We start from the raw sequence: 144,179 nt of genomic DNA, 5'->3' as shown, positions 1-144,179 counted from the left end.
TTATGTAATGGTTATTAAGCATAGACCATGTACTCAACATCGCCATGCCGATGCTTTGAGTCGTATCCCTTGTAAGCAGTGTGGCTTTGTCGAAAACTGGGAAGCATTACGGTAAAATATATGGCGGGGGGGGGGGGGCAGGGATGATGATCTTGAGCTAGATATATGACAATTGCAAGACACAGACAAGGAGTTGCAGACTGTCATAGGAGGGTTTACTACTGGCTCAAAACCTTCATACTCGCAAACTGGCAAACACAGTTATGTTGTAGAGTCCCTTTGGTCGCCTTTGGTCGCAGAGGAATGTTATGAAGGTTCAAGATGGTATATTATTTAGGGAAGACCCGGAAAAAATTTGAAACAATACCAATGAAGAAAAGACGTAAAATTCTTTAGTTTGCTCATGATAATAGGACAGCTGCTCATTTGGACATTAAAACAACTTAGACTTGGATTAAGGTAACATTTCATTGGCCAGGTGTTAGAGGTGATACTTGGAGTTACATTGCTGGTTGTTCAATATGTAACAAGAGAAATAAACCAATTCCTAAGAGAAAGGCCCCAATGCAAGCTAAAAAGTCAGGTTATCCCATGGAGAGAACTGCTATGGATACCCATGGGGAACTCCCAGCAAGTGACAAAGGCAATACATATATCATAGTTATAAGTGACTCTTATATTAAGTGGACAGAGTCATCTCATGCCCAACATGGAGGCAACTACAGTTGCAAACATTATTATGACTGAGGTTATTTTTAGGTTTGGAGTACCAACTATTATCCATTTCGATCAAGGTAGTCAATTCGAGAGCCATTTGTTTGTGCAAGTTTTTTCAGGACCCGGACGACTCCTTATTACCCGAAATCTGACTGGATGGTTGAACGATTCAATAAAACTCTTGCTACCATGCTCATGAGGTATGTAAATGAATATCACTCTCCAATTGGGACATATTTCTATCTTATGTCCTGATGGCTCAACATGAGACCAATGGTTACACCCCAATAGATTAGTGTTGGGAAGGGAAGTGTCTAAGTTACCATCCCAAGTTATAGCAATACCTCAGAATCAGTGGGCATGTGACTTGCAAGAACACATGGAACACATGGAAGAGGCACATCAGAATATTCAGAGACATGTATCTGGCCAGATGATACTGCGAAAGAAAAACCACGACAAAAGTGTCAGTTGGGGTAAATTTAAACCTGGCAACATAGTTTATGTTTTTTCCCCTTAGAACCACGGGTTTGTCACCAAAGTTCACTAATCAGTGGCGTGGCCATATAAAGTGATTACGATAAAATCAAGTGTAACATATATACACCGTCGATTGTGGGCGTAAAGGAGCGGGTCAAGTCATACTTGTTGATAGGATGCGCCCTTGTCCCCAAAAAATAGTAAGGGGGAAAATTTTTGTCGACGAACACAGTCCTGAGAAAACAGGCGAGTTAGATTCAGAGATTCAGGAAGAAGTGATCATTGACTCTTTCCCCTATTATCTAGATGATCATGAAGATGTCGATAATGATAAGCCAAGGAGGTTTATATAAAACCTCCATCGTGAATGAAAGACTACGAACCAGAATTATTTTTGAAAAATAAGTTTCCAGTGACAGTTAAAAGTGATAAAGCCTTCGGTATTTAAATTTCATATACTAGTACTAAGGGTAGGGTATTAGGTTAAGTAGTACTATAAGCAATAGGTCTGGTATATTCGTATAAATTATTTTTAAAAATGAATCATTTCACAAAACTACCTTTCTTACCGATGGTCTGGATGGAGGGTCCTTCATTTCATTCATATCTAATTCTTTATACCATTTATTTCTATTTATTCATTTGTTTTTTCCATTTTTCTGTAATTCTTAAAATTTAACACCTTGTTTTTCTTCATTGTTACATGTATGTCTATTTTCTTTTTTTTTTACAAAAGTACAATGTATTGTGAACATTACATGCATTTATCTCTATTCTTTAAAAATTTTCTTTACTCTCCTAATCCTATAATATATTTGCTCCTACAGAACTTTCATGAGAGAAAAACAAAACTTTTACTACCTAAACAGGAAAAGCGGTCTTGTCACAATATGATTTTTTTCTAAATTTAAAAGCTTGTTAGGTCTCTACACAGTTATTTCGAAGTGCATTTCTTTAACATGTTTAACATGTTAAGGTTCATCATAACCTTTTGGCTAAAATGGCCGTATTTACACCCCAAATTTTACTCTGAGTACAGACTTACCTATACACCTGCAACAGTTTTAAGGGATGGCAGGAACTGGATATATAAATTTTAAATGCATTTTATGTTTCAGAAAATTATAAACTTTTCTAGATTTTGCTATCCATTTTTTTTTCGTTCCTGCAGAAGGTGCAAAAATTAACTAAGTAGTGAAAACGATTGAGAAGCTCCCCTCATATAATCAATGTTGTGAGTAGTATTGATTTAAATGGACAATAGACACCTGTAAACAATAGGTGATTCAACAGGTTTAAACTGTGTAACTGAGTGGACCGTATCAAATGAAACTCGGGTGTTTGTTTATTTTGCTATCTTCTGCAGACTGGAAAAAAATGAACATCAAAATCCAGGTAAGTTTTTAATTTTCTGAAACGTAGACTTCATATATCTTTTATATATCTAGTTCCTGCCATGCCTTAATAGTTATCAAAGGTACCAGGATTATAATTTAGTACGCCAGACGCGCGTTTCGTCTTCATAAGACTCATCAGTGACGCTCATATCAAAATATTTATAAAGCCAAACAAGTACAAAGTTGAAGAGCATTGAGGATCCAAAATTCCAAAAAGTTGTGCCAAATACGGTTAAGGTAATCTATGCATGGGATAAGAAAATAAACTTTCCTGGATGTACCAGTTTGTCTGTACTCATAGTAATTTTGGAGGTGTAAACACGGCCATATTTTTCAATTCCTTATGATGAGCCTGAAAGAAATTAAATGCAAACTTTTAAAAATTACACCTGCGCTAAGTGGTTGTTATATTCTCTTGATGGCTTCATACATTTTTTTAACCTTTTTCAGCTGGTCCATTCATGACCAAAAGTTACAGTATAATTTCAACTCTTCAAATACTTCCTCTTTAAGGCATATTTTTAAAGGTGTATGAAAAAAATTGCAAGATATGTAATGTTCACACAAGATAAAATTGAGAATGGAAATGGGGAATGTGCCAAAGAGACAACAACCCGACAATAGAAAAAAAACAACAGCAGAAGGTCACCAACAGGTCTTCAATGTAACGAGAAATTTCCGCACCCAAAGGCGTCCTTCAGCTGGCCCCTAAACAAATATATACTAGTTCAGCGATAATGAACGCCATACTAATTTCCAAATTGTACACACGAAACTAAAATTAAAATAATACAAGACTAACAAAGGCCAGAGTCTCCCGACTTGGAACAGGTGCAAAAATGCGACGGGGTTAAACCTGTTTGTGAGATCTCAACCCTCCCCCGATACCTCTAGCCAATGTAGAAAAGTAAACGCATAACAACATGAACATTAAAAGACACAAGAGTCTATATTTTGTAAATAAAGATAAAATCAAAGAATAATAATTTAACTATGTTCCTATCTAATAGGATAGTAGGAATTAACCGATCTTAACCAAACTTAGTGTGACCAGAGCTTACTAAATTAAAAGCCTGTGGACCAAGTTTCATGGCAATTATAAGATATATAATATAGACTAATTTGATGTACATGTATCAGACATGTCGAGTGTATAAAAATTATTCAAAAGTCAAAATTATAAAAACGGGGGCGGGGAGGGGGGGACTTGTATGAAGATGTGATATTTTCCAGCAATTCAAAACTCGTGAATGTTTTTGTTGAATAAATAATCCCAGTGGCAGATCCAGAATTTTTCATAAGTGGGGGCTCACTGACTGCCTAAGAGTCACAAGAAGCATACATGTATACTTGAACCACTTACTATCCTACAGTAGAAAAGAAAAATAATATGTGAAATACAGCAGTTACAAAAGATATTGTTAAATGAGAATATACTGAAATCTTTAATTTTATGACAGACTTTTATGTACATACAAACCTCGTCACATTTTTCTTGCGTCATAAAGCATTTTTGTAAAGGTTGTAAGACAAGGATCCCAACTATTCATACAACTCATTCTGCAAATTTATCTGTGATAATCTACTTTTCGCTAGATTCAAAGTTCACAAATGAATAATACAAATTGATAAAACCCATGTATTGTACCCATTTACACCACTGTCCCAGGTTAAGGGGAAGGGTTGTCACCTTCAAACATTAACCCCACCACATTATGTATATGCCTGTCCCAAGTCATGAACCTGTAATTCAGACAGTGGTTGTCTTTTGTTGTTGTGTCATATATTTTTTTTGTGTACATTAATATGCCTTCAGTTTTCTCATTTAAATTGTTTTTCAGCTTTTACAGCTAAAAAATGTAACTATGAGATTGAATTGTAGCTGTTAACTTCTGTGTCATTTGGTCTATTGCGGAGAGTTGCCTCATTAACAATCAATTATCATACCACATCTTCCTTTTATATTGAAACACAAATATTGACACATAAAAAACTGTCAGATAGAAAGTCAGAATGAGACTTATGGATAAAAACTTAGCAGACTGTCAGCTCACACTTTTCCTATGTTGTCACAATCATGGTTTAAACACAATAATAACCAGGGCGCAGCTTTATACAACTGCAGAGGTCAAACCCTGAACGGTTTGGGCTAGTATAGACACATCATTCAAGCTGGATACAGCTCTGAATTTGGACTGTAATTTAAAAGTTGACACAGCATAGGTTCCTGACACAGAATCTATGTGGTCTAATGAACTTAAAATATTTGTTTTGCTTAAAATTGAGCGATTCACTTTGGTCGTTGAATATTAATCCTCTAAAAAAAAAATATTTGAAGAAATTCAGATTTAATTTCTGAAATACATTGTATGAAATGAGAAAAATTGAACCCCCCCTCCATTTTTTTTCACCACCCCCTTTTCCCTATTTCAACAATGATCTCAATTCAAATTTCTAATGCAACATTTATTACTCATTTAAATCCATCATAAAATATTAAAATATAAAATGTCATACAGTCATGGTTGAAATTAATATTAATTAATAGTAACTTCTAAAGAAATAAATGGGGAATGTGTCCAAAGGGACACAGATGATGCCCCCTCTAGCATTTAACGTTATAAAAGGACATTAAACTCAAGAACTGTTAAAAGTGAAGCTGCCAAACATTGAACTTATACTGAGTTTAGAGGTAATAAGCATTTCATTAAATTTAGTTGAGACAAACTTAAGTTAAAGAGAACAGAAACTAAAAAAATCTTCGACCAACTTTTTTTGTATTTTTTTATTTACAATACTTCAAAGTTAAATTTCACAAAGTATAAGAAAAAACAAAAAATAGATTCCGTAAAAGGTCTAAACCGGAATAAAATCTGAAAGTTTGTATTGCCAACGGAAACTCAGGGTATGTTGAACAACATGATTGCCTTTATATAAAAAGTAAAATGAAAAAATAAGGAATTCAAAACCGAAATCCTAAACAAATGAAATAATAAAAAGCTCAAAACATCAAACGAATGGAAAATTACTGTCATATTGCTGACTTTTTTTAAAAGGCATTTCCATATGTAAAATGATTGATAAAACCTGGTTTTACTGATAAGTCTCTCTCTTTTTATGACAACCTCTAAATAGTTCATTATATAGTAACAGTACATCTATGGACACCCCTTTCCCACCTCCCCATGAGGAGCGTTTTAAGGGTTCTTAATGTACAGAGAGCTTGTCACTTTCTCTACAAAAGGGAACGAATTTAACGTCCTCATTCCGGACGTGATTGCGTACTTGTACTTCCATAGAGCGAAACTATGGCGATCTGTTTTGACATTGGTTTTAATGCTGGTCGGAAGTAGACCAGGAGTGCCCATATTTCTGTTATCTCAATCATTTTTAGGGGTTGGTTATGATGTATATACAGCTCAGTCAAAAATGTACACGAGGTCCGCAATTTAAAAAAAAACACCTTTCTAAAAGGTTACAAATCTAACACTGTAATAAGGCGCGATGACTTAACACAACACTTCCATACATATACGCGCCTGTCCTGTTCTACACACACTTGATACGTATCGCTGAATATAACCTTACTCAATTGGTCTTGAGTTATCCATTACCTCTTTTCCCTACACCATGAAAGACGTTTTTTCCGATTGTCAAATTTGATAACAATTTTCTTTCTGTACACTCCCCGAGAAAATCCCTGATCCCTCAAAAGAGGGACGAAAGATACCAAAGGGACAGTCAAACTCATAAATCGAAAATAAACTGACAACGCCATGGCTAAAAATGAAAAAGACAAACAGACAAACAATAGTACACATGACACAACATAGAAAACTAAAGAATAAACAACACGAACCCCACCAAAAACTAAGGGTGATCGCAGGTACTCCGGAAGGGTAAGCAGATCCTGTTCAACATGTGGCACCCGTCGTGTTGCTTATGTGATAACAAATCCGGTAAATAGTCTAATTCGGTAGGTCACATTTATGAAAGGGAAGGGGACTGTAGTTTCGACGTAAGGAACATATCCGATATCATTTGTGAAACGGTTTATTCCATAACGGTCAACCAACTCGTGATGACGTCCGTAAAATTTACGAAGGATGATTTCAATTTCATCATTTTGAACTCTTGGTTTAATAGCTTCCTTGTGAGCAGAAACACTCTATCAAGAAAATCATGGAAGGAAATGCAAGCACGGAAATATCGTATCAATTGGGAGATATATACCCCGTATGCAGGTGCTGCTGGTATGTTGCCACTTAGAAATGGAAAGTTCACAATTGGAATGCTGAAATCATCTCTTTTGTCGTAAAGTTTTGTTTTCAACCGACGTCAGCCTATTCATTTACCGTGGATTCTTTTTTCTAGAATCAACGCTTCCTAAATCCGTCGCTGAAATGGACTCACCAGATTATATTCTGTTGTTTCCTTTGTGTGTCTAATTTCATTAAGGTTGAATTGACTAATTTACTGATTTCTGTTCACTAATGGAATTATTTAAAAAACTTAACTTTATTTTTTGTAATTTCTATATGCCTTCACTAGGAATCGAACCCGTCCATGAATTCTGTTAAATGTTACTGACTTCAACATATCGATGAAACCTCTGGGCTACCAATTGGTTACGATTGATATGTTTATTTTATATATATAAATGAATATATGATATACATCGGTTCAACATACACACAGGGCTTGTATCTTTATATATTAATAATAGGCACACGTACAATATGAGTTGGTAGCCACGAGGTTTCATGGTTAATATTAATGGGTTAAAGTTTAGGTCTTGTCTGTTTAGGTTCCAATCCCTGAATTCTCTTTGTTGTCCGTAATCTCTGGTTTTTCCAGTTTTTGTTCTTGTTTTGTATGTTATTGTGGATATTTTGTGTAATAAAAGCGAGTTTGGTCGTTTATAATCGGATTTATGTTGGCTATTCCACGTCCACTTGTATTTCTGTCCATCTGATGAGTTAAGCCTTTTTCAACTGATTTTTATAGTTCGTTCTTATGTTGTACTGTTATACCACTGTCCCAGGTTAGGGGGTTGGGATCCCGCTAACATTTTGAACCCCGCCACATTCTGTATGTATGTGCCTGTCCCAAGTAAGGAGCCTAGCTGTAATTCAGTCAGGAGCCTAGCTGTATTTCAGTGTTTTTTTTTTTGGGTCAATTTTTTACATAAATAAGCCGTTAGTTTTCTCGTTTGAATTGTTTTACATTGTCATTTCGGGGCCTTTTATAGCTGACTATGCGGTATGGGCTTTGCTCATTGTTAAAGGCCGTACAGTGACCTATAGTTGTTGATTTCTGTGTTATTTTGGTCTCATGTGAAGAGTTGTCTCATTGACAATCATACCACATCTTCTTTTTTTATATTCCACATGTTTGAAATAAAAATGATTACATTCTTTTTGTCTATTATTGTTTTATAAATTAATATAATATGATTTCATCTGTTTTACTACATAATTTTACAAAAGTTAATTCGCAAATTTCTATGCTAGAAAATCGTTATGTGCCTAGAATTAGGCTTCGTGTTTTAAAATTCGGAAACACACTTATTATATGCACTATATGTATCTTCTTTGTCGGGTTGTTCTCCATTTGACACATTCTCTATTTCCATTTTCAATTTTAAAAGAAATGAGTCCGAATAGAACTTATTTTGTATAAACAGATAATATTCAGATGCCTGATAATATGAAGATCTTAAAGGGCAGACGTGTTGTGTTATAATGTATTTGTATTTTTAACATTTATTTGTGATATTTAATTTATTGTAATGGATCGTTTGACACGATAACATGGTTATTTAAACTCACTTACAATACCTTCTAATTAAGAATAGGCGTTAATTTTGACAAGACATTAACACAATAGTTTAAGTTATAGATACAATGGTGAAGCGTTGATTCATGAAAAACAAACCATTCGCCCTCCGGGCTCATGGTTTCTTTTTTAAGAATCAACGCTTATCCATTGTATCTATATCACTTCATCTTTGGTTGAAATTCCAGAGGAACATAGAACAGACCTATGATTATCCAGGATGTCCTCTTTGGTAAGTGTCGTGAGGGTATATGTTGACTTTCCAAGTGAATTGTCAATACCTAATTCGTTTATCAAGCAGTTAATGGAATGAGTTTTACACACAAAAACGATGTTGTTTGGGGCTTTATCTGCAGGGACAACAACATATTTGTCATGGAGGTAGGATAAGTGTTTTGCAACATTTTGGTCTTTAAAGATTGACGTAGCATGGGCATTGACAGACCCATTCAGTTCCTTAATTCTGATTTGTATCAACGACCTCACTGCCTTAATCCATTCGGAAAGAGTGTCTACGTTTTCCTTCTCGCGCTTAGCCCATTGTCTGGCATAATCCTCGACTGAATCCATCAAAATTTTAAAGTTGTATTTCCAATTGATGGATTTAGGCTCACGATATTTCGGACCTTTCGATAACACATTTCGTAGAGAAGTGTTATCAACAATGTTGAGGTCACCAGTAATAACGTGGCCAACCGGATTATATGTGAATTGGGAACTAGCACAAGTGCAATCAGGAGGTTTAGACTTGAAGTCGTCAATATCGAGATCCTGCAAAACGTGTTTGTAATTGAAAATTTTAGTTGCAATAGGTTTTGTATAGGTATAAGAAATGATTGGTACAGACTGGTCTTTGACATAAGGAGGTATTTTGGATTGAACTAATTTATGATGCAGGATATTGCCTCAATTGACGCCATCGAGACCTTTGTTGGCAAAGGAAAGATTACGGAAAGATCTTTTCTCTTTTTCATCTTTTCCAATGCGGACTGGCTTGAAAAGTCTTTGACATGCAATATCCGAAATTATAGCTTCAACTTTGTATTGGTTTGAATGAGGGTTTGTAACAGTGGATTCCAAACATAAATTGAACAGAGAATGAAGTTTTGAAAGTGGTAATGAATACAATTTCGTGCAAATGTGATGAATACCTAACGGCTTTTGTATAAATGGCAGCAAGTCATTAATAGGCTTTTGTATTATTCTTGCAATGTCAGATATTTTTTCTCCACTTCTAAACAAATCTACAGGTAGCAATACGTTTAAGGTCAGGTGATAATTCTTTCCCTATCCTGCCCATGGCTTCTACACATGAAAACAATAACAAACGTACATATGACGACAATATGACGTATACTGTCGCGTGACAAAACACCCATGTAAAAATTTGAATTTCGGACTTTCCCTTGTTGTTGACAAAAGATCGATAAAATTGACCTTGAATGTCAAATAATTATAATTGTGGAATTTTGGCCGCCATATTTGACGAATACTTTTGGCCACCCTCTTTACATTTGCAGGAGCTAACAACTATAGTTAACCGTTCGGCCTTAAACCTTGAGCAGAACTTGTATCGCATAGTCATCTATAAAAGAGACCGAAATGTGAAATGTAACACAAATCAAACGATAAAATCAACGACCTGATTGATGTAAAAAAATAATTAACGAAAAACAAATATGATATACAGTATTTATCGACAATCACTGAAGTACGGGCTTCTGATTTGGGAAATGTACATATAGCATTTTGAACAAAATTTAATAGCTCAAACAATAATTTTTCCAGGAATTACTCACTACTTAGAAGCCATTTTTTTATATGCAGCTTGTATAAAAAGGTATAACAAGAATAAAAAGGTAGTTAAAGTCAATGTTTCTATGTTGAGTGTTGTGTACTGCTGTTTTTCTGTTTGTATTTTTCTCTTTTAGCCATGCATGGCTTTATCAGTCTCTCTCGACTTGTGCTTAACTTTTTCTATGCTATGAATTTATGACTTATGCAAATAAAGAAGACGTGTCGACGCTTAACTTTGTTGAACATTTTTTTATAAGAATGAAACTAATTCTATATGTACATTTCCCAAATCAGAAGCCCGTACTTCAGTGATTGTCGATAAATACTGTATATCATATTTGTTTTTCGTTAATTATTTTTTTACATCAATCAGGTCGTTGATTTTATCGTTTGATTTGTGTTACATTTAACATTTCGGTCTCTTTTATAGATGACTATGCGATACAAGTTCTGCTCAATGTTTAAGGCCGAGCGGTTAACTATAGTTGTTAACTGCTGCAAATGTACAGAGGGTGGCCAAAAGACTTCGTCAAATATGGTGGCCAAATTCCACAAGGTAATTACTTTTTTTTTTTAAGTTTTGGTTAAAGTTTTTGGTCAAGGTAGTTTTTGATAAAGTGTAAGTCACATCAATTTGAAACTTAGTACACAAATGTTTCCCATGATATTATCTTTCTAATTTTAATTCCAAATTAAAGTTTTGACCCCAATTTTACGGGCCACTGAACATGGAAAATGATAGGGCGAGTGGGGCATCCGTATACTGTGGACACATTCTTGTTTATTTTCATAAGGGAGCCAAAATATTTGGATCAAAAGGCTTATTTGGCATATGGTTATGTAGTCAGGTTGACATGCCTTCATCTTATTGTGTTAATCCAATAAAAATCCATCCGATATTTTAAAATATATTTGTTAATCTTAAAGATTATGTTATCTGTTATAATGTTAAATGAAAAGTACCTTTTGGTGATCATTCCAAAACTTTTTTTACATGAATCTGACCTGTAACGTTTGTATTCTCCATCAATTTTTAAAGCTAAATTTTTGTCATAGTCAATCTGAAAAGATAAAATTACATAAAACAGTGATAATGAAATGAGAGATTCATCAAGATAATTGAACTAAACATGCTACCATATTTGTACTCAAATTTTTATTTTATAAATTTATGTTTTGCTATTGGGAGTGTTCATGAAAACCCTGACATGACTGCTGGTGACAAGAATCTATTTTGCCTTGGGATTCTAAAAAGTCTGTGCTATATCAATTTGTTCAGTTTTCAGTTTTCTTTTTTCATTAGGTTTAATGCTATTTATTTTTAATTTAACTAGTTTAATGGAATAGAGAAAAGTCCTATTTATTTCTTTTAAAGATTTTTGTTCTGTTACTCTAATACTTTTAAAGCAAAATTACATTAAGAAATATATATTTTAAAAAAGAAGATGTGTATGATAACTTTCAGTGTTGTCCCCAAGGCCTTTTAGCATCATGGTAATGTGATGCTATAATCTAAAGTGATGCTATGTGAACTGGTTTTCTTATGGATTATCTTATGGATATGATGCTATAATATTTAGAAACAAGATGGTATTTCAATTTCCCCTGTTTACCAGTATGCTAAATGAAATTTCTGGGAAGAACACTGGCCTTTTTGAATATCTACAGCAATTCATTCACTAATTCTTTCAAGTTCCAGATGAATACAAAAAGCAAGATTAATGAGTTTATGTCATTATGTTCATAAAAAAAAATGATAACAGTATTTAGTATTTTGAAAGGTCATCAATATTTATATATATATATATATATATATATATATATATATATATATATATATATAAGAAAAAGTTAAGTAAAGTCCGTATGCTGGTAACATATAAGAAAATTATTAAAAGATAAAAACGGTTTCAATGCATCACTTTTTTACATATGGTAAAAAAGTGATGCATTGAAACCGTTTTTATCTTTTAATAATTTTCTTATATATATATATATATATATTATATGTTTTTGTCTAATAACATACTTAATCAGAAGGGTTTCTATTTGAATTACCAGCATTAAATGCAATTCAATATCAAATTAAAAATTATGTATCAATACATGTATATATATATATATATGTGACTGTATCTTACATTAATTTGTAGGATCCTTTACTGTAGATAATTTAGCTGATCTGTAACAATAACATCTTCATGCCTTATATATCATGTACTGTAGTACGCCGCTAGATTAAAACTGACGTGGAAAGGTAACACACGGCCAGCGAAAGCTCTTTTTTTGAGAGCCCAGGTGGTCGTGTGGTCTAGCGGGACGGCTGCAGTGCAGGCGATTTGGTGTCACGATATCACAGTAGCATGGGTTCGAATCCCGGCGAGGGAAGAACCAAAAATTTGCGAAAGCAAATTTACAGATCTAACATTGTTGGGTTGATGTTTAGACGAGTTGTATATATATATATATAATATAGTATAATAACATACAAGATACCTCTGACAATGGGTCTACAGAGATTTCCTCACTTTCCTCATTTTCTCAAGATGTTCATCTGGTTTGCCTGATGACAAGTGTTTTCTGCAGTTTGAACAGATAGCTGTTTGTAAAAGAACAACATGCTACATTCAATATTATATTAAAAAAAAAACAACATATATATAATATATTCTGATACATTTTATTGAAAGCTAATAAATATAAGCAATAAAACTGTTCAGAGTTGAAAGTTGACTTGATAAATATTTGCTTCTTATTGTAAAAAAGTTCAAAATATTAAATGCACAAACAAAAAGTTGTAATAAAAAAATTAAGTAGGTCAATGATTTAAAATATTAAATAAGGGAATTTTGTCCTTTATGGTGATTTACCAAAAATATCTGGACTTTACATATTTTTTATAAAAAAAATCCATAAAATATAGGGGGCGTGGGAACAGGACCAAAAATTACAGTATATCAGAAGGCGCAACAAACAAAGATAAAATTAGACATATTGTGTTTCAGTAAATAATTGAGTGCATTTATACTAATCTGAGGAATACTACAAATATAAATTATGAATTTTCAGATATTTGCTTATAGACAACCTTAGTGTAAGCATGTATGCTGGTTTTCAGTTTAAACATGTTAAAGGTGACTGATGTGTGTGTGATGCCACCACAGTTTTATATTTGCATATTAGATAATATTCAAGCAAATTTTTTTTTTAAATCATTTTTTTCATAAAATGCAATAATTTGATGTGTGCTTACTGTCTTTTATGTCACTAAACAGTCAGAATATTTTTTATATCACAAAATTTAAGGGCGTTAGAAGGAACTAACAGTTTGTAAAGGGAGGTAATTTGTTTCTAAAAAATATAGCTATGTTTGTGAAAGTATTTCCAGGGTTTTTAGTACTGTTTTATTTCAATCTATTATCTAGAACAGCTGATCTAGTATCATAATCACCGACTCAGTGTTAGTATCGCTGTTAATATTCATTCATAAATCCGAAAATGGTTTTTGTGATTCAACCTCTTCTTCAAGATTCGTGCAAGATGAATTGGGGTCAAAAATATTTTATTAAAATGCACATCATCCATATATATTTAGATTTGATTACATGGCTTTTGATTAGCCAAATAATGATTGGTGTTGAATTTTTATAAAACGGGTTCCAATAGCCAAAACAATGCCTGTACTGCTGTGAATCTTCGTCATTGCATTCTTTGTTATGTTTCTCTCCGCCCTTGGATCTGTCTTGATTATGGTGTGGAAGTAGTGTAGGAATAGCACATCTAACAGATTTATTCTTAGACCGGTTTTTAACCAAGATTTTCTCCAAATGAACATTGCAAACTGAGAAGTTTTTGGTTCTTTGACAGAAAAGCAGACCAACTTCTGACAATGATATGTCTGATCTTTCCCTATCTATGTAACATAGGCTTTCAAAAGAACTACTACAACACACAGATATGTCAAAACAACTGAAACACAATTCATCTCACTGTTATCTGATTATTTCTCAGCTAGGTGCATGTATATTACCATTTTGTCGTCTTTTATGTTGTTATGGATAATGGATTGTTTTTTTGCTTTTAAATAGATGAGGCAATAAACGGGAAGTAATTCTCTGACAAAAATGATGCTTATTTGAAAATTTTCAATGTTTTTTGTAAAAAAAAAAGTGTTTACCCCACTATTTTTGTTTCTTAATTGATTGTCCTTGATAGCTTCTTTTATAATATCTTTACTACATTTAGTGATGTTTGGTGCATTTAATATATTTTTCCTGTAAAAATTCTTTAGTTTTCCAGATTTTTTACTTTCTTTATTTTTCACTACATCTGTAACTCGATTATTGTCTTGGTCCGTTCTACTTTCTAACCTTTCCCTCTTATTCATCTCATTGCACAGAGACCTTATCCCCTCCTCTAACTCTAGCTTATAAAAATAAGCTTTTGTTTCAGGAGGTGTTACTTTCTCGTAGGATGTTCTATATATATATTACGGAACACCGTAAAACTATCCAAAAGATATCAAATATCTGTAACATATTTTTTTTTCATTGAAAGTTATTTTACTTGACAAATTACATCATTTAATTGCCGAAATGCCATACGATCATACCTATTTCTTTTCGTATCTGAGTTTTATTATATGCTAGATATGATTGTTCTAATGGTACAGAATCAAAAGTAAGACGATACAAAGAGGGACATCAAAATCCCAAAGCGAAAAAAGACAGACAACACCAAAAACAAAAGACAAAAAAAAAAACCACGAAAAATAAACAAAATTCGGATGAGTCACACCAATCAATCCAAAGTCAGAGGATGAACTCGGATGTTTCATAATGGTTGTTAAAAAAATGTACAATGTACAATTGTAGATAAAAGACTGACGGGTCTGCAAATACGTGACATCAAACACAAATAATATTGAACCAAACTGATACCTTTCGTTCAAAATATTTGTTTTCATAAATATAAAATGCCCGTTTCAGGCTTAAATATCTCAAGATGAATCGATATAAACTCGTATATCACAAATGTTAATGCCGATCAATGACATTTACTTGTTACATGTTTGCATTCATTGTATGTATTAGTATAAAAGTATTTTTTTGTTGTTGTTTTTTTCGATCGATATTTAACTCATTATGTCTTTAAACGAATACATTGAAGCGTTCTTTCTTTGCTTTGTTCTTTTTGTTTCGGTTCAATGGTTGTGTAACATGTCTTAATACATGCATATTGGATATTCCCTTTCTTTTCGTTCATAGCAAGGTATGTATACTGTTTAAAAAAGTCGTCACCAATTATTAATGTACATTCAGATTTAATAGAAATAATAATAGTTTGCAATGTTATTCGTTTTTTAATAAATCTTATTGTTTTGTTTATAATTTTGTTGGTATTTTATTTCACTTTCATGTTTGAATATATTTACCTATATTTGTTGTGCTTACCAAACTTCCGATATTGGTCCTTTTGTTACAGTTGTTAATGTCGACTCTTTATAAGTTCACGGAACTATTTATTCTGAATGAGATTGAAAATCTATAATTTCAAACATCTCGAAAACAAATACAGTTAATTAAACACATTGTCATTTCGGGGCCTTTTATAGCTGACTATGCGGTGTGGGCTTTGCTCATTGTTGAAGGCCGTACGGTAACCTATAGTTGTTAATTTCTGTGTGATTTTGGTCTCTTGTGGGCAGTTGTCTCATTGGCAATCATACCACATCTTCTTTTATATGTCAATTTGCCAACAAAGAGATTCAGTAATGTTTCAACAATATCCAATAGTACATGCAAGTCCTGTATCAAAATAAGCTGTATTCTGTATATTGTCAAAGTACTGTCAGGGCCCACCCAAACGAAGCACGAGTAAGATTATTCGCTATTAAGTTAATGAGTTCATAACTCTTTTGTGACATTTTAATGACTTTTCTATATAATACACATATGCAATATCAAATGCAAAAGCTTGACATGAAGACAAAGGAGATACACAAATCTTTGTAGATGGATGCGCAAAGTACACAGAACACTAAAGCCATATGAATGGGTTTGATCGTTGTTGATGGCAGTACAATGACTCAAAGTAATAAACATCTACGTCATTTGGTCTTTGGTGAATAGTGGTATCATGGACAAACATTCTACATCTCTTTATGTTGTATTAAGACAGAAAAAGAAAACGATAAGAAAGTGGGATCCATTGCTTATATAAAACATATGAATCCCATACAAAATGAAAAACACAATTCCTAAGTATAGGTCGTATGTAGAGAACTTTATGTATTACATTTTTTTCATGCATACATGAATAATATCAATACATTTTCTTTTCTTAGAAAACTTTGCAATATGGCAGAAGGCGAAGAAAAGAAAAAAGAGTATCATATCAGGCTATTAACGTTTTTAATTGGACCAGCCACAGAAACTCTCCATCTTTTCTTCGAGATTAAAGTTTTAAACTCTTTAGATTTTTTCATTTTTTTGGAAAAACATAAACATACCTTATTCCATGAATTCCACTCAGCTGTTCCATGCTGTGAATGTGATGCAAGTTGTATTGGGGATTCCCAGAAAAGAGCTTGCCTCAATCGTAGTCAGTTTAATTTGTTATTTGAAACAGACGATAAACGAGAATGTCAATGTCTTACAAAGAAACAACGAAAGCATATAAAACAGTTATGTCTGTGTGGTGTTTCAGCAAAACGAACGTCTACTGTGGACGAAATGGATATCACACTTTTGTCTGCAGTATTCAAGACATGTTGTCCAGCTGGTTCAATTTCCGGAAATCCAAAATGGATAGAAGATATTAGAGATACAAGAAATTACATTTATCATTGTCCAAGTGATAAAATGACAAAGTCTGAATTTGATCGACGATTTGCTATTGTCGAACAATCGGTCTTTAATTTAGCTAGTGTTGTAGGTCCTGTATTTTCAAAAATGATGAAAGGTCAAATATCTTTTTTCAAAAATAGCGATTTGTCCACAATCAAAGAATTCATAAGGAGCAGCAACGATAGTATCCTTCAGGTAAGTTCATTCAAAATCAATCTTTGACAACAGACATAATGACCATCTTAAATGTATTGACTAAAAGGTTTTCTGAAGATTGAGGATTTTATAGTAACAATATGCAGACAACCAACCTGATTAGCGATTTTTCGGACTGTAAGTTATGGTCAGTATATCAACATCGATTCATTATTATAACGTCGGTTATTTGTCTGGTTTAAAGTTATTAAGAGTAGGTTAACGTACATGTATTTGATGTCGCAAAGCCTTGATAAAAAACAATTTCGAACTGAGTAGGGTTGAACGTTCCAATTATTAGTTTGTCTGCATATTGCTATTGTAACATATCAGCTGCGAGTCACAATATAAAGATTTTTGTTGAGTGAGCGCAGCTAACAAGTCATATTGTGTCGGGCAGCTGATATTTTACATTATTAAATGCAGATAATTTGATAATCGATTAATCGGGCTGTATTTGCATCTTTTTGAAGTGTTTTCTTTGTTTCACCAGCAAACCGGAAGATGACTTGATATCTTCGAGTCAAACTTATCAGCGTCGGTTTAAACATTATGACGTCGCTGATATGTTTTGGTCAAAGTTATGAAGACAGGGTCGAGAGTTGCGCAGAGTGATGTAGACAATGGTACGACGACCGATATTGTTGGGACAAGGCTACATTCGTTATATCGCCAACTTTTGGACCAGACTTATAACAATATAAAAAATCGTTTTATTATTTTGCTGCATCGTGATTGTGCTTCAAAGAAATTACATTCCTGAAAAAATACCAAGCAGGTCAACAGGAAGCGATTAATACAAAGCATATAAATTATGAACTTTTGACAAGGTCAATACGTTATATAAAGGTAGCTACGATGATAGTAATTATGGGACTAACAGGAAGTATCGTTGTCTTTTTTTTTTTAAAGTCGACCTATTCAATGGACCTATAGAATCTGCTTTGTACATGCATATCTTTTTTACATTTTTCTTGCATTTGACTTGAAATTTCAATATTCACGTTTACATTAATATTGTGTACTATTTATCGATTTGCATTCATGAATGCTTCCAGAGGAATGTCGAATAACAAACATCTTAATCTTTGCCCTTGTTTGCGTTTTTAAATAATCGTCAAAAATATTCATTTTAATTACAAATATTCACAGATTGTTGAAAGTTTTGTAGAAGAGCAAACACAAACTATTCAAGCACTAGTAGATCAAACAAGAAACTTAGCAAAGGATTCTAAAGACATGAAAACCGAGGTTTTGAGTCACCTGCACCAACAAAAAGGTAATTGCTTATTAACTTTTGATCTGTTTGGAAGTAAAACCAACACCATTGACATCATTATCTAAGTCAGGATTCGGCTTTGCAAATCAGTTATCTTCATGTAAAATGTCTTCAGTTTGACAAACTTAAAAAACGATTTTTCGGAATATCTGTAGTGCCCTCATATACAATAGCTCCAGCTTGTTGTTTACAACTTTGATTGGTAGCTTAAATTTGAACTATACTTTTTAACATGCTTTATAAAGAATTGCAAAAATTATTAACACGTCATATATAAATGATTCAAGTTTTGTGAACGCATTCAAAATTATAACAGGAAAATGAGTAGTCGTCGCACTTGTTATTAAATTATGAACGAGGTTTTCCGTCCAAAATTCTAATAACCAGGTCTTTTAAATGATGACTCTTGCAAGAAACTAACCAAAATGACACAGATAAACATACATTAACTACAACAGTAACCGACATGCTAGATCCAGACATAAATCAAAAGTATTGACAGATTATGTCCTCATCAGATGAAGATAAACAACAAACCAAACCGTATAATGCCAATAAATGGTTTCAGAATAAATGTGTTAATTCCGATGCAAATACCCTATAAATGAATCAATATTAATTATTCAATTAAGAATTGAATGCTTCTTTTTGTAAATTTATTGGGTTGTAAAAGAGTTGACCGAAGTACATTTTGTATGAAGCACTTCATTCTAAAAATGTACGCACGGTTAACGCTTTTACAACCCTATAAAGTTACAAAAAGAAGCATTCAATACTTATAATTACATTTTTCAGCTATGATTATTAAAACACGAATTTTATATATTTTATTATTTAATTCACCTGTGCACTTTATTGTTGGAGCACGTGTTATCATGAATGAAAAGTTGTATTGAGCAATGCAACTGCTTACGGAATAACACGAGATGTGCAGTTAGCCAATCAGAATAAAATATTATAATGAAACATACATCTAATGTAATTATTAACTTACAACCGTATTGTTACTATATCCCTTCTGAAAAAAGTCTGCTTAAATGTTAAGTTACCTTTTAAAAGTAATTGGAGATATTTGGTATGTTTATGGTTCTATTAGTGTCTTACTGTACGTTTATCATACCAGTGCAAGATAAAGAAAATTAATCGTTGCTGTTTCTTTAATCTTTTTTAAGATGATATAGTTATTGAGATGCGGAATATTGTATTTGAGGTCAAAACTGTAATACAAAGTGAAAAATCAAAGGCAACATATCCCGTTAGGAAAAAAATGTCACAGGGTATGTATAATAGGACTTTTTGCATTTGATTATCAAAACTATTTTTTAGATATATGATTGCTCCTGCTATAGTAGAATTTTAATCCTTTGTGCTATTTCAGGGTAAAATTCAATGATTGAAATTCATGTACCTACTGTTCTATGGTTATCATTATAAAAGCTGCTGTACCATTTGTTATCTAGTTCTCTAATAGAAATTCCTTGAACTTTACATGGCGTGTTTTTCTTTTTCAGATCATGATGTATGCTATGTTGAATGGAGGCTGGCAACACCGGGAAACTGGAATGTAGATGAAATTAAAAAAACATTAACAAATATTTCATCTGTGATAGGACAGTGGTTCCATATAGAATTTGTCTATAAAGGGTCATTGTTTATCCAAACGACTATTGAAATGACTGTCCTAAAAACCAAAATTGAGTTTCAACGTGCTGTTAAATCGTTTTTAAGAGATGTCGTTGATTTGTGCGACCTTGATATGGAGACCAAAACTGTAGTCAAAGCGGAAGTTGTACTGTCCACGGAGAAATTTGCAATACGTAAGCATGGTAAGTAGTTATCACCAGTTAAGATATGTTAATTTTTGGAGTGTTTTCCGGGTTTTTTTTGTAGTGTTTTATAGAAAGCAAAAGATTGAGTAACTCCTCGCCCCATAACAATCATGGGACAATAGTATATCACTATTAAAACAAGTCGCACAATGGCCAAAGCGAAAAACGTCAATAATAAACATTGCACCGAATGAGCAAAGTTTGAGCAACCTTACCTCCGCCAAAGCCCTGATGTACTCAAAGTGATACGGATTAAAAATGTGTAATTATAGTCTTAATTCAATGAATGCCTACCTACAATGTAGATAACGTGAGTTCATCCCCGATTCTGATGTATCATGTGATACCAGGATTGAAATCTTGCGTTTGTGTCAGACGCGCGTTTCGTCTACAAGACTCATCAGTGACGCGCGAATCCAAAAAGATTCAAGAAGGCCAAAGGAGGTACGAAGTTGAAGAGCATTTAGGACCAACCATTCATAAAAGAATTGCTACAGATGATTCCTTCAACAAAAGTAATACACCATTGTGTAGAAAAATCAATTCAGATTTACGACATAACAAGTTTTATTGGGGTTGGCAACTGAGAATGCGGAATTTCGAGACCGGGTATCATTTTTAAAAAGTTTTAGTTAAGTACCTTGTATTATATTAAGATATATGAACTTTTTTTCTGAGACACGTGCCTGTGGATCAGACCAATTTACTGCTATTTTGCGTATACGGTAGTATACTAGTTTTATATTTGCTGTTCATCTTATTCTTGACAATAAACATGTTTATAGCACAAACGACACAAGTGCCTTGTAGTTCACTTATAATTCAGTGTTTTGCAATGTTCTTGGGTTTTTGAGAAACATTTAAAACACCGGGGTTTTTCAAAGAAACTCCGAAAAGAAAGAAGGCATTCTTAGCTTGAGTTAAAAAAAAAATCCAGTTTTTAATTGTAATTTAGCGAAGGCTAATATTCATATACTCTTAATGAGTAACAAAATATAAAATACGTTGGTAATATTTAACCCTTTTCAATTAAATGTTAAATGATAACCCGGAGTTTTAAAAATATGGTTAAGAAAATAAAGGAAAAGTATGCGATGCTGTTTACGTAAGTACGTGATACATACTACATTCTGATTAGACAAGTTAAATACATTGGTTTCGTGCTTATAAAAGTTGTTAATTTGAACTTTTTCATTGTTTTTACACGTAATCGTACTGACATATTACCTTTTAAGTAATTTTAAGTCATTGAATTGTTACTCAGGCAAAACATGGACAGTGCTAATACTGACATGTGAAAAATAATTAATTATTAAAATATTCTTCGAAATACAATAACAACAATTTTTATATAGTGTCTATATATCCTAGGCTTGTATATATAAATTCCAAATATATATTTCCTTTGAATAGAAAAATTGCTGAATTCTATATTTTGCAATAATAGCCTTGTAAAACCTTTATTTAACTTTTAAAACATAAGATAATGCAGGGGTTATGATTTCTTATGGCCACCAATACTAACTTACCTTCCATGATCTTTTATTTTAGTTAAAGCATATATGTTACGTCTTACAAAATAAGAAGATGATTGTCTACATTTTTTATTATATTCACTCGAAAAAACGTAGACACACTCTAAAAAAAACCAGATCGTATGACTCGAGAAAACACGATCCCAGCCGGACACTATACTTTAATAGTACTATGACATTTTTTTGTAGCACGGTTAATATCAGAATTCATAAATTTTGTAGTTGCGGAACACTCATTTCCAGAGCAGATTACAACATCAAGATATTCTTGCGATCCGTGTTCCAGTAAACATATTTCGGCAGATGCTACTCAGTATTGTTCCAAATGTCAAAATAATCTTTGTCGGCAGTGTATTAGAAATCACAAGTTGGAAGCAGCATATGTTGGACACAATTTAACAGACATTGACACATTAATTGCCGAAAATATGTGTTTGACGCATGAGGACAGCATTCTTGAATGCTTCTGTGCGGACCATGATTCGTTATGTTGTCAATCGTGTGTGACCATGGAACATACTTCGTGTGAGAGATTGGTTCCCTTACAAGATGCAGCAAAAGATGTGAATCAATCAGTAATGTTTCAAGAAATATCTTATTCCCTATCTAACATTACAACTGCAATAGAAAAGGCAGTAAAAAATGAGAATAAAAACATTAAAAATCTAGATAATGATGAAGTTACAATATTTAATAAAGTTGCCAGTATTAAATTAGGAATCTTTAAACTATTAGACGAATTTGAAGACGACATTAGACGTGAAACTCACATGTTAAAAATGAAAGGACACGATCAATCCGAATTAAATATAAAACAATTATTGCAAATACTAAAACCTATAAAAACTATATCAAATGACCTTAATCGAGCATTTATGTATGGGTCGCAAGAGCAGATGTTTGTCCTGATTCATAAATGTATACCAAATATTTCTGTTCACGAATTAAAACTTCAGGAAATCGTGCCAACTCTTGAGACAAGAAGATTGGTATTCCAACCACCCGAAAACATCCATAATATGGTTAGATCTCTTGGATCAACCACAGTGCAACCTCTGCCATACGAAGCTGGTTATAAGACATCAAAAATTCAACAAGTTCAAATTCCATCATTACCTTCTAAAATGCCAACAAATTTTTCGTTAATCCAAAAAATAGAAATCAAACGTGTTAGTGTTTGCCTCGGCAGTATGGGTATAACAGAAGATAGTCGTCTCTTACTCTGTAACTACAACAATTCCAACTTACTGGTTTATAATAGTGATCTTGGTGAATACTTACAGGATTGCAAATTGCTTGGTCAGCCGTGGGATATCGCTGTTATACCAAACTCAGACAAAGCCGTCGTTACTCTTCTTGATAGGTCTTTTATACAGTTTATCGATACCAAAACAATGACAGCTGGTTTTAAAACGTCTCTACCAGATGTGTGTTACGGTGTCACTTTTGTTAATGGGAGGATTTGTGTTGGTGGATATGGAAGATATATACATATTGTTGATATACAAGGGAAATATATAACTAAAGTGAAGGCTCCAGATGCTGGTAACATATACTATCTACACCCTGGTCCTCTTGATAGTATTTACTTTACACACTTTACTGATAATGCAGTAAGCTATGTAACTTTAGAAGGGGGACATCGATTCACATACACTTCAAAAGATCTAAAAAGGCCACAGGCTGTGATCACCGACAATAAAGGTCAACTGTACGTAGCATGCAAAGATTCGAATAATATCCAACGACTTACACCAAAAGGGGAGTTCTTTGATGTCATCCTAAACGAAAAAGACAATATAGAATATCCAGTCGGCATAGTCTTCAGTAATGATTATCGTAAGCTTTTCGTATTGAATCAATCACAAGACACGTATATCCTCGTTTTTGCCTGTTCATAAACTCAAGAAGGTCAGAATACTATGCGAATCAAAAGATATTCAATATATGCAATACTCTGTTATGATTTATTTTTTTGGTAGTGTCATTATGTTCTTGTACATTGTATCTCAATTCTTTCAATAACTTTTGTAATAAAGATAGATATAATTTTCATTCTGCTATTTTATGTTTTCAAAATGCATAATATGAACCAAGCTTAAGTCTATTGAAAATTTAACTAAAACAATTCATTATACGAAAATGAAAATAGCACACTATAAAATATTGTGAATAAGTAGACTTTCATGCAGAGTCTGGTCTTGTTTAAGGCGAAGCCAAAAATGTTTTAAGATGATTCACATTTTCTTAATACAAATCAGGAATTCATTAAAGAAATGTTTAATTGTAAGTAACGAGAAAGCTTCAGGAAGAAATATGAACATGAAAAACACGTTGGTATCTATCTTGATCACTTGTATTACAAATTAAACAAAAACACAGTTCAACTGAATTAGATTGACATACAAAATAATTGATATGCAACGGAAAAACAAAAAGTTCATGGGCCATTTGAGTAAAACATTTTCAAAAGCTTTTATTTTAAGTTTGCGGGTAACTTATCATACAAATTAAAAGATAAGCTACAAACCATAAATCAAATGGTGTTTACTCCTTTTGTCGCAAAAGAGAACATTAGTTGGTTTTTTTTAATTACAGCAACAGTAGTCTACTGATGTTAAAAAGTCATAATTCGATTGATAGAAAACAAATCCTGGTTCCAAATTAAAACTGAGGGGAAAACATCAACTATAAAAGTAAAAGAAAGGACCAACAGGAACACTGAAATGCAACAAAAACGAACGCCAACATACATAAAACGAACTTTTTCAAAAAAACTTGCCATATTCCTGGCTTGGTACAGAAAATTGTCAGTAAAATGATATGTCGAACCTGGTTTTATGGCTAACCAAACCTCTCGCTTATGGCAATGTACAAAAAAACGTGATAAAATAACGACACAATCACGCAAGAACCTTCATATCAGAGAAACGCACAAACAAATAATATAATAGTCGTCACAACATGCAAACCTCAGGACGACAACGAACATATTCCATCAACGAATGCATGACAGCACAGGATCTCACAAACATTGATGCACTAACGTAACGAATATGTAATCTCGAAATACATACAATTATTTTCACAATACCTTTTCTTTGAAATGCTATTTTATAGTTATTTAGACCACCAACGATAAGACACAAAACATTATCCAACCGAAACCACAGCCAGAAACATCCAAAATCAATACATGAATGTTGGATGTATGAAATACCGAGACACGTTGTTATATTTCACATCTATAAGAGTTGTCACACCGATGAGTTCTCGCTGCATGTTTTTATAATTTTACTATTCAACTGAAATCTTCTCATAATATTCTAGTTTAAAAGGGTTTACCAAAAGCATGTGCTGATACATACATATTTATGCCAAGTGTATTGCCTGTTATTATGTGGTTTTCGTTGGATGGTTGCTGGTTTATTTATGTCAGACATATTTATTTATCGACTTGCATGTGTTGACATAAATCAAACAGTTAGTTTTTTTGTGTTTGAATTGTTTTACATTTTGTCATACCGTTAGCTGACTATGGTGTATATGTTGATGTTCCTTGTTGTTGATGGTCTTTCATTGACATGTAGTCGCTCAAATTACTCTTCATTAGGATTCCGTGGGATAGATGTCTTATTATTGGCAATAATACCACATCACTCTATTTTATATATGTGTTCTCATGTCGGTGTATTATGAGGAAATCAGGCTTGCGATCAGAGGTCTATCTTTACAAAAAAAAGAACTCGAGACCTTTCAAATGCCCCCAAAAATTACAGGAATTTTTAATTTGCTTAAAAACGGCTTGATGACCAGTGAACACTAAATTGCACGACATTTATAAAGTCGTTCGTTGTGCGTGTAATTGGCGAGGTACAACATTACTACAAATTTTTAAAACCTCAATTATGAATCCCACCTATAGCTATTCAGTTACTCAAAAATTAGCAGAAAGATATTCAACAGCAATCATGACTACCCGACAAATCACTATGACTAACTGAATGTTCAACTTGATAATCTTAGTGGTAACAGCACCCCGTAGTGTAGACTATCGGTTTTCAGGTATATGCAATCATGCGCAGTCTTTACTAACTTATATGTTCATAAGACCGTGTAGATGTAAAGAAACCAGGAGATATGAAAGGGTTATTTGGTCAAAAAAAAACCAAAGTATGTACATGAATATGTGTATCTTAGGGCTTACATTAAAATTGTGTAGTATAAGATGGGTGACTGTCAAGATCCTGGTGCTTACATTACAATGGTGTAGTATAAGATGGGTGACTCTCAAGATCCTGGTACATGCATTGCACTGTTGTTGTATAAGATGGGTGACTGTAAAGGTTCTGTTGTTTACATTACAATGGCGTAGTATAAGATGGTTGACGCTCAAGATCTCAGTAATACATTACAGTGTTTGTATAAGAAGGGTGACTGTCAAGACCCTGATACTTACTTAACAGTGTTGTGGTATGAGGTTGGTATCATGAATATTTGTATATTGGTGCTTATATTACAATGGTGTAGTATGAGATGGTGACTGTCAAGATCCTTGTGTTTACATTACAATGGCGAAGTATAAGATTGGTGACTGTCAAGATCCTGATGCTTACATTACAATGGCGAAGTACAAGATGGATGACTGTCAAGATCCTGGTTATTACATAATAATGGTGTAGTATCAGATGGCTTACTGTCAAAATCCTAGTGCTTTCATTGCAATGTTGTAGTATAAGATGGGTGACTGTCAAGATCCTGGTGTTTACATTACAATGGCGAAGTACAAGATGGGTGACTGTCAAGATCCTGGTGCTTACATTATAATGGTGTAGTATCAGATGGGTTACTGTCAAGATCCTAGTGCTTTCATTGCAATGTTGTAGTATAAGATGGGTTACTGTCAAGATCCTAGTGCTTTCATTGCAATGTTGTAGTACAAGAAGGGTGATTGTCAAAATCCTGGTGCTTACATTATAATGGTTTAGAATAAGATGGGTGACTGTCAAGATCCTAGTGTTTTCATTGCAATGTTGTGGTATAAGATGAGTGACTGTCAAGGTCCTGGTGTTTACATTACAATGGCGAAATACAAGATGGGTGACTGTCAAGATTCTAGTGCTTGCATTATAATGGTGTAGTATAAGATGGGTGACTGTCAAGATCCTACTGCTTTCATTGCAATGTTGTGGTATAAGATGAGTGACTGTCGAGATCCTTGTGTTTACATTACAATGGCGAAGTGTAAGATGTGTCATTGTCAGGATGTTTGTGCTTACATAACAATTGTGTAGTATAAGAGATGGGTGATTGTCAAGATGTTTTTGCTTACATTACAATTGTGTAGTATAAGATGGGCGACTGTCAAGATCTAATAGTAATACATTACAGTGTTGGTATAAGATGGATGATTGTCAAAACCCTGATACTTACATAACAGTGTTGTGGTATGAGATTGGTATATGTCTATATCCTGGTACCTACATTACAGTATTGTTATAAGATTGGTGACTGTCGAGATCCTGATACCTCTATTATAAAGTTGTGTTAAAAGATAGATGGCTATCAAGACCCTAGTGTTTTCATTACAATGATACATAAACTAACGAAGAACTTCTAGTAGTTAATGATATGCCAGCTCCAGACCTTGTCATTTCTTGAAGACTCCTTGAAACAGATTGAAAGATTTGGTCTTCATTCTATGAAAATCAAGCCCTATCCATCTCGTTAGGGGTTTAGTATCATAACATCATAAAATGTACACGAACATAACATGTTCATGTCAACAACAAGCTAGAGAATAAATGTGTTTACTTCCAATAGAAAGACCCTATGAGTGAATCAATACTTATTCCCAAAAGATGACATGTTTAATGATCTGGCGACAGTTATGTAACCAGATCTCTTCTGAATAAGTTTCTTCAAAGGTTTGGTCAGCTTTTGAGATGAATAATGACCTTGTTCTGCTTCGTATAGAATATTACCATGATAAAAGATTAGATGTGAAATACCTAAACAGCTGAACCAAAGACTTATAACTGTATTGTATGTCTTTGAGACTGACTGAACGTATAAGATATCTGTACATTGATTTATGTCTACTGGTGATGTCCTCATACCATTGATAAAATTAAATACAAGTTTTCGATAGGAAAACCTTGGTGAAATATTTTTTCAGTAATACAGATTTCTTTTGTTGAAATCATAAAATTGTGATATACACAAGAGATTTCAACAAGTCGAGATATATGAACACCATTAGATGGTGACAAGGGAACGTCACCATCTAAAAATCATGAAAATGAATATTTAACAATAGGAAAAGGATAATTAACAATAGGACATGAAAATCATCTCTTTTTAATATCTTTGATCTAAATTAATGTTTATTGGTATATATAAAGGTTAATCATCCGAGTGTTTCTGAAGGTAAGATTCTTAGAATAAACATCCCCTACATACAGTTTCCATTATATGTTTCTGAAGGTAAGATTCTTTGAATAAACATCCCCTACATACAGTTTTCATTATTACACAAGTGAATACGCTCAAATGTCTCTTTCGTTTTTACTTATTATCATTAAATTTATGTTGCAAGTCTGTGACATAAAGTGTTTACCACAAGTATGACATAAACGTAACACTTTAAATGTTCTGTGATAATGAGGTCATGGTCAGATAAACCTAACAATCATTAAATACACCAAATATAGTTGGTCTATGTCAATTGGACATGCTTTGATACTATATATGCCCTTGAATTTTTACTAGATAACATTTTCGTTCGTCTTTGACATTCCGCATATCGTAAGGTTATCGGAATTCCAATGGGGACTAATTGTGCATCACTTATTGCGGACCCGTTTTTGTATTGCTATGAGTTACAATTTATGATAAAAATCAGACAAAAAGACCCATCGAAACAATATCTGATACAAAAATTAATAATACTTTTAGATATTTGGATGATATATTGACTACTAATAATGACGACTTCAGTATGTATACTTAAGAAATTTATCATGTTGAACTTACTTTAAATAAAGATAATACTAACAATGAACACTGCCATTTCCTCGATATTGATATCTATATCATTAACGGAAAGCCTAATGCTAAAATTTATGATAAAAGAGATGAGTTTTCATTTCCTATTGTTAATTATCCATTTTTTGATTGCGACGTTCCCTTTTCACCATCTTACGGTGTTAATATATCTCAACTTGTACGATTCGCTCGTTTATGTAACAACGTTTTAGATTTTAACGAGAGAAATGTATGTATTACTGAAAAATTATTACACCAGGGTTTTCGATATCACAAACTAGTCGAAAAATTTACTCAATTTTATCATCGGTACAGGGACATCATTCATAAATATAGATCAACATGCAGACTTATTATACGTTCTGGTATTTCACAACCAATCTTTTATGGTAATATTCTTTATAAAGCACAAAAATGTCAGTATTCAACCTAGAAACCTTTATATAGACTTATTAAGAAGGGATATAGTTACGATACTGTTGTCAGGTCATTAAAGATTGCATATTTTGGCTTTAATATTGATTCACTAGTAGGGTTTTTGCATCGAAACTTAACACATTTATTTAAAAACAAATTGTTGGCATGACATGGGTTATGTTCTTCTCATATATGTCATGATGGTATGATACTTAACCTCTAACGGGCGGGATTGTACCTGATATTCATATAATAAAGACATAATCTTTCAACTAGTTTAATTGAAGTCTGGAGCTGCCCAGGCATGTCAGTAAACTGCTGTTGTTATTTATGTATTATTGTCATTTTGTTTATTTTCTTTTGTTACATCTTCTGACATCACACTCGGACTAGGCTCTTGAACTGAATTTGAATGTGCTTATTGTTGTGCGTTTACTTTTCTACATCGGCTAGATGTATAGGAGGAGGGTTGAGATCTCATAAACATGTTTAACCCCGCCGCATTTTGCGCCTGTCCCAAGTCAGGGGCCTCTGGCCTTTCTTAGTCTTGTATTATTTTTAAGTTTAGTTTCTTGTGTATAATTTGTAGTTAAGTATGGCGTTCATTATCACTGAACTAGTATATATATTTGTTTAGGGGCCAGCTGAAGGAGGACTTCGGATGCGGGAGTTTCTCGCTGCATTGAAGACCTATTGGTGACCTTCTGTGGTTGTCTGTTCTATGGTCGGGTTGTTGTCTCTGACACATTCCCCATTTCTATTCTCAATTTTTATTAACATGTTCCTTATAGTATCTGATAGACTGACAAAATAACGAAAATATATCAATGACCATAAAATGAGGCCAAGGTCAGATAATACATGCCAGACAGACATGTTTACTTTTGATACAGATATTTGATTCACAAAAAAAAAGATGACCTATTACTTTAAGAATTTGAAAAAACAGACTAATTCAAAAACTTAACATTGACAAATGGTCCATGAAAATAAGGTCAAGGCAGGATGAAACCTGTCAGACTGACATAAACCCATTACTGGCATACTATACACAACATACAGTTATTATACTGCTTATAGTATTTGGGAATTAACTCATCATAGATACCAAGATTAAATTTTGTCTTTACGCCAGTCCCGCGTTTTGTCTACAAAAGACTCATTAGTGACGCTCGAATCCAAAAAAGTTTTTAAAAAAGGCCCAAATAAAGTAAGGAGTTGAAGTGCATTGTGGACCAAAATTCCTAAAAGTGTTGCCAAATACAGCTATGGTTATCTATTCCTATGGTAGAATAGCCTTATCATTTCAAAAATTTAAATGTTTTGTAAACAGTTAATGAATGGACCTAATCACGTATACGTACCTTTACCCTTGATCACTGATCCACAAAAAAGAGGTCAAGGTCAGTTGAATCCTATCTAGCAAACGTGTAAAAGTTGCAATGAGTCTATATACCAAATATAGCTATCCTATTACTTACACATGTTACAATAAGTTTGAAATTCACAATATAAAACTTTTGTTCAAGCAGTTACTGAACCATGAAAATGAAGTCAAGGATATCAGATAACAATAGACGGAAACTTCGTAACATAGATAGTCTGCATACAAGATGTGAAGCATCCAGATCTTCTTGCTTCTGAGATAAAATAAAGCTTCATACAAGAAGTTTACTCGCTGTTGCTGCTATCGCCCGCAGGCAAGACAAAAGACCTCTACTAAATACATCTCATTATAAGTTTTGTTATTTTTACGAATTTTCCATAATCTTTAATTTGTCCTAATTTTGAATTCACAATGATTCAGATTTTGAAGAGACATACATATTTAAATTGGGTGGAAGTGGGGAGGGGTATGCGGAGCGCTAACAAACATATTTATGCGGCATTGGCTTTGATCATTGTTGAAGCATCAATGTAAGGGGCATTTAAAATATCTTAATAAAACTATTCTTATTTTAGATACTATATATTGTTATCTGATATTGGACGAAAGATGTTGCCCTTTTATGTAATTATTTAATACAAGTTACGATCATTTCAAAACACATATTAAACAGCCAAATGGATGCACAAGAGCTAAAATAGGAGTCATAGATCCTATTGACAACAATTATCTGCCCAATTTTATTGATTTTGTAACATTTGTTTCAAATATGACCAACTTCTTATCCAAAATCACCAGCACCGTATCAGGACCCACCAGCACAATGACAGGACCCACCAGCACAGTATCAGGACATGAATAAATTGTGAAAATGCTAAATGTTAATAAATTGCAATGTTTTTTCACAAAATAGTTTTGTCGCGTGGATTGCGGTATAGAAAGCGAACTCTATGAGCATTTTTGTTTTATTTTTTCAGTTCGAGATTTTCTGAAAATGAGCATTTCTGTGTTACGCTTACTGAAAAAGTTTAGAGGGTCAACTTTTTAATGGTTTACATATGAACCCATAAGAAACAAAATTGAAAAATCTCAACCGTTTTCTTCCATTTTTTATGAGTGAAAACGTCAAAAATCATTATTTTCGTCTTTGTTTACATTTTTTCATTGATCACCAGCACCCGTCAGGACCAAATCACCAGCACAGTACGTTCTCTCGCAGGACAACCATACCCACCGTGACACGGGAATCCTTTTGGTAAAGTTGGATACTAATAAATGAATTGTTGTTGAAATTTTATTAACAAAATAATCTGAATGAAGAAGTATTTTCTCAAGTGTATATTTCTTGTAAATAATAAATTTGTCACCATAGAAATATATCTAATGTCGGATTTTTATTTGATGTTCATATTAATAAGTGACTGAAATACAAATTTTTATAGATATTTAATTCACATTTATATATATTTTTTTTAAAGTACGTGTTGAAGTTTGGATAACCGACAGATGCTTGTTGCGTTTTCATAAAATTCATCTTGTTATTGGGCTGTGATAAGCCCGGTAGTACCGAAAAATTAATCTAATATTTCGTAGCGTTCTTTGTCTCTTGAACCAATTTTATTTTTCAGGTGGTCGGACACATTATCTATAATGTGTTTTGTACCCGTATCTCTATTCTGTTTATTTTTTCTTGCAAGCGTGCTTTAATGTGGTGACAGGCGACGACGGACATGCGTTTGAACAATAGACTGGTTTGGAGCTGGAACACTTTAGTTTGTTTCTTATGGTGCACTGTTCAAAATTTATTTTCATATATGAAGACATTTTAAGAAATGTATAACTGGACAAAACGAAACCAATAAGATAATGCATTTTTACTACATGCAACACACTAAGTTCATATATGACCCGTTTGAGTAATATATTTCGGGCCTTCAACAGTGAGTAAAGCGCATAGCACATAGTCATTATTTCATAAATTATTTCGTACGATATGTTAAGCAGACAATTTGTTAAAAACAATACAAATCGGATTTCCTTCTGACATACTTGCCACAGGCATTTGTCTCAGAAAAAAAAATCCTATATACCTTTTCTGAGACAAGTGCCTGTGATACTTGTTCTTCTTTAAGAAAAGTAGATTTAAAGAAATTATAGTTGAAAATATTTCTGTCGGCTTTTTCTTTTTTTCGCGTGATATATTTAGGTTTAAATATTCTGATTATATTGCATTACAAAAAATAATTATTTACACATCATGTGGTAAAGGCATATTTTCAAGGCATTCATACGAAGCATTCTCTTTCTCTGTCAGAATTATATCTTTAGCTCTAAATTTACACATACTGAAAAAAAATTCGTGAATACTGTACTAAAAAATGTGGAACATTTTTAAAACATTTGTCTCTTTTATATATTTGAAAATGAAACTTAATCTGACTTAAAATCGGGAAATGATTTTTTTAACTTCTTTTACTTTTAGAAGAATAATAAAATGTCGAAATATACAAACAAATAAGTACCGTATGAAGCCTTTGTAAACAAATATCAAGCTGGTTGAAAACTAGTGGTTTGGATAAACCCCAAGAACGACACATAATTTTCTCTCTCTCAATTCCATCGTATTGTTTTAGTGAAACCATTTGTATATATACACGCATCTTTGTCGAAATTAAAATAAAAACAAAACACTTATCAATATATATATTTATTTTGTCTTCATATCTCTTACATAACAAGCTGACCACACTCTAACTTATTAGTCATTTACTAGAGCTTTCTTACAAATTGACGAAAGGTACGTATGATTGACGAATCATACGTAAGACTCGTTTAAGGGATCCTTTCTTTTGACATATTTAAATAATTATAGTCGTGGAACTTCGGACAATTATCCTACATGCAACGACACTTATTAAATTGAATTTTTTTTGGGATATATTTAGGATTTCGGGACGTACGATAGGTTAAAATATGATACCACCAGGTCGTAGGAGATAATACTTCAAAATATCCTAAATATAGAGTAGTCAGACGAAAACATTTTCCCTAATAGACTAAAAACCGGCCCTCTTTAATAATACAATGTTGCACTGTTTAACCTAAAAAAAAGTCAAAGCAAATACATTGTCTTCTTCCCTTACAGAAAAATGAGAAAAATCAAAGCGCAAATACTTCCTTGATTCAAAATTTACAACGCTCAAAATAATAAAATGAAAATGAAGAAAACAAGATGATCTTCAAACTATGCCATATGCTGGTGCTCGTTTAATAACTTTTGAATCATCGCCTCTCCCCTGGTAATATTCATTGCTCCCCCCTTAATGTGTATATATGATACATCGGAGCAATTGAAGGGTTGTTTTAGTGTATAATTACGTTTTGCCTATTGTCCTGAACCTTCATGAAATATTAGCCACTGGACGATAAGTGACAACTTTGCGTCTATCTTCCAAACATGTGTACAGTGACTGTTAAATCGTCATCATCAAATCCACAAAATTGTAGATTTATTTTCTTGATATACAAAATCTGTTTTTCTAGATTTATTTAACATTTCTTTTTAAAAACATTGTAGCATATTTTTTTTAGCAAATCTCGATATTCCATTTTGACAATTTGCTGAAAGTTTACTATAAAAAATAAAAATAAATGTGAATCATGTCGTTAAATTTAGACTAACGTACTTCAATAATGCCATTGAAATGTTAATCGTGAAACTCGTGCTTAAATAAATCCCGCGGAAATGTGTGTACTCGGGGTTTACGTCAGTAACGTATCGGACGTAAGTGTATTTGACACTATTTTTCTCTGTTTGATTATATAAAAATCGTGTATTATTTACGATATCATTATTTTTGAAAAATAAACTTGATTTAGAAAAGAATGCTGTTTTACTGGATAAAACAAAGACCCTTTTAACTGTTATTGTGGAAATGAAATACGTGCTCCCTTTACGTTCGTTCGTACCTTTCGTCAATTTGTAAGAAAGCTCTACTAGTAGGCGCACATCAAAGTCGTGCACCTGTGGCAAATAACTTTGTCGGGAAAGAAGTAAAACAAAAACAAAATTATTTGTTCTGTAATAATTTTTCATAAGAACAACACATTTAAGGTTCATGTGGACCCTATGGCTAAAATGGCTGTATTTTCACCTCAAAATTTACTCTGAGTACAGACAAACCTGCGCGTCTGTACAAAAATTCAGGCATAGCATGCCCTAGATAAATGAATTTTAAATATGTTTTATGTTTTAGAAAAGTAAAAACTTACCAGGATTTTGCTGTGCACTTTTTTTCATTTCTCCAGAAGGTGCCAAAATAAACTAAGTTGGGAAACAGGTTTGAGAACTTCCCCACAGGTAAAAATTAAAGTGAGCATTTTTAATTGACATGGACATTAGATGGACAATAGATACCTGACAATAATTTGTTATTTAAACTGTGTACCTGAGTGGACCATATCAAGGTAAACTCAACTGTTTGTTAATTTTATCGTCTTCTGCAGAGACGAAAAAAAGTGTACGGTAAAATCCAGTTAAGTTATGAATTTTCTAAATCATACAATGCGTTTGAATTCTATTTATCTAGGGCATGCTATGCCTTAAAACTTTTTCAAATGCACAGGTTTGCCTGTACTCAGACGGTTCATTGATTTTCGGCATATCAAAGAAAAACGGGCACGTGCCTAAATAATGTTGAATATCTTGTTTATTTATGATTATTTTTCTATAAAATTTGAAATTTATGCATAAAATATCAATCTCTAACATAATATGTAAAAATAATACACACAACAGCACTACTTCTAGTCCTTAGTGGCATTGTATAGTCCTTAGTGCACTAAGGAGTCCTTAGCAGTGTTTAGACGTACCGTGATATTCTAGCCTAACGTGTTGATGTTTCTGTTGTCAGAGATGCACATAGACCTAGGTGAACAATACTGTCTTTAGTTACATCTAGTGTTTAGTTCCATAAAATTTCAGTTATTATCAAATTTTGTTGAAGAATTTATTGGTGAAAGTTAATGTAAATGTTCAGTTGCAAATACTACATGCATATTGAGGACACAATAGAAGAAGTATGGTTACTGGCAAATCTATCCAGGCATCTCCACAATAAAAATATCTTCACGGAAAGCAAGCTATACTAAATAAAAAAATAAAAAACACTTATGTACGATTTTCAAAGTTGTTTAAGTAATTGTAGTGTATTGGATATACCCGTTGGACGCATGTTTCTGTCTTGTCATTACTTTCAATGAAAAGCTGGTGGTATTCTTAGCCCCAACACCATGTGTTGTTTTAAAATTGCTTCTGATTTTATTCACAGTTTTTGTTCAGATGGTGTCACAGTCATGTCTCAGTACCCAACAAGTCGGTTGAGTACAGGAACCCTGATGAGTTCAAAATGATGAGTCCTCTATGCAGAAAGAAAATTCCGCACATAGAGGTGGGCCTCTTTTGGTCACTAATCAATAATGAATAATAGTTCAGAGAAATGGTTGCTACACTAAACACTAAAATGCACTTTTTAACTTAAATTGAAATAAACAGCTGCGCCATGAGCGCATGATACGCCCGACGTCTTGTGTGGAAGTTTTATGCAATATTCATAAATAGTTTCTGAGAAAGTTTTAAGCAATAACCATATACTGTTTTTGAGACACGGCGGGACATGTGAAACCCCCAACCCACTAAATATCACTAAAATAAAATTTTGAATCAAAACCAAAAAGTATACAGATCTTTAGATTAATATAACAAAGAAGTGTGTAAAGTTTTAAGCAATAATCATAAATTATTTTTGAGATACGGCGCAACATGTAAAAAAAACCCTCCCCTATTTAACAAAATACTCAATAACTCCAAAATAACGTTTTGAATCATCACCAAAAAGTATACAGATCTTTAGATTAATATAACAAAAAAGTGTGTAAAGTTTTAAGCAATAATCATAAATTGTTTTTGAGATACGGCACAACAGGTAAAAAAAAAACCTCCCCCTTTTTTACAAAATACTCAATAACTCAAAAATGAAATTTTGAATCATCACCAAAAAGTATACAGGTCTTCAGATTAATATAACAAAGACTTGTGTAAAGTTTTAAGCAATAATCATAAATCGTTTTTGAGATATGGTGCGACATGTCAAAAAAACCCTCCCCCTTTTTTACAAAATACTCAATAACTCAAAAATGAAATTTTGAATCATCACCAAAAAGTATACAGATATTAAGATTAATATAACTAAAAAGTGTTTAAAGTTTTAGCCATAATCAAGAATCGTTTTTGAGATACGGTGCGACATGTGAAAAAAACACCCCCTGTTTTAGTTACAATGTGCCGTAACTCGAAAAGTTTTAATCTTATTTTCACCAAAAAGTATACAGATCATTTGACCATCATAAGTAACAACTATGTTAAGTTTCATGAAATTTGGATAAGTCGTTCTCAAGTTACGGTGCGACATGTTTACGCCGGACAGACAGACGGACGGACAGACAGACGGACGGACGGACAGACAGACGGACGGACACCGGACATTTGTATACCATAATACGTCCCGTCAAAATTTTGACGGGCGTATAAAAAAGCACATGAGATTACCAAAGGATAAAGGTTTCTGCTTTGAGACAGGCGATGGATGTATACTCATCTATACTATTAAACGAGAAGACCTCATTTTTGGTGTCGCTTCTCTTCTTTCCACAATAAATTAATCAACACGGTTCTGTGTCCTATAGGTACAGTGCATAGTCGCATTTGTCATCCATTCATATGATTATTCAGATTGAGTTATTTTGGGAGAAAAACGAGAAAAAAGGCATCCGGATACTGTCCCGTCATTGGACGAAATTTTAAGTCTGATTAGACTTCCGGTTTGCGTTTTTCTGTATACTGTATTTTAAGAATTCTATCTGCTATCATTTTCAAGTTTACTATCCACGGCGGTCACATAGTTTATTAAATAGAGAGGGTCTGTATACATTGTATACTATATCAATGACCACCATGGATCAATTAGTACACTTAAAATTGAAAGTAAATACACTATATTATTTATATAGTAATGAATGTTCATAATATACAGATAAGCGCTAAAATTATTCATGTGAACTTTTGATACCTTTTCTGAAATTCTCCAGTTATTAAATCTTTTACAAAATTCATTGATTACAAAAAAAGAAGATGTGGTATGATAGTAACATACTCAATGTATTGTGTTCATATTGAAATTGATAGAAAACCAAAAATTGGGAATTTTGGAAATAAAGGAGGAGGGATATAGAAAAAACATTTTCCTGTCCCCAATAAACTATGACTTATGATACTTTTGCTGAAATTCCCAACTCAGGGAGCTACCATTTGATTTTTATGGGGGGGGGGGGGTGTTTTGCAAGTGTCTCATTCTGCCTTTTTTTTTACTAACTCCTGTCCTGCCTATTTTTTAAAATTTCATCCTTGCCCCCCCCCCCCCCCCTAAAAATCGAATGGTAGCTCCCTAAATGTATTGTGTTCATATTGAAATTGATAGAAAACCAAAATTGGGAATTTCGGAAATAAAGGAGGAGGGATAAAAAAAAAACAACAACACACTTTCCTGTCCCCAAAAACATTTGACTTATGATACTTTTGCTGAAATTCTCCAGTCATTCAATATTTTACATAATTCTTCCAACAACACTTTACCAACTTTCAACTACGCTCTGAATGCCCGCGATTTCGCGGGTGTGTTCTAGTGACTTTTGATATCTCAACCGGCCCCTATTCCTTTAGCAAATGAGGAATAAACAACCACAATGCATTAAACAAGAGAAAACTCGATTTAAAAGAAGCCAGAGTCAAATGTAGAAATAGGTAACAGAAGAAACTACGCAAATGGCAATAATAAACATAAAATAACAAACGGACCAGTAGCAGTAACTCAATGCAAGCTCCATGTTTGAAGTACACTTATCGGTAATTTGTGTCATTGGTAGAAAAATTAACAATTCTTAAACAATAATATCTGGGAATATTTGGTCTGCTCCAATAAAATAATATCCTTACCTACTACAAAAACATATAAAACTATTCTCTGTTCTTTGGTTGAGTTCACAAATAGATTTTTCTCTAAGATATTTCATTCTCCCATAGGATATTTGTTTCTCCTATAGGATATTTATTTCTCCTATAGGATATTTCTTTCTCCCATAGGATTTTTTTCTCTCTTATGAGTTGCTTTGATCTCCCATAGGATTTTTAATCTCCCTTAGGATTTTTAATCTCCCTTAGGATTTATTTATTACCCTTAGGATTCTTTTTTATCCCACAGGATATTTTTTCTGTTATGAAATCCCTTAGGATATTTATTAATCCTATCGGATATTTTTAATCCCATGGGATTATTTTATTAGACTAATATCCTGTAGGATAAAAAATATCCTATAGGAAATGCTTTTATTTTTCCTAAGGGATTTTTTTAATCCTAAGGGCGAAACTATATCCTATAGGATATTTTTATTCTCCTAAGGGATTATAAATCCCTTAGGATTTAAATATCCTGTAGGATATAAAAAATATCCTATGGGATTATGACTTTATCCTATAGGATTTCTCAAAATCCTGTAGGATTTTTAAAAATCCTATTGGAGAAAAAAATATCCTACAGGATTTTGTCACTATTTTCACTCCAGTTGCCGAACCGGGCGAGCCACACCAATTTTTTTTTTTGTATTGTGTTATTTATCCCCAGAGGTACATTATTGCCAAATTTGATGATTCTACGACAAAAAAAAGTGTGGTTCCAATTTGCACTTATGAGAAGTGCAAATTAATCCAAGAACATGTTTAATAAATATTATTTATGTTTTCATGATCTGTCTCAAAATAAGATCTACTTCCTTTCCGTTTCATGTTCCAAGTCAATATGCTTTAAATTATGACAGTAAACATTTATATTAAAAATTTATGCATGAAGGTATTGATCCTTCGGAATGAAATCTAAAATATATGTGCGACGTTTTTAGTGTCCTTGAAACATAACATGGTTGTAATTACAGAAATAAGCCTTCTTTAGTCAAACTAAAAACAATTTATGCACCAAACATAAGCAACACGACGGGTACCACACGCGGAGCAGGGTCTGCTAACCATTCCGGAGCACCTGAGATCACCCCTAGTTTTTGATAGGGGTTCGTGTTGTTTTATGTTGTATCATGTGTACTATTGTTTGTCAGTTTGTCTTTTTCATTTTTAGCCATGGCGTTGTCAGTGTAATTTCGATATTATGAGTTTGAATGTCCCTCTGGTATCTTTCGTCCCTTTTTTATGCATCAAGTTTCGTTCTGTGTTTTTGAAATAAACAAACTATACTGTTGTCAGGTCATTAAAGATTGCATATTTTGGCTTTAATATTGATTCACTTATAGGGTCTTTGCATCGGAACAAAACACATTTATTTTGTTGTCTGTTGTCTACTCTATGTTCGGCTTGTTGTCGCTTTGACAAATTCACATTTCCTTGCTCAATTTTAAGGTATAGAATGCATTTCAATTATACGTTTTAGAAGGTGGAATTAACGAATAACATCTGCATCTGGCAATCATCGGATGAATTCGCTACGAAGGTACTAAATCGGCCGAGTTGTGACGAATGCTGCATCTTTATGTTTGATAAGAACTTAACATTCTATAATGGTCATGATACAAGAGATGGTCAATTTCGCAGATATTTGTAATAGTATGATGTGCTTTCATTTTAAAGCACATTGACTTTGAATATTAAAAGGACAGTCAACATATTTATAATTAGAAGATATCATTTAATGACACATCTTGAAAGCACATTACATTTTTATTAAATATGTATGTCTTTTCAAATCTAACAAAAATTGAAGCTTATGGAAAATTTATTAAAATAGCAATGAGGCACAACGCATGCAAATAGGAAATATTTTGCGGCAATAACTATTGTATATCAAATATTTGTCAGGTTATTTATAAAAAAAGTTCCAGAACTCATAGGGAAAGAATTTTTCTGTATCGTTCCGTACGTAATGTAAGGTTGTTTTTTTTCATTTACCCTTAAGTGAAATAAAAAAAAAATGAACATGTAATTTTTATAAATATTTCTGTTGAATACTGCTTTCATTGAGCTTTCAAAGGGTCGATGTATTCTAAATTTATACATATGTATCAGGTATATGAAGTAATTAGTGAAAATAACATTGCAAAAGTTATAGAGGTAGAAACTCTTTCGAAATTTTCTACTTTAAATCTAAATATTTTGTCATTTCAAAAGGAATTACTATTCTGTATGATAAAGCTTGTGTTGTATCTAGTGTATCTTTATCATTTACCAGAAAATTTACTTTTTTTCAATAATCAACAGGTATGAAAAAGACAACACGATAGTAATTGAATACTTTAACAAAAGGAAACTGATTCTTCATCAATAAATAATTATGTCAACTATTTGCAATACTATTGGTTGCATTATAATGAAATAATCCATATCACTTTCCAGACTAGATACACCTCTTAGTTATTACGTGTTACAAATTAAAAGAATTGAGATAAAGTCAGTGTTACAATAGTCATTAAAGATAAAGATATTATGCATTCGTTAAATTGTTCTCCGTACTTTAAAAAAAAAAACACCATGCACTTGTATTATATTATTAGTCAAAAATTAAAAAAAAACACTTATAAGAACTTCGGTTTACTTAAAATGTGTTTAATAAAACTGCAAAATCGTAAATCTCGCTATTGAGAATTGGTCTTTGAATTATGATGGGGATTTCAATATTCAGTGACATATTATTCTACAATAACGTAAAAAAAAACCAAGAATGTGTCCCCAGTACACAGATGCCCCACTCGCACTATTATTTTCTATGTTCAGTGGACCGTGAAATTAGGGTCAAAACTTTTACTTGGCATTAAAATTAGAAAGATCATATCATAAGGAACACGTGTACTAAGTTTCAAGTCGATTGGACTTCAACTTCATCAAAAACTACCTTGACCAAAAACTTTAACCTGAAGCGGGACAAACGGACGAACAGACGGACAAACAGACGAACGGACGTACATACCAGAAAACATAATGCCCCTCTACTGTCGTAGGTGTGGCATGACAACATTTTCAAACTTTGTAATTTCTGTCACAAGTAGATTTAAAATTTCAAGACACGCTTTTCACGAAATATACATGTAGGTTTGTTTTTGTATATGTCTTAATCATTGCTGTCACGGTTAGTAATTGTTTAATATATGCTCGCATCCACTACATGTATTAATTTCTGACAAGCTTCAACTGTTGTTTTTTTTGTCGGATAAACAGGATAATAAGTGCGTATGGATGCATTTGTTATCATTTTCCATAAAATTTTTGCAATATTTTGTGAAATAGTTTTCAGAGACACATTGTACATTTCGTAAATGATGGGACCCGACCCTCGTCGACCATCTCTTGCGCAATGTCCTGCCCTTTGCGAGTAAAGTGAGAAAGACAGTATATATTTAGATCATCCAATACTCACAACCAAGTCTACATCCCGTATGTCTACACCGATACCAAATAAGCAACTGTTCCAATCACACATCGTATTTTACTTTCATTATTATTAAATTATTATAAAGGAGGGATGAAAGATACCAACGGGACTGTCAAAGTCATAATTCGAATACAAAACTGACAACGCCATGGTTAAAAAAGAAAGTGACAAACAGATAAATAATAGTACACAAGACTCAACATAGAAAACTAAAGACTTAAATAAAACGAAACCCACCAAAAACTTAATATTCGATCTTTTGAGTCCTGATGTGTACTTTTTTGGAACATTTCTATCAATATATTTTTTGAATCCTTGATGCCATCATTGTTTGCTTTTAGACTAAAACAGTTCATTAGTGTGCAATCCGCTCAGTTTATAACAGGTATTCGTTAGAAAACTCGTTATCCTATGGGTAACACATTGCAAGTAACATATCGTGAACATTTAAAATTATCTTATAAAAAAAGGTGAAAATGTATATTTAAACAAAACGCATTTGACTAACAGGTCGAACAACTGATGTTCTTAAACCCTGCTGACTGCCATTGGCGATTGCCAAATAAAATTGATTACGAAATGTAACAAAATGAATCTTAATATAAATTTAATACTAAACAGAAAACGATAAACTTGTGGACCAGATGTTATGCCACAAACACAAGGTGTCAGTATTTTTTTTTGTACACCAGATCTAGATTTCGACAATATATGTCTTTTCAGTGATGTTAGGGATCGAAACAGTATTCAGAAGGTCATATAATGTACCCTCAATTTCAGATAGACTCTTTAATTTTAAGAGTCAATATAGGATGAACGGATCATATAAACCGGAGGGAAAATATGATACGAGCCCAAACGAAAAAATATAAACGAGTCTAAATTAAAAACTACGATAAACCTATGATTGTTTTGGATAAAAACCGCAATTTTTATACGTGTGCATGTAAAACAAATTTCGTTGTAGAAGAGTTTAAATACAGCCCAACAACATTTTCCAAAATGACCAAAACGGTGAAAAGGTATATTTAAACAAAACGCAATTGACTAACAGGTCGAACAACTGATGTTCTGAAACCCTGCTGACTGTCATTGGTGATTGCCAAATAAAATTGATCACGAGATGTAACAAAATGGATCTTAATATAAATTTAATACTAAACAGAAAACGATTAACTTGTGGCCAAGATGTTATGCTACAAACACAAGGTGTCCATATTTTTTTGTACACCAGATCTAGATTTAGACAATATATGTCTCTTCAGTGATGTTAGGGATCGAAACAGTATTTGTAAGGCCATATAATTTACCCTCGATTTCAGATAGACTCTTTAATTTTAAGAGTCAATATAGGATGAACGGATCATATAAACCGGAGGGAAAATATGATACAAGCTCAAACGAAAAAATATAAACGAGTCTAAATTGAAAACTACGTTCAAACCTATAATTGCGTGGGATAAAAACCGCAATTTGTATACGTGTGCATGTAAAACAAATTTCGTTGTAGAAGGGTCTAAATACAGCCCAAACAACATTTTCCAAAATGACCAAAACCGTGAAAAGGTATATTTAAACAAAACGCATTTGACTAACAGGTCGAACAACTGATGTTCTGAAACCCTGCTGACTGTCATTGGCGATTGCCAAATAAAATTGATTACAAAATGTAACAAAATGGATCTTAATATAAATAAAATACTAAACAGAAAACGATAAACTTGTGGCCAAGATGTTATGCCACAAACACAAGGTGCCCATATTTTTTTTTGTACACCAGATCTAGATTGAGCCAATATATGTCTTTTCAGTGATGTTAGGGATCGAAACAGTATTTGGAAGGCCATATAATTTACCCTCGATTTCAGATAGACTCTTTAATTCTAAGAGTCAATATAGGATGAACGGATCATATAAACCGGAGGGAAAATATGATACAAGCTCAAACGAAAAAATATAAACGAGTCTAAATTGAAAACTACGTTCAAATCTATTATTGCTTTGGATAAAAACCGCAATTTTTATACGTGTGCATGTAAGACAAATTTCGTTGTAGAAGGGTCCAAATACAGCCTAAACAACATTTTCCAAAAGACCAAAAAGGTGAAAAGGTATATTCAAACAAAACGCATTTGACTAACAGGTCGAACAACTGATGTTCTGAAACCCTGCTGACTATCATTGGCGATTGCGAAATAAAATTGATCACGAGATGTAACAAAATGGATCTTAATATAAATTAAATACTAAACAGAAAACGATAAACTTGTGGCCAAGATGTTATGCCACAAACACAAGGTGTCCATATTTTTTTTTTGTACACCAGATCTAGATTTAGACAATATATGTCTCTTCAGTGATGTTAGGGATCGAAACAGTATTTGAAAGGCCACATAATTTACCCTCGATTTCAGATAGACTCTTTAATTTTAAGAGTCAATATAGGATGAACGGATCATATAAACCGGAGGGAAAATATGATACAAGCTCAAACGAAAAAATATAAACGAGTCTAAATTGAAAACTACGTTCAAACCTATGATTGCGTGGGATAAAAACCGCAATTTTTATACGTGTGCATGTAAAACAAATTTCGTTGTAGAAGGGTCTAAATACAGCACAAGCAACATTTTCCCTAAGACCAAAAAGGTAAAAAGGTATTATTAAACAAAACGCAGTAGACTAACAGGTCGAAAAAGTTTGGACTTGTTATATATATATCACAACGAGGATTGGTCAAAGGCCGACAGACTTGATCGGGAAAGTTTTTGGATAAGACAGTTTAGGACAGTTTCCCCAGAGGGCATTAATGAAAAAACACAGAAGAGTCACTTATTTTCCCTACCATCGCTAATTTCCTGCCATCACTTGTGACCAGTAAATCCGGCTTCCGTACTGGAATTTTTGAATCATACTAGTTTTAATTTCAGTTGGCAGGGATGTGTAAATACGTAGCCACGTTCTATTACTTAACATTAGTAAACATGTGTTACTCATTTTTCTTATCATCAAATTACTATATATTTGGGATGTTTAAAAACGCAGTTTCTGTTGCAATTGCTCTAACGTTGTCATATTTTAAATATACCAGCTTAGATCGGTCAGGACTGTTTATTGGGACTGTATTTCCTAGCATTTGCTTAACATCTCAACTGTCACCACCGTTGGGAATTTAGAGTTGTGCCAGTTCACTTCGTAAATAACTAATTTTATTTTGGCATATCTTTGTAGTCTTTGTGCCCTGTTTTGAAACTTTAAAATTGTATCAGCGTTCGTTTAAATTGTAAAAATTTCAAGATTTTCATAGAGTCTTAATTTGAATTGACATGATTCATTTGACATCGTGCTATTACCGAGGAAGGATATCTATTATCCGAAATATTTAACATATTGTTCGTTTTATTGTGTTTTTTTGGTGATGTTGTACCCTTTTAGACTTGTTATATATATATTTTGTAGTGTACTGAATCATAATTATATGATCCATCGCCCCGTAAGATTTATCGTTGACTATTTATTCAGTCATTTTATATATATATATATGTCGTGTACAAGTTGCGATTTTGTACAGGTTATAACATGTACAAAAATATTGTACATGTTGTAACTTGTATAATGCAAAAATACAAGTTATAACATGAACAAAAGTACTTCATACATGTTATAACCTGTACAAAATATTGCTTAAAAATGGTTTTAACTTGTACAAAATCGAAAAATAAGGATATTTTCCTATTATCGCAACAAATGATATTGACCTCAATAACATATTCATAACTTTTGTATTATTCCTTCATGTTAGTGTGTTTTCTCCTTTTTTGATACTGTAATGTCCAGGGGTGGGTATTACGAAGCATTCCTAAGACCTGTCATAAGATATATCTTAGGACATGTCTTATGATCCTCTTATGACTACCTATGGACATATCTTTATTTAATGAATTATAATTGTGAGTGTCCACTTTGAAGGCAATAGTAAAATACTTTCTTTCTAGTTGACACTAAAAGACATAAGAGGATAGCCAGGATAGATGTGTATACAAATAAAATTGGGAATTGAAATGGGGTATGTGTCTAAAAGACAACAACCTGCCCATGGAGCAGACAAAATCCAAAGTCCACAAATACATGCTTTCAAAGAAGAGGATATATATTTAAAACATCAAAATGACATTCGCCTCATGCAATGATCTTATAGTTAATAAACAAAAATTGAGTTATAAATTTACATATGTCATGCTGAAGGCCAAAAATGTAGAAGAGTAGATCCAAAGATATTGATAAACAAGCGTGGTCCAATGAAAGCTATTTCAGCTCTCTCTTGCTTTTACAGAGTAAGCATATAAGACATTGTTTTAGTCTTTGCTATGCTATAAAAACGAGAGGGAGGAGTATTTCCCAAAATTATTAGGAGTCGTTCTTAAATTTTATGGAAGAATTTAGTTACTATATAGTATCTCATGTAATTGTCATTGAGGAATGCAAGCTTTTAGTGAATAGTTTCACAATTATTTAAGCCATGATGGACTGCATGAAACATACAATTACATGAAAACACATTTTGCCAACATAAGTCATGAAACATATATTTCTGAAACTTTGTGATCATTGCCCTCTACAGAAAAAGACACGTTCTGGCCTATTTATTGTTGTTCTTTATGTATTGGTGAATTTAAATGTATATTTTACTTCATTAAAATTTATTTTAAATTTTGTACAAGTTAAAACCATTTTTAAGCAATATTTTGTATAGGTTATAACATGTATGTGGTACTTTTGTACATGTTATAACTTGTATTTTTGCATTATACAAGTTACAACATGTACAATATTTTTGTACATGTTATAACCTGTACATAATCGCAACTTGTACACGACATATATATATATCACTAATGCCCTAGAATTCCTAAAGGTAGTTATTGCCTTTAAAATGGTTTATAGCACCTATGCCCTAGAATCGTACGAGTTAGTCAGCAAAGGGTAGGGTTATACCCTTGTATATCACGAAGTCGAAATAAATGATTGCCGGCTGGCCAAACAAAGAGCTTCTCCACGTGGGCCATTATACCAGAGGTAGCGGTAGTTATTGCCTTTAAAATGGCATATTGCATTTATGCCCTGGACCCGTACGAGTTAGTCAGCAAAGGGTAAGGGGGTACCCTGGTATATCACGAAGTTGACATAAACTACCTCTAACTCTGGTGGAGAATTACCCAAGTGGAGAAGCTCTTAGTTTGGCCAGCCGGCAATACATTATTTCGACTTAAAAGTTTGTGGTAAACCACCATACCACCTCTCCCTTTTAACCATCTGCTGACAAACTCGTACCGGTCTAAGTATAAATGATATTGGCCATTTTAAGGCAATAACTAACACTACCTCTGGTATAATGGCCCATGTGGAGAAGCTCTTAGTTTGGCTAGCCGTCAATCATTTATTTCGACTTCGTGGTATACCAGGGTACCCTCTTTACCATTTGCTGACGAATACATAACTCGTACGAGTCTAGAGCATAAGTGTTATATGCCATTTTAAAGGCAATAACTACGTCTACCTCTGGTATAAAGGCCCACGTGGAGAAGCTCTTAGTTTGGTCAGCCGGCAATAGTTTATTTCGAATCTGTGGTTAACTGGCGTACCACCTTCCCCGTTTAACCCTCTGCTGACAAACTCGTACGAGTGTAGGGCATAAGTGATATAGGTCATTTAAAAGGTAATGACTACCTCTACTGGTATATCAACCCAAGAGGAGAATCTCTTAGTTTAGTCAGCCGATTATAGTCTATTTTAACTTTGTGATATACAAGAGTAATCCCCTTACCCTTTGCTGACAAACTCGTACGGGTCTAGGGCATAAGTGTTAAGGGCTATTTTAAAGGGAATGACTACATCTGAACGGCATTTTATCTTATTAAGTTAAGACTCTCATTAGTCGTCGTAGTTTTAAATAAAGAAAGGTCAATACACGGCCGACACTCGGCTAACCGAGAGATTGGTCTGTTAATCTATATTGAGTATGCGGCTATATCGGCGGTTGGTCTGTTAATCGGGTTGGCTAAAGTCTGTTAATCAGGTGTTATCGAGAAAATCATTGAAAGTTCAGCATGTTTCATTGTATAACTTTCTAAATATATTTTCATCATAAAAAGATTCATGTCTAACAAAACAATTCAAGGTACTGAATTCAATGGTGTAATTATCATTTTTCTAGCTTCGATGTACGATCTATAAAATGAAAAGGCGGGTTACTCATCAATAAATTTATACACATTTTACACACATAAAATTTACACAAAATGACACATTGGTTAAATTTACTTGCATTCAATATTTTGAACATCGAAAAAAGAAAGGCATTATGTTTGTTAACCATATTGATATCATAGTGTGAAAAATCTACTCGAAAATCTGTATTTTGGTTACATAAATCAATCTTTATTTAAAACCTGGTCTGTTAATGGGTCGGATGTATAAAACCCGGTCTGTTAAGAGTTATAAAAAAAAAGAGTTATAAATGGCAATAAAAGTATAATTTTATTGCTATATGGGGTGTTATCGGATCAAATGAGTAGGCTCAAGACGAGCGGCTAAAATATATGAAAACAACACATGAGCAATGAAACATAACATATACGGAAATAACACATGAAATTGAAAATTGATAAAAATGGTTTCAAAAAGTGTAATATTAAAGTAATATTAATTTCATCCAAGAATGATCGCATATATCATGTTGATTCTGTTTAATTGTCATGAATGACACAAATTTGTCATCTACATTGGTAACCAGTATATAAACCAGAGATAAACGTCGTAATGTAACTAAACATCAGTAAGTAAAATATATTGGGATGACAAAATCTGAAAAATAAAGAAAAAATAATGAGTAAGATAAATAAAATGTAGAAAAAAATGACAATTTAAAGAATACAGAAATAAACAATACCCCCAATCCGGACCCTCATGGTATACACGATAATCTGGATGGAAACGCAAAATATAGAATAATATATAAGGACAGTAGAGAATGATACATTGCTAAAAACGAGAGAAAATTAATACTTGTTTAAGAATACACACATGAAACACCGATGGCTGTTGAAACAGTAACGGATTGCGAAGTACTTATATTGGTGACAAATTCTAGAAGTTTACATGCGGACAACTATGGTGGCAGGTTAATGCCATTTTGCGTTTTAGCGTTTAAGCGTTTTCGCCTTACATATTCTATATGGCGAAAACGCGAAATTGCGAAGTCGAAAACGCGAAACCGATTTCTCGTTTTCGACTTCGCGTTTTCGCGTTTTCGACTTCGCTATTTCGCATTTTCGCCCTATAGAATATGAAAAGGCGAAATCGCGGAAACGCGAAATGGACTTCACCGGCAACCATAGACAACTATAGTTCTCCCCTGCATTTATGTAGAAAGTAACTAAACGGAATACAATGAATTGAAACTTAAAATAACCAAATGTAGCTGCATTCGCTCCTTTCCGTTTACTTCTTTTGTGTGATTTGTAAACAACATATGATTAAGTAATAGAAGAAAAGAACCAATGGATGATGCTCACGAATTAGTGTTTAACGTCCAGTGACAAATATCATGTTCATATGTGAACGAGAACACGTTATATGTACCCTGTGTTGTATTAGAAAGACAATTTCAGTCGGAATTGAGAACGTGCTACTTCGAACAGACACAAAAACTAAGGCTGATTGAAAACGTCAATAAAAAAAAATCATGCATATTCCAGAGGCCAATCCATATCACGCTATATTGAAGTGACACACCCTTCAATAAAATGCAAAGAAAGTCAAAATAAAAATGCTCTTTCTAGGATACTGTGGCACCGTACTGTCATTTTTATTTACTCAGGAATATCTCATTCTTAAATTTTTCAAGGGGAAAATATAAAGCTAGCAAAATTATTGTCGTGGCTAAATAACTCTTAACTAACACAATTTCAATTGTCCAACCCATTAACAGACTTTATTCCCATAATTTTCACTAAAACGTGGTATTATTCACGTTATTTTACAATTATGAAATATTTACTTATGTCAATTTATTTTTTAGAACCAAACTACTATTTTGTGTCCTTTAAATGATATCTAAATGTTTGTTTCGCCTTTTATTAAAAAAATTGCTATGCGTATAAGCATAAATACTACATACTTGCGCGACGCCTTTTAGTTTTACTGAAAACTGCGCAGACTAAGAAATGTATTTACAAGTGCAAACTGTTCTATGATAGATATCATTTTGTCAGACACTTTTCTTTTTTTGATTTGGATCTTATAACATGCCAAAAATCTGTATATTTAATAGAGTTTAACATTAAATTAAGCGTTTTACTCTTAACAGACGTATAACCAACCTGATTAACAGACCAATCGCCCATATAGCCGCATACTCAATATAGATTAACCGACTAATCTCTCGGTTAGCCGAGTGTCGGCCGTGCAATAATAAAGTAACTGTCAGTATTTATTTTCTTTTTCTGCCTTTTTCCTTTAATTCTTAAATGTTTTTTGTCTTGTCTGATCGATATGAATGATACACGATCGCATTTACGATAAGAAGTTCTTTTGAGACTATATTTGTAGACAACGAACAGATTACAAACATGTATGGAATGCCCATATGTCAATTACTTCCTTTTTAATTCTTTCAGATTACGTGTAATGTATAGTTGCTATTATGTTATAACTTTGAGAAGACATAAATGTTTCTTTTTTATTTGTCCGATGTAATGTCCCGTTTTCAAGATTCATAATTAAGCATATTGTATTTCTTTTCGTTCAATTTCTTCATTGATACGTATCGTTAAATTTCTATATTTAATAATTTTTTAGTTTGTTATTGCTTCAGTTTACATTAATTCACTAATCACAGAATTTTGAATAGACCAGTTCTTGGTTTTATATTTATGGAAGCATAATTTAACATTTGTTTAATTACATTTAAAATGTTGTTTAAAGATGCAGACCTTACAGAAGACCAAAATAAATGTTTTGTGAAATTCAAATACAGAGGGGTCGAAATATTATACTGATATTTTGTATTAAGTAATATTCTTTATGCATGCAGCAACCAGTGGCGGATCTAGAAAATTTCATAACTGGGGGCCCACTGGCTGCCTAAGAGAGGGCCCGCTCCCGTCACGCTTCAGTGATTCCCTAAATACTCAACCACATTTTTTTCTACAAAAAGGGGGGGTCGGGCTTAATCCGCCTCTGGCAACACAATTATTTTGCACCATTATAATATAAAGATGAAATGGAATGCATGTGCCGCTTTTATACGGATGAATAATAAACCACTTTTAATTTCTTTCATACTGACGCTAGGTTATTATCCTGACTGTCGAAGTTACTTACAATAAGGATCTCATAATACCGAGCCATTACAATAATTACACTAATTTATGATGGGTTTTCGCATTCCTCTTTTATTGTTTTCATGCTATAAAACTAACAAACAGTAGCTAAACGTTTGGTCATTCAGAAATAACGTATCATAAACGGAGCAAATGGTCCCCGAAATATAGAAACAAAACAACAATAATCGTATCATTTGTGCACGTGAATGAAGACGTAGTATGCAATGTACTATCATGGTCACCACGAAATTCAAATGAATTCAATGAAGGCATGTTGGTTTTAAAAGGATTAAAATGTTACATCGGCGAAGATTTTTCTTTTGCATGTGTGGAACTAAAAAATAAATAAATACTTGTGAGAAATGTCGTTGTTTATAAGGAACAATATAAATGTAGTTTTCAATTTTAATTGGATGAAAATCTATCTTTTAATTTTTTACCGTAAGAATAGAGCTTTGCATAACATTGTTGAACTATCTGCTTAAGTGACGTGTAGTATGCATGCGTAATTAAAATAGATACTAAATCATTAATGTATTTAGATTTTGGATATTGGACCATAATAGGTAAATGTCCAATTTGATTTTTTAAAGTTCTTAGACCACATTCATTCTGTGTCGGAAACCTATTTTGTGTCAACTATTTAATCAGAATCCAAATTCAGAGCTGTATCAAGCTTGAATGTTGTGTCCACACTTGCCCAGGTTTCGACCTCTGCGGTCGTATCAAGCTGCACCCTGCGGAGCATCTAGTTAACTAATTTGTATTGTTCGTTCTTATGTTGTACTGTTATACCACTGTCCCAGGTTAGAAGAGGGTTGGGATCCTACTAACATGTTAAACCCCGCCACATTCTGTATGAATGAGCCTGTCCCAAGTCAGGAGCCTGTAATTCACTGGTTGTCGTTTGTTTATGGTTACAAATTTGTTTTTCGTTCATATTTTGTACATAAATAAGACCGTCAGTTTTCTCGTTTGAAATGTTTTACATTGTCATTTCGGGGCCTTTTATAGCTGACTATGTGGTATGGGCCTTGCTCATTGACCTATAATTGTTAATTTCTGTTTAATTTTGGTCTCTTGTGGAGAGTTGTCTCATTGGCAATCATACCACATCTTCTTTTTATATATATACAATTTGGCATTGTATAGTGTAATGAATTCAGGGGATAATTGCACTACCTCTTTGATTTTAAAGTCCTCAGAATCAATCTCTAATATTAATATGCATACTATTGTACAAACTGAAGGAATATACATGTTAGTATGTAATAGACATATGGTTCAGAAAAATAAGAGGTATCCATGCTATACATTTATGACAAGATCTTAATCATGTATGAATTTTGTTTTGTTTGAATAATTTTTGAGGTCAGTATGACGTCCTTTTTTGAGATGGTGTTTTCGTTTAAAAATGGGAAAAATTGTTTGTACCAACAAAAAATAAATACACAAAGTTAATCCATGTATTATTTTTTGTTATGTATAGGTTGCCAACAAGATGAAAAGTACAATGCTGCTCAAATGTAAAAATGTTGATAAGCAGAGGTACAAGGTCCTACTTTTGCAGATCTTCATATTTTGTATGATTAAATTTTAAAGTTTATACAATGGAGGGCAGAGAAAGAAATGAAACACTTCAATTTTCTTGCATCTGAAGGATAAATGATAAACATCTTGTTCGGTAAATTTTATGCTTTTTTATATACATTATCAGTCAGGGGTACTACTTGTACAAGTAATTTTTATTTACTTGAAGAGTAAAAAAAAAACTTATATAAGTAAATTATAATGTTTGAATAATCTCCCCTTAACTTTCTCAGGAAATTACTTCATCTCAATAATTCAACAAAGAAACTGATTGAGCAAAGATCTTAAGTATCACTATTGGCTCAAGGCCTTCAAAAAATGCTCCTTGGGGCCTGTAAATGACCAGTGTTTTGAAGATAACAGACAAATGGGATTTTCATTGTCCATGAAATTACACTTAAATGATTAGTAAAGACATCTGCAAAGGGCAGACAATTCAAAATTCTATTAGAGCAAAGAAATCCTAAGAGTTTAAGAAAAGAAGATAGGATGATTTTTTCACTTAAATAAGTTAAAAAAATCTGAATGACGTTTTCACTTATATAAGTACAAAAATCTGAATATCTGACATAACTTAAACCAATTCTTGTTTTACCTATACAAGTAAATAAAATTCACTTGTAAAAGTATCCTACAAATGTAAAACAAATGTAAAACAAATGTAAAACAAATGAACGAAAAACAAATATGTAATACATAAACAAACGACAACCCCTGAATTAAAGCCTTGTTTTCGGATAGTATTTCTAGTTTCGAATATAATATATACATTTTGATGTTTCAGTTCGACTAAAACGAGATATTAAGGACTTTTCTTTGAGCTCCCGGTTGCTGTGGACTGCATGTTGTTCTCTAGTTGTTTTTATTGATATTTGTCTTTTTATCAACGTCTCGTTGATGTTTACCAACACCTCGTTTGTACATTTTGATTTATCTTATTGAGATTTAATCACATACTATGGAACACATTCGACAGCAAATCATAACACACTATTTATTTTGAATATTCTTTTATTTTTATTTTGAGCATACGACACATGTCATTTCCCGACCATTAACATATGGAGGACATGGAAGTACTCCATTGCATTTGGCGGCAACAGCGGTTAAAATATGCTTGTCGGTCCAGTTGGAAGCTTTCTTCAATCGCTCAGAATCGGCATCGACACATATATACTCAGTTGCAGACTTATGGTCAGGCCATCCAGACGTTAGATCCCTAGTATATTCTTTATTCCAATCCCCAATACAATCTTGACGACCCGTGATCATAAGCGTTAATGACCCAATCTTGGTATGACAGACAGCACATGGAAAACTGTACATGTCATATTTGCTTTTGTCAAAAAGTAAGTGTTTTATGTCAATATTAAAGACGTTGAAAACGGTTGCTCCGACAAAAGGATTAGTATTAACTTTCTCGTCGTAAACTCCCCATTGTGGTTGTTTTGGAAGGAATAGGTGGTTAACTGCTGATCCTGATTTAGTGTAAGACGATCCACTAGTGTATCCTTAGAAAATAAAACTGATGATTGGATGCAAATTTTAAAGTCGAAATTTTAAAGTCGGAGCAAAAATGCGTTTACGGTTTTTGTTGACATAAATAAATTTCATTTGTATATTCGAAGGAAAAATATTTAACATATGTATCATTAGTAAAAACAATAGGATAGTATAGAATGACTGCCAATGAATGAGACAACTCTAGATCAAATGACAAAGCAGATTTTTTCCCTTCTTTTTTCCTTTTAATTCTAACTTCGTTTGATTTGGATTTTTTTTTTTGCTTGCTTTTATTAACTGTTTATTTCTGTATTTGAAGTTTTTATAAGGAAGGGGAATTCCCTAATGCGGTGCACAAATATGTATTAGGTAATATCTATAAATAATTAAAGCATTATAAAGAGACAAATAACGAATTAAAGAGAAGACAAGTTGTTGAGCGTTTTTTCGGGCATATATTCAGAACATAGCTTTGTATGTAGTACAGTATGATAGATTAATTTATTTCATCCAACAGCTAGCTAGACTGTAAGAAAAGTCAATAGAAATAAAAGTGTTAGGATTATTATACCGTCGTAAACGAGTTCCTAATTTCTGTTAGTACACGTTGATCTGCCTCATTGAATATAACTTGAACCACCTGTTTCTTTTCCTGCAATTAAAGGGAAAAAAACATTAGACTGATATGTATCTCTAACCTTTCAACACTGAGGTTGTAAATTTATGACTTCGAATCCTGCACGCGTCAGGAGGTGCACTTCGACTTCCTTCACCTATAAACGCTGATCGACCGCCTCAAAATAGCACATTATGGCTGAAAGTTGCGTTAAACCGCTCTTAAAAATCAATTAATTAATCTTATTAAGGTTTATGAGACTAGGTTGAATTGTCCCCTGATATACCCTTCATAATTCATTTGAATAGGTGTGTATAAATCTATGCTAGATAAACTTAGTTTAGACAGAAAACTGTTAGTCATTTCAAGGACGGGTCAATTAAGCGACGAAAAGTCATCAGCATGCTGTTGCATTCTTAAAACGGACGAATATAGCTGTTTAAAATGGTTTATTGTTACATCTGTCTCATGCACATCTAGCATCTATAAATATCCATCATAGATTGCATATCACCAGGCTTTTGTTTTCCCCTTTTCCCTTAGATATATAGCCTACAGATAATATAGTTGACCTACCTCCGTTATCATGATTATTGGGCTCTTGTTTCAAACTTTTCAGTCCTGCCCAGATAACCTGAAACATCATAGAATCCATCTTATCAGTACATGCTGAATTTGTTTTACATAATGCTGGTTTGGGTTGTTCAAGGAGCAACAAAATCACAATGAAAACACACACAGATGGCATAGTCATTCTGTCAAAACATTCATTTAGCACTGTGCTTTGGCATTTGTTGTATACAAATCAAAATATATTTGTTGAAACCCAAATGCGTTATTTGTATATCAAGAACTCACGGTGACATATGGTACACGATATCTGATATGAATTTCGAAACGAAGCCATTAAATGAAATTTATTGTCTGCCAATTTACTTTATCGTTTGCTAAAAAAAGATGTACAAAATATTAAATAATGGAGTCTTTGCAAAAGGTAAAAATGTGCCATAAAATAAAATAAAAAAGAAAAGAAAAGAAACGACCCCCTCCTTTTCCTCCCACAAACGAATATCAACTCCTTACCAATTATATTATATAAAGAAATTTAGATTAATATAAGGGGTATCCGGACACAATTGCAATATACGTGATTCTTGTTTTACATACGACAATACAATGCCAAAGTAGTGAAAGGACAAGAAAAACTTGAAGTGTTTACATTATAAACTTGAACTAAATCTTCACATTACCGGATTAAAAACCAAAAATTAAAATGTAATATTTATCAAGGTTCACTGGGGTAAAGCTGATGACCGTAACTGCATTCACGGTCATCCCAAGATGTCGGATGAAAAATTAGGTCAGTTTCTGTATTGCATGTTAAAGTGTTTCTATATCATTTTCTTTACAAATCATACATTGAAACGATGTAAATTTATAAAAGAATCACTCGAAAATCACTAATTACTTCCGAGAAATGTGCATGAAACGGGAAATTCGATTTGAAAAAATCGCTAAGATGACCGTAAATCATAATCAAAATATTTTCAAGATGACCGTAACATAAAACAAGGATGACCGTGATTGGTAAAAAGATGACCGTAACTTGTAGACTGACTGTAAAGTATATAGGACGACCGTAACTTTTATAGGATGACCATCAATTCTAAGAAATATCCGTATTGTATTAAGGTTTTTTGTTGAGTTTGTCGATCTCAATAGGGCTCGGTTAGCGGATATAATATGTTTCATAAATTTCTTTTTTTAAACTATAATATAATTGGCCATATTTAGGATTTATAACAATGATAGTAAATTGCATATTTCTCGTAAACAATGAAATATTTATTGATATCGACGTTAAAATTTTAACACAAATTGACAGCGATACGACGAAAATTTGAAGAAACATGAATGTGTCCCTAGTACACGGATGCCTCATCTACACTATGATTTTCTATGTTTAGTGGACTATGAAAATGGGATAAAACTGTAATTTGGCATTAGAATTAAAAAGATCATGTATACCATAGGGAAAATGTGTACTAAGTTTCAATTTTATTTAACTTGAAGCTAGACAAATGGACAAACAAACAGACGAACGGACGAACGTACGCACAGACCAGAAAAACATAATGCCAATAAATGGAGCATTAAAAACATTAATAATACATACGAATATTTGGTAATCGAGCCCATGTGTATGGTTCCAGAGGAAGCAGATTAAAATCTTAATTTGTCTTGATATATGCACACGGAAACACTTTTGAAATAGAACAAAAGAATCGAAGCTCTGTGTTTATCGAGAAAGCGATAAATGTTAACTGTAATGTTTGATATAGTTACAAAATTTTAAAAAGTTAATAAAAACAAATAAAACGACAATTTTCTTATTTTAAAAACACCATTTGCATAAGTTTTCAATGTATCTATTACATAATAATGCAAAACAATAAGATATCAAGTCGACAACATGGTTCTTATCGGGGCCTTTTATAGCTGACTATGCGGTATGGGCTTTGCTCATTGTTGAAGGCCTTACGGTTACCTATAGTTGTTAATGTTTGTGTCATTTTGGTCTTTTCTGGATAGTTGTCTCATTGGCAATAATACCACATCTTCTTTTTTATATATAGTATCTATAAGTTGGATGTAGAAAATGCATAACCTCCGATTTTTTTTTATCACGGACGGAGAACATATCAATCTTTTAGTTCAGAAATTTTCGTGTCTGCCCTTCCATTATGTGAATCAAGAAAAAATTCCCCAAAACAGGTAACGATTGTATCGAAAAGAGAAAAATCGAGTGCACCTTTTTATGTTAGGGCATGTTTGGGGTGTATATTTTGTCTTTAAAACGTACAAAGCAAGAGTATTTTATATAGCATCTCGCTTCAGATTCTATCATTATTATATATCAAAGCTACAGGTTGACATTATAACGTAAAAAAATGACAGTACGAAAAGAATAAATTTCTGGGTCAAGTGAGACACCTATCTAATGAATCACAAAAACAGAGTAGGTGTGTTCGAATAGCTGTTTTTTCTAAAAGTACTTGACTTTGGATGATGAAAATAGATATTTTCGAAAAAATATGATTTTCTTGTGTGTGATAACTAGGGTTTATAATCTTCAACCACTGAAAATGTTTAGTCTGCCCTTCCCCGAAATATTTAATAAGAATTTTTTTAAATGCTTAAGAATTTTCAAAAATTCCATCTGACATTCGAACAGACAATATTTTTAAGTTGAATCAATGCAGACAAGATCATTAACTAATGCTCATGAGCTAGTAGATACATTTGTCTTTTAAAATATAACTGACATATAACGATCGATCGTAATGGTGCTATGTGGATAAATTTATCAGTTTTCAAGGGCAAAATTGGCAGAGCGTCATCCCTACAATGGCTTCCATTTCTACGTTTGTGAGCATGAACTGGCGTAATGGGGAGATAATTTTTAAGAAGTAGAATCCTGACTGTATGAATAACATTTCTGTATATATACAAATTGACAACGTTCCGCCTTGTGATACGCTTTTCGTACAATACTATTTTAAGGATCTACTTTGCTGGAGCTCACCTTCACTAGTTTATTCGAATGATATTTTCAAAATATTTCTGTTATTTTATTTGCACGACAAAATGAAAGACGATATAATATCAATGGGTGTACATGCAATTTTTTGGCATTTTTAAAAATGTGTATTTAATATATGTCATTAAAAGGAATCCCAGAAACAAAAAAAAAATCTTCAGTTGTCGAGCAGTTGAAGGCTGTGCACCGCATTTTTTTCATTATGCTTGTAAGGTGTCATTTTATCGCGCTTTTGTAGCATGTTTTCCCTTCCTGTTCATTTGCATGTCTTTTGGCAAATTCATTTTAAAAATTAAAACCTCTACTGTAAAAAAGATACATGTGGTAATCTTTGCATTTGAAGCACGTCTTATTTTCTTCTACCTATAGGATAAAACTCTCATAATATGTGTATACCAACACGATTAATCATTTGATACAAAAAGATAGTTATATAAATACGGATATTTCTTAGAATTGAGGGTCATTCTTTAAAAGTTATGGTCATCATTTACAAATTACGGTCATCATTTACAAATTACGGTAATCTTAAAAGCAGTTACGGTCAGCCTTGTTCACAGTGTGGGAACGGAACTGTACGGTTTTCTTATATTTTGGTCATTCGGGAGACTGTCAAGCGGTGCTCCGACATTCGAAAAATAACAAGTTGCTTGATGGAAATTTGTCGAACTCTTATGTTCCTATATAACGTTTCTGCTTCAAGTTTTGATAGCTAAAACATTCTTTATGTAAATATGAACCAATAAAATAATAAGAAAGATATATGCATCAAAACGTTTTCCTTAGAATGGTGGAGCTCCGTGTAAAACGATCAAAATTGTCACACAACAGCGATCAAAAATGTCAAATAAACATCGAAAAATCAATGTTTGCTACCTGAATTTTCACATGTACCTTTTCTGATATATAGTCTTACCTGTCTGGAAGTTTCAAAGCCATTGTCCCAGTAGAAATCAAAATATATTCATTTTCTCCATGTCGGATATTTTTATTGACTGTACAATTGCTTGCAAGTTTACTGTAATATCACTCGGAGCCTTCCTGTACAATCACTTGGAGCTTTCCTGTAGAATTGCTTGGCCAAATTTATTAAATACATTGCATATGCATTGCATTGGTTGTTTCTTGCTGTCCTATTATATTCATCTACGGTATTTGAAGTGAAAATAAGCACAAAACCAGTCATTTCAGTGACAATTAAGATTCTATCAAGGAACCCTTTTAAGGTTACTATATCAGAGACAAAAACAAAACGTGTACAATACACATAAAAAAGAAGATGTGGTATAATTGCCAAAGAGACAACTCTCCACAAGGGACCAACATGACATAGAAATTACCAACTATAGGTGATCGTACGGTCGTCAACAATGAACAAAGCCCATACCGCATAGTCAGCTATAAAATGCCCCGAAATAACAATGTTTACAAAACGACTTCGGAAAACTAACGGCTTATTTATGTACAAAAAATGAAAGAAAAACAAATATGTAACACATAAACAAACAACCACTGAATAAGTATACTAGACAAAAAGAAAAAGACAGTACAAAATATGTTAAGAATCTAATCTTAAATAAAAATGAAAATAATCCTCGTATAAAATAAATATTTTTATATACCGAAAAGATTCTCTGGAAAGGTAATCAGCATATTTTGAATTTTACTTAATATATTATTTACCAGCAATTTAAGAAAAATAATAAATACATATTTGAACAATACAACAAAGAATTTTTCAGCACAGGATCGGGATATTGTAACTTGATATGTACCATAGTTTGTTTGAAAAAGTGTGAGGGTATCGACACATACACAACAGTTCCATATCGACCCTCTGATTGGTTTACAAGAAGATTGAAAATGGTCATGTGGTGTATGTTAGATACCTCACACTTTTAGCAAGAAACTACAACGTAACACATTTTCTTTCCTGTGATAGCAGTTGTGAACTTTGACACATGTCATTTACCAAATAAAAAAGTGATTGGTTATGTGTAGATACACCATATGATGAACTAAATTTCAAAGCAAAGCTTTCTCGTGAAATTTAGCCCCTCTTATGGTGTATCTACACATAACCAACACTTTTTAATTTGGTACCTATAACGAGGAATTCGAATGTGGAATGGTGGTAGCTAACCACTGACCCAAGAAAAGACACGTATATGTCAATAAACATGATATTAAAATAGAAGATGTGGTATAATTTCAAATGAGATGTCTGTTTATTACAATTAAGCTATAGCTACTGGTAGAAAAAGCTCCAGTAAAAATAAATTTTATCAAGGATGGGAGAGGACTTGTTATCTGAAAGACAGAGAAAACACAAAATCCTTCAACATGATTTTTTTTTATATCAGTGTCACGATTCAGGAACTTTTTAATATTCCCAACTATAGCATCCGACAAACGAACGAAATAGTTTTATTTAGGGAAAACAACATTTTATCAAACCACATTTATATCTTCAATATAAAAATAAGGAGATGTGATATGATTGTCAAAGTTAAAAAAAAAATGGATTTAAGCAATTATAGTCGGCTATAAAAGGTCCCGACAAGAAAAATAAAAATGAATACCTTTCGAATTTACTGACGGCCTAATTCATTATAAAACAATTTACGAAAAACATATATGACAGACATGCACCAACGACAAGCACTGAACTACGAGCTCTTGACTTGAAACAGGTACATACAGAATTTGGCAGGGTTAAAAATGTTTTTGTGCGCTCATTTCTCCCCAAAACTATCACAGCACAAGACCAAACTATAAAAAAATCAGATGAATGAGCGGATCATCATACTATCATTGACGATATCAGACCAGATGCGGATCCCGCCTTTCGACAAAGAGGATCCAAACCACGGAACACAATAAAAATCGGAAAAAAATGGGGCTTCAAGCACCAAAACTCCCGCTCCTCGCATACCGGATCCGCTAATGCAGGCTGCAGTCATTCAAATAAAACCTTCAAACACCATAAACACTTTTGAGTGTGTAATTTAGGGTAAAACAAAAATCGATAACAATACCAAAAATCGTAACAGAAAAAGGAGAGAAAAATCATACCAGACATAATTAACCGGATTTTTGTGACAAAAATGTCGGTTATTGATTTGGGGATGCTCGGCGGGCGGTCGGTCGGTCGGTCGGGCGGTCGGCCGGGCGGCAATCAAATGTTGTCCGTGCATTAACTCATGAACCGTTCAACCAAAGCTTTTTAAATTTTAATATGTTGTTACTGGCAACTAAATGAAGGTCAAGTTCAATAATGGCGATTTTGACTTTTACCGTTCAGGAGTTATGGTTCTTGAAAGATTGAAAAATGAAGTTTCCAGTCTTGTCCGTGCATTTACGCATGAACCGTTCTACCAAAGCTGCCCAAATTTTAAAATGTTGTTACTGGTGACAAAATGGAGGTCAAGTTCAATAATGACGATTTTGACTTTTACCATTCAGGAGTTATGGTTCTTGAAAGATTGAAAAATGGTGTTTTCAGTCGTGTCCGTGCATTTTCTCATGAACCATTCAACCAAAGCTTTTCAAATTCTTATATGTTGTTACTGATGACAAAATAGAGGTCAAGTTCAATAATGATGATTTTGACTTTTACCGTTCAGTAGTTATGGTTCTTGAAAGATCGTAAAATGGCGTTTCAAGTCGTGTCCGTGCATTTACGCATGAACTTTTCTACCAAAGCTTCCCAAATTTTAATATGTTGTTACTGATGACTAAATGGAGATCAAGTTCAATAATGACGATTTTGACTTTTACCGTTCAGGAGTTATGGTTCTTGAAAGATTGAAAAATGGTGTTTCCAGTCATGTCCGTGCATTTTCTCATGAACCATTCAACCAAAGCTTTTCAAATTTAATATGTTGTTACTGATGACAAAATAGAGGTCAAGTTCAATAATGACGATTTTGACTTTTACCGTTCAGAAGTTATCATGGTTCTTGAAAGATCGTAAAATGGTGTTTCCATTCACGTTGTTGCATTTACTCACGAATCATTCAATCTAAGTTTTTCAAATTTTAATATGTTGATACTGATGACAAAATGGAGGTCAAATTTGAAATTGACGATTTTCACTTTCATTAATCATCAGTAATGGTTCTTGTGATATTGCCAGGACACAAATAATGTAATAAATCCGGTTTGCTGTCGTTGTGACAGCCTCTTGTTTTATATTGTATTGGATTGCAGTAGTTTTAATAAATATTTATATGACAAAAGTATCATGGAAAACATAAACTGATCATGAATGTGGCAGAAGTAGTAAGCATTATCTTCTTAAGAGTTATAATTAGTCATATGCCAATAGAAACTATTACAGCAAAATGCATTGACTAGCTTGCTTGCTAGCTGGACCGTGAAGTCATAAGAAGGTTAAGTAGGTTACCATCCTTTCGGAGTAGTCTAGTTGGCCAAACGATGAAAAGAAAAGCTCCAAGCGATTGTACAGGAAGGCTCCGAATGATATTACAGTGAACTTGCAAGCGATTGTACAGTCAATAAAAATATCCGACATGGAGAAAATGAATATATTTTGATTTCTACTGGGACAATGGCTTTGAAACTTCCAGACAGGTAAGACTATATATCAGAAAAGGTACATGTGAAAATTCAGGTAGCAAGCATTGATTTCTCGATGTTTATTAGCCATTTTTGATCGCTGTTGTGTGACCATTTTGATCGTTTTTCACGGAGCTCCACAATTCTAAGGAAAACGTTTCGATGCATATATCTTTCTTATTATTTTATTGGTTCATATTTACATAAAGAATGTTTTAGCTATCAAAACTCGAAGCAGAAACGTTATATAGAAACATAAAAGTTCGTCAAAGTTTCCATCAAGCAACTTGTTATTTTTCGAATGTCGGAGCACCGCTTGACAGTCTCCCGAATGACCAAATTATTAGAAAACCGTACAGTTCCGTTCCCACACTGTGTTGTTATGAATCGCTGATTCTGTTACGGTCATCTCGATTGTGATTTACGGTCATTTTGGCGATTTTTTCAAATCGAATTTCCCGTTTCATGCACATTTCTCAGAAGTAATTAGTGATTTCCGAGTGATTCTTTTATAAATTTACATCGTTTCAATGTATGGTTTGTAAAGAAAATGATATATAGAAACACTTTAAACAGACAATACAGAAACTGACCTAATTTTTCATCCGACATCTTGGGATGACCGTGAATGCAGTTACGGTCATCAGCTTTACCCCAGTGAAGGTTATTAGTGTCCAAAATTAAAACAGTTAATATTTTACTTGCATCTTTTTTTATTCCTCTAGTTGTGGGGGGGGGGGGGGGGGGGATCGGGGGTCCTGATCCCTAAATCCTGGGCTTAAAAACATGGAATCCCATTAGTGGCAAGGTTCCGGTGCAAAATATAGTTGACATGCATTTTTTGTTCGGACACATGGACACAACGATAAATTAAAAATAGTGAATATGATAATTCCGTTTAAACTTAAAGGCTCAAATGACACACACACACGTGTTCATGTATCCCCGGACACACAATGCATGCTAACTATATTTTGGACCGAAAATAGGACATACAATGTATCTGGGTCATTTTAAAAAATGTCGATTTTTCAGTACACCCATGCAAATGTTTTAATTTCTAATGGAAATTTCAGTTGTTATGGTTTAAATGAAAGCTTGTCGGATTTATGATTCAGAACATAAATAATAAACACATTTTACATCTATTTTGATAAGATAAAGCAGTATTTAAGTCCGATTTTGGGGGTATTTGTGTGCGTACAGGGTCAGAAAAATACATTTCGGATGATTTTTTTCCGATTTTCTGATCGCCTTGATATCTGCAAAAGGAACTTTTTAGGAACGTTAATTATTATTCTAACGAAAAATCGTAGCTTCTTTATCATTGTATGAAACATATTATCTACAAACTAAATTCAATCAGCGTTCGGGAGGTTCATGTCCATCCTGTTACCGCTACTTAGATTAGCCGTTAAATTGTTCTCACTATGGAAATTGAACCAGTCAGTGTTGATTTCAAAAGTGAAAAGTTCTTTACATTTAAAACGCCACGTTACTTGAACGACAGTTTAGAAAAAAGAAATTTCAAGACATTTAGTGAAAAAAAATAGAGGGTACTTTTTTTCATGTCTATGCTGTTACCATTAATTTTGATTAATTACACCAACAGTATGCTTGTAAAAAGTGCAATAACGTGTTGGAGACCAAATTCACAATAAAAAAAAAACATAGTCACTTCACCAAAGGGAGCAGTTATTTCACATCAGCAATCAAAAACGAAGAAATTTGTCTATCCTGTTATGTCTATCCTGTTACTATGGTTGCTATGGTTACAGTAACAGGATAGACAATTAAAGACAAAAACGTCGTTAATTTTTTTTATCTAAACATACAGTTGCAAAATGAATGAAATATTTCATTGTTTGAACTCATCTTAAGGTTATAACGTCTTAATCATCCCAATTAAGCATTTGCCGGTGCAATACTGATATCGGTAACAGGATAGACAAAAAGGTAACAGGATAGACTTTTATATATAGTGATATATCATAAACGTACGTTCCTGTTACCAAAGAATAAAAGAGAAAAGTAAACTAACTAATGAGTCCTCCCTCCGCCTGAATCCCGATTCCCTCCGCCTGCATCCCGAAATCAATGTACGTGCAGTGCACGTTTTTATCATATATATATAAAAAGTTATTTTGTAGTTTTTATATATCTTTTTTGATTTCACATTTATTACTTTACGAAATTTATTCTCCCAACATTTTCGTATGTCTCTTAAAATCAAATTTAATGTAAATCATCAAAATCGAAAAATTGAAAGAGAGTTCAGAAGGTTTTTAATGAATTACGATTTACATGTTTTATATGAGTACATTAACAAGTCGACCAGTAGGGGATCACATTACCAATAAGAATGCCAATTATCTGTTGAAATATATATAAATCCACTAACTCAACATTATAGTCTTAATCAAAACAGTCTAGCATTTAGATTTGTTCGACAACGTTTACTGTCTCTAGCCTAAGTTTTCGTTTTAAAACGGGGAAGAGAAATCAGGAGGACATTGAAACATTTTGTATAGTGTTACATCACTTTGCGTTGTCGTTAAAATTAGAAAATAATTTTACATCCTAAGGAACAAAAGAGGCTCAAAATTCACATCAAGCTCACACGGATTTTTTTTTTATTTCGAAGATAAATAGGTGAACGACCAGTTAACCAAAAAAGCTAACAGTAATGTAGAATGCCTATCATGAAAAAAAACCAAGTTACATCATAAGGACTATAAAGTGTATATCAATATGTTTAAGGTCAATAAAGGTCAAGACTCAGATCAAGCCGTAAAAACATACATGTTTTTTTATAACTGCTATTCAATTTTTGAAACCTTATCTGCATACTTCCATTTTAATCAATGAAAAAAGGGTGAATAGGTCCTACGAATATTACACCGATTTCCTGTAAAAACGGAATACATGTTTTAATTTCAATGAAAACAATAACTTCTGGAAACGTGTTACAATGTCTTCTCCACTACTCGTCACTTTATAACCTTTTGAGCTCTTGAAACTGGAGACAAACAACAGCTTATCTTTTATTCTGTTTATTCTGTTATTATATAATGATTTTCGTCTACTATTCATATGTATATTTTTTAATCAAACGTTTTTAAGTAGACGTTTGTCCCTATATGAGTATATGACAAGCCATGTTGCTGCAAACGTAGTCTAAATTTTCTGGGTTCATATGAAAACTAAATGAAATGAAGATTATGAAGATTATCTTTACTTTTATAGTTTGATGATGATTGCATAAGCTGACAAAATACGTTAAAACCAAAGACTTTGCTACATACACAAATCGAATAAGTTCAAATATATACACACAATACTATGGTGCCAAGGGAGCGTCACTAACCATAATATGGTGCCAAGAGAACTTCACCATCCTAACATGGATAATCAACAACAGGAAATGAAATTTTATTAGCTTTATTTAAAGTAAGTTCAACAGGACACATTTCTTCAGTCTACATCCAGAAGCCGTCACTTTTGAGAGCCAAAGATCAGTCAAATATCTAGAAGTGTTTTTAAAATGTATGTATTAGATATTGTTTTGGGGGCTCCTTGGTGGTTTTCCTGATGAAGGTAAATCAAGAACAGTGCTTGGGACTAATGAATTGATAACTTGCTGCTGTCATTTAATTTAGTGTTTGGTCGATACCACTGCTTGTGGACTATCAGTCCTCGATGGTATCATCAGCAGAGTAGTCATAAACGATGTTGACTGTGCACATACATGTACAACAATTTAAACTACATGAAAAATGAGATGATACTCGTCTTATGACAAATCTTGAAAATGACAGACAGCTTTCATTGTCTTATAGATAGGTTATTTCCTTATTCACCTCTTGGATTAAATATAGATTTTTATGTCCGTTATGTGGTTTTTTTTCTCTCGTAAAATAGTTAAAACCTTGTGATGGCTTTCAGCTGATATCGATATCAAAGCAACGATTTTGGCAATGCCTTATATCGCTAATGCTATGTCTCGAACGATATGCACTAAAATGATCGAATTTTTAAAATAACATGGCTTATTTCATAAATATTTTATTATATTATGATTGAATCTGAATACAAGATTTGTACCAACAAAATTGTAATTCCCAATGCATGAAAATACGGATTTTTTTTGTGTTATTAAATTTGCTGTTACAAAATGTTAAAACATATTATAAATTAAGGAATGTATCTCCCTCAGGAAAAGCTCTGATTCCTTTCACGGATTTGGCTATACTTTTTGGAACTTTTTGATTATAGCTCTTCATCTTTTATTTGGATTTTACATATTTTGGCCACGAGCATCACTGAAGAAACATGTATTGTCGAAATGCGCATCTGGTGCAGTAAAATTGGTACCGGTAATGTTATTTGTTATAACACAATGCATTTTTTCAGCCGTCATTTGATTTAAGCAAATTCGTTTTACTAAAACTCCAATTAAACTACTATGTCAACCACGGAAATCCCTTTGATCCTTTTGGACCTGTAAAAGATAAAATAACAAAAACATTGAATGTCTTATTATTATATTGTAATACTATAATAATATTTATTATGGAAACAGTTCCTGGTATTCTGTACAGTTCAAGAATTTACAACGATTTATTCTACATGTTCTACATCAGTTTACGTGAAAAATAAAATAAAACGGAATTTAGAATGAAATTCAAAACAGTGTGGCTGTGCCATTGATTGACACATTAAATTCATCCATTGACTGGGACAATTTACGTAAACGTTTGTCTGTAACGATCACTGTTCACGACGTATATACGATAGACATTTAAACTGTGGGGTTACCAAAGGTTTCTTAACGCCTTTAATTATAGAATAATTCGAAAAAATAATCAGGAATAACCTTTATGTTTTGATTTATATAATTGATATAAATCAAATCATCGTGTTATTTCAGATTACTTTTTTCAAATTACTTTATTAAGGTGTTGAGAACCTTGATGGTCCCATGGTTTAAGTGTCTTTAAAAAGTACATAGTGAGCAGTGGTCGTTACATACAAACGTTCACCTAAATTGTCCCAGTCAATGGATGAATTTAATGTGTCAATCAATGGCCACAGCCACACTGTTTTGAATTTCATTCTAAAAGTACTGAACATCTGCGATCAATGACAATCTCCTAAATTTACATATACTTACAAAAAAATGTATTATATACATGTATATACACAAGGTTAATGCCGTTCATTTTCCATAATGGAAACTGAACACGTATAGCCATTATGGTTTAGAATTTCTAGGTAAAGAATTCGGGGATTACGCTTGTGTAGTAATTACAAAACAATGTCTTAACTAATCTATTATTTTCCCTTCAAACTAAATTTACCGCTAATATAGGGACTGGTCATTGTTATTTAATTTTATGCGATTTGACAAAATGAAGTTATTATTGATTTGCCTTTACCCATTTAACTTTTCAGATATGTCTGACATGTATTATGTTTAATGTCAGAACGTACAGTTGGGTGCAGATCAAGCATTACATAAAAAAACCGCATGTTAACGCCGCATGCACATATTTCGTAAGTTAACTTCAATTTTGGCGTTTACTAGTAAACGCGATCAAAATGAAAATGTATAACGTCTACCAGAGTAAACGCGCGTTTACTCTGTGCCCGTTTAGTCAGTAGTAAACGAGCGTTTACTTCATATTTCACAAGTTTATATTTTGTGTGCACTTAAAAGAAAACGGGCATTTACTACAGATTTCACAAGTGTATTTTACGTGCACTTGAAAGTAAACGCGCGTTTACTTTTCGCGTTAACTGATTGTGTAAATTATAAAATAAAGTTCGTGTACATTTGAACGTTTATTTATTTTGTTAAAACAACTTTTATCTTAATAAATTATATGTTTTACGTTTATGAATTTAAAACCAAAACAATTCAAAAACGATTTATATTCGAAATATTAACTTTCATTAATTGCAAAAGATCAGTTCCAATAACTTTAAGTAGCAGATTTAGTATATCTTCTTTTCAAAAGTTACATGTACAAATATCGACTCACAAAAGAATATTTCCACTATGACAGAAACGACGTAAAAATGCATATTAACCCTTTTTGGAAACTTGAATATTATCTAATCGTACTAACTTATCTCTAACTTCAAGAATGATTTTGCCAGATTCTACGGTTAACTTGGGAAATTTTAAGCAGACGAGCAAGTTAACTTCGACGTTGGTAGACCAGATATTTTTTTAGGACTGCTGCAGACTTCTTGGCAAGTCTGCTCCAGACCAGACACATTACTAAACTCGTTAGACTCTTTATAGATATTATGCATATTAAAAAAAAATCATTTTATGTTCTTATAAAAATTAAATAATTGCTATACAATTACACACTTCTGATCGACAAATATATATGCAGCTATCACAGAAGAAAGGAAATGTTTTTGTTTTAATCAGAAGGTAGAAAGAAAGGTTTTCAAACGCATTTGTATTTGATTGGATATGAACAACATGTTTTACGTTGCTTCGTTCCCCATTTTTAACAGTCTCTTCCTAAAATAACTCTATGCATTCAATACATGTATTTTTCGTCGTAATTCACCTTGTTTGCCTTGGATTCACGATTCTGTTTTGGTCAAATGTTCAAACGAAAATTGTACATTTTAGGGATATTTATAAGGTGTTGTATAATTATGTACCATCTTGTCAATTTAGACAGACTTATCCTTACCGATTATTAATAATATCTTGAACGTCCGAAAAAATATATTTGTTCTGAACATGAATGGAATATTTGCCCCTGGACGTTAAGCCTCAAACAAAATTAATCAACCGACATAATTTACCTACAGTATACTATTCCAAGAAGCGAACTTCTCATACTTTTAATTATAAAGTACAAAGGAAATCAGTCATGTCAGTGTTGGTTGATGCCCTTAAATAGTATTGTTTTCAATACAAGCAATTCCGAACTACTAACTTTAGTGACGGTTCATTATTATGGATACAGAGAGGAAATGCTGGCACTCTAAATTGATGCTGAGAAAATAATGTTGTCATTTTGTTCCATTATTGCTGTCATCTTTATTATACAATCCATCCTGACATAGATATATTACTGATCTCCTATGAGGCTATATATATTTACAAAGTAAAGTTCAAATATGGTCAGTTTTGGTTGATGCAGTCGAATAATTTTGTTTAACGAGTCAGCCTGAGGAATCAAAACTACTTAAATTTTTGAAACGATTCAATATTTTGAATAGAAAGAGGACATACTGGCATTTCTAATTTAATGCAGACACAATTTTGTAGTCATGTTGTTCCAATATTGCTATTATTTGTATTATGCAATCCATTCTGACATCAAAACATTATTGATTTACTATACAGCTATAAGATTTACATAATGAAGTGCAAATATGGTCAGTTTTGGTTGATGTGGACACATAACTTTTTTATATGAGGTATCAAAACTACTGATTTTTTTTACGAATCAATATTTTGAATTAAAAGAGGACATGCTGGCACTCTAAATTGATGCGGACAAAACTGTGTGGTCATTATGTTCAGTTCCAATATGGTGAGTAAATGTTGATGCGGACAAATAATTTTGTTATACGAGTCAGCCTGAGGTATCAAAACTACTGAAGTTTTTTTGCGATTCATATTTTGAATAAAAAGGGGACATGCTGATACTCTTAATTGATGCGGACAAAATTTTATAGTCATTGTGTATCAATATTGCTAGCATTTGTATTATACAATCCATCCTGAAATAAAATTATTACTGACTTACTATAAGATTTACAAAATAAAGTGAAATTTTTTTCAGTTTTGGTTGATGCGGTCAAACAAGGTTGTTATATATAAGCCAGTCTGAGATGTGAAAACTGTTGGATTTTGGTAATGAATTAATTATTTGAATAAACGAAGGACATGTTTGAACTTTTTTTTATTTTCAGTTCAGTTAACGAAATATGCTATGATTAATACTCAATTAATTAAAGAGGTGTAATATCATTCTTTATAATCATCAATATGTCAATCGAGAATCATTTAATTTTGATGTAACTTATCATGTGACAGTAAGGTCAGTATATCCATTATACGATGACACTCTGCGTTAACACGCGTTTACTTTAAACGAAAATATAAGACACGCCTTTTTTCACGTTAACGCGGAAATAAACGCCCGTTTACTCTTAACAAAATTAGAAGAAGCGCCATTCTCGCGTTAACGCGGAGGTAAACGGTAAAGAAAACGCCAGTTTACTTTTTATATCTAATGAAATTTCAGAGTTAACGCAGAGTTAACGCGGCGTTTAAATGAAGTGCACGCGAGTAAACGCCGTGTTATCTGTTCCGCCCGTCTACATGTAAAACTTGGTCTGCCCCCAACTGTAATGTATTATTATGATACTGTAATTGTTAATAAAGATAAGGATGTCAACTTGATCAAGTCAAAATTCTAAGACATATAAAGTTTTTGTGGATTGTCAATAACAGTAAATGTTATGCTTTGCCTTTAGTTCTCTGTTCTCCATCTTTACCAACAATCAAGTGGAACACATTTATTAACTGGTTTATTTATTTTTTTATGAATTTGATGATAACAATTTAATATACTCTGTTGAACATCGATCCTACTCTGGATAAGTGACCCTTTACAATAAATATGAAAACATGTTATCTGAATACAGCTTAATTCACAGTTTTGATACACAATTATATTGGACAACAAACTGGACAATGGACGAGTGCATGCTATGTGTAGCAATGAAACATCATTCATTGAAAGTATAATTTGCCAATTCTGACTTTTAAACAATATTTCCCAAAAAAGTAATAATAATAATATTTAACATAAACTGTAAAATATATTTTACGCACGTCTAAGCATCATAAAAAAGCTGCAGTCTCTTACCAAAACAATGCCCTTTTAAGTATAATTGAGCTGTTATCATTCCAAATTGACCCAAGCGAAAGCAGTGAGTGTCTGGGGTCTACATATGACAGTTATGTCTCTTTTAGAGCAAATAAAGTTAACTTGATCATCGTATGATCGGATTCGTCTACATCACAAAAGCTTTTGGTGCGCTATAGATGGCAAAAATTTAAAAACAAAACGCACCTGAATATTTATATATATTTATATATATAAAAAGATAAGGTATAACTGCCAATGAGACAACTCTCCATCCAAGTCACAATTTGTAAAAAGCAAACCTTTATAGGTTATAAAGTACTGCCTTCAACACGGAGCTTTGGCTCACTCCAAACAGCAAGCTATAAAGGGCCCCTAAAATGACTAGTGTAAAATCTATATAAAAAAAAACGAGAAACAAGAAGCGAGAAACGCTTATGAATCACATCAACAAAAGACAACCACTGAACAACAGGTTGCTGACTTGGGACAAGTACAAAAAGTGCAGCGGGTTTAAACGTTTTAACAGGCGCCAACATTTCCCTTAACCTGACTAAGTAGTATAACATTATAATACAGAAAGACACACTATAATATATATAGATGGTTACGTTCCTTCGTCATTATCTTATGATGTTTATATATCTCGACTTGTTCGATTCACTCGAGTATGTAACAACGTAAAAGAGTTTAACGAAAGAAATCTCTGTATTACTGTAAAATTATTACATCAGGGTTTTCGATATCACAAATCAGTCAAAACATTAACTAAATTTTATAATCGGTAGAAGGACAGCGTTCGTAAATATAGTTTTTTTTATCTTTGGTCTGGTTGCTGTCTCTTTGACACATTTCCCCATTTCCATTCTCAGTTTTTAACATACACTGAACGAATAAATTTGCTTTTTGACACAATATAAATACAATAATAATAGATATCTATGAACACATCGTATTCAATTAAGTCTCTACATACGATTTAAGCAAAAATTTGGATTTTCATCTTCTCTGTATTGACAATCTACATCGTCGTTGCAGAACCAACTATCATATATGCAATGTGGATTATTATTAGAACATCTAGACATTCCATTATGACAATCTCTGTCTGTAAATATAACGTTTTTTTTATTATTAAATTGTTATTACTGGGATACATAAAACATAAAGTGGAATCATATGATACTGTCATACAAGTGATAGATTGAGCAAGCTATAACACCAGTTATAATCCACCATTGTCTACGTAAGGAAATGCCTGTACCCAATTTTTACCGTATTTGTGGCTGATTTTGCCGTTTGATAAAGGACTTTCCATTGTAAATTTTTATTAAAGTTTTGTCATTTTGTTCTTCTTCTGGGAGTGACAGACGAATGTAAGTTAAACTCTATTAATAACATCTTGTCAACATATATGATACACGGTATTGACAGCTTAAAAACTCAAAGATACCAAGCTTACAAAAATTAGTATATGTTATAAATTACTTTATTTTTTTTACTTTCTTTTTATTTGCTCAAACAAATATAGAACTAAACAATTTTTTATTACCTTTTGTGCAAATCTTTGGGTTTTCATCCGATTTATCGCTGCAATCATGATATCCATCACAAATTTGGTATGCATATATACACTGGACGTCATTATTACATTTCACTGTTCCAACTGGACAGATTCGATCTATCAAAAAGTTTTCAAGACATTAAGGAAGTTTTGTACATCAGAAACCGTCTGACAGTTTGTCATATTAAAATTTATTTGAAATGTGTTCTATCTGAGAGTCTGGGTGGCTTGGCTTTATCTTGTTAGCATGCATCAATAACAGAAAAAAATGCATACAAGTTAAATTACTAACGACAATTTTACAAAAGCTTCAACGCACTATTCAAAATTTCTTTTATCCGTGACAAGACTTTAATAAAAAGAAAGGTCGAATAACTTTGTTCAAAATAAATTGATTGAATATTAAGTATTTTACATGACAATCAAATGTTTCAAATAATTAAAACTAAGAATAATCATTACACAATGAATTATAGTCTATAATACTGTATATAATGTTTTTGCAAAAACTTGATGTTCTAGGAATAGCGATCATAACCATAATGCAGGTTCAACATGTTTTAAACGTTAACTAGGTGTCCTGTTTGTTTGATTGCATGTAAAATAATTCGTTTACCAAAAACAAAATACCAATTGATCTTTAACGTAAATAGTATCAAACTCATATTACTTTGATTCAAACCCCTTCACACATCGTTGTCAATATTAAGGAATTTAATGATTTTGCCATTTCAATACGGACTTTCCGTTTTTTTTATTTTTCTTAGACTTCGCTATTTGTTTTATTTTACTTTTTTCTGGTGCCTTGGAAAGTATTTTCAAATAACGTTGCATTGGATATACAAAATTAACTGTACTCGTTAATAGAATGAAGGAAATGTTCTATTCTTTATTTAGGAGGCAAAAGTAATCAGATCAATTTAATTTGTCACATATTGTTTGTCGGACCAATAAAAAAAGTGATGTGGTTATTTGCATGAAATGTCCTCATTTTCAAACATTTAATTTTGCATGAATTGTTGTGTATATTTTACACAAGTGTATATCTTAGTAATGTTTGTGTGTAAATACTATTTGAACATGCACCCACTAGTGGTCGTTCTTATTTATGTGGAAATCCATTTGCAGCTATAACATATCTCATAGATAACAGTAATTTGTATTTTCTGACTATCTTTATTATGTTTGAAGTATAGGCAATAATATGCTTTGCCACATAACAAACTTTGTAGAATGAAAACATATAAAAAGGAAATCTATTTGTTAAATATTTAATGAATAACACAATTCGTTATCCTTATGCTTTTTGGGGGCCGGGGGGGGGGGGGGGGGGTGTTAGGGGGACTCAACACTAATGTTCATCACTTAAACCTTTCATCTCTAAATTGTGAAACTGATATGATATCAATTATTCATTCGTTTGATGCAATTGAACATACTTTCTATACAGATTTCTGGATTCTCGTCTGAACCATCTGAACAATCTGCGAAGCCATCACATTTCTTGTAATCGTGTACACATTGGTAACCATTATCACATTTGGACATCATAAAACCACAGTTATATGCTGTAATTGAAGAACATATATTACCATACGTTCCTCATAATTTGACAATGAACAGTAAATATAAAGTAAGGTTTCAGTTTTCTGTTTCATCATTTAGATATTTCTATCAGGCATGCAAAAAAGAAAAGAAAAGCACATTATTCAAAAGATGAAACTGAGGAAATTGGGTGGAACATACTAATGGGATATTCAACTCATGAGTCGTAGACACATTAAAAATGAAATGGAATTGAAAAAAGGCAAACGAAAAACAACAGTCTACAAAAAAAACCATCGAAACCTATAAAGTATAATCAACCCACTCAAAAACCGGGTTATATATTAGGTGTCCAAGAAAACGTCTAGACAAATAATTGTTCTTTAGACCCTTTGATCTTTATGGAATAAACGTTTCACAAATGATGTCGGATATGTTCCTTACGTCGTAACTACAATGGCCTTCCCTTTCATGAATGTGACCTACCGAATAAGACTATTTACAGGATTTGTTATCACATAAGCAACACGAAGGGTGCCACATGTGGAGCAGGATCTGCTTATCCTTCCGGAGCACCTGAGATCACCCCTAGTTTTTGGTGGGGTTCGTGCTGTTTATTCTTTAGTTTTCTATGTTGTGTCACGTGTACTATTGTTTGTCTCTTTTTCATTTTGAGCCATGGCGTTGTCACTTTATTTTCGATTTGTCTGTTTGACTGTCCCTTTGGTATCTTTCGTCCCTCTTTGATGACATAGAAATAGTCCATGACTCAAGAAAAAGAAAAAACAACGACCGTAGAGAATAAAAAAATACTCTTGCAAAATATATAGACTGTTATCGTTGTTTAACTATAATATCTAAAGTTTTTCGAGCATTTCAACGTTTTGTCATTAAGATGCGAGATACATTAAGGGACACACAACATAGTAATTTACCCAAACAAATATTTTAACGAAAGGCCACAACAAATCTGTGTCGATAACCAGGGTATTATTTCACCTTCAACAACTGACACTTTTAACATTGAATACTATATCCAAATTCATCATAAATGTTCTTGTCTTGCTGATATTATTTATAGTTTACTGCTTTTTTCTATCTTCTTTTGTATGTTACCCTTCTTTCCCTCTTAAACATAAGTTTAACATTTTTCATTAATGGAGATAATAAAATTTGTATATTTTCAATAATCTTGTTTAATTCAATCGAATATTTGTGTGGGTGTGTGGGTGTTGCAGCTTGTAGCTCACTACCATATTTGGCATGGCCATAAATGGAGACCACAGCTTGAATCAGAATTTTGGAATTCCCGTATCAGCTGTTCAATGTAATATATAACAGATCACGAAAGACGAGGATAGACGAAGACGAACAAATGAAATCGACGATGGACGTTTAGTAATGAGAAAAGCTCATAACTAACCTTCAGGAACATATGTGTGAAGATGGTCATTCAAAATTCAATTGTTATTGTTTAAGAAGCCAAAACAAGCGTTGCGTTTTAACAAAACTCAGACGAAACAATATGATTGGATTACAAATGCAGTAACGAAATGAAAAAGCATTAGAGAATAACATCCAAAAATTAAGTGTACCAAATCTAGCTTGATCAAGCTTAGTAATTTCATTTAAAATATTAACAATGAAGGAGGCGTATTATTTGGCGCCAACAAGTGCAAACAAATATTGTAATAGGTAGTCCAGCTAACGTTTAAAAAATACAGAACGGAATAGCTAAATTTTGTTAATAAATAGAATTCCTCGTCAAAAATACATAAAAACTTTCGAAACATATATTATTTTGCTTCAGTACACATATTTTCAATAGCATAACTGGTCACTCTTTAGTTTTCTCCTGTTTGTCTTTTGATTGTTTTGTTTTATTTGCCATTGGTCAGGTTGACTTTGACTTATTAGTTTGAATATTATTTTGGTATATTTTGCCTCTCCTTAAATAACATCTTGCAATTTAAGTGCTTAGAGATTTCGCTTGATGTTACTCTGATGAGATAAATATATTGACATATTTGACCTAAACTAGCTGACCTATTACAAATAGGTTTTTTTAACAAAATATAATAAGCAAAACCTTACGAAAGAGATATTTTACACATAATAAGTTCTTTGTAGACTAAATCTTGTAACACAATATATATGTTAGTAAAGTGAAACTATACGTTAGGTAATTTGGCAGTTGGAAATAATAGATCGTTTTATAAATATCCGAAGAATACTATTCGGTTCAATTAATGTAGTTTAAGTTTCAAAGGAACACACACGTAATCTATTCATACCTTATGATGAGTCTTATGTAGACGAAACGCGCGTCTGGCGTATTAAATTATAATCCTGGTACTTTTGATAACTATTAACACCACTGGGTCGATGCCACTGCTGTTGGACGTTTCGTCCCCGAGGGTATCACCAGCCCAGTAGTCAGCACTTCAGTGTTGACATGAATATCAATTATATGGTCATTTTTATAAATTTTCTATTTACAAAACTTTGAATTTTTCGAAACTCTAAGGATTTTCTTACGCCCAGGAGTAGATAACCTTAGCCGTATTTGGCACAACTTTTTGAAATTTTGGGTCCTCAATGCTCTTCAACTTTGTATTTGTTTGGCTTTTTAACTGTTTTGATCTGAGAGTCACTGATTAGTCTTATGTAGACGAAACGCGCTTCTGGCGTATTAAATTATAATCCTGGTACTTTTGATAACTATTATATTTATTTCACATTAACTTCACTTAATATGTGAGGGAAAAACATTCGGGGACGAAACTTTCATCAATAATTGTATCGATACAGAAATTGTAAACAAAACACAACTTGTCCAATTGTAGACGCTAGACGAAAGGCTCGCCTATTCAGAATCACGACTTATAAGTCTCTTAATTAACACAGAAAAAAAGGACAAGTGATGTGTTGTTCATTCTGAATAATGATTTAAAATGGAAAAAAACGTCTTGTGTAAGGCATACCAATAATGAAAATTGCAGTTTATCATGAGCATGCGCATCCTTTATCGTACTTAACTGTGACTTCACTTTCATTCGTCGGGGGCAAATGTAAATATTTAACGAATTACAAATTTATATAAGGATGTATGCAAATTTTGCAAAATCGTAAAATAATATTTCCATTAAAATGCAAGAGTTCTTCAATACACGAACATGGATACCCTTCAGAATATTTTTTTCTGTATTTGATAGCCTCGACAAGATCATTACATATACAGTGAAGTGAATGTGAAGTAAGTAGTAGAAGGTACGAAAAGACCACGTGTGTTTCTTTTTTTTTTTGTTGTGATTTTTGCTTTTTGTTTTTTGTTTTTTGTTTTTGTTTTGCTGTGCACATACTGATTTTACGTCATGAACGTATAACCTATGTCCTTTCTCATTTGGTTATCAATTAGAATTGTGACTTATGTTATCTTTAGTGAGACATGAAGTATTAGTAAATGCCTTTTAATTAGCAAATCTCTGATCTGTAAAATGTACAGTACTACATAGCTAACTGTAACGATAGCAAACGCTTATCTTAATAACAACAAATAATTAACTAATTACTTTTACAAAACTCTTGTTCATCTTCTGACTCGCCATTACACAACTGTTCCCCAGAACAAATCATTGACTCAAGTACACATACATTACCATTAGGGCACTTCACAAAATGCCTAGGACATTCGTAAGCTACAATATAAAACAAAATAAATTTACTGTTTGACTGATTATTAGTTTGGAACAAAAAACAGGTTTATGCAAGTCAAGAAAATAATAGTAGTAACAACAAAATAACATTTACGTTACCAATTTTCATGCACCAGATACGAATTTCGACAAATAATTTCTCTTCAGCTGTGATGCCGATGTCAAAATTTTTGAAATCGAAAAGCTCTTTAAAACGTTGTTAGAGCATATAAGAGTATAACCACACCCAGACAAGGATCAAGAAACTTCAATTAAACTGATTAAAAGATTATATCTTCATCATATGAGCTTTTTCTTTAAGTTTTAAGGGTATTTATTGGGTTTTATTTATGTGGTATGCGGTTGATCTTTTTGATACAGATACATGTACATGTACAAACTTCAATCCGGTGAAGCTTGATATGAATAGAAATATTTATGTTATTTATATGACAAATGTTCTATAACTCATAGACACAAGTTATTTACATGATCAAACGAAGACAATAGGTAGGAATGTAGCTTCATAGTTAAACAGTGGTCGGTGGATCTCGCATCTCAAATGATTGTGAACATATTGAAAAAAAACTATCAAAAATCTGCCATCAAAATCAAATTTTTGAATAATAAAATGAAATAATAAGGTTTTTCAAAAGAGGATCTCCGACGGAAATCATGACTCGATACATCTAAATACATATATAATTGAATTACACTACTAATTAGAAATAGGAACTTAGTTTAAGTTGATCATATGTAAACGGTAATAACTGTCCTAGATCTAGATCTAGATATTTTAGTTTTTACACGGGAAACTCCACCCTAAACGCGACAAAAGGGCCAATTTGTCGTTCCCTATTGTTAATTTTCCTCTTTTGGATGATGTTGTTCCTTTGGCACCATCTTACGGTGTTTATATATCACACCTCGTTCTCTTTGCACGTGTCTGTTGTGACGTTTTGGATTTAAATGAATCTATTACAGTAACTGATAAAATATTAGGTCAGGGATTTCATTACCATTAATTACTTTAAACCTTTACTAAATTCTTCCATAGATTTACAGATTTGGTTTTGAAATTTGGTTGTACCTATAGAAAACTTTTTTTTTGAAAGGGGATATCACATCCTAAATTTTATGGAGATGTTGTTTACCGTGCCCGGAAATTTTGAAACAATCCTTGTTAATTATCAATACTTTAAATACATTTATTCTTAAAGGTAACTAGTTCAACACTGTAATTAGATCTCTAAATATTTTTTTTATTGGTATTAATATTGATATATATATGCACATTCATTCTACAATCTGACGATACCTGTATCTTGGCATTGCACAATGTCATGTTTTTCTCTGACTGTTTATGACGTATTTACACTAAATCCATTTGCTGATGGATGTGTTGTGATTGACACTTTAGTCTCAGATACAAGATTTTTTTTATTTGTTGTTATTCGCTTAAAACTGTACTTAGAGTATTTTTGTTTTTTTTCGGATGTACAAGTACTCGGCCACCTCCACTCTGTGTTTTTGTTCGATGTTTTTCCAAGTGAATCCATCTGAGGAGTTTAACCTTTTTTACTGATTTATTTAGTTCGTTCTTTAAGGTTCCAGGTTCGGGGAGGGTTGGGATCCTGCTTACATGTTTAACCCCGCCAGATTCTGTGTGTATGTGCCTGTCCCAAGTCAAGAGTCTGTAATTCTGTGTATATCGTTTGTTGCTGTGTTGCTTTTGTAATTTGTTTTTCGTTCATTTTGTGTTCATACATTAGGCCGTAAGTTTTCTCGTTTTAATTGTTTTACGTTTGTTACTTCGGGGCCTGACTATGCAGTATGGGTTTATTCATTGTTGAGGGCCGTACGCTGACCTATAGTTGTTAATTTCCGTGTTATTTGATCTTTCGTTAATAGTTGTCTCATTGGCAATCATACCACTTCAGTCACAATGTTTCAAATTTAAATGAGTTGGTGATTAAGTTTGATTGAATGTTTAAATCGAAATATAAAACAACGTAACTGTCTAATAAACGACTGAATAGGGGTCTGATATCGGACTAAAATACAAATTTGCATGTAGACAAATCCTGATTGTCTACGAAGATATGCAATGTTGGTTGATACAATATAGTAGATACAAATTTCAATAGCCTTACAGAGAATATTATACTAGAACTGACAACGGCGTTAGGCAAAAGTACCTAGCAAAAGCATAATCGGACAATTTTGAACTTTAATTTTGGCGAGCTGGCTTCTTTTGTTAAAAAATCGTATCCGTTTATTGTTTGTCTTAACATGTTTATCAGAAGAAAGCTAACATATGAAATTAACTCAGTGTTAATAATCAACTCTCTCATTTAACATACAGTTCCTTTAACATCAAAAGTCCGGTCCATGATGACCTATAGCATTGCATTTGTATTTTGAGTTATCCAAGATCACAAATCTATACCTGAACAATAGTCATCATCTTTATCGGAACCATCATTACACTTTGGACCCTGATCAAAATAGAACACTGAACACATGTAAACAGAACGCTTACACTGCAGTCCGTCTTTGCATTTTACATATCCGGGAAGACATTTATAATCTACAATGAAAAACAGACTAATTGTTATAAATATGTATTTACCTACTAAATCTTCGGTCTGACTAAATATTTGCGTTGTTGTCGTACATGTTGTTCATTACATACTGCACTACAAGTCCCATCAGACCAGGGAGGGCATTCAACAACATATTTCAAAATTTGTAAATCTTGTTTAGACAATTTGTGTGTGCAGGTATGTGAAATACAACGTTTATTTCGAGGTATTGTATGAACATTAATAGACAGAGCAGTGTATTGAGATCATTCTAGGTGTGGTTGTCAAATGCGATTGGTCTGAAAAATTAACATGGCGTACATTGATAATTAATATTATAATTAATGGATTAGATTTGAAATTAAAAAAAGAAATATGCACATCATATGGGGTTCGTGTTGCACAGTCTTTCGTTCTCTATTTTGAATGTTGTGTCCTATTGTTTGTGTGTTTGTCTGTTTGTCTTTTTTAGCCATAGCTTTGTCTGTTTTTTTTCGCCTCTCTTATTCAAGATACACATTTTGATAAATGACTAAATGGTTCCAATAACTTCTTCATTTTGAAGCACAAGCGGCAAAAACAATCATCTTTATATCAGAAGCTATTTTTGTAGGTATTGATTGGAAATCAATACTGCATTGCAGTAAACTATCGGTCTAGTTCTTTGCCCAAGACAAAAAAACGAATTATTGCATTATGTTTAAAAAAGAAAACAAAAAGAAAACAATATTTGTATACTTTAGAATGATTTTTTTCAACTTCTTTTAGAAAAATATTTATACTGGAATGATAGGGAAATTTAAATTTTGTTTTTGTAGCAAGTAAGCACGTTTTCTCTCTTGAACAATCTTTATAAATTTGGGCAATTTTGCACGACTTTTTATTATTTTTTTGGCAAAAGGGATATTAAAATCATCTTTTTAGCAAAGGTATAAAACAGCTCTATCTGAAGAAAAATATATACCTATGATTCACTTTAAGGCCAGGCGATAGTGCTCTTGAAATTGGGTAGCTGACATTACTGTAAATTCGTGTATTTATTTGTGCAATTTCTAACTTATTGTTCATTTTATGTAAGGTTTGAACAAGAGTCTTTTAGGAATGATACTATATCTCATTATTTATATAAAGCTCTTATCTATGCAATTCTTGTTTTACGTTTGATTCGCTAGATTGATTTATATTAACAAATATTGAGTGATGACAGCACAAAACTGAAAAACAGAATTGACAAATACAAAAAAGCAATTTTAAAATCATAAACCGAATAAAAAATGAACTGGATATTGACAATTATTTGGCCCTCCTTTATAAAAATTTTATAAAATGAATATTTTGAAAATTTTGATTTTTTTAATTAATGCTTGTTTTATCGGCTGTCATTTTTAAAAGGTAAGACATCTGGTTATTGATTTATCTATAAAAAAAATAGTGTACATGATGTCATCTGATAAAGTCTATTAAAGTGGCAAATGCAATGCGAGGGATTAACGTACTGATTTAACCTCTGTGGCTACATGATTGAATGTTGACAAACTAACATAATTACTTCTACACATTTTATCGTGTGCATAGCACACACCTGGGAAACAATTCGATGTGTTGCATTTGTTTTATTTATCGTAATTTAAGTTTTATCCATTAATAAAACTGGCGATTGATATAGTTTTCAAAAAATAAACTTCAGGTCAACACTTAATTGTTTATTGGTTAAATCAAGGTCTATCAATTTCTCTCCATAGTATTATAAGACTGAATGTTATGAAAACAATCAGTTCGAATTAGTAATATTAAGGTTTTATTTTTATTGGGAACAATATATGCAAAGGTTTTTTTTGAAAATGTTTATGATATATAAGAAGGGTCTTAATTGATGTCTCATTTGCTCATTCAAAGCATAAAACGATGAGAACTGTCACTCACTCCACTGACTTTCGTGTATTGAAATAGATTTCTAAATTGTTATTGTATCGTATTGAACAAAGAAGTTTTTGGGAAGACTCGATTTCCATTAACTTTGTTTTATTATATTACACAAATAACTAGATTTTTTCTGTATTATTTGATTATATACTAATATCATTTTTCAAACTTTTAAGATAATACTCTCCAATATTTGTTGTAAGCTTTAGATTTTTAATAAATATTTTGGCCTTAATTAACTGTTGATATTTGCATCTGGTGCAGTAAAATGTATACCATTATTATAATTGAATTTCTTATGATAAAAACTAAAATCACAAAAATGAGAAATTCAAAAATACTGAACTCCGAGAAATATTTGTATCAAACAGAAATTCCTGAATCAAATGGCAAAATCAAAAGATTTAACATATCAAACGAATGGACAACAACTGTCATATTCCTAACTTAGTACATATATTTTCTTATGCAGATAATGGTGAAAACCTGGTTTTATAGCGCTAAACCTCTCAGATGTATGACAGTCGCATAACAGTCCATTATATTGACAACGATGCGCGAACAAAACAGACTTTTAAAAATAGGAAAATTATCAAAATACGGGTACAGCAGTCTTCACCTGTCAAAACCTCAATCAGATAAAAAAATAGCAACAATTATTTAACAAAGAAGCTCAAAAAAGCATTTATGAAATTTAACCCCCATGTTAATTGTTTACTTATTTTTTTATTCTATTTAGGTATGTTAAAATCAACCCTTAAACTTCACAATAATTTTAAAAAAGTATATTAGTAAATAATAATATTTGAGATCCATATAAAAACACATAAAAACAAACTTTGCTATGAACGAAATTTTTGACACCAATATAAATGACGGCTTAAATCAATATTTAATTTTAAAATCATCCCAAAGGTGACGATTCCATTTTGTCATATTATTTGTCTATTGAATAAGCCGTCAACAACGAGATAATGAATTCCATCTGTCTACTTTTTTTTTAAATCATGTTTGAAAATATAATTATCTCCCATCTCTAATTAAGATCATAAGTCAAAGGGAAATAACCATAATTTTATAAAAAAAATTACGGATTTCCATAATATTATGGAGTTCGCTAGGTGCCCCGACTGCAAAAATTGAAGTGGACTCTAGAAATTATAAATTCCTTTAAGCAGCGAGTTTGGTCCAATTTTGTCATAATATGCTGATGAAATATTCACATGCAAAAGAATAATTCGACTTAATCAAATTCATATGCATGTGGTGACCTTTGATTAAGCCCTTTAGGAAAAGACGAGTTATGCATACATTAGGGGTATTCATCTATTTAAAGGGAAATAAAATCAACATTGAAATTGAAACAAAGGTAAACAATATGAATGATAGATTCGATCTATACAAATCTCATTCTTACACAGGTAAAAACGATGATTAGTATATATTTTAACCTATAATATGAAATTATCCTCACCAAAAGAAATCTTAATACAAGAGGTTTCTATCTATTATATCTATTATGTTTTTATTGGGTTATATGACCGTCGGCAGTCTATTGCCCCTATAATGTCTAGAAATATTTCAATAGGTATGAAAATTAATGTTTCGTTTATATACAGTATGTAAACATATGTTGTATTCTCAAAAAAAGCAATTAGTCTTTAATGATTGGTGAATTATACAGCCTATCAATAGGGTACAATTTCATCGTTTACGCTTATAAGTATGATTTATCTTTTTCTTCTTCTGTCCAAGAACAAAGGTCGTAGCCGACTTTTTAAAATTCTTTTAACGATGTAATAGGATGGGAAATGGTCGTTAGCATGTTATAGTCTGGCTACTTTTGAATGTTGCAATTTATGTATCAGAAAGAAGAAAAGTGTAGAGTGTTATGATATATGATGTAATATTTATATTTATTTTACCTCCTATACATTTCCAAGAATATGATTGGTTAAAAGCGTCCGCGTGCAAACCGTGTATATTTGATATTAGGTTAGTAGGGAAGCGGGGCTTATCTCATACACGGTTAGTAGTGGAGTTACGTCCGTTTATATTCCTTATTAGGTAAGAAGGGAGCGGGGCTTATTTCATACACGGTTAGTAATGGTGTTATGTCCCTTTGTAAAAAACAAAACGGTACTGAGAAAAAATCTTGAAAGTTCCAACAGACGAAGAAGTTGATGATTAAGATTGAAACAAATTCATAAAACACATTTAAACCTTACAAGTCGTTATTGTTGGCATCTGTTTTTGTAGGATCAATGGAAGTATTTTCTTAGCGCTAACAGTATTGAAGACTTGCTCGTTTTGAGAATCACTAGTCTTAATTTCACACGTTAAGATAGTCGGTAAGATAAATTCGTTACATAGTGTGCTACTGACGTAATACGGTATATATGGGGTCAGTAAATTCCATATGGGGATTCGAACTTCGCTCTCGCCCCATATGAAATTTACTGACCCCATATATACCGTATTGGGTCACTAGCACACTATGTAACTAATAGTGCAGGTTACAACATCAATGAGTTAAGTGCACATGCAAATGAAAAAGATACCAAAGTCGAAAACAAATAATCACCGCAGCTATAATCTAGATATATGAATGTTTGCAAAATTGTCCTATTAAGGCACGGGAACAGTTGTTATTTTAATCATATGCTAACTTTGCGCCGCTAAAAATCACTAAATAGGATTCAAATAAAATGTATTTGAAAAGTAAATTGATTTTTTGCATTGTTTAACTGAGTTTGTTCTAACTAACGTATCTATATACACATCATAGACATTTTGTATCACGTTTCATCAGTATTACCATAACTGATATAAAAACGCGGACCTTGACAATTGTGTTTTTGAGTAATGTCTTTTTTTATCAATACACTTGCAAAAAGACCTGTTTTTTTTCATGATACAAAAACAAAAAAAAAAAACAAAAAGATTAAGTAGTTAAGTACCAGTCTTTGTAAGAATCAGGCAATTTAGGTAAAAATCAAAACATGATCAGAAAAAAACTACCGAGCTAATCATGCTATTTAAAACTTATCATCATCCTGAGTTAAAAATTATTAGTCTTTCGTTTGTGTGTGTCTGGTAATATCAAATAACTTGGTTAGAAAATTGATTAGAATGATATCAAATTAGAGAGTTATCTCCCCTTATTCGTTAATTCCTAGTGCATTTCAACCAAATTGTATCTTCTATTACCAGAACAAAAAACGGAAATGAATGTTATTTTTGTGCATAACTACATATAATGAACTGAAATCATTGTCAAATTTGGTGGGTTTTTTTTTGTCATGTTTTCACCACTGCCTGATTCTTAGGCAGACTGGCATTTAATCATCAAAGTACCTCGACAGAAACCTGGATCTTCATCTGAACTGTCCTAACAATCTGGATATCCATTACACCATCCTTCTTTATAGACACATTGTTGGTCATCAGCACATTTCCTTTTCACCTCAGGGCAAACATATGCTAAACACAAATTTAACAAAACTAATGTCGTTAAGCTAGCAATTGTTAGAGCGTATTATATCAGACATAAATTTGGATTATATAACACATTTCTTGATGCCACTGCTGGTGGAGATTTATTTCCCAGAGGGTATCACAAGCCCAGTAGTCAGCACTTTTTGTGCTGACATAATTATCATTCTGGCGTATATACAAAATTTAGTCCTGGTATCTATAATGAGTTTATTTACCACTACCAAAACCTACGTCTAACATGCGGATGAAGCTGATAGTTGTGTATCAAGTGTAAGCTTTTTAGTTTGATATGAAATAAAAATGATAACCATTGTACATTCAGACAGTACGTTACGCTATGGCAAACTATTTAAATAGAAGATTGTCACCTAGATATTTTATAAGTTTTAATATGCTGTACTGTATTTGTGTATATATTTAAATTCTTTCCCGCGAAAGAGTTAATGCTTAGTAATTCAGCTTTTATAGTACTGTTTACAAAAGCAACACCTAATTATCAATATAATTCAGATGCATATTTACATAAGCACTTATCAGGATCTTCGTCTTACCCCGATGAACAATCATATGGTCCATTACACCACTGTACTTCATAAACACAAGAATAGTCATCACTACACTTTTTAGAACCGTAGGGACATACTCTTGCTAAAAAAAAATCAAACATGTTTTATCAGAATCAGTTTAGAATATAGAATTGTGTATTGCAGTAGATTTTTCTCTTTAGTTTAAAGACATGCAGAACTATTCGAAAATATTCACTAAATATTTTTAACTAAAACATATTAATGTAGATTAAATAGTATGAATTTCAAGGTGTTTGATTTAAACAAGTTTGATCATACGTGTCGACGAAAACAAAACATGATAGAAGTGACTCATCTTTTACATTTGATTAAACGAAAGTAACAAAACTACCGAACATCAAAAAATGACGTAGACATTTATCTCAATAAAACAACTTATCAATATAGCCTGATAATTCACCTGACCTTCTTAGTTCCCCTCTCAATAACATTACAAACATGGAGTAAAAAACAACCGTCTCAATATTTATCATACAAACGTGAACACTTTGTCTCAATCCTGTTACACATAAATAGTTCAATGTTGGCAAATACTCATTTGAAATCATTGATCATATTTAACAAAATTACTTCTTATTCGGGAGGGGCCTCGGTGGTCGAGTGGTCTAAGTAGTTAGTACTGTAATCACTAGCCAGTCAACACTGAGGTTTTGAGTTCAAACCCCGCTCGTGCAGGTGCACTCGACTTCAATCTTAATTGACTAGTACTGTCAGTTTTGCTTTCGGAGGTCTGTAGTTTTCTCCGGGCACTCGGTTGCCTTCACCAATAAAAACTGGCCGACACGAAATAGCCTAAATGCGGTGCTTAAAAGTGGCGTTAAAACACCAAAAAATTAATCAATCAAATTTTATTCCGGATAAACTAAGTCAATGTCAGTGCAAAAAATAGTTACATAGGGTATATCTACAGTTATTGACGTTAGATGTATACATTGTGCTATGTTACTCATCAACTGTTATTATGCTATTTTATGACGTCCTTAGATTAATGAACTGCAATGATTGGTAGAGAACGTCGATTAAATGTGTTGATGAAATTGAGAGCACTACTATTAATAGATAATCTCTCATTGACATTTAAACATTCAATGACTACAGAATTAAGCAGCTTGAGAACTAGTACTTCTTCATAATAAAAAACACTAAAGTGCAACAAAAACAAGCACCAAAATACACATAACATGTAGAAACGAACTATTTGATAACAACTGCCATAGTTCTGACTTGGTACAAAAGAGGGGCGAAAGATACCAGAGGGACATTCAAACTCATAAAGGAAATTTTAAGACAACACAGCGGGTTGAACCTGGTTTAATGGCAAGTAAAACCACGCTCATTATGACAATAACAAAACATATATGGCTAAAATAACCATATATCTTCAGAAGGTTATCTATGTCATTGGGTTGCGAATTCGCAGATTAATAACAAAAACCTCTTTCTATTCATGTAAAATTATAAATTATGTTTGGGGAATTAATAATTCTCCACATACTCTATTATAATGTAAGCATGAAAATGAAGTGTCAACATGCCAATCGTGGAATGATTTTTTTTCTCAAAAAACACCAGACAGATTACCATTCAAATTCTAAATTAAAACAAGAAGTAATTGTAACAGGATGCTGTTACGAAGTCTCCCAAACAAAGCTCCCATAACTCGCCATTCATATGGTCCCATGTTCATTTGATTTGATTTTTTGTCCCATACAAGAATATATATGGCTTACGAGTAGGGATCTCCACCATTTACAAGTATTCAAACAGGAGGGGTGGTAGTAACCCCCAGGAAATTTACCTACATTTCATTTTATTTGTTTTATTATCCCCTACAAGAATGTATATGGTTTAAGGGTGGGGATCTGGACCGTTTACAAGATAATAGCACATTCTCAAATTGAAAGGGGTGGGGCGACCCCAGGAACTTCCCTTTAATTTTATTTGATTAGCTTTATTGTCCCATACAAGAATATATATGGTTTAGGGGTGGGGATGTTGACCGTTTACAAGTTTTCAAACAAGAGGGGGTGGGGTGACCCCCCTTGGGACTTCCCTCTTATTTCATTTCATTTGTTTTATTGTCCCCTACAAGAATATATATAGTTTAGGGATGGAATGTTGACCGTTTACAAGTTTTCAAACAAGAGGGGGTGGGGTGACCCCCTCCGAACTTCCTTTTTATTTCATTTCATTTGTTTTATTGTCCCCTACAAGAATATATATGGTTTAGGGGTGGGGATGTTGACCGTTTACAAGTTTTCAAATAAGAGGGGGTGGGGTGACCCCCTAGGGACTTTCATTTAATTTAATTTAATTTGTTTTATTGTCCCCTACAAGAATATATATGGTTTAGGGGTGGGGATGTTGACCGTTTACAAGTTTTGAAACAAGAGGGGGTGGGGTGACCCCCTAAGGACTTCCCTTTAATTTCATATCATTTGTTTTATTGTCTCCTACAAGAATATATATGGTTTAGGGGTGGGGATCTGGACCGTTTACAAGATAATAGCACATTCTCAAATTGAACAGGGTTGGGGTGACCCCCGGGGACCTCCCTTTAATTTCATTTGATTTGTTTATCGTCCCATGTAAGAATATATATGGTTTAGGGGTGGGGATCTGGACCGTTTACAAGATATAAGCATATTCTCAAATTGAAGGGGGTGGGGATGAACTCCCTGGGACTCCCCCTATTTTTCATGTGATTTGTTTGATTGTCCTATAATCAATTCTGAAGACTGCATGTATCTATCACTTACAGTTTTCAAGTTATATTCATTTGAAATTTTTAGAAAATAAAATCCCATAGGGTTCTATAGTAAACCCCTCCCTCCTTTCTACCCCCCAACGTACCCCTTAATAGACCCCAATGCACAAACGAAAGATTGATGGCTCACCTAGACATATTAGTCTACAATTTTATGAAATTCTAAGTCAATCTGACAAGCTGTTTTGGAGAAACGCTGCGGACAAGTTCATTTTTAAAGTGGCGGAAGAAGAAGGAAGAAGAAGAAGAAGAAGAAGAAGAATAAAAATAATAAGAACTGAGCAAAAACAATAAGTCTCCAAACTTTGTTTGGGAGACTTAAAAAAAAAGAAATATGGTTCACAATATCTTTTTACCTTTACACATATCTTCATTCTCATCAGATGTGTCATGGCAATCTGTGCGTTTGTCACATACACTCAATTTAGAAATGCATTGTATGCCATCATCACATTTAACTTGGCCACTGTCACATTCCCATGCTACCAAAAATAATGTTGTACATGTTAGATAATGTTAAAGTAGAATGTGTTTGTTTTTTATCATTTCGTCTATTGTACGCATATAATCATGATAACTGAAGCAATGGCATAACATGTCTAGTTTTAACAAGCTTCTGTACATAAATAACTAGTAGATTTTTAATATCTTTTGATGAAAAAGACGAGAAAAAAATGTTTATTTTAATACCATTTATCATCATTATTAATTTTGATAGTGTGAAAACCAGGAACATTTGTAATTTGTTCTCGTTTTGTGAAATTTAAATGATGATAACATGGGTATGTAGATTAGCTAAGTCACACACATATATGCTTTCATTGGAGGTTACAACTGTTCATTTTCTATAACTAGAGGTGAATTCATCAGAATATTAGTGTAAATGACAGCACATTCAATAGGTTCCGGTATCTTTCAATGTATTTCATGCTACCGTTAATTAAACAATAGATTGGCTTAACTTTATTTTAGTACATGTCAATTCGAGTAAAGTTTGATAGTCAAATAGCCGTAATTTACTAGAGGAACGGAACTTTATAATATTTAACTAGAGGCTCTTTATATCCTGTGTTGCTCACCTGATTCTACTTTGGTTTTGGAAATAAATTAAATTTAAATCATAACAGACACCGGAATAAAGATGGGAAAATTATGTTTAATATTGGCCCTGTAATTTAATCAAAGGTAGTGGATCTTTGTAAAGTTTACAAAAAATACCAATAAATATATTGAAATTGTCGAAAATGACTTTATATGGACATTAACAAGATGTCAATTGACAATATTACTCATGTTGACATACAATGTATGTTTAGATCTATTTTCCTTGAACTCTTGTTTTGCAGTTCACAGTACATTTCAATCTGTAAAGATATATGTATTAATATCTGCATCATCAACTCACGAGGAACATGTGTGTCACGTTTGGTTTCATTCCTTTCAGTGTTCAACTGAAAGAAGCATGTGCATGTATTTACCATAGGGTCTTATGTTAAACTAAGTCCCCTGCCGTCGGCAATATTGCATAATGGTTCGGTGATAATGCAACAACATTTGTACGGCACATCATTATAAACATTCATGCCATGTTTGTATCATTATATTCAGTGGTTCTATGGGAAATATTTCCATGTATTTCCGATATTGTCCTATGTTTAACTTACTCCCTCTTCTGTCAAATCAGCTACAAAGTAACAACATTTTGTCAGCACATTAAAAGAAACATCCATACCATGTATGGTTTTAATCCTTTAAGCTGTTGTCTAGAAAAAGATATTTATATATATTTCCAATAGGGTTCTTTGTTAAGCTGAGGACCCCGTTGGCATCCATCTTGGTTGATATATTTGCTACAAATAACAACCCTTAGACAGCATCGCATACGGATAAGTCATGTCATGTTTGTTTTCATTCTTTTTAGTGGTTCTCTTAGCGAAAACATTTGTACGTATTGTCAATAGGGTCCTATATTTATTCAACGATTCTTAAGATGGCGACCATCTTGGATATATGATTGGCTTCTAAATAAAAGACTTTGTCAGCACTTCAAATTGAACATGCATACAATGTCTGGCTTCATTGCATTCAGTGCTTCTCTAAAGGAAGTCAATTGTATGTAGTGTCCATATGATCCCTAGTTAATAGAAGCCCCCCGCTGGCGGCTATCTCGGGTGATTGATTGGTTTCAAAGTAACAACACTTGGTCAACACCTCATAAGTAACATTCATGACATGTTTGGTTTCATTCCATTCCGTGGTTCTCTAGGAGAAACTCAAAATGTAAAAGGCTAAATACGACGACGGATGCCAAGTGATGAGAACAGCTCAATTGGCTTTCCAGCAAGATGAGCTAGAACAGAATACTTTTACCATTGTATTTTCTTTCTTCAATCAAAAATTGAAGTGGACTTTAGAAATTATAATTTCCTTTAAGCAGCGAGTTTGGTCCAATTTTGTCATAATATGCTGATGATATATTCACATGCAAAAGAATAATTCGACTTAATCAAAGTCATATGCATGTGGTGACCTTTGATTAAGCCCTTTAGGAAAAGACGAGTTATGCATAAATTATAGTCCAGCGGATATCAGAATAATTGATCACTTTATGGTAAAAGCATGAAACTTGGCATAGTGAAAGATTCAGGGGTATAGACACAATTCAGATATGGAGCCACGAAAAAAAAAATCCAATATGACCGCCAAATTCAAGATGGACGACATAAGTATAACATAATTCACTTGACGAAGTCTTCCATTTTAAATGAGTTCAGAAGATGTCACAAACATAAGGAAATATAATTAAGATATGCCAATTAGTTTTTTTTTAAACCTTATAATACAGAAATCATCAAAATGGCGTCCAAATTCAAAATGGCGCGTCAAGGTGTCTAAGTTTGACAGTATTCATATGTATACACCATCATTGTGTGATAGAAAGTTAATTTATCCGTGAAACTGATCATTTGATATCGACAAAAGCCTACAATATATGATTAACACCTGGGTGCATAGATAGTATTTTCAAAATGACGGCAAAATTCAAAATGGCGCCGTTTAACATGTCAAATGCTGACGTTTGTTTTTAAATATGGTATAAAAGTGATAAAAAAAATGAATCATTTATTTCAATACAAGCACGTAAATACAAACATATTATTATTTAATGTAACAGGTGACACTAACTATGAAATAAAAATGGCCGATACAACTCAAAATGGCGTCTTTGACGAGTTCTTATTTTTTCACAGTTACAGGTAATGACACAATTTTCCTAAAATGAAACAAAAACAACATATGCAGTATTGAATCAGTGCAAAGAGTATTTCTTTTTTAAAAATGAGATAAGAAATTAAAAAAAAACCTCACAAGTAACTATTTAACATAACAACAGATTAAAATTATAATTAAAATATGATACAAATGCAGGAAAATCAAAAGAAAGCACAGTCTCAATCAGTTTTTCTTTCACAGTCCGGTGAGCAGTTGCATAATGCTGTGCATTTTAATGCTGCTTTCAAGAATTTATATGCTCCTCGACATCCTTTCTTACAGCCACAGTGGATGAGCTCTTGGCATGACATTGAAGCTTCAGCAAGCACAGACCAGAATGGTACCCAAGAAACATCAAGTTTTTGCCAACCAAATAAATCTGGTGATGGCATACTTGGATTTTCAACTAAACAATTGCCCCAAATAACACTACCTTGGTAAGCTGCACGTTTCGTATGTTCAATGAAGAAGTGCATCTCGTGTTGGAGGAATATTGTCAATTGTTCTCGTCTTCTGCGTGAATCACTTTTTTCTTAACTAATTCACCATATTAGCTGTAACCGATCATACAAAAGCCTAACATATCGTTCTATTACTTTTAACACTTTTAAAATTTCCACTTCATTTGGATTCTCAATAACCTGCAGAAATGCTTCTGACAACTCCTCATATACGGACCATGTGTCCCAAGCTGATTTCTTACCTTTCCCAGAAAAAGCTGAGACTGTGTCACAACCGGTAAATGAAATGAACAGTGGAAAGACTTTCAATTTCAATGGTCCTAGAGCAAGGCACAATCCATGAATTGAAATATATCGGAAGTTCTTTCCAGTGTTAAAACCTATCCACAGCTGTTCAGCCATTTGAATTCCCCTTTTAATGCAGCTTGGAATGAGGACATATCAATTGAAAGTTCTCCTTGGGATATCTGGTTCGCTGAATCTTAGTACAGCTGGTGGAAGATTTGAATAACTCTCTTGTAAAAGAGACACACTCTTTGACTGACATTTCAACATAAGTTCAGATTGGTCAAATGTTTGAACAACGCCTTGAACATCCTCTAAAATATGTTGGAATAAAGATATACCTGTGCCATGGAATGAATCTTTTAACAAGATGCTGCTTGGATTGTGATCAATGTTGTCTACAGCAGATGATGTAAATAATTTTGTAGTAGACTGGTAGGGTAAACAATACCTTCTTGGACACAACGACGACAATCATCATTCACCATGGAAGTAGAAATTTCTAACACTCGGTCGTAGGAGACAGACAGTCAAAGTTTGAAGAATGTATCTACTAGATAACGTTTTTTAGTCTTACATGGATCATGATTCCATAATAAGCACAAACTGGAGGTTCATGATCTTTCATGTGAAGGTTGGATAGTTTCTTTGTACAACTATACATCAGAAGCTGTGCTATTGTTAATGTCGACTGAGAATATGTACGATCCTGATTATTGGGTCCAAACTGAATCATACTGACCAAATAAAGCAATGACTGGGGTACACAAGCTTCCTGACATCCCTTTGGGAAGGTTCTTTTAAATTCTGAATTTGATGCGAAAATATCTTTACGAACGCACGTAGCTGTTTTTGATATGTTGACAAACTTATTATCAAAGTCTTCTAAGCAGACTCTCTTCAATGCAGGACCAATGTCATCTTTGAAAGCAAGAATTGTTTCATTGCCTTGTCATTTTTCATTTCAATCCGAGATGCACGATTATATAAGGAAACTAAACATTTAGAGTGGTACTTTGCTTCCTGTGCAATTAGATCACCTGCACTTAATTTTGCATGTTACAACGTGTCATTAAATTTTACAGCACATTCTCTCACACGTGTATCAAACGTTGAGGACTCATGAAAGGCTTCTTGGCCATTTTCATTACATAAAAAGCACTCAGACGGGTTACTGGTGGACTGAACGGAAAATCTATATCTAGTTTTCTTTTTAGATGTGGTTGCTTTATCATCTTTTCTCTCACGTGAGGTTCGTTTTTCTGCTCTATTCAACTTTGTCCTGTTTAGTTTTAAGTTGCAAGATTTGTGCCAACATGACTTTTGGTCAAAGAAAGACTGTGCTATTCCAGATCCCTCATCTAAGTTTTCAATGCACACATTAATGCCTTCAGGCATCAATCGTAATTCATGAAACTTCTTAATATTGTCAGCTAAAGATTGATAACCAGCACCAACATTGAGACGTTTAGAATCAAATTGGCATATAAGTTTTTCATCTATAATTTCTTGGCATAGGATGCAAAAAGAGGGACGAAAGATACCAAAGGGACGGTCAAACTCATAAATCTAAAACAAACTGACAACGCCATGGCTAAAAATAAAAAAGACAAACAGAAAAACAATAGTACACACGACACAACATAGAAAACTAAAGAATAAACAACACGAACCCCACCAAAAACTAGGGGTGATCTCAGGTGCTCCGGAAGGGTAAGCAGATCCTGCTCCACATGTGGCACCCGTCGTGTTGCTTATGTGATTACAAATCCGGTAAATAGTCTAATTCGGTAGGTCATATTCATGAAAGGGAAGGGGATTGTAGTTACGACGTAAGGAACATATCCGATATGTGAAACGGTTATTCCATAACGGTCAACCAACTCGTGATGGCGTCCATAAAATTTACGAAGGGATGATTTCAACTTCACCATTTGGAATTCTTGGTTTAATAACTTCCTTGTGAGCAGCAAACCTCTATCAAGAAAATCATGATAGGAAATGCAAGCACGGGAATATCGTATCAATTGGGAGATATATACCCCGTATGCAGGTGCTGCTGGCAATTTGCCCAATCAATATTATTTGATTTAGTCGGTTTGTCATATTCTACACTTAATACCCTGAACGTCTTTTCAGAAGCCATGTTGTAAGAACTATGATCGTAAATTAGTTTATATATATTCCTTGTGGATAACTTCGTGTTTCATCTACAAATGACGTATCATTGACGCTTGAATCGAAAAAGTTAAAAAGACAAACAAAAAGTATGTAATTTAAGATTTGATGACCTGAAATCCTGAAAGTTTTGCAAAGTACAAATATTTGTTGATTGTTTATAGCTTTCTAGATATACACGATATAGTTTCTGATAATAAGACTTTTGACGGCCATTTTGAATTTGTCGGCCATTAAGGAATAAAATTAAATAATGGTATAATTGATCATTTGAAAATAAAAGCACAAAACTTTGCACATTGCTAGATATGATGCTAATTAATCTTTTCTGAATATGGAACAATTAAAAATAATTCCTTTGCAAAACTTTCAGGATTTCAGGTCATCAAATCTTAAATTACATACTTTTTGTTTGTCTTTTTAACTTTTTCAATTCAAGCGTCACTGATATGTCATTTGTAGATGAAACACGAATTTATCCACAAGGAATATACAAACTAATTTACGATCATAGTTCTTACAACATGGCTTCTGAAAAGACGTTCAGGGTATTAAGTGTAGAATATGACAAACCGACTAAATCAAATAATATTGATTGGGCAAATTGCATCCTATGCCAAGAAATAATAGATGAAAAACTTATATGCCCATTTGATTCTAAACGTCTCAATGTTGGTGCTGGTTATCAATCTTTAGCTGACAATATTAAGAAGTTTCATGAATTACGATTGATGCCTGAAGGCATTAATGTGTGCATTGAAAACTTAGATGAGGGATCTGGAATAGCACAGTCTTTCTTTGACCAAAAGTCATGTTGGCACAAATCTTGCAACTTATAACTAAACAGGACAAAGTTGAATAGAGCAAAAAAACGAACCTCACGTGAGAGAATAGATGATAAAGCAACCACATCTAAAAAGAAAACTAGACATAGCTTTTCCGTTCAGTCCACCAGTAACCCGTCTGAGTGCTTTTTATGTAATGAAAATGGCCAAGAAGCCTTTCATGAGTCCTCAACGTTTGATACACGTGTGAGAGAATGTGCTGTAAAATTAAATGACACGTTGTAACTTGCAAAGTTAAGTGCAGGTTATCTAATTGCACAGGAAGCAAAGTACCACTCTAAATGTTTAGTTTCCTCATATAATCGTGCATCTCGGATTGAAATGAAAAATGATAATGTCGAATCTATGAAGGAAAGTCAAATCCATAGTATTGCATTTTTAGAACTAGTCTCTTATATAAATGAAACAAGGTCATGCAATGAGACCATAAGTATTTTCAAGTTGTCAGATCTATGTAAACTTTATAATACGGAAAGAATAACATTCATTTCAATTGTATCTAATTTCCATTACTTAGATGTTCATACACAAGATCTTGAAAAATTCTTGCTTTCAAAGATGACATTGGTCCTGCATTTGAAGAGAGTCTGCTTAAAAGACTTTGATAATGAGTTTGTCAACATATCAAAAACAGCTACGTGCGTTCGTAAAGATATTTTCGCATCAAATTCAGAATGTAAAAGAACCTTCCCAAAGGGATGTCAGGAAGCTTCTGTACCCCAGTCATTGCTTTCTTTGGTCAGTATGATTCAGTTTGGACCCAACATTCAGGATCGTTCATATTCTCAGTCGACATTAACAATAGTACAGCTTCTGATGTATAGTTGTACAAAGAAACTATCCAACCTTCACATGAAAGATCATGAACCTCCAGTTTGAGCTTATTATGGAATCATGATCCATGTAAGACTAAAAAACGTGATCTAGTAGATACATTCTTCAAACTTTGACTGTCTGTCTCCTACGACCGAGTGTTAGAAATTTCTACTTCCATGGCGAATGATGATTGTCGTCGTTGTGTCCAAGAAGGTATTGTTTGCCCTACCAGTCTACTACAAAATTATTTACATCATCTGCTGTAGACAGCATTTATCACAATCCAAGCAGTATCTCGTTAAAAGATTCATTCCATGGCACAGGTATATCTTTATTCCAACATATTTCAGAGGATGTTCAAGGCGTTGTTCAAACATTTGACCAATCTAAACCTATGTTAAAATGCCAGTCCAAGAGTGTGTCTCTTTTATCAGAGAGTTATTCAAATCTTCCACCAGCTGTACTAAGATTCAGCAAACCAGATATCCCAAGGAGAACTTTCAATTGATATGTCCTCAATCCCAGCTGCATTAAAAGGAGAATTCAAATGGCTGAACAGCTGTGGATAGGTTTTGGCACTGGAAAGAACTTCCGATATATTTCAATTCATGGATTGTGCCTTGCTCTAGGACCATTGAAATTGAAAGTCTTTCCACTGTTCAATTCATTTACCGGTTGTGACACAGTCTCAGCTTTTTCTGGGAAAGGTAAGAAATCAGCTTGGGACACATGGTCCGTATATGAGGAGTTGTCAGAAGCATTTCTGCAGGTTATTGAGAATCCTAATGAAGTGGAAATTTTAAAAGTGTTAAGAGTAATAGAACGATATGTAAGGCTTTTGTATGATCGGTCTAGTAAAGCTTATATGGTGAATTAGTTAAGAAAAAAGTGATTCACGTAGAAGACGAGAACAATTGACAATATTCCTCCAACACGAGATGCATTTCTTCATTGAACCTACGAAACGTGCAGCTTATCAAGGTAGTGTTATTTTGGGCAATTGTTTAGTTGCAAATCCTAGTATGCCATCACCAGATTTATTCGGTTGGCAAAAACTTGATGTTTCTTGGGTACCATTCTGGTCTGTGCTTGCTGAAGCTTCAATGTCATGCCAAGAGCTCATCCACTGTCGCTGTAAGAAAGGATGTCAAGGAACATGTAAATTCTTGAAAGCAGCATTAAAATGCACAGCATTATGCAACTGCTCACCGGACTGTGAAAGAAAAACTGATTGAGACTGTGCTTTCTTTTGATTTAACTGCATTTGTATCATATTTTAATTATAATTTTAATTTGTTGTTATGTTAAATAGTTACTTGTGAGTTTTTTTGTTTTTTTTTTTCTCATCTTATTTCTAAAAAAGAAATACTCTTTGCACTGATTCAATACTGCATATGTTGTTTTTGTTTCATTTTAGGAAAATTGTGTCATTACCTGTAACTGTGAAAAAATAAGAACTCGTCAAAGACGCCATTTTGAGTTGAATCGGCCATTTTTATTTCATAGTTAATGTCACCTGTTACATTAAATAATTAATATGTTTGTATATACGTGCTTGTATTGAAATACATGATCCATTTTTTTAATCACTTTTATGCCATATTTAAAAACAAACGTCAGATTTTGACATGTTAAACGGCGCCATTTTGAATTTTGCCGCCATTTTGAAAATATTATCTATGCACCCAGGTGTTAATCATACATTGTAGGCCTTTGTCGATATCAAATGATCAGTTTCACGGATAAATTAACTTTCTATCACACAATGATGGTGTATACAAATGAATACTGTCAAACTTAGACACCTTGACGCGCCATTTTGAATTTGGACGCCATTTTGATGATTTCTGTATTATAAGGTTTAAAAAAAACTAATTGGCATATCTTAATTGTATTTCCTTATGTTTGTGACATCTTCTGAACTCATTTGAAATGGAAGACTTCGTCAAGTGAATTATGTTATACTTATGTCGGCCATCTTGAATTTGGCGGCCATATTGGATTTTTTTTTCGTGGCTCCATATCTGAATTGTGTCTATACCCCTTAATCTTTCACTATGCTAAGATTCATGCTTTTACCATAAAGTGATCAATTATTCTGATATCCGCTGGACTATCTGACTTGTCGTTACAATCTTGATATCCATCACACAATCTTTGTTTAAAGACACATTGTTGGTCATCAGCACATTTCCATTTCCACTCAGGGCAAACATATGCTAAACACAAATTAAACAAAACTAATGTTGTTATGCTAGTAATTTTTAGAACGTATTATATCAGACATAAATTTGGATTATAAAAACAATAACCGTATTATTCTGTTTCATAAAACATCAAAGTACTATTTTATTTACATTGTAACTTTATGCAGACACATCTTTAACTTTTTTTTTATATTATGGTTACACAATTTTGCATATTTTTACATAACTGACTGACTTTAAGGCGCAACACGCATTCTGTTGATTTTTTTTCGCCTAATCCTGTTAGATTCTCATACTACTACTGTTCATACTTTCCATACTTCTTTCTCTTCAGAAAAAATCAACATCTTACCTGTGTTTATTGAACATACGGGATTTTTGAAGCCGCATTAATTTTTTATAGCGAAATTTGGAACCCATAAAATGAATTCAAACCAAAAACCGTAAGAAATAATGTATATACAAAACATAAAGCGAAAACAATTGATATACTGCAACATTCGACGACCGATGAAAAACAGGCATATGTTGATAGACAAAAATAGAAAAACATAAAACATATAGCGAGAACAAAAAACAGATTTATACATCATCCATCAAAATCGGCAATCAGTACTGATCTCATAGTATTCCAATTGTACGGATAGCAAGCTAATACTTGTATCCGCAGACAAAATATCACTTCCTTTCTCTAACAATTAATGTTTTGTTTTAGTAAAAAAAAAAGGTGTTCTTTACCATTTTATAAATATATTTCTACACATTTATTTACTGTTGATGTGAACATTGACTTGTTTATATGAAACAATGCTGTTTTGAAGGCCGTACTTTGACATATAGTGATTTGCGTTATACAAATAACGACTTCACTGGAGAGTCTCAATGCCACTCAAAACAAAACTCCTTTAAACAAAATTGTCGATCGGGTAAACGGCAATGTATTGCTCCGTATCATTTGTTAATGCCATTGGTAATTCATGTCCATCTATAAATCATTCTGTTAACCGACATTTTTGTAGACATTCAATAATTAAGACAGTTCTAAATTTTGATATTATAAATTTCAGATCTTGATTGCTAAAAGGTTTAAATAATAAAAAGATATTTGACTTATTTGATAATAGTCATAAAACCAAACTGTCAAAATTTGTATTCAAACAGTAATTAGTGTTTTAACAAACGGAAGTAAATTGGTCAGGTTGTAGTTGTTGGATAATTCGTGGATAATTGCTTTCATGAACTCTAGGAGACAGTTTGAATGCAAATTTATACTTGGATTACAATACAATTACAATTTTTACGTTCTGAACTAGTCAAATCACGTACATTTTATGATTTTGTTTGTTGATGGTCTTTTTCTATTTATTTGTGGCCATGATGATAGAATTGAGAAAGGAAATGGGGAATGTGTGGAAGCGACAACAACCCGACCATAGAGTAGACAACAGCCAAAGTCCACCAATGAGTCTTCAATGTAGCGAGAACATCCCGTCATACTAAACTCCGAATTATACACAAGAAACTAAAATTAAAAAACATACAAGACTAACAAAGGCCAGAGGCTCCTGACTTGGGACAGGCGCAGAATTGCTGCGGGGTTAAACATGTTTATGAGATCTCCACCTTCCCCTATACTTCTAGCCAATGTAGAAAAGTAAACGCATAACAATACGCACATTGAAATTTAGTTCAAGAGAAGTCCGAGTCCGATGTCAGAAGATGTAACAAAATAAAAGAAATAAAATGACAATAATACATAAATAATAATAGACTACTAGCAGTTAACTGACATGCCCGCTCCAGACCTCAATTAAACTGATTGAATGATTGCGTCTTTATCATATGAATACCAGGCACAATCCCTACCGTTAGGGGTTTAGTATCATACTATCATAAAATATATGAGAAGAACATAACCCGTGTCATGCCAACAACTGTTAAAAATAAATGTGTTTAGTTCCGATGCAAAGACCCTATAAGTGAATCAATATTAAAGCCAAAATAAGCAATCTTTAATGACCTGACAATAGTATCGTAACTAAGTCTGTCCAAAGGTTTTGTAAGCTTTTGAGGTGAATACTGACATTTTTGTGCTTTGTAAAGAATATTTCCATACAAGGTTTGATGTGAAATACCTGAGCGTATAAGATGTCTGCATGTTGAGTTATACGACTTTGATTGGTATGAAAGGTTTGGAGTGGATAGTCGAAATGATGTTACAGTTTGAGAATGCCGACATTTGAGAAGAATAGAGAATGTAAGTTATTAGACTCATGTGTTTGACCATGTAAATAGTTGTATTTATATTTATATTTATACTTGCGTATAATAAGTATGAAAGTTTAAAACAACATTTTTTATGAACCTGCGCTTGTCAGAAACTCAAAGACACCATCCACAATTAATATTTACATTTTGTAATTAAGAACCAACCTTTGCACATTACTGTATCTTCATCATCACCAGTTTTGCACAATTCGTAACCATCACAGCGATCTTTTGGTGAAAAACATGCAATACCATCACTACACTTTGTTGTATCAGTCGGACACGTTCGATCTGTGGAATTGAAAGAAGTATTAGGCGACTAATAATTACAGTAAAATTAAATGCGTTCACGAACTAATATAATTAGGTCTTTTCACTTTTCTGTGGAAAGACCTATTGGTTTTCTATTGATTATTTTTAGGTCTTTCCACTTTTCTGTGGAAAGACCTATTGTATTTCTTCTAATTATTAAGTCTTTCCTCTTTTCTGTAGAAAGACATATTGTTTTTCTTCATATTACATTTTTTTCTTCCGCCTAATTTTGTTCTTGCGATAAATATTTTTTTCGCAATATGTCGCTTAGATATTTGGTATATGATATCGAACAGTTTATGCGCCTTTTAAATTTACCCAGCGTAACCGAATACTTTTGTTTGTAGGAGTTATCTCCCCAAACTCTGTTTTCCAAGTATCCACTACTCCTTCGTAACCGTAAAACATTACGACAAATTTATTTTATAAAATTGCTCGTTATATCCTTCGCATGATTTGTCCTATTTTGACCGAATCAACATGAACGCTCTATATGAGAGTTATTTCCCCTTATGCATTTAATATAAGTGATATGCATTACTATCTTGTAAACCATAAATGATAGAGACCTAGGATCTTTTGATTTGAGGTCCATGGTCCAAAAAATGAAAGATAGGTCAAAGTTATATTCTAAATTTTGAATTTTGCATATTTTCACTTATTTCTAAAAACCGTAAAGGATATCCTTTTACTAAATTGCTAGTTGCGAAATGTCGTAACAAGTTAAATTTGATTGCAAGGATATGTTGAACGTAAAAGGGAGTTTTCTTCTCTCATGTATTTAAAAATATACGTATGGTGAAATAACTCATTTACCAAATATAATTAGGACCTATGGTCTTTTGATTTGAGGTCCTTGGTTTATGACCTTGAAATTGATCTCAAGGTCATAGCTTAATTTGACGTTCTAGACTTTGACCTTTTATTTTATCTCATATGATTATATACATGATAAAGCTATGAGACTTTTGGCAATAGGTATCAAACCATTTAACCTTGAAAAAAACACAACCGGAAGTGACCTTGTGTAAACCGGAAGAAGATATTTTTTGTACTTTATTAAAATAAAAGTATATAGAACCAGATATTTTTGGAATAAGTGTCAAGTAAATATACAACATTATCGGAAGTAACATTTTTCAAACCGAAAGTAACAAATTATCTCGCTTATTTAAAAAAATATTGTATAGAATCCATATATTTTTGGAATCAGCGTACAATAAGCTATCATCTGACAATTGAAATGACATTTTAAACCTAATTTTACTACTTTCATATTAAGCTACATGGTTTTTGGTGGAAAGACCTTATTTAGGCTTTCCACTTTTCTGTGGAAAGACCTATTGTATTTCTTTTGATTATTTTTTTTTTTATTTTATTTATTATTTATTTTTCCGCCATTTTTTGAAATTTTTGTTTTGCAATATGTCGCTTAGATCTTTCTTATATAGTATCGTACAGTTAATGCGCTTTGAAATTTCACCCTGCTAAAACAAACAATTTTCTTTGCAAGATTTAGCTACCTATTCACTGTTTATCAAATGTGTGCACCTCCTTCGTAACAAAAAAGGATATCAACAAAAACTTTTTACAAATTGTTCTTTACATCCTCAGGAATATTTGACTAATTTGGTTTGAAGCAATTCGATGAAATTATAGGAGTCATCTACCTTTACTAAAAACATTTGTCGGTATGTTTTTTAAACTCATAAACCATTAACCTTATAATCCTGGAATCTTTTTATTTCAGATCCCTAGGTTCTTACTTAGAAAATGAGGTCAAGCTCAAGTTCTAAATGGCGACTTTTGCTTGTTTTTGCATATCCTCTGACACTGTGAAAGATATGTATAAAAAAACAAGTGCAAATTGTTTGGTTTATTGTATTGCGGATATGTTACATTTGGTCTAAACGATCTAACTTCAACTTGGTTCATTATAAAGCCATATGATCTTTTACAAATGGTAAGGTAGCATATGGACTTAAAAATGACAACCGGAAGTGACCTTTAGAAAACCAGTAGTGACCTTGAAAAAACCGGAAAAAGCCATTTTTGCACTTTTTTTTAGACAAAAAGTACTCAGAATCCATATATTTTGTAATTTAAATACATTAACTTATCACTGTAGACTAAAAGTGACTTTTGATAAACCGGAAGTTATTATCTCCTTATTTACAGGCAAAAGTATATAAAAACTATATATTTTTGGAATCAGTGTGAATCAGTTTGAAAAAAGCTTCCATATGATACTGGAAGTGACATTTACTTCACCGGAAGAAGAAAATTATCTCCCTAATTTAACTCAAAAGTATATGGAAATTATTTATTGATCGAATTATTTTGAAGGAACTTGATTCTTTTCAAAATTTCTATGATGTGGAATGACTTTCAATTGATTTTATTTTTTTTTCTCCTGTCTAATTTTGTTTTTGCGATAAATATTTGTTTTGCAATATGTCGCTTAGATATTTGGGATATGATATCGAACAGTTTATGCGCCTTAAGTTTGCAATTTACCCTGCTTTACCAAATAATTTTCTTTGTAGGAAATATCTTCCTGAACACTATTTTTCTTGTGCCCACATCTACTGCGTAACCGTAAAAGAAAGCGACAAATTTATGTTCTAAAATTGCTTGTTATATCCTTTCCATGATTTGTTCTATTTTGACCGAAGAGATATGAACACTCCATATGAGAGTTATTTCCCCTTATGCATTTAATATAAGTGATATAAATTTCTATCTTGTAAACCAAAAGTGATATAGACTTAAGATCTTTTGATTTGAGATCCTTGGCCCCAAAAAATGAAAATTAGATTAAGGTCAAAGGTCAAAGTCATATTCAAAATTTAATTATTTTTTTGGAATCAGTGTTCAAGAAGCTATCATATGAGACTGGAAGAAATTTACTTCACAATAAGTAGCAAATCATTTCCCTTATTTCACATGTTTCATCCAAAAGTATATCGAAACTACTTATTTATCGAATAAGTATAAAGTACCTAGCTTCTTTTCAAAATTCCTTTGATGTGGAAAGACCTTCAATTCAATTATTTCTAATTTTTTTCGCCAAATTTAGTTTTTGTAATTAATGTTTGTTTTGCAATATGTCGCTTAGATATTTCTCATAGTGTATCGTATAGTTTTATGCGCTTTTAAATTTCATCCTGCTAAGCCGAACCATTTCCTTTGTAAGAGTTATCTCTCTATTCACTGTTTATCATCTGTGTGCATCTCCTTTGTAACAAAAATTTTATTTTTTGTTAATTTAGATCCAAGCGATTCGATGATATTTTATAGGAGTTATCTACCTTTACGAAATGAATTTGTTGGTATGTTTTATTAACTAATAAACCGTTAACTGTACCAATTATCCCCTGGTTAACAGGCAAAAGTATATAGAAACTATATATTTTTGGAATCAGTGTGAAAGAAGCTATCATTTGAGACCGGAAGTGACATTAACTTCACCGGAAGTAGCTAATTATCTTCCTTATTTCACTCAAAATTATTACAAAACCGCTCATGTATCGCATAAGTATAAATTAACTAGCTTTTCCTCACAATTTCTTTCATGTGGAAATACCATCAATTGTTCTGAACATTTGTTTTTTAATTATATACTGTAGTAGTAGTCTAATTAATTGACAAACGTGTTACCCTAAGGAATTTTTGGAATATTCAGAATTTGATATTGTTAGTCCTAAATATAACACCTTTCATGGCACATATGCATTTATTTACCAAAATAATTGTATGTTCTTCATGGTAAGATATTACATACTGCTCACAAAATATTCAAGAAACCGTTATTTTTTCTATAAAAACCCAGGAGTAAGAACAATTAAAAACATCTTTCTAAATTATTAACATCTGTTTTCTTAGCATTAAAAGCCATGCTTAAAACTGAATATTATAAAGATGACGTGAATTAGATGTGGATGCTTATACATTCCAACGATTTTCAAATGTACATACAATTTAAGACTCTTTCATCTTGTAATAGCATCAAAACATTTGGCTAGTGATCCCCATTCAAAATTAAAAGGCGAATTGAAAGAGATATCATAGATACAAGTAGCATGTCTAAGGAGGGAACAAATCCAACTGTGTATAGAATCAATCTGATTCAAACAAAACATTATCTGAAACTGACATTATCAACATTCTTGATGTCTTGATTTACCACATATTTGTTACGTTTAGTGGACTTGTTTTTCAACAAACCACATATTTGTTACGTTTAGTGGACTTGTTTTTCAACAAACCACATATTTGTTACGTTTAGTGGACTTGTTTTTCAACAAACTGTCGGAATTCTAATGAAAACCAATTTTGTCCCTTTTCTTGGCGACTTGTTCCTGAATCATTATGAGGCTGGCTTCCTACGGGAACTTGTTTTGAAGGAAGATAAGAAGTTAGCAATATCCATTTACTTTACTTTCCGCTTTATAGACGATGTTCTCTCACTAAAAACAATTTGGTGATTATGTTGAACACATCTATGTCATTGAACTAAAGATAGAGGATACAACAGGTACAGTTAAGTTGATTCATATCTTGATTTACATCTAGAAAATAAAAATGAGGGTAGGTTGTAAAAAAAAAAAAAATTCCGACACAAGAGATGATTTCAGCTTCTATACTGTGAACTTTCCATTTCCATGTAACAGCAGTACCTGCATACGGATAAAATTATATTTGCATAGATGATATCGGATATGTTCATTTTGTCGTAACTATAATCTTCTACTCTTTCCACAGAATATTACCTACCGAATTAGACTACTTACCCAGTTCGTAATAATATGAGCAACGCGACGGGTACCACATGAGAAGAAGAAACTGCTTACCAATGCAGAGCACATAAGATCACCCCCAGTGTTTGGTCGGGTTCGTGTTGCTTGGTCTAAATTTTTGTGTTGTGTCTTGTGTACTTTAATGTGTATGTCTGTCTGTCTGTCTGTCTGTCTGTCTGTCTGTCTGTTTGTTTATTTATTTATTTATTTTTTGGCCATGGCGATGTCAGATTGTTCTCGATCTATGAGTTTGACTGTTCCTTTGGTATCTTTTGCCCTTCTTTTATGTTAACTTTTGAATTATGCTATCTAGCAATAACTAGCTACACAAATGCACCTACTTTTGCACATTTCCTGATCATCATCTGAACCATCTTTACAGTAGAGTATGTTGTCACATAAAGTATATTCAGGAAAACAATGTATCCCGTCTTTGCATTTCATTTCACCTTTTTCACATTCCAATTCTAAATAAAACCAACAAATATCAAAATAAATAAATAAATACGTTTTGAATATTTATTATAAAACAGAAATCTTAGGTACAGAACATTGTTTTTAAACCGATTGACCGGGGATATTCAGATAACATATAGTAAAGTTTGACATTAATCAAATGAGTATGTATTGATGACCGTACTTTGACTTGTAATGGGGTTTTGATTTAGTTATTGCGACTTGGATGAAGAGTTTTCTCATTGACACTCATACCACATCTTCTTATATCCATGGTTAAATGTTACGCTTCTTTCTAGTAAAATATCGGATGCTTGAAAAAGTAATTTCAATGAACAATAAAGGCCTGTCGTGTGTTTTTTTTTTCTTCATCAGAATTATAGATAATTTTGTTAAATTCCCTGATTCGATCAATGTCTTAATATAATTTAACCATTCAGTAAAATAGTTTAAAGAAAAGTGAGATTAAAAGCCCAGCTTTGATACAAAATATGAATTATGTATTTGTTGCACTGTTATGAACTCTTACATGCATTCTTTTCCCATGAAAATGGTGATGTGACATATAATTCTAAATAGCACGAAGACTCATAAAACTAGGAGACAAAATGGAACAGTTATGGTATAAACAAATTACAGATTCCTGTAACAGTTAAACAGTAAACCTAGTTACCTCTACATATATCCTCGTTTTCATCCTCTCCATTATCACAAGTATTATAACCATCACAGAATTCCGACATATAGGCACAGCCAGAACCGTCTAAACATTCTCTACACTCCCCTGGAGGAATGATGTCCGTCAACCCACCTGTTAAGATATCACAATTATCAAATGACAACATATCGTTATGTATAACAACACTTTCTAAAACCAATATGCAATTATATTGTATGTTACCAAGTGACCAATGTTTATAAAGTAAATATATTAACTTCTAATCACCGCCGGTCCCTTATCGACGTGTATTACTCAAATTGACATCAGAATCAGACGCCACAATAAATTAAGATTCCAAATCGACGGCTTAGTATATGTCCTACTATTCCACGTCTTTTTTTTCCGATCGTTGTTTACTTGTTGAAATACTTTAACGCCGTCCGTTTAATGGATTTTCCGCAATGACAGTCGAAAAAATAATTGAATTAGTTTCTATCAATACTCAGATTAATATGAGTATGTGTTTAACAGGTCGGTGGTTGTCTTGGTGTCATTTATCGATATTATTCCTTTATTCTGATTTAGTTGATGCTTTTGGAAGAAATGTAGCTTTCTGTGATGTGTGTTCCTTCTAATACGTCTACTAAGTCATTACGATTGGTATTGAATACAGACAATAAGTTTCTCTGAACAGCTTGACATAAAGACAAAACGATAATTATAGAAAATCCTTAACTGTTTGAAAATTGGGTTGCCATGAAAAGCAAACATACCAACATTTATGTAAACGTACAAATAGTTTATGATTAACTGATCATATACATCAATTAGATAAAGCACAATCGGTCGGACGTCGTTTTTTACATATTGGCGTCATATTAGTCGTCTATTAGAGGATCAAAAATGTAAGACGTCGATTTGATAATGTGTTGTCAGATGTTGATTTCGATTTGGGATCTGACGTCGAGTATATAAAGGAGTTCGATCTGATTCTTATATTCATTCATCTTCATTTGATTTGTGTTCTTTATGTACTAAAATCTAGTCCATCTTCGATTGTGGAATATAACTATACTGCTTTTACGGATTTGTTACTAGCAACGAATTAAAGTATGAGTGTTACGTTTTAGGCTATGCTTTGTAGGTGCCTTGAATGTCTAAACAGTGTCCTTTTGAGAAAACCTAGCTATCTTACGTAAACGAACAGATTCTTGTAATTCGAATAAAATATCTGTACAAATATATATGCCAATGTCCTGAAATCAATTGTCTTATCCATATATATGTATAGACTCTTTATGTTTGTGTTTGTTCGGACTAGTTAATTGTTTAACTGAATTAATAATTTAATATTAGATGAATAATGACACAAAAGACATACACTGTATATTTAACACAACAACTAAACGTTATGTTTCGTGATTCTTGTGAAATGATAGATTTCAACCGTATTCTTGAAATAATCACATTGTAAAACGTGTTAAATTTGCAGCCATACATAACTTTATTAACCAATTACTTCAAACAAAATATACAAATGAATGTCTTTTTAATACTATCCAATGTGTGTCTCAGAGATGGTCATCATTACAGGCGTTATACAGAATGCCGCTTTGTGAAAATTTATATTGACTTAATACAGAATTATTTCTGCTTGAAAAAGGTGTCAGAAATAAATACATGTTTAAGTAGCAACACATGATTTGCCAAAACAATAACGCAAGGGAATACTTTTGACTATATATGCCACTCATGCTCGGCAACAGATGGATTTAAATGTGTGTTTCTTTGTCACTCCATTCTACGGACTACTTCTTACCTTGTTGTGTTGACCTACGTCAGTTACGTCATTTTAATTGGAGATAGATTTGTCAGTGAATAACGGAATAGTAAATCGCATGTTTGCATGGAAAAATACTTGCATTAAAATGATAATTGGCACAAATAGCTCATATTGATCCTGTTATGTATGAGTCTTTTTTCAGTCGTGTTGTTAATCAGTCAGCTTATTTCGACCAAATACGATTGTACTTTAATATGATATATTTATAATATGAAAACTGCCATTTAAGTGCAACTTCGTAAAGATATGAGTTACCTGTTATTGCAGTAACAAACAGTGCAAAAAAGAAAGGATACGTTTCCATTGCCCTGTGAAAAAAAGGTTTATAATGTCACATAATAAAAAAACCTATAGCAACGTATTAATCGCTTTGTTAACATTACAAATTAAAACTAAATCTAAAACAATTCGAATAAATGAAATATTAACCTTTCAAAACTAAACGCAATTGTTTCATGTTAACGACAATGAAATTAACCCTTACATGTCACCGTATGGCTGTCAACAATACAAAAGGAATTCGTTCATCTTTTGTACATAAATAAGGTCGTTAGTTTTCTTGTTTAACATGTTTAACATTGTCACTTCGGGGCCTTTTAAATATGTCTATGTGGTATAGGCTTTTCTCATTTTTGAAGGTTGTACAGTGACCGACAGTTGTTAATTTCTGTGTCATTTTGTCTTATGTAGAGTGTAGTCTCATTGGCAATCAAACCACATCTTCTTCTTATATGGACAATGAATAATGAATCGTCAAAATAAAATTGAATAAAAGAGTGGAGAAAGATACCATAGGGACAGTCAAACTCATAGATCGAAAATAAACTGACGACACCATAGCTAAAAATTAACAAAAAAGACAAACGGACAAATAATAGTACACATGACTAAACATAGAAAACTGAAGACAAAGCAATACAAATCCTACCAAAAACTAGGGATGATCTCATGTGCTCCGAAAGTGTAAGCAGATTCTGCTCCACATGTGACATCCGTCGTGTTGCTAATGGTTAAATAGTCTAATTCGGTAGGTCTGATTCATAATAAGGGAAGGGGATTGTAGTTACGACGTAATGAACATATTCGATATTATCTGTGAAACATCATATGTGGTTATTTCATGACGGTCAATCAACTCGTAATGGCATCTGTAAAATTTACGAATGGATATAACTTTAGTCAAACAGAAGAACAATTTTGTCTATAGAAAATATAGAACATGAACATCTATCATAAATTGATGTGCGCAACATACTCAGCTTATGATAAAAAAAAATTAGAAATCCAACAATAGATTTAATTTATTATATACGAAACTTTTGTCTATATTAAACTTCATCAGGAACGCCCACAAATAAAGCTTAAATGCAAATATACATACAGAGATATGTTTATACAACGAAGTTTTAAATAATGGAATCACTTTTTTGGGTTAGTGTTCTTTTAAAAAAACAAGAATCAATAAAAAGTAGAAATAAAAAGTAGAAACATGCATGTTATAAAGAGAGGTGAAAGACATCAGAAAGCCACTCAAACTCTTCTGTCGAATGTAAACGGACAATTTCATGGATAAATAAGGAGACCGACACACAATAGTAAACAACACACAACAAATAAAACTGACGAATGAGCAACACGAACTACAAAAAAAGGTATGAGTGATATCTAGTGCTCCCGAAAGGGTACAAAATCATGCTTAACATATTTCATTCTTCGTGTTGCTATTGTTGGTACATACCCGGTAATAAATCTAATTCCATTGGTAACATTCTGCAAAAGGGGATTGTACCTTGTAGTTACAACATTAGAAACGTATCCGTTATTATCTGTGAACTGATTTGTTTAACGGTCTAGCAACTCGTTATGGCGTCTATACAACTTAAAGAGGTATGAATTCAACTGTACTACTAGGAACTCTTGGTTTAGAAGTGTTTTGTGAATAATGTCGTATATGTAAGTCTATATATTAGATAGACTTACTGTATATGTTGTATCCTTTATCTCAATTACGATGGGACAGATATGTTCAATGGTCGAATATACTAAATTTTGAATTAATTAGTATGTATCGTTATAGCTGAAAGTAATTTGATATCTTACTGTTAACTTTTTTTCCATTTCCTAAGAAGTAAAAATGATGTCATTTCATTTTTTTTTAAACTGGACTGCTAAGACCGCCTTGTATTTACACTCTATCTGCAGTTTGTTGGCCAATAGTTAGAACATGTAGTTGATACTTTAAATGTGTATCGAGCTTGAATATAACACTTTTAATTTGTATCCAGCTTAAAGTTGACACTTGTCAAAATTGTATCGAGCTTATTTATCTTTTAGCATCCAACTTAACTATTCTGCGATGTTGTTTTTTTTTTTTTTAGATTAAGCATTGTGGACTTCAGAATAACATTTCAACAAACTATGACAGTAAATAATTGTTTTTCCGTCAATGTTTTACTCAGATAAAATTCTGAAATAAGTTTTTCTTTAAGTAAGGGATAACAATCATAGAATTATTTGACTTAAAAAATGATAAAATGTATACTTACATATAAAATTATAAGCTAACATTCGAGCAGTGAATATTCAAGTAAATCAGAAAGTGAGTAGGAGACGTAATAAATATTAGAAACTAATAACTGACATTTCAAAAACGTCCAATGATCTTGATTTGAAACACTTGTGTTTTTTATAAAGCAATTACCTTCATTTAATCATTATCCGCCTCTCAAAGTATAATTTTATATTAACAATAAACGTTCAAATGTCACCTATGATGACCATTTAACCAGTTTTATCAATCTAATTCACCAATTTTTATTAATATGCTAAAGGTATTTTGACATGTAAATAACCTGGGAATGATATTTAATGCTTTATCACCATTAATTTCACTACTCATTCTATGATAAAATCTGTGAAAATGTTATGATCGTGTACATGGTATTTTTTTAAAACTATATAAAGATATAGGAAGATATGAGCAAATGATGAGTGTCTATGAGACAACTCTCCATCCAAGTAACAACTTATAAAAGTAAACCATTATAGGTCACGGTACAGCCTTCAACACGGAGCCGTGGTTCACACCTAATAGCAACCTACAAAGGGCCAGAAAAAGACATAGCAGGGGGCAATACTACAAAAAGCAGGCGTGGATGAGTATACACATCCAAACACCTTAATAGTCAAGTTACAATTAAGAACAAAGATAAAATGAACATGTGAAAGCTCAATCACAGGCAAACAACCCAATATTGAAAAAAATATAAGGACATACAACACAAGCATTCTACTGCATCCACACAGCACGAGAAACACACCCCGCAGTAAATAGATATGTGTTTGTTTGTGGGTACGATTCCAATTGAAAATGAATGGTGAATTCTTAGTTTATAGTTGTTTACTGTTTGTCAAAAGGATTAAAAAAGTAATTAATGTGTATGCAGGTGTACGCATGAGGTAATGGTTGTCATGGTTTTCATGAGTGCAGGTACACCACGGTTGCAAATGTTCTACAGCTTATGATGTTATATAATTATAGATGAAACGAAAATTGTCTATAGTTCTAAATTAAACGTTGTATATTACACTACACAGTTTCGTCAATAAAAGAGAAGAGAAAGATACCAGAGGGACATTCAAAAACACACATCGAAAACAAATTGACAACGCAATGGTTTAAAAAAATAAAGACAAACAGACAAATCATAGCACACAAGACACAACATAAAAACTAAAGACTGAGCATTAGGAACCCCAATTAAAACTCCTATGTTACCTTATTCTCAGTCATAAAACCGTTTAATTTACCTACATCATGCATACACCTCGCCAAAAGTTAAGCAACACCTAAATGTTTTGCTTCTAGTTTTTGTTGTACAATTAAATTTGATACTGCGTTGTTTCCATATAGTTTGTTAATCTATTGTTAATCGACGGGTAAAAATTCAGGTCTGAATTTTATTCATAGGTACATTAAAAACCGGGTTTTTGAAAGCTATATACACGTTTTTTTCTTCCAAGTTTAGTGCAATGAAATGTAACTGTTAACCGCAGACGATATTGTTACAATTTACTTCCCTGTAGACCAGTCAAAAGACAATTGCTGATTCGTAGGCATTGTCAGACTCGACATCAGTTGTCACGTTATCACCGCAATTGAACTTTGAGACAATGGCGTCAAGTCCATTGGTCTGACTAATGCAGATTCCTCGTACATCATATTGATGGGCACATGCGCCTATGGCGTTCTCAGGGTACAACATACAAGAAACATCACGTCCGTGTAACTACAGCGTTTTGTTGTGGGGTTTTCACAGTTTGAGGATGCTATGTATTCGACTGAAAACTTGACCGTTATGGTCTGGAGTGGACTATAACGGGTCAAAAATATCGCGATAAAATCATATGAGATATCGTTGTGCCATATTTTGAAAATAACTATCTTACAACTAGATCGATATTGATGGACGATAATGTTAGACCACCCATAAAACGCATTGTATCCGATAATGTACGTCAGGAAGCAATTGGCACGATTCCTTGGCCACCCATACCACCGGATATGGTTTCCATTTAGCATGTTTGAGATGATATTGCTCGAAAATTCAACAACAGGGTTCCAGCTAGTAAGAATTTATAGGAATTTCGAGCAGCCTTGATAGATGAATGGCAAAGAATGTCTGTTAGAACATTACGACACTTAGTTTAAAGCACGAGACGACGTGTGGCTGAATTTTTTCTGGAAGTGTGGAGGATACAATCGCTACTGACCTATATTGTACACTAATGTATTCACAAATTGTCACTCTCGAGTTCTGAAAAGAATAGTGTGTATAGTGCAGAGCAAACTTTATAAAATCTTCAGTTGAAGTTGAAACTTTATCTTGTATTTTATTTTGCCATTTTACAACCATTTGCCCAAAATGACACAGTCAAAAGTTCAATCATGAAAAGAGTCCAAACTTTCAGTTCATTGTATCAATACTTCTATAAGTTATGAATTCATTAAGAAAACGATTCTGGAAAATTATCAGATATTGCTTAACTTTTGGCGAGGTGTATATATAAGGATGGTTATTAAATCGTTCCATTTCAACTTGCAACAAGCAATTTATTGGTATAATTACATATGGGACTAATATTTTCCCAATAACACGAGTTAAAAAAAACGGTGTCGAGGCAATGTTGCTTAATTAACGTTTTTTTGTAGTGTCTCATGGATTTTGTTTTATCGTTCAGGTAATTCAATTTGTTCCTTATTGTTTGCTTTTCTTGAACTAATGGATTGAAGCTGTGCTTTTGGTTTTTTGTCTTTATTACCAGTTATTAATGACCTGTTGATACAACTACACATTATCATTGTTGTATTATGTTTATCGTAAGTTCAAATCCAACTAAATCAATATTGGGTATGACTTTCCATAAACCAAAATTCATGTTACTGTAAACTGCGATTTATTGCTGAAAAGAAGCATCTTGACATAGGAGAATAGCGTTATTTCCTGACACAAACGTTTTATCCTTATTAATACTTTTTTACTATGTAGATTGGTTTGCATCTTGTTGAACGTTGTGATGAACTTTAACTAATTTTGTATGGGCCTGAAGTCCTGTTAGCTGTGATTGCAAACGCCAATGGCAAGGCTAACGATATAAGTAGACCTGGTAGAAAATGAACAATTTAAAGACGTATAGCATATCATTTTATTATATGGTGATAGCATATCCAAACAAGATTCATGCAAACCAAATTGCTATCCCCACTTTCTACAGATACAATAAAAGCATTTACTTCTTTTCAAACACTTCAATAGTTGTTTATCTGTCGTCGTAGCGTGATGGCTTTTATATAAATCCAATGTGAATGCAAGCTATGTCAGCAATGGGAACTTAGTGGATCCTGTTGGACCTGTAAAGATAAATTATCATGTATCTCTTGCAATGTCCTATCACGTTATTGTAATACTAAATAAACATTTTTAGATAAAAAAAAAAAGTCTCCTTTTTTTTTTTAACCATACTTGACTTTTAAATGATACCTGACACACGTTTACTACAACGGAACAAAATACTTGAAATAAAAATAAATGTTTGAAAATTTTTAAAGATATACGATTAAACCAAAACTAAACAACGGACAAAATATTCACACAGATATAAACCGAACTACGTGCAACGATATGTATAGCAGATAGAGCAGAGTGTTACAACTTTTGCCTCGGCTTTGCTGCCTTTTTTCACAGGGTAACAATCTGTTCTATCTCCCTCTCAGCTATGTGTTATTCATATAATATCATATCACGCTTGCACTAGTAAACATACACTTTTGCACACGAAGTTAAACATTATTCTGATACAAAAAAAGCTGATATATAAAATTGTTTAGAACATGCTTATAAATCAAGCATTAGCACAACTACCTAACTTTAAAAAAAAAGAAGGACGAAATCACTCCATCCTGTCAAAATCAAACATTTCTTCTGTATCTATATTCTGTAAGCATATTTTTTGACTTCCCAAAGAACAAGATGGATTGAAAGTGTATACAAAATACCTATCTTCAATGTATTTATAAAAAAAGAAGTAATCTTAAACTGATACCTCATTCCTCAAATACAAGATGCATACACTTCAATTGTTTGTTTTTTAAACAAAACACAATGGAAGAAAAACATTGAAAAATATTATACACATGTTTAGCAAATATTAACATGTTTAGTTAAATTTCACCTGTTATCGTTTCAATTGAATCCAAAGAAACACAGTGAATAAATGAAGTCTATATATGACAAATCTGCCTCTATCTGAACATAAAAGGCAATTATTATGTTCGATTCAAGGAATGTTATGATATTGAGAATTAAAAATAAGAAATGATTGCATGGCGTAAATTAAAATACGCAAGTTAAGATATGTATGTGTACATGTGTTTAGTTGAATATCTACTTACGATATAAGCAATAGTTCGGATGTTCATCCGCTCTTTGATAGCAGTCTGGTTGGTTGTTTCAAAACCAACTATCATACAAGCACTTCGGGTCATCTTCAGAACATCAAGACATTCCAGTGGGACAAGCTCGGTCTATAAAATAACAGCAGTGTCCAGTATTTAATACATACACGTAGAACATACACATTGTAAATGATGTCCAAATAAAATGATACAAAATGATAAGAAAGTGAAACAATGTGTGAAGTTTAAACAAGTGGAAAATGCTATATCGTATGTTTTTTTTTATTTATCGGTATACTTTTAAATTTAGTGTGACGTCGATTTTCATTTAACCTGTACATATTTATGTTAAGGGGTCAGCTGAAGAACACCTTCGGCTCCACGACTTTCTCCCGATGTCTTGATTGTCCAATGGTGGTCTTCGGCTGTGTTCTGCTCTGTATACGGTGTGTTGTCTTTTTGACAAATTAAATTTTTTTATTTTGAATTTTAATATCTGAATGTTGAATCGTTTTTACGATTGTTCTCAATTTAACCAATAACATGGAAATTTTAGTTCAATTATAGGCAAGAAAGAGAGACAAAATTCCAAAAATGTATATAGCACAAACACACAATGGCGGCATCTGTACATAATAATTTACGCAAAAGTTTATTCAAAAATATAGACTTAACAGTAATCATGTAATGATTGAAAACATAATAAGACAAATAAAAAATTCACTAAGGCTAACTTAACTAAGATGATAAACAACGTTTGTACCTAGAATGAATAATTCAATACCATCATACATTATGTGTTAAATTGATACGGAATATGTATTAACAAGGTATTGGTATCTTCCGATTTTCGTTTTTTCAAGGACGAGAGTTTTTTTTTTAAAAAACGATCTGCTCAGACACTAATGACGTTTAATACAGTCTGACTAGCATCTGCAATCTCAAATTCAAATGAGTTAGGAAATGAATATCCTATTGCAGGTTAAGTTTGTATATTGCTGCTAAAAGATATAAAGGTTACAAACAAGGAGAACAAAACACAAGGTTTCTCGTGCTTAATACACGATGAAAGTTTCAATGGTAAATAATCATTTCTGCAAGCATTCTGACATAGAGGCACTACTGTGCGTTTAACCGTATGAATAATAGCTTTACTAAATACGATTTAGGTTATAGACAGCCAACAATTGTTTCAAAGATATCTGGTTTACAATATTGTAAACATTACTATCATTGCATACAAAAACTAGCAATGTATATTACCTGTTGTACAAATCTTCGGGTTTTCTTTCGATGTATCGTTGCAGTCAGGATGAAAATCACAAAACTGCATATCGTAAATACACTGAACATTATCTTCACATTTCACCATTCCCACTGGGCAGGTACGAACTTATAAAAAATATAAGAATACATTAGAATAAGTATATCCAATTGAACTCTTTGAATGGTTGTCCTATCTTGATTTCAAATGTCTTCTCATGAGAGGTATAGTTATAGTTACGACAGAGGAGAAAACATTTAGGTTTATAGGGTCAAGTATCAACGACAACTAAACCAGAAACACCAATACACTATTTTACAAATATTGCTCTTTACATTGACTAGACATTGAACACAATATTGTTATTCTTTGTATCAAACAAGCTAATTTGAATATGACGTTCACAAAGTTCCACCAAGTTGTACAGAATTATGATTTTAATACTTTACTTAAGGTAGTTCAGGGGTATAGAAAAAAAATGACAGAATTTTCTTATACTTTGTGAAATTTAACTTTTAAGTATTGTAAATGAAAAAATGCAAAACAAATTGGGGGTCACCGGCCATCTAAGAGATATTTTGACCTCTGAAAATGAGTGCAAATAGGTTATATAGAAATATAGGGAAAATGGAAAAAAACCACTTTGATTGAATTTTCAAAGTAAAACAAATGACAGAAGTTGCTCATTCTTTCATACTGTAAAGCTTGATGTCTCTATTTTATAAAATTGAAATAAAATTTTGGGGTCACCGGCCAACAAGAGATTTTTTTTAATCATGACTGTATGACATTTTATATTTTAATATTTTATGATGGATTTAAATGAGTAGTAATTGTTGCATTAGAAATTTGAATTGAGATCATTGTTGGAATAGGGGATAGGGGGAAGTGAAAAAATAATTTGGGGGGGGGGGCAATTTTTCTTATTTCATATTTCAGAAATTAAATCTGAATTTCTGCAAATATTTTTTTTTGAGAGGATTACTATTCAACAGCCAAAGTGAATTGCTCAATTTTAAGCCCAAAAAAATATTTTAAGCTCATTAGACCACATTCATTCTGTGTCAGAAACCTATGCTGTGTCATCTATTTAATCACAATCCAAATAAAGAGCTGTATCCAGCTTGAATGATGTGTCCATACTAGCCCAAACCGTTCAGGGTTTGAACTCTGCGGCTATATAAAGCTGCGCCCTGTGGAGCATCTGGTTAATATTGTGCTTAAACCATGATTGTGACAACATATGAAAAGTGTGAGCTGACAGTCTGCTAAGTTTTTATACATAAGTCTCATTCTGACTTTCTATCTGACAGGTTTTTATGTGTCAATATTTGTGTTTCAATATAAAAGGAAGATGTGGTATGATAATTGATTGTTAATGAGGCGACTCTCTGTAATAGACCAAATGACACAAAAGTTAATAGCTACAGGTCAAAAGCCGTTATCGCATAATTAGCTGTAAAAGGCCCTTCAATGACTAATAAAAAACAATTGAAATGAGAAAACTGAAGGCATTTTAATGTACAAAATGATGCCCAAAAAAAAATGTGACACAACAACAATAGACAACCACTGTCTGAATTACAGGTTCATGTAATTTGGAAAGGCACATACATAATGTGATAAGGTTAATGTTTGAAGGTGACAACCCTTCCCCTTAACCTGGGACAGTGGTGTAAATTGGTACAACATATGGGTTTTATCAATTTGTATTATTCATTTGTGAACTCTGAATCTAGCGAAAAGTAGATTATCACAGATAAATTTGAAGAATGAGTTGTATGAATAGTCATGATAGTCAGGATTCTTGTCTTACAACCTTTATGAAGCAAGAAAAATGTGACGATGTTTGTATGTACATAAAAGTCTGTCATAAAATTAAAGATTTCACTATATTCCCATTTTACAATATCTTTTGTAACTGATATTTCACATGTTATTTTTCTTTTCTACTGTAGGATAGTAAGTGGTTCAAATATACATGTATGCATCTTGAGACTAAAATTACATGCAATAGAAATCAGCCCCAAAAAAGCAAATGTTAATAACTACAGCTGTAGTATGCATTTTTAAATGTAAATACATGTACAATGTATGTGCTAGGGCCTAAATTGACCCTGAATTATTTCAAGTCTTTTTGACCATAGACTTTTTAATACATAATGTACTATTAAATTATTACATGTAATATACTATGCCATTTGTAATTTCCTTTCTATTTAAAGTACAAATGGGAGGATTCAGAGGCGGCCCTGAGAAAAATTTGGTTTATAATATAGGGAATCACTGGAGCATGACCTGAGCGGGTCCCCTCTTAGGCAGTCAGTGAGCCCCCACTTATGAAAAATTCTGATTCCACCACTGGGGTTATTTATTCAACAAAAACATTCACGGCATTAAATTACTGGAAAATATCACATGTTCATACAAGCCCCCCTCCCTTTTTCATTCAAAAACCTCTTAAACATGCTAAAAGGCACATACTCATACATTTTTATAATTTTGACTTTTGAATAATTTTTATACATTCGACATGTCTGATACACGTACATCAAATTAGTCTTTAAATTTTTTTTGTCTGTAATATATCTCTTATAATTGCCATGAAACTTGGTCCACAGGCTTTTAATTTAGTAAGCTCTGGTCACACAAAATTGGTTAAGATCGGTTAATTCCTACTATCCTATTACAAATGTATATAGGAACATAGTTAATTTATTACACTTTGATTTTATCTTTATTTACAAAATATAGACTCTTGTGTGAATATTACACATCTTACCATTTTTTTTCATACACCTTTAAAAAATATGCCTTAACATGCTGAAATTATACTGTAACTTTTGATCATGAATGGACCAGCTGAAAAAGGTTAAAAAATGTCTGAAGCCATCAAGAGAATATAACACCCACTTAGCGCAGGTGTAATTTTTAAAAGTTTGCATTTAATGTCTTTAACATGTTAAAGAAATGCACTTTGAATTACTCTGTAGAGACCTAATAAGCTTTTAAATTTAGAAAAAAATCATTTTATGACCAGACTCATTTTCCTGTGTAGCATGTGTAGGTAGTAAAAGTTTTGTTTTTCTCTCATGAAGGTTCTGTAGGATCAAATATAGTATAGGAGGGTCAGGAAAAGTTTTAAGAATAGAGAATAATGCATGTAATGTTCACAATACATTTGTAAATAAAGAAAATAGACATACATGTAACAATGAAAAAACAACGGGTGTTAAATTATAAGAATTACAGAAAAATGGAATAAACAAAAACATAAATAGAGATAAATGGTATAAAGAATTAGATAAGAATGAAATGAAGTACCCTCCATCCAGACCATCGGTAAAAAAGGTAGTTTTGTGAAATGATTCATCTTTAAAAATAATTTATACAGACTTTTACAGTCTAGATCCCGTTAACATGTTTAACCCCGCCACATTATTTATGTATGTGCCTGTCCCAAGTGGGGAGCCTGTAATTCAGTTGTTGTCATTTGTTTATGTGCTACATATTTGTCTTTCGTTCATTTTCTTATTTAATTAAGGCCGTTAGTTTTCTCGTTTCAATTGTTTTACATTGTCATATCGGGGCCTTTTATAGCTATCTATGCAGTATGGGCTTTGCTCAATGTTGAAGGCCATACGGTGACCTATAGCTGTTAATGTCTGTGTCATTTTAGTCTCTTGTAGATACATTGAAGTTGTCTCATTGGCAATCATACCACATCTTTTTTTATATAGATGGGATATGTTCTAAATTTTAAGTGTGCATGCTTATTTAAACAAAAAATGTAACAACTGGAATCCGGGCAAAATCAACTGCATTCGCGTTCGAATAATCCAAGTTTACAACAAGAAAATTCTGTTTGCATATAACTCCTTGACGGGAAGATAGATAGATAGATAGTAATTATATAAACCGCCTGCTTTCATGAATCATGACCTTTTCTCCCAGAAACGCAAATGGTCTGAACCCTATGCAGATGACATTTCTCAGGTCCACAAATTTTAAAATCTGTTACATGATAGACTATTACATGATAGAAGTGCCATGAGCTATGCCTATGGTTAACTTACATGTATAATTTTTTTTTCAGCCTGAAAAGGGGGGAGGGTCATTGTTTTGTTGTTCGACACGGATACTTTTTTGAAATTATTTCCGCTATTTTTACGCTAACATATTATTTTTCAGTGATCGTGAATCGCTCTTTGATCATGTATATTCAATTCATTAGTACTTACTTATCAGTTTAAATTTCCCCCTTTTATGATTTGTTTACATCCATCTTTCGCCAGTTTGTCGGACCTTTTCTAGTGTAAGACAAGGGTGAAACTGCTTCATAAGCTACCAAAATGAAGATCGTTATCTATAATTTCGATCTGCATTACAGTATTCATGAAAAGCAGTTCACGTGTTCGATTAATATGAGCTATTCTCTCTTCATTCTTCTCCTACGTCAAAGCATGCTCCATATCTATTTTTAGAACGGAAGTAATATTTCGACAATGACAATAGTAACAATAAACTTTATTAAGTTTTAAAATGGCATTTAAAAGTTATTTAACTCTTTCTCAATGTATTTGAATAAAAAAGATTATTTAAATGATCATATTTTATTGTTATGGCAAATTACGACAATGTACATGACTTACGATATCATTGCGCAACTTTATGCGCAGACAGCGCGAAAATTTAAACCCCCGAACTACCTTAAACAGCGAATGGAACTTGTACATTACTATATGTTATTTTATCTAAAAGGTTTAGTAAGTGTCGACTTGCCAATAAAATGTTGAATAACAAAGACCATAACAAGACCAACTATGTGATTACGTTTGTTACTTTAAGGCATAACTTTCTAGTAAAAAATATTTAGGTTTACTTTTTTCGATGTACTCTGCGTGTTTGGTTCATCTGTTAATAACTTCAAATTGCATTGCATTAAAGCATATGATCTGACTCGATAGAAGCTTGATGAACATGTTTTCTTCTTTTTCTTTTTAGTTAAGAGGAAACAAGAATCAGTTGAATGCAATTTTCATAAATCTTTTTGTCATACCAAACAACAAAAACAATGATTTATTTATTTGTATGACGTCATTCTTTTTAAAGGACATTTTGTTCTCCCGTTTAAATGCATATATATTTTATATAGATTAACTTGTTGGTTTTCCCGTTTGAATGGTTTTACACTAGTAATGTTTTGGTGCCTTTTATAGCTTGCTGTTCGATGTGAGACAGTGCTCCTAGTTTAAGACCGTACATTGACCTATACTGGTTTAATTTTATAAATTGTGACTTGGAGGGAGAGTTGACTCATTGCTATTCATACCACATCTTCCTATATCTACGTTCTATTTTACACAACACTTAAGTGTCTGCTCATCCCTTCACACATAACATTCGCATTAGTCATATTTTGTAAAAAAAAAAAAAAGGTTAAAATGTATTGTAGTCAATGCTCTTCAGGCGAAAACTATATTGCAGTGTCCAATGGACAACATTCACGACATAAACACTATTATTGCGATGCTCTGTTATATATTTGAAGCAGCAAACATGCTTTCATTATAGATTATGAGTGTCTTCTCGGATTTGTAAAATGCAAAGACGGGGTGCAGTGTATTAGTGCTTTTGACATGTGCGCTTGGTTTTGGAATCATAAAAGGACAGTTTGTAAAGATGGTTCCGATACTGATACAGATTATTGTTCTGGTATACAGAAATGGATTACCTTAAAATGATACATAATAGAAACTAAACGTTATTTTTTTCAGACCGAATCCTATTAACATGCAATATGATCTACAACTCAATCGGTATTCAAGAGCTGCTACACAGACTTTATAAAATGTCACCAGTATATGAGCAGATAGTTGATGATCAAGGGTTATGTTTAAGAACGTACGGTCCTGTTTCTGAGAGTGAATTTGTCTGAAGATATCAAAATCTTGTTGACAAATATTCCGTATCAACTTCACAAATAAAACATAATGATATTGAATAATATAATCTAGGTACTGACGTTCTTTATCATATTTATCATTATACAATGATATGGTGTTCTTTTATTTGTTTTTGTTAATTATTAACCTTTACGCTTAAATTTTTGGTAATATCCTTTTTACTTGGTTTGGTACTAATTCATCTTACCAATATTTTGTTGTCTTGTGGTATACTTTTGTGTTCTTATTCTTCGTGTTTGCATATGTGCTTTGTCTATATGTCATTTTGTTTTTCTGTGATGGCATGTCTGTTTGTTATTATACTGATTTAGATTATTACAATGTTGAGTGCTGTTTCCCTTATGTTTGACATTTTTCTTATTATGTCTTTTTGTTTTGTTCACACACAATTGTCAATATAATGGAATTTTATGCGACTGTCATCAAAGTGAGAGTGAAGTCACTAAATGCGAATCGAACTTGCATGATTCTTTTGAACTGTTTTTTTGTTTCAATTATATAATGTATTTTATGGTTTAATATTGTAGCTTTCGAGTGTCCCATGTATATGTCCATGGAAAGGTGTCTTAATGGTCATGAGTGTGTATATACCTCAATGGTTTGTTCGGGGGAACAGATGTGTAATGGCGAGTCAGAAGATGAAAAAGAACTGTGTACAAGTAATTCATTATCTAATCTGTTTTTAATAAAATGAGTGGTTACAAATAGGAAACTAAAATGCATACTAGGCTAAACCACATTTGACGGCTATCAGAAAGAGTTAAGAGTAAGTTAGAACAAATGTAGGCATTTTCTTGTCTGGAATTATATAACCAATGCATTGTCCCATTGCCTTTTTGTAAGTTCAAATATAATTAAAAGTGGCTGTCATTTCATAGCAAATGTATAACATGTCTTGATTTGTGCAAAAAGTCTAACTTGACAGTTATTACACAATAAAGCGCGCTGGTCTCTGAAAGTTAGGTAGCAAGTGGTAATTATGTCAATCCTTTCATTATTTCATATATGTATATCAATGCATTCCACACTACCTATATGTTTTACATTTTGACCAAGTTACAGGTATCCATAGGCATTATGCTCTTAAATAAACATTCTGTAAGTCTTATCGGCAAGTAAACCCGAATAAAGGTATCTTTATTAGAACAAAATAATCTTATATTGATTCCTTTTATACTTAATGTCATTGTTTAATCTATTTCTAACAGACAAAACTAAATACAGGTTTTGTTAAAATATTTTGTAACTTAATATAAGGTCCAACTAAAAAAAGATCAGTAGGAGATTATCGGGATCTACATTGAAAGCTGACTCATTATAGAAGTGATTTTCCCTATTTGACAAGTTTTAACATTTATTTGGTGTTTTGGGCAAAGGCGTAAGATGACAGAGAAAACATGTAAAAATCTTATTAGTAGCAATATGTGATCAACACTTGAGATGATTTTTTTTTTATAATAGTCAAAGTTGATGAGATTCCATCGATACATGTGTACATAGACCAAGATGACTTTTTGAAGCCTCTTATTTAGAAGAACCTTTAAAATCAATACATGTGTTGTGATTCTCTTAGTATAAATATATTTAAAAAAGAGAATATTAATGTATGTCGTAGCTCAATTATTACACATTGATTTGTTTGAAAAGCTTAAGACATTCTATGAAAAATCATGTATGTTGGGTTTATTTGGATAAACATACGTCGCAATGTGTGGTCCTCTAAGGCCTAATCATGTCTCTTTTTATTCCATTGTCATGGATGATTCTTATTTTAAACAAAGCATCAGGAGAACCTTATTTTGCTTCACGGCTGTTAACTTTTCCGTGGCACATATGATGTAAGGAGGATCGGGACTATTCGAGTGCGCATAATTTCACGCATGAATTACCTTGCTCAAGAAAAGTTTGTGTCATAAATTCACTATTATTTTTTTTAATACTTTGATTGATTAAAAATGTTTAATTATTGTAATTATGTCACTAACAAGTTATAATCGTTATTATGTGAATCTGTGAAATACTCAAATTGACATGTTACCCAATTTCACCATTTTCTCGCCTAAATTTTGGGTTTAAGGAAAAATGGTTTTTTTTTCCTTATCAGTGACCTATGGTTTTTTTATTTGCTCATTCTTTGAAGCTATATTTCAGCTTTTTATACTACAGTTTTGGACCAAGTGTCACAGAATTTTTTTTGTATATTCCGATAAAAATATGTCATCACCTCTATTTTCCCTCTCATTTCATTGAAAAACGGTCCCTTATAAAAGTAATATTCTGAGCTCAAATGGTCCGGGACCCCCTATTTTTTTCGATCAATTTGATTCACTCTCTAAAAAGATAAAAATAAAAAAAAAAATACGACATTTCTGACAGATACTTCAAATAGGTCCGAGCCACCTTTATCCAGTTTTGAATGTGGCGGTTCGGTCACACATTAAGTTGTCTACGTTTTGTTGTTAAGACTCTTTTGTTTGGTAATTTTTCGTTTTTTCAATTTCGTTTCTCGTTTATCATCGAATAATCAGTTTTGTTATCCCTTCAGTATTTTCTGACATATTTCCTTGGTTTTTATCTTTCAGATATGTTTCTGTCCTTTTTTTTATGCATGATACAAATATGTATTTGATAAAACAGGAAATCATCATGTTGACTTAATGTTAACTGGACATTGGCAATTAGTAATCATGATAATGGGTAAATTGGACATTTGTTATTTATAACGAAGTTGTGGTGACAAAAAGTCCAAATCTGATAATGGATACTAATGTGTGCTCGATGAAAAGAGATGTGACGGCTTCGCAGATTGTGTAGATGGTTCAGAAGAAAATCCAGACTTGTGTGTAGAGAGTATGTACTCGTATATCGCATGAATTATTGTTTTATATCATATCAATAACATAATTTCAAGTCGAAAGTTTTAAGTTAAAAAACGATTTTCAAAGTTAACCAAATCCCATTAATAACAATGTTTTCATTGATCGCATATTAAATAAGTTAGGTTCCATTACAAATGTTTCATAGTACAGTGTGTATTGTGTACCCAAGAGCACATCTAGATTGTCTTTGTTTCAAGCATATAACAGATCATTAGATAATGGAAATTAATCTTAAAACATGTTTCTATGAGAAATGTCTTTGCTTCAGGTACACTACATAAAAGAAGACATACGATCACTAGTAGTTGCATGCTAAAATATTATAAACATACAAGACACTTAAGTGTTGTGTAAAATAGAACGTAGATATAGGAAGATGTGGTATGAATAGCAATGAGACAACTCTCCCTACAAGTCACAATTTATGAAATTAAACCAGTATAGGTCAATGTACGGTCTTAAACAAGGAGCCTTGGCTCACTACGAAGAGCAAGATATTAAAGGCACCAAAACATTACTAGTGTAAAACCATTTCAAACGGGAAAACCAACAATTTAATCTATATAAAATACGAGAAATGCATTAAAACGCGGGACCAAAATGTCCTTTGAAAAGGATGACGTTTGTTGTTTGGTATGACAAAAAAGATTAATGAAAATTGCATTCAACTGATTCTTGTTTCCTCTTAACTAAAAAGAAAAAGAAGAAAACATGTTCATCTAGCTTCTATCGAGTCAGATCATATGCTTATATGCAATGCAATTTGAAAGTATTAACAAGGGAACCAAACACGCAGAGTACATTGAAAAAAGTAAACCTAAATATTTTTTATTAGAAAGTTATGCCTTAAAGTAACAAACGTAATCACATAGTTGGTGTTTTATGTAGGAACTGATTTGATATAAGTATATGTATCCCTTACCCGCTTAGAACATCTTCACAACGCTTTTATTTACATTATTATGAAAAATTATAAGTTTTGTTATGGTCTTTGTAATTCAACATTTCATTGGCAAGTCGACACTTACTTAACCGTTTAGATAAACTCAAATTAGCTTGTTTGATACAAAGAATAATAATATTGTGTTCAATATCTAGTCAATGTAAAGAGCAATTGTCGATACTTGACCCTATTAAACCTAAATGTTTTCTCCTCTGTCGTTACTATAACTAAACCTCTTATGAGAAGAAATTTGAAATCGAGATAGGACAACCATTCAAATTACAAATATTAAAATTCAGAATGAAAATTTTTAATTTGTCAAAAAAAACCACACCGTATAAAGAGCTGAACACAGCCGAAGACCACCATTGGATAATCAAGACATCAGGAGAAGGTCATGGAGCCGAAGGTGTTCATCAGCTGACCCCTAAACATAAATGTGTACAGGTAAAATGAAAATCGACGTCATACTAAACTCAAAAGTATACCGATAAATAAAATAAACATACGATATAGCAGGTTTCACTTGTTTAAACTTCACAAATTGTTTCACTTTCTTATTGTATTGTATCATTTTTATTTGGACATCATTTATAATGTGTATGTTCTATTACCAACACCTTAAGAAGCACAACCATCCTTTTAAATATTTAGCAGTTCAACCTTTAGAAGTAGTAAATAAGCAGCCTGGTGAATCTCATTCAAAGTTTGTACGATCACGGAAAATAATTGAATTAAATTGGATTAAAAAATTACAGACAGTCTACCCTTTCGGTCTTAATGATAATATCATGGGAATTTGTAATATATCTAGAACCGATTCCGTTAACATTTTGAATATAGTTTCTAAAACTGTTCGTAAAAACCGTTCTCACGGTCGTAGGACAAATCGCAATCAAAGAAAATTTCGGACCAATCATACCAATATTTCGGACCTAATTTCTATTTCAAAAAACAACGGCAGACAATGTCTGTTAAAAAACTCTGTTCATTACCGGTTAAAAAGTTAAATAAAATTTTGGAGGATTGCAACACAATTTCATATAGCAGTCTTAAGTATGAAATTGTTCAAATTATTATGGAATATTGTTATTCTAAACTATTTCCCAAAATTGATCGGCCTGAAGATCATAAAAAACATTTTATTAAAATAAAGTATGTCAATAAAGGTTTTGATTTTGTAAATATTGCCGGTATATTTAACGATCATTCTGTTAAAGAACAAATTCCTTGATATTTTGACAATACTGAGCTACCTCTTATTTGTTATATTTACAAGAAATATACCCGTAATTTGTGTTTAATTATAGTCAACTGTGTAAAGATGTTAATATCAGTGAAAATACACCAACTTCATGTAATTGTAGTACGTCCGAATATATTTATGGACCCATTTCCCATGTTATAACAGGAGATCTTAACATCGTTCAAGACCGAGAGTTAAAATCATTCCTCAGTAAAGGACCTAAATATCGTCCCCCGTCAATTATTAATTGGAATGAGTGTCGTAATATTATCCACGACACACTCCATACTTACTGTATGAAATGGATAAAACGGGAAAAAGCTGACAAAAAATTTTTGGACTCTTTTTTTAATTCAGTAATGAAGATAGTTGATATACGTATTCAACATTTTAAAGAACATTTTACTATTAACAATAACCACAAAAAAACTATTTCTCGTATCAAACATAAACTAAAAGAACTAGCCAAGAAATTTGTTTTTGTCCCGGCCGATAAAGCTGCTAATAATATTATCATTGTTTGACGTAAATTTTAAATTGAGGTTCTGAAAAAATAAATGACCAATTCACCAACATTCCAACTGACTTCATTTTCAGAAAACGACATCTGTAACAAACATAAACTTTTAGCTACCGCTTTACAAGCAGAGCCAAATCCAATGAAAGTCCCAACTATGTACTGGCTTCCGAAGCTACACAAAACACTTTACAAATATAGATTTATTTCGTCTTCAAGCCATTGTTCCACTACTACATTGTCTTTCTTCTTACCAGCACACTTGGTACAATTAAAAACCTGATAATAAATTATTCTAATAAGGCCTTCGAAAATAGTGGAATTAATTACTTTTGGAGTGTCAAGAACTCGTTGGAAGTACTTGATAAATTGCATGCTTATATTGGTGATTTTAAATCTGTTCAAAGTTTTGATTTTTCTACGCTGTATACCACATTGCCTCACATTCTCATCACGAAAAAATTCACACACCTAATTAAATGGGCATTTAAAAAGTCAGAATGTGAATATATATGTTCAAACTCTTTCAGGTCATTTTTTAGTAGCAATAAACAAAAAAACTATGTCAATTGGACATGCTTCGATACTATATATGCCCTTGAATTTTTACTAGATAACATTTTTGTTCGCTTTTGGGATTCCGTATATCGTCAGATTATCGGAATTCCAATGGGGACTAACTGTGCACCACTTATTGCGGACCTGTTTTTGTATTGCTATGAGTTAAAATTTATGACAACAATAAGCAAAGACCCATCGAAACAACATCTGATAAACAAATTTAATAATACTTTTAGATATTTGGATGATATTTTGGCTCTCAATAATGACGACTTTAGTATATATATTAAAGACATTTATCCTGTTGAACTTACTTTAAATAAAGCTAATACTAACAATGACCACTGCCCTTTCCTCGATCTTGATATCTATATCACTAACGGAAAGCTGAATACTAAAATTTATGATAAAAAAGATGATTTTTCATTTCATTTCGTTAATTATCCATTTATAGATGGTGACGTTCCCTTGTCACCATCTTACGGTGTTTATATATCTCAACTTGTACGATTCGCTCGTGTATTTAACAATGTTTTAGATTTTAACGAGAGAAATTTATGTATTACTGAAAAATTATTACACCAGGGTTTTCGATATCACAAACTAGTCAAAACATTTACTAAATTTTATCATCGGTATAAGGACATCATTCGTAAATACAGCTCAACATGCAGACTTCTTATACGTTCAGGTATTTCACATCCATTTTTTTATGGAAATATTCTTATAAAGCACAAAGGTGTCAGTATTCACCTCAAAAACTAACAAAACCTTTGAATAGACTTATTAAGAAGGGATATAGTTACGAGACTGTTGTCAGGTCATTAAAGATTGCATATTTTGGTGTTAATATTGATTCACTTATAGGGTCTTTGCATCGGAACTAAACACATTTCTTCAAAAACCAGTTGTTGGCATGACACGGGTTATGTTCTTCTCATATATGTTATGATGGTATGATACTAAACCCCTCACGGGAAGGATTGTACACATACATATCTTAACTTGCGTATTTTAATTTACGCTATGCAATCATTTCTTATTTTTAATTCTCAATGTTATAACATTCCTTGAATCGAACATAATAATTACCTTTTATGTTCAGATAGAGGCAGATTTGCCATATATAGACTTCATTTATTCACTGTGTTTGTTTTATGTGTTTGGATTCAATTGAAACGATAACAGGTGAAATTAAACTAAACATGTTAATATTTGCTCGACATGTGTATAATATATTTCAATGTTTCTCTTCCATTGTGTTTTGTTTAAAAAAAACACAATTGAAGTGTATGCATCTTGTATTTGAGGAATGAGGTATAAGGTTAAGACTACTTCTTTTTTATAAAAACATTGAAGATAGGTATTTCGTATACACTTTTAATCCATCTTGTTATTTGGGAAGTCAAAAAATATGCTTTCCGTATGTAGATACAGAAGAAATGTTTGATTTTGTCAGGATGGAGTGATTTCGTCCTTTTTTTTTTGAAAGTTAGGTAGATTTATAAGCATGTTCTAAACAATTTTATGTATCAGCTTTTTTTGTATTAGAATAATGTTTAGCTTCGTTTGCAAAAGTGTATGTTTACTAGTGCAAGCGTGATATGATATTATATGAATAACAAATAGCTGAGAGGGAGATAGAATAGATTGTCCCCTGTGAAAAAAGGCAGCCGAGCCGAGGCAAAAGTTGTAATACTCTGCTCTATCGGCTATAAATATCGTTGCACGTAGTTCGGTGTATATCTATGTGAATATATTGTCCGTTGTTCGTTTTGGTTTAGTCGTATATCTTTTTATTTCAAGTATTTTGTTCCGTTGTAGTAAACGTGTGCCAGGTATCATTTAAATGTAGACTTTTTTCATCTAAAAATGTTTAATAGTATTACAATAACGTGTTAAGACATTGCAAGAGATACTTGATAATTTATCTTTACAGGTCCAACAGGATCCACTAAGTTCCCATGGCTGACATAGCTTGCAGTCGGATTGGATTTATATAAAAACCATCTCGCTACGACGACAGATAAACAACTATTGAAGTGTTTGAAAAGAAGTAAATGCTTTTATTGTATCTGTAGAAAGTGGGGATAGCAATTTGGTTTGCATGAATCTTGTTTGGATATGCTATCACCATATAATAAAATGATATGCTATGCGTCTTTAAATTGTTCATTTTCTACCAGGTCTACTTATATCGTTAGCCTTGCCATAGGCGTTTGCAATGACGGCTAATAGACCTTCCGGCCCATACAAAATCAGTTAAAGTTCATCACAACGTTCAACAAGGTGCAAACCAATCTACATTAAAAAAGAAAAGGAAAAAAGTTAATAAGGATAAAACGTTTGTGTCAGGAAATAACGCTATTCTCCTATGTCAAGATGTTTCTTTTCAGCAATAAATCGCAGTTTACAGTAACATAAATTTTGGTTTATGGAAAGTCATACCCAATATTGATTTAGTTGGATTTGATTTCAAGATAAACATAATACAACAACGATAATGTGTAGTTGTATTAACAGGTCATTAATAACTGGTAATAAAGAAAAAAACTACCACAAACACAGCTGCAATCCATTAGTTCAAGAAAAGCAAACAAATTGAATTACCTGAAAGATAAAACAAAATCCATTAGAGACTACAAAAAAATGTCAATTAAGCTTCATTGCCTTCACAACCGGTTTTTTTTTTAACTCGTGTTATTGGGAAAATATTAGTCCTATATGTAATTATACCAATAATAATGCTTGTTGCAAGTTGAAATGGAACGATTTAATAACCATCCTTATATATACACCTCGCCAAAAGTTAAGCAACACCTGATAATTTTCCAGAATCGTATTTTAATGAATTCATAACTTATCGAATTATTGATACAATGAACTGAATTTGTGTTTTTATAAGAAAACATATAGAATGTTAATTATAAAGTGAAAGTTTGGACTGTATTCATAATTGAACATTTGACTGTTTCATTTTGGGCAAATGGTTGTAAAATGGCAAAATAAAAAAAAGATAAAGTTTCAACTTTAACTGAAGTTTTTATAAAGTTTGCTCTGCACTATACACACTTTTCCTTTCAGAACTCGAGAGTGACAATTTGTGAATAAATTAAAGTACAATTTAGGTCAGTAGCGATTGTATCCTCAACGCTTCCGGAAAAAATCAGCCACATGTCGTCTCGTGCTTTGAACTAAGTGTCGTAATGTTCTAACAGAAATTCTGTCAGCAGTCATCACTGTGTTATAATCTCAAACCAAACACCGTTTACAACAAGGCACAAAAGCATCTATCAAATCAAAAAACACATTCATTGCTTCGTTTGTCTGACGTCAGAAAATAAAAACATCACATAGAAAAAAGAATTGTCGTTAAATGTTTATTCAGAAGAATTATAATGTCACATTGGAAATAGTTGTATACAGGGTTAAAAATTCAAAAGTTATGTTATAATTAATTTCAGAAATAGCCCTAGATGATTTGAAATTGTGAAGAAGTTCTTAAGAATTTTAGGAATCGACATATGGTTAATACCATAACGCGAGTAAACTAATTTTGTTGTTTGTCGTTCAAAGTATTTTCAAATTTATAATAGAACAATAACATAATGACATATAATAGAACAATAACATAATGGCATATAATAGAACAATAACATAATGACTGGGATCTTTTAAAGTACAGAGTCACGTTATAACAATCAAAGGATCACAAAACGTCATATATACAAATTACACCAGCAAAAATGAAAGATAATACCAATTACATTATGATGCCTGTCATATCAAATCTAAACTGTACCATGTAGTGACTGTTTTTCTGGTTGATTGTGTTGTTATAATGTTAAAACTTTATTATATACATCATATCAGTCATGTATGTGTGTGAAAAACATTGCGATCAAGTTATTATGACATACAGATTTTAATACTCAAATGCATGTAAATGAAAATAATAAATGGTATATTTCTTTAAACATATTGACCAAAAGTGCTATAAACTCTTAACATGTCATTCATTAATTGTCTGGTATAATTAACTGGCAGTCTTTGTGAAAATCAGTTATTTCTGGAAAAATTTTAAACATGGCAAAAACAAACCTTTTTAGCTAACAAACCTATTTTGAAGTTATGCACCTTCTGGGCTAGAAATAGTAGGTCTTTTGTGACTTTGCATTTTGGTGTTAGATAGAATCATCAAAAGGTAATATATTGATCGAATTTCCGTATTTGAATATAACTTTTTATTCACACTAAAGTGTGTATAAATTTTATATAACAAGTCATTTCTTGCGAATACTAATTGTATGACTCTTCCTAACATTTTTGTTAATTTGTAATTTGTCAAACAGTTATCTATTTCTTGGTTTTAATATTTTAGCTACCGAATGTGCTCCATATTTTGCCAAATGTTCTAATGGTCATGAATGTGTAGACCAGTCAATGATTTGTTCTGGAGAACATGTGTGTAGCGACGAGTCAGAAGATGATCAATGTCCTAATGGTCATGAATGTGTAGACCAGTCAATGATTTGTTCTGGTGAACATGTGTGTAGCGACGAGTCAGAAGATGATAAATGTCCTAATGGTCATGAATGTGTAGACCAGTCAATGATTTGTTCTGGAGAACATGTGTGTAGCGACGAGTCAGAAGATGATAAATGTCCTAATGGTCATGAATGTGTAGACCAGTCAATGATTTGTTCTGGAGAACATGTGTGTAGCGACGAGTCAGAAGATGATAAATGTCCTAATGGTCATGAATGTGTAGACCAGTCAATGATTTGTTCTGGAGAACATATGTGTAGCGACGAGTCAGAAGATGATAAATGTCCTAAGGGTCATGAATGTGTAGACCAGTCAATGATTTGTTCTGGAGAACATGTGTGTAGCGACGAGTCAGAAGATGATAATTGTCCTAATGGTCATGAATGTGTAGACCAGTCAATGATTTGTTCTGGAGAACATGTGTGTAGCGACGAGTCAGAAGATGATAAATGTCCTAAGGGTCATGAATGTGTAGACCAGTCAATGATTTGTTCTGGAGAACATGTGTGTAGCGACGAGTCAGAAGATGATAATTGTCCTAATGGTCATGAATGTGTAGACCAGTCAATGATTTGTTCTGGAGAACATGTGTGTAGCGACGAGTCAGAAGATGATAATTGTCCTAATGGTCATGAATGTGTAGACCAGTCAATGATTTGTCCTGGAGAACATGTGTGTAGCGACGAGTCAGAAGATGATAATTGTCCTAATGGTCATGAATGTGTAGACCAGTCAATGATTTGTTCTGGAGAACATGTGTGTAGCGACGAGTCAGAAGATGATAATTGTCCTAATGGTCATGAATGTGTAGACCAGTCAATGATTTGTCCTGGAGAACATGTGTGTAGCGACGAGTCAGAAGATGATAATTGTCCTAATGGTCATGAATGTGTAGACCAGTCAATGATTTGTTCTGGAGAACATGTGTGTAGCGACGAGTCAGAAGATGATAATTGTCCTAATGGTCATGAATGTGTAGACCAGTCAATGATTTGTTCTGGAGAACATGTGTGTAGCGACGAGTCAGAAGATGATAAATGTCCTAATGGTAATGAATGTGTAGACCAGTCAATGATTTGTTCTGGAGAACATGTGTGTAGCGACGAGTCAGAAGATGATAAATGTTCTAATGGTCATGAATGTGTAGACCAGTCAATGATTTGTTCTGGAGAACATGTGTGTAGCGACGAGTCAGAAGATGATAAATGTCCTAATGGTAATGAATGTGTAGACCAGTCAATGATTTGTTCTGGAGAACATGTGTGTAGCGACGAGTCAGAAGATGATCAACAATATTGTAAAACTAATTAAAGTCTTTCTTTCTTTCATTAAGATGGGTATTTTACAAGAAGCAGTGTAAAGTACGGACACGTCTTCAAAATTCCCGATTGACAACAATGAGTTACGCCAATTACCCAAAAAATCACTTTGTTTCTTTAATATCTACTTTAGTAAACATTACCTAGCTTTGAGTGTTGAATCCTCTCATCATTGGAATTTTAGTATTTACTGAATATGTAAACAAATATTGTAAGGATTGACCTGGTATCTTTAAAACTATAAAACAAAAATATCAACTCTTCATATAACTGAAAATGACCAACATGACACAATCTGGATTAAAAGTAGACTCATTATAGGTGTGATTGCCTTTTAATTGCAATACTCATAGAAGAAGACCCTTTATCAATAATGAACGAATGGCAATGAGATTAAGAACAACGATCAAGAGTTGTTGACGTATTTTCTAAACTATGTTAAAGTCCTTCCTTTAATCACAAAGGAATTAAAAATTAATCTAGAGTTGTCTCTCTTTGTCTGTTGTTAATTGTAATTCACAAATACCAAAATTAAAATACTACAGACTTTCTGTATATTATACTCATTTGTGTAGAGATTCCATCCTCTGTTTTTCATTTATAACTTTTACAATTATACAAAACAATCCTTTGAATTAAACATACATTTTATTACACTAACTTGTATTTACATTTTCATGACTAGAATAAACATTTTACTTTGTGGAATTACTTTGGCTTCAGAGTATTCTATAATATTTTGTTGAGGCGCTAGGGTGACTACCGATTACCTATACACAATGGCTATCAACTGACCTATGTTGACATAGTGTCATAAAACCCCTGGTAGTTATACACGGTTACACCACCACCTACCATGGAAAGTGACCGGGGAAAACACTCGTATTACCAAGAATCCAGTTATAAGTGCCCAACCCGTCGGTAGGTCAGTAGGCCTCCCCTCTATAAGATGAAGTGGAGGAGGTCCCAGAGTTACTCATCTGTAGACCCCACCGTTACCACTAACCACAAATTTTAAAACTTGTCAGGCCCAGAGCATAAATAATCCCCCAATCACTACCAGTCTCCCTGGATCTCCTCCCATTCAAAATTGACTATGCGCCTAAGGATAGTAGAAGATAATTGATTTCTTTAAAATGTCTGGTTTTTTCTTTCCAATTAATAAAATTGTTAATTGCTAAAAACTAAAATTAATTCTGAATGCTTAAATCACAATAGTCCATAATATGTTAATAAAGTGCTTAATAACGGAAATGTCCAAATCATAGAAACGCAAGTTTACTTGAAATTATCCTGTTTTAGTACAATACTATGAAGGTCCTGCTTCGATAAGGGTAATCATAATATTAATGCAATCAAATCCAGCAAACAAGTGCCTTAAGATACAAAACAAAAACAGCAGCAACTACTCTCATAGGGAGGGTGGGCGGGTTTTTAATAGTTTAACTAATTTGTGTAACACCTGCTTTCCGGTCGACAGCAAATTAACAAGTGCCCGATACGGGCATCCCAAATTTCTAATTAAAGCTGCGAGCGCCATCTATGGCTATGCCAAATATGGCAATGAGTTATAGTCTACAACACCCACGCATCCACACAAATATTCGATTGAATTAAACCAGATTATTGAAAATATAAAATTTTTATAATCTCCATTAGTGAAAAATGTTCAACTTATGTTTAAGAGGGAAAGAAGAGTAACATACTAAAGAAGATAGAAAGAAGCAGTAAACTATAAATAATATTAGCAAGACAAGAACATTTGTGATAAATTTTGATATAGTATTCAATGTTAAGTGTCAATTGTTGAAGATGAAAATATACCTTGGTTATCGACACACGTTTGTTGTGGCCTTTCGTTAAATTATTTGTTTGGGTAATTTACTATGTTGTGTTTACCGTAGGGTAGCACTATTAAAACAAAAGAGATTTTTAATGTATCTCGCATTTTAATGACAAAACGTTGAAATGCTCGAAACACTTAAGATATATAGTTAAAAAACGATAACGGTCTATATATTTTGCAAGAGCATTTTTCTATTTTCAACGGTCGGTTGTTTTTTGTTTTGTTTTTTTCTTGAGTCATGGACTATTTCTATGTCATCAAAGAGGGACGAAAGATACCAAAGGGACAGTCAAACAGACAAATCGAAAATAAAGTGACAACGCCATGGCTCAAAATGAAAAAGACAAACAGACAAACAATAGTACAAATGACACAACATAGAAAACTAAAGAATAAACAACACGAACCCCCACCAAAAACCAGGGGTGATCTCAGGTGCTCCGGAAGGGTAAGCAGATCCTGCTCCACATGTGGCACCCGTCGTGTTGCTTATGTGATAACAAATCCTGTAAATAGTCTTATTCGGTAGGTCACATTCATGAAAGGGAAGGCCATTGTAGTTACGACGTAAGGAACATATCCGACATCATTTGTGAAACGGTTATTCCATAAAGGTCAAAGGGTCTAAAGAACAATTATTTGTCTAGACGTTTTCTTGTACACCCGGTTTTTGAGTGGGTTGATTATACTTTATAGGTTTCGATGCTTCTTTTTGTAGACTGTTGTTTGTCGTTTGTCTTTTTTTTTTTAATTCCATTTCGTTTTTAATGTGTCTTCGACTCATGAGTTGAATATCCAATTAGTATGTTCCAACCAATTTCGTCAGTTTCATCTTTTGGATAATGTGTTTTTCTTTTCTTTTTTGCATACATTTTTGTACCTGATACAAATATTTAAATGATGAAACAGAAAACTGATACCTCACTTTTATATTTACTGTTCATTGTCAAATTACTGATAGGAATGTATGGTAATATATGTTCTTCAATTACAGCATATTACTGTGGTGACATAAAGTCCAAATATGATGATGGTTACCAATGTGTGCTCGATTACAAGAAATGTGACGGCTTCGTAGACTGTTCGGATGGTTCAGACAAAAATCCAGACTTTTGTATGTTTAATTCAAAGGATTGTTTTGTGTGTTGAGAGTATGTTTATTTGGATAAAATAAATTAATGTTTGATATTATACCAATTGAGCAAATAATACCCGAAAAGTTTAAGTAATACAATGATTGTAATGTTTAAAAAGAGATAATATTTTTTTTGTTCTTTTATCAAATATTTCACAGGTTTAGTTTTTATAAAATACATGTTTAACAGTAAAGTGTGTTTTGTGTGGCCAAGCATATATTTCAGTTGTGTTTCATTCAAGCATATTAAAAGTGGAGCGGCGGTTGTTGAAAAAGTCGCATAGTTAACGATTTTAAATTACCTAAATACCTCATGGAATTTGAAGGTCTTTTAAATTGTCTATCGATTATTCATTTTAAGAAAAATATTTGTCGTAAATATCAAATGTGATACAATTGACGTTAAAATTAGCTTTAACTGACGTGTCCCAATTTGCATCGAATACGCCACTGCTGTTTCGGTAGACAAATTTCATAACAAACCCGTTCTAAAAAATAGTTTGGAAACGCAATTGGTAAATACAGTTATTCTTGAACTTCATACAATATAAGAGCATTTCCAAATAGTCCTATATGTAAAGCACAATGCATCTAAAATGGTTGAAAATAACACTGGAAAATCCTCTTTTTTCACCTAACACTATTTTCACGTGTAGTATAGGTGTATTTTAAAGGCACAAAAGTAAAGCTGCCTTATAACACTTCTATCGACCCGATTTACTTTTTGGAGTTTATTCCTAATAAGATTGATATTTGACTAAATATCTGCTTATTATCCAAATTTTAAGTTCGAATATTTGTCAAAGTTTGACCGACATTGTTATAGTTTCTAGTTATAGTCTCGCATTCAGCGATTTAGCGAAGGTCATTTGTAGTCATTTTCAAGCATATTTCTTGTTCATTTTATAATTTCCGAAGACTTGTGATTAATTTTTGTTCTTTTTGGTATTTTTCTTTATTGGCTTTTGTTGAATTTAACTGGGAAATTGAATATCATTGTAGGGTTTGTTTGGTTTGTTTTTTATTCAATCAAATGGACAATTTACACGTCTCGTTAAAACTAGTCCCGCCATATGCTAAAAAAAAGGAGAGTGGATGTTGGTGTTGAAAAAAGAATTATCTGCGATTCTGTTGTTGAAGAAATTTGAATAAAATCACCAGAATCTGGAAAAAACGTCTGAAAATACTGTAGCAAAGAGACGTGGTGATTTTTTCCAGTTTATGTTTGAATGAACTCTGCAATGAAACAGCAAGTGAATTATCCATATGTAGGTACCATAGGTCATTTTATAAGAGCTACAGAAGTAAGCAGAATTTAAAATCACTATTTTGTTCTTCAGCTGAAAAGGAAACCTCAGATATAAATTCCGATTTATCTAATTCTTTGGTGCCTGAAAATATTGATCACAATACCAAAGTGTATTATTTGCAAAAAAACGTTTCATAAAAGATTGAAAACATTACATATAATTTCATCTGCTGAAGGTAAGTCAATCTTAAAGATGCTGCTGTTAGAGCATACGACGCTAAAATGATTAATCGAATAGGGCAAGATAATTTGCTGAATAATGCAGTGTATCACGAAGCATGTCTGACCACATACTAGGCATGTAGACCAAAATCCACTGGCAAGTCTGCGTATGATTTGTCATTTGAAAGAGTAGTTGAAATTATAGACAAATACCATTTTCGTGACAAAAAGTCTCTCGTATTGTCATCACTTTTGACAATGTACCAGTCTTTTTTTACCTGATAAAGTATGTAAGACATACTGTAATTCCTTTAAACTTAAGGCTGGACTTGAGCAGCACTACAGGGATGCTATCATATTTTATGCTAAATAAGGACAAGGTAAATCTAGCATTGTATTTGCTTGCGATATTTCCATTGGAGACGCTGTTAAAACAGCAAATAACATCTAATGAGCAGAATTAGAAATGCTTGAGATAAAAGCCTACTTAAGTATATGTAGCTCCACCAAAACCAACGAACAAACCGATACGTATGTACTTTATGAATCAGCTTCAATATTAAGACAAACAAATGGAAATTGTTTATATATCTGGAGGTTATTATCCTGCAAATGACGAAGTATCGTTGGGAATGTCAGAAGCAAAGGTGCCACCCTGTTTGATAAGTTTTGTTACTTGGCTTCTTGACAAAAAGTCTTTTGAAACATTTTCTATGGAAAATGAGCTGCTCTCGCAGAGTGCCTTGTGTAAATTTTAATAACATTACTACTCCATTAAGTCTTAATCTTGCAGTTGTATCATGAGTTCGGATCGAAGTCTTTGATTGAAAATTTAAATGCACATGGTTTCTTTGTCAAGTATGACGTGGTTAGTAGGTTTTTGACTAGAATAGTGAATGCTGAAATAACAAAAATACAAGGTGGTTGTTATGTTCAATTCGGTATAGCTAACTGTGGTTCTTTAATCCAAGAAGATGTGGACAACATTAACATAAATACCGAAACGATTGACGGTAAAAACACATTTCAGTTTATGGCTCGTGCTATATTCCAAAATTCAGTTCTACATGGAACACTCGGATTTAGTATCAGACAACGGTTTGAACGGAAACAGGACAAATAATTAGTCTATGAAGGAAAAGTATCCTCGCTGATGCAGTGCTTACCCTTTACAAAACTAAAAATAACAGGGAAACCGTCGCGACGTCATAATACACTTGAACTGTAAAACACTTGCAAAGATCCAAGACTCCACATATGCTGTGGATACTTCTAAGCATGATATGCAAAGAGGGATCTGTCTTGACACATAAATTGTCTAGTAATTGTACCGAACAACTTGTTCCATTTTGATAAAATTTCGCAAACCCAAACACAATAATGGCTCCCCATGCGTTTTAGATTGGAAAACTACGCAAAATGACATGTTAGAGCCAGTTGTCTTTGAGGGACAAATGGCGTCAGGACTTTCTACAAGATCTAATTTGTTCGTGTAAGGGAGGAAAGCATGCCAGGCAGCATGTGTTTACAAGGACCAGGGTCTTCCTCAAGTTGCAATGATTTATGTTTTTGTCAAAATTTAGGTAGTTTTAACAATGTCCAGGCAGAATCAGCCGACATAGCTGATGACACAAATGAAATAACATGAAAATAGTTCTTGTTGTAAAATTTGGTAACTTTATTTTTTGCTATAATTTATTTGACGTTTCATTTGGTATGAAAATAAACTCATAAAAGATATCAAAACAGTCATGTCGCAATTTTTGAATTTGTTCTACGACACGCTTGCACACATAGAATAATATATCACTCCAATAACGATATTATATGAAAAGTTATCTTGTATTGAGATAGTAGGAATTAATTTTAAGAAAACTCAGTGACATGTCGAATCCTTGAAAACTGAAAGGAAATATAACTTCACTGCACATTTTGTTTGATTTATCAACTATGCATTTCGGATACTCTATGGAAAGCTTTTATCATAAAGTATTCAAGAAATTCTATGTGTCGAGGTCAAACATCAAGGTTATTCTGTTACTGTTTTTATTAGGCTTTATAATTTGTATACCAGTAAACACGGACTACCTTAAAAAGGTTAAATAAAACGTTGTTCTGACGTCAAGTGCAAATATGAAAAAGATTTTGTATGAATTAAGCATTTCTACATAATACTACTCATATAATTTATTGTATAAATTATAAATTTTGAAAATGTCAATGGTATTGTTTCACCGATGAGAATAGATTTTGTTAAGTGATTTTTAATTGGCATGTCGATACTCTCTTTACCTTTTAGATCCTATGAACATAAAGTGTTTTTATGTAATAGTTGGTTGACACATTTCAAACTTAACATATAAATCAGCTGTATTTACGAAAGGAATACGAATGTATTTCTAGTGTGAAGTCAGTATTTGAACAAATGTTCGTAAAAAAGTGATTTGGCACTTGTATTAAATA

At 32.6% G+C, this 144,179-nt stretch overlaps 4 protein-coding genes across 5 annotated transcripts; 2 read left to right on the top strand and 2 right to left on the bottom strand.

Annotated features, from left to right (window-relative positions):
- Window positions 1–15,429: 15,429 nt before the first annotated feature.
- LOC139523199 (uncharacterized) lies at window positions 15,430–24,019 on the top strand. 2 transcript variants are annotated; one of them, XM_071317017.1, is made up of 6 exons: window positions 15,430–15,500; window positions 16,576–17,272; window positions 18,425–18,551; window positions 19,724–19,828; window positions 20,063–20,377; window positions 22,138–24,019. In XM_071317017.1, exons 2-6 carry the CDS (start codon window positions 16,589–16,591, stop codon window positions 23,814–23,816), a joined length of 2,910 nt encoding a protein of 969 aa, XP_071173118.1. In that variant the 5' UTR covers window positions 15,430–15,500; window positions 16,576–16,588; the 3' UTR covers window positions 23,817–24,019. The 2 variants fall into 2 exon arrangements, with proteins under 2 accessions (XP_071173118.1, XP_071173116.1); XM_071317015.1 differs by lacking the exon at window positions 15,430–15,500 and having other exon boundaries at window positions 16,469–17,272.
- A 43,616-nt stretch (window positions 24,020–67,635) lies between these two features.
- LOC139522327 (low-density lipoprotein receptor-like) lies at window positions 67,636–92,448 on the bottom strand. The gene is made up of 9 exons (XM_071315863.1): window positions 91,019–92,448; window positions 87,831–87,956; window positions 87,168–87,293; window positions 81,752–81,892; window positions 79,180–79,305; window positions 75,502–75,630; window positions 74,051–74,179; window positions 73,475–73,606; window positions 67,636–68,084 (listed from the first exon to the last, which is right to left on the bottom strand). Exons 4-9 carry the CDS (start codon window positions 81,825–81,827, stop codon window positions 68,047–68,049), a joined length of 630 nt encoding a protein of 209 aa, XP_071171964.1. The 5' UTR covers window positions 81,828–81,892; window positions 87,168–87,293; window positions 87,831–87,956; window positions 91,019–92,448; the 3' UTR covers window positions 67,636–68,046.
- Window positions 92,449–100,234: 7,786 nt separating this feature from the next.
- LOC139522326 (low-density lipoprotein receptor-like) lies at window positions 100,235–113,658 on the bottom strand. The gene is made up of 6 exons (XM_071315862.1): window positions 113,613–113,658; window positions 111,322–111,374; window positions 109,236–109,373; window positions 108,448–108,573; window positions 103,161–103,286; window positions 100,235–100,739 (listed from the first exon to the last, which is right to left on the bottom strand). Coding segments are annotated over exons 1-6 (597 nt in total). The 5' UTR covers window positions 113,615–113,658; the 3' UTR covers window positions 100,235–100,587.
- An 11,478-nt stretch (window positions 113,659–125,136) lies between these two features.
- On the top strand, window positions 125,137–137,256 carry LOC139524997 (LDL receptor repeat-containing protein egg-1-like). The gene is made up of 3 exons (XM_071320170.1): window positions 125,137–125,209; window positions 125,779–125,910; window positions 135,779–137,256. Exons 1-3 carry the CDS (start codon window positions 125,137–125,139, stop codon window positions 137,254–137,256), a joined length of 1,683 nt encoding a protein of 560 aa, XP_071176271.1.
- Window positions 137,257–144,179: the final 6,923 nt, after the last annotated feature.

This window comes from Mytilus edulis, chromosome 5, assembly GCF_963676685.1.
Source record: "Mytilus edulis chromosome 5, xbMytEdul2.2, whole genome shotgun sequence".
Taxonomy (NCBI): domain Eukaryota; kingdom Metazoa; phylum Mollusca; class Bivalvia; order Mytilida; family Mytilidae; genus Mytilus; species Mytilus edulis.
Note: the sequence above shows the minus strand (reverse complement) of the source record. Positions and strands in the feature narration are given on the sequence as shown.

What these genes read in the sequence shown, in the direction of transcription:
- LOC139523199 (XM_071317015.1), top strand. Translation starts at nt 16,544, where the DNA reads ATGAATAATATCAATACATTTTCTTTTCTTAGAAAACTTTGCAATATG. An exon ending in GCAACGATAGTATCCTTCAG is followed by an intron (nt 17,273 to 18,424) that starts GTAAGTTCATTC and finishes AAATATTCACAG; the next exon opens with ATTGTTGAAAGTTTTGTAGA. An exon ending in TCACCTGCACCAACAAAAAG is followed by an intron (nt 18,552 to 19,723) that starts GTAATTGCTTAT and finishes ATCTTTTTTAAG; the next exon opens with ATGATATAGTTATTGAGATG.
- LOC139522326 (XM_071315862.1), bottom strand. An exon ending in GTTTGTTACTGCAATAACAG is followed by an intron (nt 109,374 to 111,321) that starts GTAACTCATATC and finishes ATATCTTAACAG; the next exon opens with GTGGGTTGACGGACATCATT. An exon ending in AAACGAGGATATATGTAGAG is followed by an intron (nt 108,574 to 109,235) that starts GTAACTAGGTTT and finishes GGTTTTATTTAG; the next exon opens with AATTGGAATGTGAAAAAGGT.
- LOC139524997 (XM_071320170.1), top strand. Translation starts at nt 125,137, where the DNA reads ATGTCACCAGTATATGAGCAGATAGTTGATGATCAAGGGTTATGTTTA. An exon ending in GTACGGTCCTGTTTCTGAGA is followed by an intron (nt 125,210 to 125,778) that starts GTGAATTTGTCT and finishes TTAATATTGTAG; the next exon opens with CTTTCGAGTGTCCCATGTAT. An exon ending in TGAAAAAGAACTGTGTACAA is followed by an intron (nt 125,911 to 135,778) that starts GTAATTCATTAT and finishes TTAATATTTTAG; the next exon opens with CTACCGAATGTGCTCCATAT.
- LOC139522327 (XM_071315863.1), bottom strand. Translation starts at nt 81,827, where the DNA reads ATGTGTTCAGTGTTCTATTTTGATCAGGGTCCAAAGTGTAATGATGGT. An exon ending in CCCAAAGATTTGCACAAAAG is followed by an intron (nt 73,607 to 74,050) that starts GTAATAAAAAAT and finishes TTATATTTACAG; the next exon opens with ACAGAGATTGTCATAATGGA. An exon ending in TCCAAATTTTTGCTTAAATC is followed by an intron (nt 68,085 to 73,474) that starts GTATGTAGAGAC and finishes TATCTTTTACAG; the next exon opens with GTCCAAAAGGATCAAAGGGA.